The sequence below is a fragment of the Nothoprocta perdicaria genome, unplaced genomic scaffold (assembly GCF_003342845.1).
Source record: "Nothoprocta perdicaria isolate Ctin4 unplaced genomic scaffold, notPer1 scaffold_67, whole genome shotgun sequence".
NCBI classification, from domain to species: domain Eukaryota; kingdom Metazoa; phylum Chordata; class Aves; order Tinamiformes; family Tinamidae; genus Nothoprocta; species Nothoprocta perdicaria.
In genome coordinates, this window is record NW_020455943.1 from 3,033,413 (window position 1) to 3,177,591 (window position 144,179).

The 144,179-nt window shown below is 39.2% G+C and overlaps 1 protein-coding gene across 1 annotated transcript; it reads right to left on the reverse strand.

Moving 5' to 3' along the window:
• Positions 1–11,941: 11,941 nt before the first annotated feature.
• On the reverse strand, positions 11,942–113,166 carry PDZRN4 (PDZ domain containing ring finger 4). The gene is made up of 8 exons (XM_026050288.1): positions 113,092–113,166; positions 52,448–52,701; positions 51,131–51,233; positions 28,755–28,853; positions 26,817–26,879; positions 23,518–23,619; positions 19,753–19,869; positions 11,942–13,773 (listed from the first exon to the last, which is right to left on the reverse strand). The coding sequence occupies exons 1-8, from the start codon at positions 113,158–113,160 to the stop codon at positions 12,247–12,249; spliced, it is 2,334 nt and encodes a 777-aa protein (XP_025906073.1). The 5' UTR covers positions 113,161–113,166; the 3' UTR covers positions 11,942–12,246.
• Positions 113,167–144,179: the final 31,013 nt, after the last annotated feature.

Here is a 144,179-nt window from a genome sequence, read left to right on the forward strand (position 1 = left end):
AGCATTTTAAAAAATACACTAAGGCTCGGACTTGATTCTGTGCCCATGACATAACTATCACTCAAGAGCAGCAGCCAATGATATTGTTGGCATTACATACTGCTTTACATTCCAAACCTGATCAAGATGGTAACTCTTTTATTCCTGGAGTTAATTCTTTCAGGTAGTAACTGTCAGTCAGTTTTACAGAAGCAGATATGGTGACAGGGACACTATGTAACTTGCCACAGCAGCACAGGCATCCCATGGAAGAACAAGCATTATCACTCATCAGCATCATTTGCTGTTCTGTGAGTGTTTCTACAGTTTAGGATGACTTTAAAGATTAATAACTGCTATGCTAGAAATAAAGTCTTTTTTCTTTTTCTTTTTCTTTATTTTTTTTTATCTCATCTGCTTCCCAGCTGTAGGAATTTGACCAGCTAGAGAGGTATCAGCCCTTGAACAAGGGCAGCAATCATGCTGGTTTCTGATGAGGAAAGGTAAGAGGCTCCGCTTAGAGCACCTGGCCCTGCCGCAGAGGAAGTGCAGCGTGGGGAGCAAGGCTCTGCAACAGACAACTTTAACAGCAAGGAAATGGGCAGTCTCCATGGCAGTACAACCACCCATTGCTGACTGTGGTAGACGGAGAAGCCCCTTTTCACCATGGGGTGGTGTGCAGGATGGGACTGCACACCTCCCAACCATGACTGCAAGCTCCGACCCCAGCAACTGCTGCCCTTTCACAGTGTTGATGTGTCCTGCTCCATTGGCCCCACTCTCCTCATTTCCTCTGTCCACAGCAGCCCAAGCAGACGCCTACCCAGCCCCAGCTGTGGTACACACACAAGAATCTGGTTATTGAGGAATCAGAAAATCAGGATACATCAGAAGGACTTGCGAGCAGTGAGCCACAGATCAGTGATGCTAAGTCAAAGTCTTCATTTGCCCCCTCAGGCATTTGAGTTATATACCTCTGCTCTGAGAGAATTTTCCTGCCACAATCATTTTTGGTTCTCAGGATCTGCATGAATCCAGTTGCACTGCAGAACAGACCGTATTTACACCTCATCTTCATGACCAGAATCCACTTGGCTCTGTGGGCATATCCAGATCCACTAAACTACTGTATGAATCTTTCCCAGGGGTCTGCAGGAGAAGCTACCTGACCATCTGGGCATATGGGGAAGATTCTGTAGCATTATTAATATTAAAATAAATGATACTGAATTTTCCTTTGCCTTGTCCCTGTACCTCAAAACAAGGACTCAACTTCTTATTTACACACCAATCTGGCAATGCTTGGCTGTGCTGAGAGACTGTGGCAAATGGAAGACAGCTTTAAGGACCCTAATACTTAGAGTGGGGGGATTCTTCCCACAACCTATGGGTCCTCTGCCATTTGGTTTGCTTTGATGAAGGTTGCTTTTTGGCCAACGCACAGGAAATGCTTAATTATTACAGGCAAAATAGAGCTGATGGAATTTGAGATGACATCTACACCACTGCTATTTCAAAGTGCTGCTGATCCCCCTGTCAGGGAAAGCACATCATAAATGTATTATCAAAACTATACATTCATTTTCTTCTACTTTCCTTCATTTTTTTTTTTTTTTTGTGTTCTTTAGCATTACTGCTTCTGTTTTAAACTCCAGAGTCTTCAGAGTGAGGACCATGTCTTCTCACCTTTATGTGCACCATAGGGATAGACAGCCTGGAATGGGTTCCCCTTTCTCAACAAGTGGTATGTTGACTTGGTTTCAGCTCATAGCAGAAGACCATACCAGTCTGTGGGACTGGAATCACATCCTTCAGGATATGTGTGCTTTTTAAAAACTGCAAATTTCTGAAAGGATGCCCCAGAAGGCACAAGGAAGCCCAAGGCACTGTAGGGTTTACTTCATGGAAAATGAGCGTCCTCTCTTAGGATAATGAAATTTTGTGTGTAGCATTGGTGTTCTGGGATTCATAAAGGTTATTAGACAGGCATTTATAATAAAAGATCTTCCTGCTTTCCCTAGCATGCATTGGGAAGATGGGAGTGTTATCAGCCTGACATTTCTGTCAGAACTGGTATTTGAACCACTGGATGATTCTGACAAATGCCACCGCTGTCATCTGCTGCTCAGTTTTAATTATATCTGACTGAAGCTTTCGATGGCAGCCAACAGAAAACTTAATTAATTGGTGTAAAGGCTGATCTTCAGAGTTTGAGGAATCCGAACAGCTTTGCAGCGTTTCTGTAAAGTAGCTGCCATTTTTAGTCTGACAGTGCAAGTCATAAGAATTAATGGTCCCACTTGTAGAAAGGAAAAACAGAGAAAGACTTACAGGAGTATACGTCAACTAAATACCCCATTGCTGCCCAGGACGTGTCAGAGAGGTGACTCTTGTGTCTAAGAAACTGCTGTGCTGGCTCACAGGTAAGTCTAAGACAAATGGTAACAGAATGAAGACAAAATATTGGACACTCACAGCAATATACAGCAAATGGAAGTCTGTTACCTTGAAAAGAATGTATACATTTATTCTTCTGTGGACTGCAAGCATTGCACTATTTGGATAGACTGAAAGGCATTTTTTACACACCAATGCACTGTTCAAACAAGCTGCTTTGAAGAAGATTTCATTAACAATTTATACCACCTCTATGTTTGTTTTCTAAGTGTTAATATGATTACATTTCTATAGTATATCCTGGAAAAAAATATTATTAAGATACAATGTCAAACCTCTAATAGGATGCAATTAGAAATTAGCATTGCATTCATGCTTGTCTGGAGTAGGGAGGGGGAGGGAAGGACACCCAAAGTGCATTGTTTTTTATCAGAATCTCTTTTTATCAGAATTTATCAGAGTTAAAAGAGTGGGTTTGGACATTTGATCCAACCACGCTCTTTGAGATATGGGCTGGGAGAAGAATTGGTTTGTCCTGGTCTGCTATGTTGCATAGTCTGGAATCATGATAGTGGTAACTGTGATCATATCTACTAGGATATTGCAATATTTGGTGAGAAGAATGGGCTGGATTTCATACGCAAATGTCTCAAGTACCCTGCCACTTCTACAGCAGCTACAGGATTATCTGCTTCCATCACCATTTTCTGCACTTGCAAACTTTGCAGCTGTAACTGGGATGGTGACCCATCACCCATCACAGACAGAGAACAGTCTCTGGAGACTGTCTAGTGCAAACCCGCCCTGTTCAAGCAGGATCACCTAAAGCAGGTTACTCAGGGCCGTGTCCAATTGGCTTTGAATAACTTCAAGGATGAAGAATCCACAGCCTCTCTCAGGGAGCTCTGCCAGTACTCAGCGACTCTTACAGTAAAGAAGTGGGATTTTTTGTTTGATTTTGTTTTTGTTTTTATGATTAAATGAAATTTACTGTATTTCAGTTTGTGCTTGTTGCCTTTTGTCCTGTCACTGGACACCATTGAGAAAAGTGGATCCATCTTCTTTACTTGACACCTCCTCCAGGTGTTTATACAATTGATAAGATCCCCCTGAAACTTCTCTTCTTCAGGTCAACAGTTCCAGCTGTCTCATCCTCACCTTGTATGTCAAATGCTCCTAGGCCTTAATCATATTTGGACTTGCTCCAGCAGATCATGTCTTTCTTATCCCGAGGGTTTCAGGACTGGACCCAGCACTCCAGCTGTGGCCTTATCAGTGCGGAGCAGAGGGGAAGGATCACCTCCCTTGATCAGTTGGCAATGCACTTCCTCACATAGCTGGGGGGCTGTTGGGCACCTTTATTGCAAGGACACATTGCCTTAGAGTGTTAGGTTTGAACTGAATCAAAAATTTAGCCATACCTTAGTAGGGTTAACAAAGTCTGTAACATGAAACAGATGCAAAATATCCTAAATAAATTAACAGCTTCCTCAGTGAAAATTTCAAAATGACTATAGTGTGCTCCAATGTTCTCCAGCATTTTGGCATCACCAGAAGAGTTTTCTCATCAGCAACTGACTGCAGTTACAATAGCTACCACAGTGGCATGGTAAGAAGTTCATGTGGCACCCTTGATTTTCTTTGTCATCCTCAATCATGTGGTTATGAGACTACATGGAGGTAGAGTCTGTGTGGATTGGCTGGGAATCTACCAGGATCCAAGGTCCGAAGAGCTATTATTTCAAAGATGAAATAAGTGTTCAAATAAATTATTTTTTTCAATAATATCATAAACTTATATTGCTTTGTTCATTTAGTTGAGATGTGCAGCAGTCAGGGTCTGCATAATGATAAACAGATATATGTATATTGATATTTATCTATGTATATATCAATACATAGTGAAATTTAATCTCTCCACATTCATGTATTTCCTTCTTACTCTTCATGTCCCAGACTTCAGCAGGTCCTGGAGACATTTCTCTGTCTCTTTGTATGATTGTCTTAGATCAAATACATTTTGGTCAAATTCATAGAGAGTCTGATATTTTTATTTTTGTCTCACAACTCAACAGCTCTGAACCTAGCAATGTACGAAGGCTTCAAAAAGACGTAGGAGCTGAAATGGCCATGTAGCCTAAGGGTCATGCTAAAGCTTCCACTTTGTAAGCCAGAATGGTCTAGGTCAAAATGCTGCTTGAGGATCCTCTTTGCTTCTAAACAAGCTGATGCAAATGCTTGTACTTTATTTCTGCAATGGCTCTATAATGGCAGCAGTGTTTGCATGTACGTATGCTTTGGCTCAGCTTTCACTCTCCATCAGCTGGTAGGTACAGTAATTTCAGTATTATAGGCCCATTATTTTATGTTGAATGTTCATGGTTAATATATTAACTAAAGAGATACGGCGAATAGTCGACTACCTTTAGTGCAGAATACATAGTGTAGATGTTTTCTGCTTTGAAAAGTCCCACTAGTCTTTCCTTTGTAAATGTGATTGTATATTGCTTACTGGAACCAAAATATCACTTTTTCTTAATTCTTTCTTAATTCTTTCTTAATTGTCTCTTAATTTTACACAGGAGATGCATGGCAGAGTTTGATTAAATTGTTTGGTGTTCTCTATAGAAAAGAGACACATAAGTCAGCATAAGTATTGAGGAGCCCCCTGAACAAAAAAAGAAAAAAAAAATTAATTCCCAGTTACTTTTTGTCTGAGTCTGTTCTGAAAGACATTAATATACTTTAAATTTTCTATATGTATATACATATATATTTTTTTCCACTCAGCTAAAGCCATGTAGAAGTTAGATACCTAATCTGGGTTAGCTGGATGGGTTTTTCTTTGCTAAAAAGGGTAATGATCTCTATTTTGAAGGTGTAGCCTCTTTATTGTGGGGGTTAACATAAACTCTCAAACTAAGTTACTAATGGTAATATCCAGATATGATTATATTGCTTAAGTATGATTAAGAAATTAAAATAACTGATTTGGGGAAGAATTGTGCAGATATTTGTTTCTTTCCCAAATCTTTCCAAGGCTCCTGCTGAACATCTGCTTGTCTGCTTCTCTGTTAACAGCAGTGTAAAAACTAAAGGCATCCTTGTTCTTTATCACAACAGTAAAAATTGCGAGGCATCCAGACTTGCACTGAAAACTGGGATGAAGTGAAATGTGAGACATTCTGTAAGTATAAACCCTTCAAAATAAAATGATACAAATGACATAAAAGTATAAAAATTGTTATGGACATGAATTATTCACTTACTATTGCGTGGTGTAAGTCACCAACTAATGTGTATTACGTGTCATTTAATAGTGGATGTATCTGAAGAAATATGGAAATTGGAATACTTTAATAACTTTCTATATGAAAGATGATGAGACTGCCTAAATGATTAAGAGGAAGATATGTTATAATGAACTAAAGCCACTCGAGTGTAAGGTAATTTTAATTCAAATCTCCATCTGCTTATGTATAATTAAGACTCATTTAACAAGTTAATGCCTAACAGAGAGAATTGATAAGTTTGGTATTAAAGAGCTTAAGAGAAGTAAATTAAACTGTCGAGTTTGAGGAGCCTTCATTTGAATTCCCTGCTCCTGAATCAAAACACAATCTTCCAGGGGCATTTCTTTACCCTGACCATACAACAAAGTGCCAAACTTGAGGGAAAAAAAAAAAAGGAGGGAACAAAATATGATATCACTTTTATATTTTAATTTTTGATATCATGTCAAGACAGGAGTTTGACAGTATCTTTGCTGACATGCATATTTATGCTGTTCAACCTGCTTGTTGTGTAGTGTCTGTACACCATTATGAAGACATTTTGCATGCCATCAAAAATATTTATGCATTGCAGAAATTGCCAGTGGGGTTAAATAACCTATGAAAATAAGAGGGCTGCCTTTGAAGTGCAAAAAAGTAATATTTTAACTGTGGTAAATTTCATGTGATGCTTAACTTTTCATTTCATTTCATTTCATTTCATTTTCATTCTTTCTTAAGATACCTTTCCTGCAAGGTCCACTAGTCAAAACAGTGACTTCAACCTTTTATCTTTCATCATGCATTTTTAATTCTCTCTTGCTCTCTCTTTTTTTTTTTTTCATTCGGTCTTCTGTTGAGATGAGAGTTTTTTATATTCGTTTCACACTCAAAATTCTCTGTGCTCTCAGATTTTTGTCACTGGAGCCAGGTATCAGCTCTGATTTGTTTCTAGCTCTCAGCAGTAAGTTATAATGTTCAGGAATGTATTGGAGGAACAAATATCATCGTGTGTCCCATATTTATTGCAGTATAGCTATTTTTAGCTAACAAAGATAACACACAAAGTTAACAAAGTATGTTAACTGTGAGGTATGATGACCAGCACTCTATCTCAATAGATGACCAACATACATAGAACATTGTTGCAATATTTGAAGCTTACTGGTTTGTTTCTGGGCAAGGATAGACTGTTAATTCACTCCAGCATCAGTCAGAAGACCATAAAAACTAAGGATGAATTATTTAAAATATATAAAAGGAAGAGTACAATTAACATTTTACTTTTAAAATTGAATTGTGGGCAATGGAACTCCTTAAAATTCAACAAAGTAAAATGTTTCTTTTACATAACTCACAAACACTTTGTAGCAAGTCTTCTCATTGCAAAGCATTATATTCATATGAATATGCATGTCACTGTACATCTCACACACAAGTGAGCACCCTTTTTAAAAGGTCTTCCTTTCCTCTAAGGCTTAAAAACGCACTCTGCTCAGAGAGGTCATCACAGACATTCAGCAGAATGAGCTTCAGGCAGTGTGGAAAACGTATTGGACGAAATCATGTAAATCTTACTACACATGGAAACGTAGAGTTACAGTCAGGCAAGTGTGTCATCTCCTGGACCACCCTGCCACTCCTGCCTTTTGGGATCCCAGGGGGAACTGTTTTGTGTGTCTCTTCGTATCTTCATTGCAGAAAGAAGCTTTCAATAAGGAATATCACAGAATTACAAATTAATTGGTTTGGACTTTATTCTCTGCTCTGCCCCTCCTCAAAGTGTAGTTAGTGTGAAAAGCAGCACAGAAATCTGGATGTAGCTAACTCAAGTGTCACTTTACAGTTAATACCCGAAGTTAGCATCATGCCTGCAGCTCCTTCCCACAAACCTAGTTATTATACTGAGGATGGTATATGAGACAGTCCCTTCCTTGGAGCTATTTATCGTGTTAGTAAAAATATCTCTTTTTTGCATGTCAGTCTAATGTGGATCATTGGCCAAATTCTTCTTAAAGAAGAGGAAGAATCTTCACTCATCTAACTAATCTTTACAACAGCATAACTCCCTTTTTCTTTTTCTTCTCTTTCTCTTTCTCTTTCTCTTTCTCTTTCTCTTTCTCTTTCTCTTTCTCTTTATCTATATTTGGAGGAGGTATCTGCTCATGCAGTCAGCATCTGCCCATGGTGCTCATCACATTATTTTAAGGTTAGTGACATCTCTACGTGATACAGGTATCTGTATCTATCTCTATGCGATACAGGTATCTATCTAGAAAGTGGAATGAGGAGTTTAGCCTCAGAAATGCAGCACTAGATACTAAATAAGAAAACAATCTAAATAAGGAATATTTAAATGGAGAAATGTGCTCCAGAGCAAAAGCATGTTAAAAGAAAATTGCTCACGATCCCTCAATAATAATTTGTTCTCCTCCAGCAGATGTTTGGAAACCCTCCTTTCTTCTAGAGAGGCACAACTCAAGGTTTGCAACAGCGGCCCTGTTTCCTTTTAGCCAGTCAAATTCCACTCCACCATTTTCTTTAGGTTCCTCAAGGGCATTTAACACCCTGAAAAAACAGTAGGTCCATAAAAGGAGCATCAATAGGGCTCTTAGCACATGCATGTTCATGATTAGCGGTTTCAAGGGGAATACTCACACATAAAACAAAACTGGAGTAATTCCAAACTTGAATCAGGAAGTTTTTAAACACAGAAGCCATGTAATACATGAATGGTACTGTATTGCAATGTGCACAGAGAAATGTGTTTTTAAAATAAAACATTAGGTAAAAAAGAAGAAAAATACAACAATCATATTTGTAAAGAACATTGCTAATGTTGCTGTATCGTCTCTTCCTTTTAGTCCCTTACCGGACAGTACATTGAGCATGGAGTAGATTGCATCTCTGATTTCACTTCTCAGATAGCACTATCATCAGGCTTCTTTTTTTTTTTTTTTTTTTTTTTTTTTTTTTTTTTTTTAAGGATGATATACTTATATTAGTTAAGTTTAGTATATTAGCTTACCTAGTAAGTTAAGTTTATTGTCATGGATACACTAAAAATATCATTGTCTCTTTAATGAAACTTAGGTTAGAGAGGAAGATCCAGGGAGTCCACAGATTTAAACGTTACCTATGGTGAGCAACGCTCCTAAAACATCTGACAGGACTGCTGTTCAGTGAGACAAGAAAACCCTTTCCACAAGGCCACCTTGATGGCTTCACAGGAAAAATTATCCCCCTATTGGTCTCAGCTGGGCTGGATTTACCAGGATTGCAAAAGGGGTGACAGGAGCATTGACTTGTTCCCCAATAGTGAAATGTAACACACCTATGCTATTTGGCTCCCCTGACTTTCGCTCTTTTGGACTAGAGCTACAACAAACCCTCATAAACAGGATCTGGTCTTGTTCCAGTTGAAAAGCAATTCTTAGTTTTATTATCCTTCATGGGGGGAAAAAAACCAAAAACAGTTGTCTCACAACAGTTAAGTCTTTTTTTTAAAAAAAAGATTTATGACAACATGAAATATATTTTGTCTCTTCCTTTTAAATGTGCCTTAGTGTTAAATTGTTATTTTCATCGTTAAAAATTATGACATTTGGAGGAAAAAAAAAAGTATACGCAGGAATAAACAACATGTGGGATGTCAGCCTTGAATTTCACGGATAAAGGATTGCTGGTGCAAGGGCGGCAATGTCCCAACCTGCAGAGACAGCAGATGAGCATGATAAGCAGTAAACCACTTGTCTGCCATTTGGCCCCTCTGAATCACCACCCCAGGCATCCTTGCACCTTGTCATGGGGGTCGTGTGTTGTTTTCCGCTCTAGCAGAAAGGATCCAGGCATTTTATCAGGACAGAATGGAACGTTTTTAGGGAAGAAAACAAATGCCACTTAAGAATCTTAGGTAAAGTCTAGCAGAAGAGAAAAGAAAGCCTTCATGGGCCAGTAGAAAAACATGTGATCAAGGGTTTGGTGGGGACATGCTGAGCCCAGTGCACAGATCCTGGTGCTGGAAAGGGACAGACAGGCTGCAGCTGGGATGGACCTGGCTTAGACATCCCTCCACCTGGGACAGCCTGCGAGCTCAGGGCTCTGCAGCCTAATAGTGCTCTTGCAATGTTTTGAGGTATTTTCTGCTTATTGTCAACCTAAATCCTTTCAGTTTTGCTGCCTTCCTACATAATTATCTAAAATTGCAATTTAATCCTTGTGATTTTATTGCTTTTCTCTCCCAGACTGAAATACTGCTATGTCACCTTTCAGATGTCCCTTTGCCTCTTACTTATTCTGACAGAAGATCTCCTCAAAGTTGGATGTATTTCCATTTACAGTCTCTTAATCTATCAATTATATCTGTAAACATTGCTTGTTACTGTAGTAACTTTATTACCAATAAAAAGGCATCAAGTTTGGTCATTTGGACCAATGGACATGGATTTCCCTTACTTTCATCATTTCAGTGGTGAAATAATTATATTACATTTTCTATTAATGTATTTTTGTCTGCATTTGGGTGAAATCATACATAATATTTATTTTGAGAGGAGTCCTGAGTCATGATTTAGTAATGGGGAGAAAATGGCACATACCAAATCTAAAAGGAAAGCACAGAAGTAGCTATCATCCAGAGCTGCTGCCACTGATTTGAAATAAGACTTGCTTTTAGAAGCAAGATGGTAATGAGGGACCACTAGATGGTAATGAGGGAAACAGTGAAATCCTTGTGTTTTGATGTCTCTGGAAGAAAAATCTGCACCTTTCTAGCAGATTTAAATCACTCAAAGACAATCTACTGGGTCTAGTAGGGGAACAATCTCAACAAACTGCCTCTTGTTAAGCATGAAGCAAGACTACACCACTACACTGTGATCTCTTCTGGCCTTGGATTCTATGTTTTTCCAACTTTAAAAAAATAAGAAAGGAAGTATTCTTCAGTGAATATGGATAGCTGTATGTTTTTCATTTTTGAATGGCCTTACCTTGAGTCCAACGTGGAGAATTTTCTGATTATGAAACTGTAATTTGTCAGTCCCTGAGCACTCAGGGAGCAGTGTTCTTGCAGTATTTACATGCCTAGAGATACAGAGAGTACTACCAATGCCTTCTGGTGCCAAAAGTGATTTGAAAACAAATGACTGATTTCCAGGAGAATCAGATACTTTGGAAACACCACAGTGTGCCTTTGCACATCCTTAAGCACATCTTTCACAGCCTCAGGCTAATGGACTTCAGCACCTAATCCTGCTATCAAAGGAACTGCAGTCCGGTGGGAACCAGTGAGTCTCATGCACACAAAAAACGAAAATGGGGCTGTGGGGAAAAGACACCAACTCGCCTGGCAGCCCAGCAGCAGTCATTTCAGTGCGTCGCAGCAAGCTGGGCTGCAAGCAGCATCAGCTCAGAGGATGTCTCAGCGCCTCTGCATCAGGGAGACACAAGGACTCTGCTAGGCATCTCGATTGCCAGTTGTCCTGTTAACCAGCCCCAGACAGGTCCCACTTGGGCACTGAAAGATTCTGATGCACCTTGACAACAAAATTACATACTTACTTAGATGTTTAGATGTCTTTCCTTCTCTATTTTTTTCTTAATTCATTTTTTTAAATAAAACTAAACAGCCACTGCTAATTTTTATTGCATCATATTTTACTCAAAGTTAGCCATGTGCTCCACTTTGTGTTTTTATTGCAAGCTCATCTAGGGAAGAGGCACACAGTAGCTGTTTGACAGCTACTATATCAACTGATCATTCAATCAACTAACAGCACCTACTGTCACCTAATAGCAGGTGAGAAAATTCATAAAGTTCCTAATTCATTAGAACTATTCCCTAGAATTGTGTACTACGTTTCTGAAATCTCTATCTGCTACACAAATCAGACATGGTGAAATAACTCATTCTTTAAAGGCAAATGTTTAATTAAAACCAAAGAACTCTTGACTTTCTTTTTTTCTTAAAGATAAGCAATAATTTATTTCTCTTTCATCTTCACAATTATCACATATTGCCTAGCTACATGACCAATGCCACTACATAACACAGGAGAATTGCCCACCTACACTTTACTTGGACAAATACAACTGCAATTTACAGGTTAAATGTACTATAGAATGTGTTGTTGGAAAAAGGTCATTCTTATCTATATGATGGAATGTGGCATATGATTTATTAACAGATGCAATGTAAGATGTAAAACTTTAACAACTTATTAAGCCAAGGATACAGTATAAAGCATTTTGTTTTGGTATTGTATTGTTACTAAAGTAGAAAAAAGAAAGCTAGAGAAATAAATCCAGATCTTAACTTACAGGATATGTACTAGGTTAAGAAAGTAATTGGCTTCTCCATTTTTTTGTTTGTTTTTGTTTTTCTTTTTTTTTTATACAAATGAGTAATATGAATATATTGCAGGATAAAGAAAGACCGCCAGATAAAGAAGGTACCATTATATGAAAAACAAATGAAAAATTACTTGCTTACAAAACAGGCCAAACTATAAACAGTCACAAAATATATAAAAATGCCACATTGAACGAGGCAATCGTATTCTACCTAAACTGGTAGTACACTCTCTGAAAGAAGTTGTGTTCATACAGTAGTAACTGATAGAAAGGCATTGTGCACTCTTGTGCCATCTGGAGATTTAGCACCATGTGTCATCAGTTCTTGTATTGTCATCCAGTTGTCCAAGATTTTCTTGTTTCTCCTCTTCATCATCTTTTTGTGACTCAGTTCAATAATGTTAATTTCCTTCTTGCCCTCACTGCCACTCTGTGGACTTTCCTTAAGACATTCCAGCCTGCTCCGCATCATGAACTCCCGCCGCCTCCTCTGCTCCTTAGCTCTCACCAGATGTTGCTTCCTCTCTTCTTTGCTCCAGTAACGACCCATCTTCATTTCACTCATCGTATCATCATCTGTCGTCATCCCGCTGCGCTCTTCTTTTATTTTTAAGGCACGTTCCTTCAGGATTCTGTCTCGAACTGGTCTCTTTGTGATATACCTTGTCCCATCGCTCCTTATTTTCACTTTCCATTCCATCTTGGGCTCTGCACACTTCTGTGAGTCTTTGCACATGCTCACCAGGCTGAGCTGGCTTTGGGCATACTCCACAGCAGATTTCTGCTGGATCAGCTGCATATAACTTTGATAATGCTTTGCATGAGCTGGTATATTCCCATACCTGTACGAAGAGCTGTGATATGGAGACAGGTAGGGAATGTGCTCAGTGCTCTGCTTTTCTTGGTCTGTGAATTTTCCACTCTCTGAAGCCAGCAGTGTATCCTCAGCAGCACTGTTTTGCTCACTGACTTTGGTTTTGGATGAGGTTGCCTCTCTGCTGCTTGGTCCTGAGGACAACTGATTAGCTGCGACGGTGCTCCTCAGGTTTTTCCTGTTGGTGATGCTTATCATCCTCTGGAGGGAGTTATCTGGGGAGCGCTCTACGGTCAGTGGAGTGCTCCTGCAGCTTTCAGCTGTGTTGTATGCACTGGAGCTGTCCTTGTCAGACTTCTCAGGGTGCTCCATGATATCATCCAGTTTGCCTCTTTGCACATCGACACTGGTGTTATAGTTCCTGAACCCTTCGTCATGTAAAGCCCAAATGTCTCCGTATTGATCCCTCACCTTTTGAAGCCGGTGAGCTTGCATAATACTCTGACATTCCAGTTCAATATTCCTCAGTTCCTCATTGAGTAGCTGCAGCTCGTGCTCCACCCCATCTTGCTCTGTTCTCTTGCACTCGATCGTGCTGCTTGAGTAATACAGATCATACTCCCCGTGGTTTCGAATCTTGCACTTCAGTTCCAAGAGCTGCCGAAACCTTTCACACTCCTCATTGGAGTTTCCTACGAAATCAGATTCAATGTATTCTCCAGATACAAAGCTTTCATTGCACTGGAGTTCCACACTTCCTAATGTGTCTTGGCTCTGACCCAGCTTCCGTTTGCTCTGCAGGGTAGCACTGTTCTGCTCCTCTGGTGCATTTTCTTGCTCTGAACTCTCATCATTACGCAGACTTTCATCTGTGGGTCCCACCCCACTGTCCTTCTCGTGGTTGTTGGATGATGAGGTTGCTGTGTCTGTAGTGCCTTCTTCTTCTTCATGCTTCTTTGGCTAAAATAATGAGCAAACCAAAATGATTATCAAATGCAGACCCATTATTACACGAGAGTATTTTCCAGCTCTGTTTTGCTTAAACAGCTGGGATCTGATTTAAGCTGAATTAAAACAGAACACTAAATAGCACTCCTAAAGCTATCAGTTTTTAAACATTTCTGAGAGTCATGCTGTGGTGGCCATGCTGACTGAAATAGATGAAGTGCAGCACTAGTGACATATCTTCTAAACTCCGGAAAGAAACATTCCCCTCTCTATCTAGGCCATCTCTTTGCAGTGTTTAAAGATAATGATCTCCAGATGGTGCACTGTTTTTGACTCTGGATCATGGTCAGGGACTGTATCATAAAAAAAAAAAAAAGAAGAAAAAAAAGAAAAAAAAAAAAGTAGAGCAAGTAGCCAGTCAAACTATGACTCTAGGGCAATCTAAGAGAGTGCAAAGAGACTGTTTGCATCCCCAGGGCATTTTCATTTTAACCAATAAACTCCTTGTGTGCTACATGAAAACTGGCATGGTTAAAGCCTGAAGAGTCCTTTCCACTATACTTTCCACATCTTCCCTTCAATGATTTTTTGCTTAAAGATTGTTCTTTCTGAGTTCCAGGATTTTTCTCAATAGACCTCTGTATTGCATCCTTGAGGATCATTATTGTTCCCTAGCTAGAGTTTACGTTCCTTAGAAATAAAAACAGCCTTTTACTATTAAGCGCAGAACAACACTGAGTGCTTGCCATTGGCAAAATGTCAAGCTTTGAGGCTGTTATTTTTGTAATTCACTTTACACTCATTGTACCTAACCTATTTATATTCTTTTAATTCAAAATAATGCTTCTGTAAAGGGTGCATGCTCTTTCTTTTTCAAACTGCATATGCAAAAGCATTCCTCCTTCTTCACCTTATGGAGTAATTACCAAGACTGCAATTTATATAGCCTGTTCTCCAAATATCTAAGTACACATAGCACCAACCAAATGCTTTTTCCCTTTTAGGAGGTATAATTACAAAATTATGTGTAATGGAGTAATAATCAAGGGAGAAAACAGGTACAGTGAATCCAATGAAAAGGAACCAACTCGAAGAGGTCACTGTCATAATAAATTCTTTTTTTCCTACTTTGATAGACAGTAAAACAGGATGAAAATATGTCTCCTATCTTCTCAGTTCTCTCTTCTTCAACTTGGTCTCTGTGATAGCACACACTTCAACTGCTTTTCTTTGCTTAGTTGTTACGGAAAAAAAAATGGCCTAGTCTCAAAAAACAAAAAATTACGTGGAAATGCAAAGTAAGAGTGGAATAAAATAAATTTTGAATGAAATACAACACCAGAAGAATTCGTTCTGTGTGACAGACTAGTTAAAAATCTCTGAAAGGTTGTTTTAGCAATTTCTCAATCTCAGACAAGACCAGTAAAGAAAAGTTCTCTTTACAATAATAGTGTACATTTGACATCCATCCTTATGCACATATAACATATGATGATAAAATATGCGATAAACCTATAATTCTCATGCAGCATATAATTCTCTTGGCAGCAACATATGTACTCTGTCAACTTCTATCCCTCACTCTCCCCAAATGGAGGAGAAATTTAAACATCAAGAGAAGTAGACAGGGGATACTTTTTATTCAAGAGCTTGTATAAACGTTCACTGTATATTGATGTTGTAGGATCAAGTTCTTTTGGAAACTGTATTTTAATTCTGCAATGGAAAAAGATGAACTTTCATGAAAAATCTGCTAGTTTCTAAAATTTACAGGTATGCTTTTTTCTCTACCAGATATCCTCTCAGATATATTTACTTATCCATTTAAAAACAAAGGTATCTTGGCTTCATTGAAAAATGGAATATAAAGAATAGTACAATTAGAACTCTGAATAACTTAAGCCAATATGGAGTTTCTCTAAACTTATCATTTACTTCTTTCTTTACTCAGCTAACAAATTATTGTGAAAGAGCATAAATCAATTGGAAGATTTTTTAAGGCTTTTGTCTGAAGTAGATGCAGGTACATTTCAGAGAGTAGCTGGAAGAGTGGTGGGAATGCAATGTCTTCTCACACTACCTGCTTTTCTCACGAGTTCCAAGTTTTTTATTTTGCAGAGAAACAAAACTAAATGTCTGCAAGATTATTCATGAAATTAAAAGCACCCAGAAAGCAGCCCAGTGGCCGGGACATTCACTGGGAATCCTGGAGATTCAATTTCATCTCTGAAGTGAGTGCCACTGTGTTAGCAATTTTGATTCCTTCCTTCATGTCCTTTATAGCTGCTCCTGTTTATATTGATCTCCTCTGCCTCCAAACCTCTCAGCAGAAAACAGACTGCAGTCTGGGTCAACTATACCCCAAGTGAGTGCACCAGCCACCACACTGTGCAGCTCATTTCTCCCTGCTTCACAAAACACAGCTTACACTTGGGAGAACAGCTCCATCAGACTGGGAGAGCCCTCCTGCAGAATGGCCACTGACGTGGGCACCTTCCCCAAGTGCAGGGCTCCATCTACACTAGCAGATGAGGAGTCCACTCTCCGTCTTGCAGGAGAAGCGGCATAGCTCAACTTGTATCCATATGACGAAACTCATCTTACCCCTTAAAAACAGGTGACATCCATACAGTATCAACATAGTTACTTAGCTGAGCTGCATGATGCTACCAGAGCTTTCCTTCTTGTCTCCAGCATGGTGCTGCGTCATTAAACAAGTGTATGTGTGGGCACCACTGAAAAGTCTCTTAAGGTATCTATTTACATCGCTAGGTGTTGAGAGAGACTTCACAGTTTGCTATCAACACTTTCAGAATTTGTGGTTCTTATTCTACACACCAGTTTTATCAACAGTTTAAATTTTGCTCCCTCAAATTTCATTTGATCTGGACTGCATGAACAGAATATGCTGTCATCTGTTCAAGTTAGATTAAGCATAAATAATACACACAACATCTGCATAAAAAACATACAAAAACCAGCAAAACCCATTTTTCTTCTCTGCTAAAACCCAAAGGTTGGGATGGATTTGACCAAATATAAACACCTGGCATATGGGCACCTAGGTGTCAGGGAGCCCTGACATTCATATTCTCTGCATTCAGACTCTTCTAATCATAAAGCAGACATCCACTTTTAGTTAAATCCTTTACCAAGATATGAATATAGGTAATTAATTCATTTATGAAGACTGAAAATAATATAGGCATTTATTGCCATTTACGTATTGGGGATGTATTTAAAAAAAAATCCACTGTGACTGAAATAAGAAAAGCCCCTGGTTTTTCTCTTTAGCAAAGCTCCTAAATGTGTGCAGACTGAGAAATCTTTTCCAACATGAGATTATTTTAATCTTATTTTGAAAGCTAATAGACCTAATCAAGTTCAGTGCCTTTTGAAGAACAGTCTCCAATGATCAATCCGTTGCTTTTGTCAATGTTATCTATTATCTCTTCCCAAACAAAGTGTTTGTTTTCAAACATACATTGTCAATCTCTTGCACAATTATTTCTCTTTGAAATACCAAAGGGTTCGGTAGGCCCCATCTTTGCAGTGAAAATGCAGATAATGAGAATGTGAAGCTGGCGGTGTGTACAATCAAGTAATAAATGAACCTCAAAAGATTCTGCATTTCAGCTCCAGTAAGCATTAATGCCTATAAGAATGGCTAATCTTGCAGGAATTCAGGCACTGTCTGGTCTCATTTTACTACTTTTGATGTATATTGGGGCTCAAGACCTAGGTTGTGACTAAAGTTTGAAAACAGTCAGATTCAGTTGAGGATTTTAGTAAATCTGAGCTCTCTGGTCAGTCTCTGTCAATGAAAGTGAGACTGGCCACACTTACAGGAACCGCCAGTCCCCCAGCACTAGTAGGTATAATATTCGACAGGCAAAATATGAGATACTCAAGTCATGGGGGAAGATAGGGACTGATTTCACTGGTGCACTAAAGCGGAAAATGTTCTCTCCCAAAAGAGTTTTCCCTCCAGATATTTTCTCTACATTACAGCTACGAATATATAAGAACGGATTATTTTAACCAATTCTTTCATAATAGGTTTTGATATATTTTGTAAAACTGATAAGAATTTCTGCATGGCAAATGTTTGGTATTCTTCTGAAAGTTATCTGTGCTGCACAATTAGCAGAGATGCTCTAGCGAAAAAGAAATACAATAGATTATAAGAAATAGAGAACTACATCTTTCCTCTAGGATTACTGAACTGCACTAAACAGAAAAGATACAATTCTTGATTAAATTCTATAGTGGCTCCAAAAACCATATGTAAAAGATATGACTATCTACTTAATTCTTTGCCATTTTTCTATTACAAACTCTACAGTTCTTTTCCTGTGACAGGAGAGGTTAAAATGGCATTCTCAGTATTTTCAGTATGTTCAGTATGTTCAGTATGTTCAGTAAAACACACTCATATTTGGAAGGATATTCTGCAATAATGTGCATTCAGTGCAACAGCCCAAGAAATTCATGATGACAGATGATCGCAAAGCCAGAGGACTGTGTTCTGGTCTCAAAAATTATGGCTGGCACTGGGGTGAAATCTCTACGGTCAGCCAAAGAGCTTGAAGCTCTTGAGCTTGGATACTTTGCGTAAGAGCGTTTCATCACTCCAGTTGTATTGTGATTCACCTCAGGAAACTGCCAAGCTCTCCCAGCCTAGCAAGGAGTAAAGAACATAGTTTTCTGATTTGCTGAGTCACTCCAATGAGTTCAGAAAAAGCAGAAGCTGTCACAAATTACAGATATCCCATTACACATCATGCTGCATTTGGCTGATTTGATTACTCAGCAAAAGGGCAAAGAAATGTCTGGCTGTCCTTGAATTACTTCAAACAGTCCAACATCAGACACCTGCAGAGAGCAAGTAACCGTAATTTCTTCAAGTACAGCTCTCTCTACAGTAGAATAAATGGGGAAGAAAAATGGGGAAGAAAAAAGATCAGCTACTTTGTGGAACATCAAAATTCAAGAGCTAACACTATCCAAATCCCAAATTCATCGAAAAGCCAGTTTCACAATACCATAGGAATGGATGTTCACAGCTGTGAAGCGATTTCAGAGGCCTGGCATGTTGCATGAAGGACTAAAAGGGGGTTGTAGTTAGACATGCTCAAGAACTTTACCCCAAAGTGGATGTTTCTATGAAAACATTATTGTGCAAACTTAAATGCTTTGCCAAGAACTAGCATTCTCTCCAAAAGAAAATACGTGGATGCTCAAGACAGCAATTTTGATTAAGAAATTTTAAAAGATGCCACTTCTCAGGACAAAGCAGGAGACAGTGCAGTAGTTGACGCATTTACCTGGGAAAGCGAGCTTTGGATCCCTGCCTGCAAAAGGGGCTGGAACTGAAAGGCTGCTATAAATTCTGTTGCAAGGCTCCCTTCAACTCTGACCGGGGGGCTATTCTACTTTGTTCAAATACTATAACACTTGTAAGATCAAGGATTTGAAATCATGATCATATTCTAGATAGGCAACAGCTACCATCACTAGCTAAGCTATTCTGTCAGTGTCTCTGTTTAACATCTCTAACATCTCTTCCCTCTTGTTTTAAAGTAGGATTACATACTCTCTGGTTTAAGGGTTGGCTATACCTTGTGTATGTACAAGAAGAGGCACCTGTCCCAGTTTGGAGCTCTAGATTCAACTTTAATACAATCTATTAAAAATAAAAAATGACATAAAATATAAACCAGAGGCGATAAATATGAGAACCCAGCAAAAAGTGAGAAATCTACACTTCTTATCTTGCAGCTTTCTAAGTTGTTTGTTAACATGTCATACTTGGTCTTAATATCTACTGTTGTTCTTTCCTTACCTACACCGTAGTGGCATTTACAGCACTTTAGAGACAAAGCTCTGTCAAATCCTCTGACTCCATTATATACTGTACCATTTTATTCTCTATTAATAAAAAAGTATACTTAGTAAAATTTTAAATGACACATTTAGTAGCAGTCCTACCTGCTCCACCTCATTGGCTGTGTACTGCATCGCTTCATTATGCTGCTCCTCCAACATCTCTAAGTTTAACTCCTCTAAGAATTCATTCCTTTCATCATCCAGCCACCCTTCCTCCAGCTGCAAAGAATACATTAGTACATTATATTATGTTAGCAAGGCCGCATGCTAAAACAGGGTAAACCCAAATGGCAATGCTTGACTAGTTCTTTTTATCATAATGATTCTCTTCAGAATGCAAGGCTGCAGGAGTTCACTTCTCAAAAAGGAAAAAGAAAAAAAAAAGGATAAAAAATGGAACTCTCATGCCTTTTATCCTTTCTTGAAACAGTATGACTGATTTTCTCTCATAATGAAGGAAACTGCACAGCACAGACATTATTTCCTTTCAAAAGGTATGAAAGGCAAAGCGCATAATCCTGAAGCTGTCATGTTCATTACCTCCAAGAGCCCAGTGCTGAAAGGACTGGGGAGTTACTAATAGGGCTGTGAGACAATTGGGCTCTTTCCATTAACAACCCCTGCCCCAGTGTTGCGCCTGGGTGCCAGGATCTCAATAGAAGCCTTATGTTGTATTTCTGTCACAGTTCTCTTATTGATCTGCCAGGTAAACAAACAAACAGAAAAGGGAGCTTGAACGAGGCAGTGACTTGCAGAGTGCCTGGGAGGAAGTCTTATCTGCTTGTTTCTTCCTAAGGTTAATACAGTACATTAACATTTAGTGAACATAACATTAAAAAATGACATATAGGGACACTAAGTTTTCCTAGACCTACAACCTTCCCATCTTTCTAAACTGCTAAATAGGTGCACTTGGTCTCCAAGCCTCCTCTTGCTATTTTGCTCACTGAGCACACATGTGCACACGGCATACACCCATTTTTACTGGTAATCACTTGCCAGATGGTGTGTTGAAAACAGTATGTTTTCATACTGTTCATACTGTTCATACTGTTCATACTGTTTCATACTGTCTGTGTCACTCCTGGCTTTAACTAAAGGAGAAGGATTGGAAAGAAACACTTTCTGTTTTGCCACTGGTGATGGCATCAGTAGAACTGCAGAATCACAGAACCACAGAATGGTTGAGGTTGGAAGGGACCTCTACAGATCAACTAGTCCAACCTCCCTACTTCAGCAGGGATGCCCTAAGCATGTGGCACAGGGCGGCATCCAGGTGGGTTTGGAAGACCTCCAGAGAAGGAGACTCCACAGCCTCCCTGGGCAGCCTGTTCTAGGGCTCTGCCACCCTCACAGGAAAGAAGTTCCTCCTCCCATAGAGACGAAATTTCCTGCATTTTAATTTATACTCAATACCCCTTGTCCTGTAACTAGCCACCACTGAGAAGAGTTTGGTCCCATCCTCTTTACATTCTCCCTTTATGTATTTATCCATATTGATCAGATCTCCTCTCCATCTTCTCTTCTCCAGCCTAAATAGGCCCAGCTGACTCAGTCTTTCTTCATACAATAGATGCTCCAGTCCCTTAATCATCTTTGTTGCTCTAAAGAAGCGTGACAAAGAGATGGCAAAGGGTACTGTAAGTCCCAACAATTCCAAAGTAAGAGCATGTGGGCCAACACAGCGCTGGTCCACAGATGCCAAAATGAAGAGTTAAACCAGATCAGCAAGCAGTAGTTTGAAGGTACACAAACAGTGATTGATGCTGTGTGGTACTTTTAACTGCATATTGGTAGGACATCACTCTGAATATTTCTCTCTCAAACTCTGACGTGTTTTTGCCTGTGCAAATTAACTCTTTTCTCTTATAAAAAACAGAAACCTTCCACATTTTTCCTTGGCAAAGCTATCTTTCAAGTGTTTGGGATTGCACTTAGTGCTTTTTTTGTTGGCATTTAATCTTTATGCTTGTCCTTTAAACCATCTTCTGAAATACCTTTCAGAAGTCACTAGTTTTGTTTACTTGTCGTGTTCATTTTTTTTTCCACAAAGAAAGGATGAACAGAGTTCTCTATCAGAAAGTGCCCAGCTGAATTTTCCATACTTGAGGAAATTGCAGGGCTTATCAAATCTGGAGCATGGCCACTTGGGTAAATCTGCTCCAATACCTTAATAAAGGGGAATTCTTGTGTTATGTTACAGATTTTAGGATAAAAATACATGGCTTAGAACATACGTCCATGGTATACATCAAGTGTACTTACACCACTGTGAACAGACATGCCTGTGCTGTTTGTTTATATATTGAACAGGAGCTTCTATGTACTGCCTGTGCTCTGCTTCAAAACTTAATTAAACATCAGTATTCACTGTGCAAATAAATGGTCAGAGGTGTCCCTCCCTGTCACTGAATGAATGTGCTCAGCAGTCAATCTTCAAGATTGCAATACTGCCATTACGGTTTTCTATCTGAAAATGAAAGCTTCCTTAATCCTATATTCTCCTTTACCAGCAGAGTCAAAGCAACAATAGTTAGCTGAAATCAACTGTCTGAAGACAACCTGATTTCTGATATACTATTGCTTTTTCTTCAATTTTGCATAAATATGTTCTCAGAACATAAAAATTACACTATAACTAATAATAATAACAAAAAAAACAACACCCAAACACCAAAACATGCTTACACAATGAAAGCAGTGCCCACACAGGAAGCTATACTGGTCAAGGTAAATAATTCCTATCTTATATCGATTTCTTTTTCATACTGATCAATCTGAACAAACACAGAGGGTGACCTTTCCCTGGGCCAGAATTTTATAAGTGGGTGGTTCCCTACTGAAAAATATAGTATTTAGTAAGAATCCTAAGAGTACTGTTGAACTGACTCCTTCAAAACTTACTCAGATTTCATGGGGGCTTTTGCAATATAAACTGATACATAGCTTTTTCTTTTCTGTATTGTATTACCAGTTTTATGGAAACTGTTTATGCTGCTGAAAAAAACATAAAGGAAATGAGTGCTGAAACTGTGACTCTTGTATAACTCCTGGAATAAAGTAGAGATTCCAAATGTCACTGAAATTACTCTCACTCAGTTTAATCTATACAGAGTATGCAGCTACCGAGGCTGAGAAATATCAGATCAATAGCACGAGAGACAAATGGCAACATAACTAACTTCGCTTGAACTGCTGGCAGATGGAGAGAACAGTGACAACATAATGTCTCTTTCACTTTGCAATGGGTTATAAACGGAATATAAAGGGAAGTACAAACAGTACTCTTATTTCACTGCTACCAACATACCACTTGTCATGTACAAGCAACTTTTTGCTTATACAAACAAAACGTAACAAACCCTTTTGTTCTGAAAAAAATAGATTCAAGCTTGCTGAATAGTACCATAATGAAATTCCTACTATTAATCCTTAAATGAATAGCTTATGTGTACACTTAAAAGTGCATAAGATAAGAAGACCAGCAGTTTGCTGTATACCAATATAAATGACAGAAGTAAGTACAGGAAATATATCCCCAAAAAACCCAAGAAACATTAGATAAGTAACATGCACTTTTCAAGTTCTGCTGCGTACTTTACTAATAATTACTGCTGTCAGCTGTATTTGTATATCTGCTTAGTCTACCTGCTGCAAAAAGAATTGCTTAGCTTTGGGCTAACAAACCCTAGTAAATATCACATTATTTTCTTTGTTGGTGAGGAAATAGCAAAGCTCTGGAATTATCTTTTTCCTTCTTTTGTCAGGAACTTTAGCATTGCCATCTCTCAGCTGTTCATTACTTATAGTGGCAGTGAATGTACAGCATAATGTGGATCCTAGCTCAGTGCATCTCTTCAATCTAACCTGCATCTCGGGCCTCGCGACCAGCAACACAATTTTCTTGCATTCATCGCTGGAGAGCAATGCCACTGCCTCTTCCCGATTCTGGACATCTTGGCCATTTATCTAGAAAACAAATGAAAGGGGCACATTAGTTTCTATTTCCACAAAGCAACATACAATAAAGGGCAAATATCAGCTCATTTGTGGTGAATGTATGGACAAGGAGGCTCACGCAATGGGCTCGTCTTCAGCCCCTCAGTGGTAAGTGCCTTCACTCAATTATGCGCTTACTGTAAGAGCTGTATCGATCGTTGAAGGATAGCGGACATCAGAGGAAGCAGTTATGTTCATAAATGTCCAACCTGCGCCCTGCTAACATACATCTAGCAACACAATTAACCAGCCTCTGACAGGTGACGTTCATCTTTCTCCGTTCAGAGTAATGGAAGTGTCACTCCGAGATAATAGTGCTGGTGGAAGCAAGACTGGTAATGCTACAGCTGAAATCAGTCATACTGTAGGCTTGTAGAGAGCCAATTAGAGAGCTACAGTATTATCTCTCACCAGGCAATACTTACAGGCCACTGCTTATTGCTCTCCCATTTAATCATTTTGTATTTGTGTGTCCAGCTTAGCACCCAGAACCACGCAATACACATGCATCCCTCTCACAAGGGGATAACCAAAATAAAAGTAGTTCAGCAGTAAGAATGTGCTTCTCTTGGTATCTTTCTACAGTTTTGTCACTACATTTGAACAATTGTGTTCATGACTACATTGGAACAAATACATTTTGTACTGTCCAAAAACCCTACTCAAGGGAATTAAACTCCAAACACAAATGATATTCTCCATATGTATTCAGTTTGGTCCAATTTTCAGCACAAGAACTGGGTTATTTTCACTCTAGCAGCCAAAAACGCATGGTCTATTTGAAAAGGGATGAGAACAAAACTGGAAGACAGAAGAATCTGACCATTTGCAGGAAAACAACGCAGTATTTAGGTTTTCTGTAAGGGTTCGTTTTCAAGGTAGCAGGCACTTCTTGTCTGAACAGTACAGAGAAGGCTGTATGTCTTCACACATGCAGGTGCATAGCTAGACATCATGACTCAAAATCACAGTTTTCATCTAGATTAAATAAAACACCAGTGTTCCCTGACCATATAACTGGCAATCAGTGAAGCACTTGAGGCACTTCAAAGATTGCATGAAGGGATAATGGTAGTCAGTAGGAGACCAGGCAACCATCCGATAACACACACTTGCCCTTCGCTGGAATTAGGAGACACAGACCTGTGCCTACAGAGGCACAGGGACAGATCTTCAGCTCATGCACACAACACCATCAGTCTGAGGGACTGCTTGGGAGATGTGCATCTGCCAGGGTGGTGAGGCTGTGTGAAACCAGTGACAAAGTGAACAATTCCAGTCTCAAAAACCTGAGGAAACCTGCTACTCCCTCGTGAGATAGACCCAAAAGTACCCCTCACCTTTAACCGAAAGCCACTGGTACCTACAGAAAATGTCCCCCACTCAAGGACTCTGCTTTCTTCAAACCTTCACAAAATCCCAACATAATGTCAGTGTCACCTTCCATTTCTCTGAATTATCTCATCAATAAGAGCAGATAGAGAGTCAATACATTTTCAGAGATGAAAGTAAACCCCACATAACTCTCTGGGTGTTAACTTTAATGATCAAACTCATAGCTATATATCAGTGCTGACATTAAAGTAACGCTCTAGTCTACAAAGAGCACCACAGAATTACCTGTGCTTTCTCTCACCCTTGGAGTCTTCACTCACAAGTGAAATGAAATTTCATTAGAAACGCGAAAATGCTTGTCTGAACTCTACTTGGCTCTCTGTTTCACCCCAAAATTTTAGAAGAGGAAAGCAGCCAAAAATTAATGTATCATATATTTCCTTACTTTAAAAAATGCATAAAATGTGTTTAAAAGCTGAAATTACCATTGCAGCCTGTTTGTTTTCCTTGGTGGGTGTCCCTATTTATAATCATATCCCATAATGTGGCTACATAACCCTGAGCCCCACTGAAGGTTTTCCTGCCCTCTCACAGTGCATTTTGTGTGGGAACATACTCTGTACTGTGAATATTTGCTACATTTTCAACCACACAGAGAATAAAACAGCAGCCCCTAAACCAGCCCTGACATTAAAATTTCCTTTTTGAAATATCAGCCACTTTGGTAATCCAGCTTGTAGATCCTATTGTGCTCAGGAGATTAGCTAGATTCCCAAAGCTGATACCAAAGTAAAAAATAAAGCTACTGCTTTGAGCAAAGATGTTTCCTGTGGAAATGAAGGGACGGGAGGGAAGAATGATCTTGCAACATCCAGAAAGCCTGTGTGTCTAAATTAACGAAGAGCAATTACGGAGCTGTTTACTGAAAAGCAACCTGTCACTGCCAGTAGCTACTTCTGGGGATTAAGTGAAAAAAAGGTCAATATACAAGGGAAATCAACTGGAAAACAGGACTAGATGACAACAATACAGCAAGAAGTTTCCAAATTACTGGTTTCGGTAGTCACTTTGTGATTTTGTCACCATGGCAAAATGTGCTACTCTCTGGCAGTTCAAAACTGAAATCTACCATCATTCTAGCTATTTTCCTCTCTTTACAGCCAAACTGCCCTCCTTCCTTCCTCCAAACCTAACAGCTAGTCATCCTCGCTTGCTGGCACTGTGCCTTATTGTACGAAGTTATCTTAAGTAGCTGCAGGGGCAGCTTTTTACATGAGTGGATCAATAGAAACCCAAGGAGAAGAAAGGAGCCAAGATGGTGGATTAGCACAGAACTCAGAAAAGAAAAGATTTTAGTGGCAGAAAAAAGAAAATATTAACACAGATCTGATGAGCTCCCTCCACCATCTTCACTCAGGATCATCCTTTACTAACAGCACATCTTTTGTATGAAAAGTATATGAGGAGGTTTTACAACAATTTATACCATCAGTGAATTATCAGAAAATTTCTGACACCCACAGCTAAGTTTGCAGGGTCCCCATTTAGCATTTGGCATCGAGATGAACACAGGAAAAATGAGATTTGCTAATAAATGTGGCAAAGAAAGATGTAGAATACAGGAGCATGAGCCAGAACAAGTTTCTTTCTCATTTTTCAGTACATGCACCCTTGCTCCCAGCTATTGTGTTAAAAAACAGACAGACATGGATTTTCTCATCGATCACAGTAACAAAGAGAACTATCTTCCCTCAGTAGCAATCCTTAGAGAAAACAGCTCTGCATGTTTGTCTGAAGGGAGAGAGTTTAAGAAAAAGTTCCTTGTCACATACTTGCAAAATGCGGTCTCCTTCACGGATCCGGCCATCTCTGGCAGCAATGCTGTTCGGATCAACCTGCATAGGACAACATGCAATAACTGAATATGGAGAGATCTCTCCTGGAAATGAGCACACCTTCAGATTTTGAAACAATATCATTCCTTATTCTATGCAGAGACAGCTTATAGCTTTCTTCACAGTCATATAAACTTAGCGGTTCTCTGAATAATCACAGAAACTCGTTTTAGAGAAAAGTCTAATGACAGAGACGGTTAGGAATACGGAATTTTCAGATTAATATTTTTCTATGCCACCATCAGGCACTAGCCTTCAGCTGCAAGAGCACTAAGAATTAGTGACAGAATTCCTCTGCTTTGGAAATTCACTAGGGACTGGATTCCGAAGCATCTGATACCTCTATAAAAATGTGTCTGTCTTTAGGAAAGAAGCAAATTTACTTTTCTCTCACCAAAACATTTACTACTAAATGACTGTCTCAGTTATCTACCTGTTATTTCCTCGGGAATTCTGTAGCTCCCAAGGAAATAGAAAAAAAATAGCAAGATTATATAGATCATTCACATATTATATAGATCATTCACAGATTCTGTATAATAGTTCTGTTCTGAGTCAGTTAATTTTGAGTTAGCTTAGCTTAAATAGATGCTTAGGGCTCCATTAACAGTTTATCAAAGTCACTATAGCTCATCTCTGAGAAATGACCTACTGCTCATAGGGCAATTCTATCTATCACCTTTCCCTTGATGGTTATCTTAAATCATTTATTTTGCCTTATCATGCCATAAGCTATTTTTTCAAACCAAGCATTTTAGCTTAGCATTTGGTTTGCAGGTTACATCCTCTACAGCTGTTAGATATTATTTTCTTCTTGGGCATTGTCATAGGAAAAAAAATGACTCTGAAGTGCTTAATCAAGTATAAAAGACAATATAATTACATTCACTTAGAGAGGTTTGAGAGATTTCTACTGTGCAAGAAAAGCAGCAAATCTTGGATATAATTTTGTAGGGTATTAAAAGATTCCAGTAGTTTCTTTCTTTTCATGAGATGAGAAAATGGACCTTCATAGCAATACATCTGTTGGATGAGTTACTCTTGGGTAGTTTATATTAACTCTTTATTCTTGATCTAATGGTGAGTTTCTCAGATTCTTTGACACTGCTGCTGGCCTGTTATTGCACAACATTTTTCACTCCTGTTTCCATGCGATCTGCTTTACTGAGACACAGGAGGATTTCCTCTACCATTCATTCTGTCCATAAGCTTCAGCATATGGCACAACACGTCACACGAAGGTGACTAGTTTGCAATCCAAGGCATCCAGGACAGTCACCAAAAGGCTTGAACACTATTGAGTTCTTCTGCCCTGTTCTCCTGAGGAAGCCAAGAGAACCTGAGGATTCACCCATCTAAGGAGCCAAAATTCTAGCAAAAATATGAAAAGTGTTAAGATAGGTCAGTCTTTCTGACATATTCTCCTCCCAAGCTATTCTCTCCACCTGACATTCCTTGTGTGCATAGCATAACTTTAACAAAGAATAGAACTAATTAAATAATGATTAGACATTGTTTTGATTAATGAGGTTGCAACAGTGGGAGAATGCAGCAGGGTGTGGAGCAGGTTTTCTCCTTAAAAATTCTGCCTCATTTCCCACATAAGGACAAATTTATTTCACAATTCAGACCATGCTCAGACTCCTTTGTACTTCCCTATGTTGTAGTTAAAAGCATTCAGATTAAACAATCACACTAGTAATAATTACACTGCTTGGGCGACATAATTTAAGATGATAAATTAAATGAATTGGAAGTGACACAAGCTGGCTGATGGCCGATGTCTCTGCAGCCCGGGCTCAGAGCACTTGTTCTTATTTTCCCTATTGTGCTCCTCGTCTCCACCCCACACCCCTCCCACCATCCCGTATTTACCTCGCTCACATAGATGCCCGTGTCTTCCTCATCATCTGTTCTGTAACAGACCGTCAGCCCCAGCTTCTCTTGGCTGCCAATGCGGCACAGCTCCACCTCCTACAAGAAAACACACTGGCTCACATGATGGCTTTTAACAAGGATGGAGAAAAATGGGGAATACCCAGCTGGTGACACTCTCTTGCCCAGCCACTGAGAAGCAGCGATCTTTCCTCAACAAAGTTTTTCTACTGTATCTCAAGCTGCATCTTCGAAATAGGAAACGTTGGTTGATACTGCCTAGGCTCAAGAGACAGTATTTTGTGTGCATCTTCACGAAGAAAAAATACACCGTAAATTAAGAAGAAAATACCAATATATTGCAGATTCAGGCTAGATGGAAACAGTTCTGCAAGACAAGCCTAATCTGAGAAATATGGATGTGCATTGATTTTGCTGTTTTATTTTGGTTTATTTTGTTTTGTTTTTGCCTCTGGATAATAGAAGCTGACTTACAGCATATTACATAGTCATTTTAGTCCCATCAAACCAACTATTGATTTATAGGATAGAAGACAGACTGGCTACACATCAATCAATCCATGACACAAGTGCCAGTCTCTTCGAAGAGCAATCTAAGCCATAAAGCAAAAACACAGCCTTCCATTAATAGCATAATTCATTCTCCAATTCTGGCCCCAGTTTAGGGCCATAGCTTCAGTGTAGAAGTTGTTAGGGAACAGAAAGATGCTTCAAGGAATCTCCTGTGGAGCTGAACAGCCGTGGCGTCCTCCTCAATTGTGAGATGATGCAGAAAACACATTTTTAGTGCCAGATGTCCCAGCAGTGGCATCTCTTGAAAAGTGCAAGTTTTAGGGCAGATGGCACAGTGATAACTACTACATACACCCATCTGAGTTATGTGTCTTTGGGGTTTCACAGGGGAATCATTCACAAAAATGCAAAGCTGCACTTGGTTTGAACACTGCAGAACAAATAATTGCAATAATCTGCATGAATCCAATAACAGCGAGTTTTAGCTTGTTTGCAAATGTGGAACTTCAGCATATATTTAAAAGGAGTCTGCAAGTGACATTTGGAGCTTGACTGCTTCTGCATCTCATGGGCATGCAAGAACAGAAGAAACACATTGGTCCTTCACAATTGATTTACAGGCTGCAGCTCGGGACTCAACATGTGGGACAGTCGCAGAAGACTTGTGTGTGCCACAGGTCCAGCCCTTTACCCATGCTTTGGTTTCCAGACTGTGACACAGAGCTTGTTTCTTTCTGTTCCTCAGATAGGTCCTACAGATTAAGTCCGCAAAGGGCTATGGCATGCAGGGCTCGCTACCAACACCAACAGAGCTGTGGGGACCAGACGTCAAAACAACCCAATTTGCTGAAAAACGCCTGTATTTCACATATACAGTTAAATCTCTGAATGCTGGACCATCTTCATTTCAGTTCAATGCATATGATATAGTGGACTACTACGGTTGGTGACCCTGCTCCCTCATTAAGATATAGATCTACATGGGTTTAAATCACTTGCATAAACTATATAAACTTTACCCTGGACTTCTGACTTTCCATATTTTAATAAAACCGTAATAAAGTGTAAAAAAATCATAAAATCTGTAATATTATTTAGCTTTTTTAAACATTACAGGAACTTTAAATAGCTAATTGTGTGGTAACAAGTGGAATTAGTTACTAGCAGACATGTTAAATATCAGGTTTCAGAGAAGAAACACGGATCCATATTTTATTAAGAAAGAGAATTACAGTGACCTGATTTTGGCATTGGGAGCAAAGTATGTATGCGGAAGGGAGGCCTATTCAAAACCCATAATAATTGATACCTCCAGAGGGAAAGAACACTTGACTAGAACTGTAATATTAGGAAGGAATTACAGTAACAAAACGGCTTCAATTACAGCAACAAGGTACACTTTTAAGGAATAGAGAAGCTTGCGGTCCCTTGGAGGCCTATAAAGAAGCCTGAATACACCATAAAGGACTGAGACTGGGACCTTTAAATCAAGGCAAATGAGGAGACTTGCACAGGCTGAAATCCATTGACTTTCATTGTCCTGCCAGCAGAGCCTGGAATCTCCCCGCGCCGAGGCTGGACACAGACCCCAAGGATTGCTCTGAACATATTTTTTTTTCAGTCAGGAATGACCTTGAAGTTCTTGTGGATGATTTGTCTCAAAATGTTTGTTACTGTGAGGCTGTATGAAAGTTTCAGGCTGTGAGTGAACTAAATCCTCGTAGAGTGCTGCTTCTCTGAGCAGAAAAAAATGAACTATTTAGGGCATGAAAGAATGAAGCAAAATGAGAAAGATGCTAGAGGCCCCATCCCAGCAGCCTGAAAAGTTTGCCAAAACTCTTGTGTCTGGTGTATATCCACTGATTGCAGCGCACCCGGGCAGCCTGTGCATCCTGCAGTGGCCTGGCTTTCCCTTCTCTTGGTAACACAGCTGAGCTCCACACTCGGGAGTCTTGGGACTGCTTCTCATTTCCTAATGACTGCACAGGCAGCAGGCTGATGCCACTGTGGGGCTGAGGACACATAGCTGGAAATATCTGCAACTGAGACAGTGGTACTTGGTGTTAAAAGAGTAATAACTCCAATAAACATCTCATGGTTTTCAACCTAGACACAACCAGTATCTCATTCATTTCTGGGGAGGTGATGAACAATGTCTTTTGGTTTGTATGGGAGTCATTTGAGATATTTGTTTTTTATCTACCATGTCTCTGCACTACTAACCTTATGGCATCTTCTTTTGCAACAAACGTGACATTAATATTAAAAAAGCCATGAATATCATAGTATCTCTTGAAAACTGAAAACTACTTTGCATGAACAAACTCTGTCTTTAGCTAATGGTTGATAAGCACATCTTAAACAACTTCAACAGAGCAAGAGTGACCTGAGAAACCAGAAAATCTGGTCCATCACGATAAGAAGTATTTGATATTGCATTCAGTAACAGATTTTTGTTGTTGTTTTCTTCCCTACTGGTCTTTAACGGAAGAAACAGTAAGTTTGGCAGTCATTAATTTGTATGGATGTCATTCCCTTCTTTTAAACCCTCTTTGATAAACCCACTTACGTACACATGCACTTACATTTTCTTTTTCTTATTTCAAGTTTTGGATTTTCTGCCTGTGCAAGTGGGGACTTAAGTTATTGTCTTCAAAATTCAGCATTTTAAGAATACGTGAGAAACAATATTTGGGGATTCATGAAGTGCGCTGACAGACAGATGGTGAAAGGAGCGGGACTGAGGAGAGGGCTCAGGAGATGACAGCCTCCCCCTCTTCTGGGCACTCCGGGGCAGCCGCCTCTCAACATGAACAGTATTCTGCTGCCAAGTGACAGAAATCAATGCCAAATCATTAAATCTTTGACTCGCTTCTTTACTGTCTGTGCACAGAGCAATAATTCACCGTATTACTACACTGAAGACAATATTTCAAAGTGTTTTGCAATGCATGTTTCTTTTTAAAAAACATATAGGGAAACTGATTTAAAGACCAGCCTGTCTGGAAAGATTAGGATGCAGGTAGCCCTCTTCTCCATGGAAAAGATTGCAAAGAGATGGAGGTTACGCTCACAAAGGGCTGAAAACAAGTTATATTGTTTATCCTCTGAGGTGATGAGGTAGTCTCTGGTTCCTGGTTAGAGGCCATCATTCGCTTCAGGGATGGAAAACCAGTTTACAGGCTGTCAGCCTCAGGAGACACAAGATGAAACTGGGATCTGTCACCTCTTTGAAGAGGAAAGCTAGGTTAATGCTGTCATTTCTTTCAAATGGTGGGGAAGTAGTTTATAAATGTCACCAACTGGGCTGCTGACTTTCTAGAATTGATAAAAAAGAAGTGAAGGGCTATTAAAGAAGACCTTGTAAGTTTTGATCACTTGGTTTTAGTGGGTCCTTCTACTAAATGCTACATTAAAAAGAGTAAAGCTGCTTGTCTGCTAGAACACAGACCAAAAATTGTCCAATAACTGTCCTTGAAGAGTCTTTTAAGGGCAGAAAAAACTCTGAATGCTACATTGTGCCCCCTTAAACTGGAAAACAGATTACCACCTAAGAAGGAAGTTGGTAAAGAAGGATCTTGCCTCAGCCAGAAGATGCTGGTACAAGCTATTCATCTGAAGATACTTTGCTGTATGTATACTTTAACAGTATGAACAAAAGCTTATTTTCCTCCATTTTCCCTTGGCAAATAAGGCAAAAAAAATGTACAGTCCAATAGGACTGTACACACTAAGCTCATGTCATTCTTACCAGTCCATCTGCAACTCCCATTCACAGGACAGGAGCTGACCACAGTCTATAGAAGGGCTTCTAGTGCTCAAAATGTACAGGACACCAGGCAGTTTATATAAATCTCAGAGACTGCACAGGCCAGCATGTAAACCTAATCGTTATTAATGGTAACAGCTATAACGGACAACTTCATTGAGTGAGAAAAGTTAGTTTATCTGATATCTACAGAAACTGGAAGCTGGAACAGAAACGAGGAAAATATTACTATTTTTGCTGAATTTGAACTCCTATGTTCACAGAGACAGAGACAGCAAAGACATCGATGCAACAGAAAGAAACGTAAAAAGGGAAAAAAAAACATAGAACAATAACACTGCCATAGCAACGACAGAGGAAGAACTTGTTGATAGAAGTAACTGGTTGGAAGACTGAGAAAAATGCTGATAAACCACTGGGTGCATCTTAGATGAAGTGTTTGATGAAGTGAATATGTTTGAGATTCTTCCCTATATTGAAGAGAACTTTCTCTGTATTCTCAAGTTCATGATCATTTTGAAAAACATTTAATAAAATATTGCCCTTAGAAACAATTTCTTCACAAGTTTCCTGAAAATATTTTCTTTCTCTAAGACAAATTAAAGCTTTGACTCATCAAAAATTTTCCAACCATTGGCATTTCCTGATGTAGGTTCAAAAATAACTAAAATGCTAAACAGAGACTTTAATATTAACAAAATCGTACAATTTAATTAAAAGTCTTAGAAACATAAATTGAGAATCTATTCAGCTGCTTTCTGTGGTCATATCATGTAACATTTTGTGATCTGTTTTTCTCGTCTGTGAAGAACAGACAGTAGTGGCAACATCACAAGGGTATCATGACAAAGGAATAAATGACTACAGAGTGCTTGAAAGACACTGTAGAAATATCTGAAGTACCCTATGCCCTTATGGTATTCCCTTGCTGTCTTTATAGCAATTGTTGCACACGAGTAAAAGGACCAAGAAAGACTATCAAAATTGTAATAGCTATTGTGTTCTCTGCACCTGTACAGTATATCAGAGTAATGGGTCCCATGAACTCTGGTAACACCATTAGAGGATGCAGTGTAGAATCAAATACAACATAATATTTGCTGTGAAATGGATGACATGCAATCATTTCAGCTAACGTTTAAGTCCTCATTACAAAGATAAAATAATCTCACAGACTAGATATAGTAAGATTAAAATAGCAGGTTAATTTTGTTCAGTGCTCCTCTTCCACACAAATGTGTTATTTTACGATGTATGGTTTTATTTCAGGGTGTGTATTTTTACAACATGGAAATGTAGAAGATCCCAAACACACTGTGTTTATAACACACTCAACTAGCTCAACCCTTAGCATTGACCAGCATATACTTTAAAGTCCGTCACCTTTAGAGTAAAAGACTGTTGATTTATCACGCAAGATATACATCACTATAGCCTGGCCTGTAAAGCCAAAACGCTGTGCTCTCTTCCATCTCTCTTTCAAATAAATCTTCCAAATGGGAAAAAAAAATGAAAAGGCAACTTTTCATTTTTTAGTTTCAAAAAAATGAAAGGGCAGCTTTTGTTATTTACAAGTATGCAGTCATCAGATTTTAAATAAGAAGCCAATTCAGCAATATTTTTGCAGCTTTCAGAGAAAGAGTTGACCATGAGCTAAGGGAGAAAGGTTCCTACTTTACAGGAAAAGAAAAGATAAAAAGTTGCCAGTGTGATGAAGCCCTTATGTGGTGATGCAAACAAGGGCTTGTGTGCAACTGATGCAACCGAGTTATAATCTACCTTCATTCCCAAAAGCATGAAAGGCTACACGAAGGCTCAAATCTCTACCATGGCTGACAAATTCCAAAGCAAAATTCTGCAAAAATATAAAGATCTCTGAGGCAAGAGAAACGGAGAGAGACAGAATGTGGGGGTCCCTTTGCATTCAGCTGTTTTTTCTCTTATCATGGAATGATTATTAGATCAAAGTGGGATTATAAATCATCACCAATTGCTACTAAACACCAGGAAAATATACAAAAGGACACAAAAAGACCAGGAAAAGACACAAAAAAAGTTATTTTCACAGTCATTCAGAATAAGACAGTTATCATCAGTTAGTGAATTACTGCCCATCAGTAAATTGCAGTAATGTGCATATATGCTGAGACAACTCCAGGTGTGAAGTGAAACACCTTTATTTTCTACTCCTTTACAGATTATCACCAGGCAGAGCTCCAAATGGTTTACCCAATTTATATCACAGATAGGATGACCTAGAGTTTGCAAATGCTAAAATACCAGGGTTCAGCATACAGATTTTATGATTATGTCCTTGTTTTCCTCCCTTTTTTCACAAGTACTTGCAAAGTGATGTCTTTCTACAGGTTAATTGTTTTCAGTTGTAACCTCAATTGTAGTTTCAGAAGAAACCGAAGTTTACTGAATGCAATGAATAGGCTCAATATCTGGTGATTCAAGTTGAAGGAATGTAATTGTTGCAATAAATTTTGAGGAAAAGAAAAAATAACAGTATAATAAAGGAAAATATATAAAAAGAAGGTATTTTATCTTTGATTACCTACAGTAATATCTGAGAAGCTATTTAATATCCATCTTCCTAATAGCATAATTGACAGAATTATTACATGGATGAATGAAATGGAAAAAGGCCAGGAAGACAGTGCTTACAGAACAGCTTACTGAAGAATTAACTGAGAAAGCGCATTAAGGTCTCGCTCATTTTAATATACTGCTTATGCTTAGAAAAAAAAACAAGCCGTCACCCATCTGACTTAGCTGCCCTCTTCTGTGGCATCATATAAAAGTGTAGAGGGACTAGATGTGCTATAGCATATTAAAATTAAGATAATTAATCTAATAATTATAATAATTATTAGATTATTAATATAGCATATTAAAATTAAGATTCATTCTCTAGCATCTTTCAGAATCAGCATCTATGTGGGTGAGATCAACTTCTAAGCTATACGCACAGCTGAGTTCTGGCTGCTTTTCAAACTTTCAGTGCGGGTTACTGTAACAAGGTTGTCCTAACAAAGGCAGCTTAATTTTATCAGCTAGTGGTTTCAATAAACCGTGGGAATCAAGAGGCCTCATAATTTGGTTAAGTAACCCCATCTCTGTTGTTCCTACCTCGTCATCAGCAATGTTGTGAGCACCCAGGTCCTTCTTGGGAAGGGTGCCAAACACAGAGTATCCTGGCAGCTTCTCACTAGTCACAGTCTCATTCTTCTTGTCCTTTCTCACATGATTGGGTACATATACATTATCTTGATTGCCAAATCACAGGTCATTTCGTTTTTTCATTTCTGTAATATTTCATCTTCATAATCCCTCACATCATTAGCCATTAATTCTGCTCATTCTGCTCAAAGCCAAAACAGGACAAAGAGAATCAGAACTTAGCCCTTCACTCTTCTTACAGAGACAGGTGGACAGGCTATCTAATGAAGTCTTAGGAGAGTGAAAAGCTAATGGTGTAGCTTCTGAAAGGAAGAATCAATCTCAAAGTCAGATGGGATGAAAATGGTATTATCCGTTACACAAAAGCATATGTTGCAAATGAGTGTGGGTGTAAAACAGAGGAAAAAGTGACCTGGGTTTAAGGAAAAAACCATCAACAGCAGAGCAAACAGTGTTCATCTGTGTTCCTTTTACAAACCCATTTATTTTACTTCTGAATTTTCTTCATGCAGTAGGAGATGTGACCATCACGTACAAATGATCAGGGTACGTATAAAAGGTAAGACTATCCATTCAAAACAGAAGCTTGACATTTCAAACAAGTATCACATTTCACCTTTTCCAAAATATGTTTGCATTCTCTCTTTGCTAGACAGAGCCTTTATTTATCAGCCTTTAATGTCTGTAACAATGGACAGAAGTAATCTGACAAGCATCAAAACAGAGATGTATAAATCCTAGCATAAATAGAAATCAGTTCAACCATCTATTTTGAATGTGATGCTTTTTTTTTTTTTTTTTTTTTATGGACTACGTGTCCTTGTGCAGATGAGGGAAGTCTGTGGTGTCTTTAATGAACATTTAACAAAGTCACTTCATTCTAAGGTGCATATGTTTTATGCAGGTTGGAGGGTGTTAGATATTAAACTGGTTGCTTGTGTGCGTATGTGGAGACAGACTGGATAGACTGTGTGTAGGTTTATATATATGCATCTTTCATGCGTGTGTATGTACATATTTAAGCAGTGCCAGACAAACACCTTGTAGAAAAGTCTACCTATACAAGTAGAATAGTTCCTTGTAAAATAATCCCACTAGCCAATTATCAAACAACTCACTGTGACAACATGACTGCACAAATCCTTAGAAACATGTAGAGAGGGAATATATTGATAGTGAGGAAGAATAAGTGTTAGATGACCCAAAAATTTACAATAGCAGAGCAGATGGCATTTACAGCCAGCTCTGGATTATACTTTTAAATGATAAACCACATAGAAGACTGATGATTTATTCAAAATTGCAACAAGAGAAGTGGCTAAAGAGGAATTTTCAGTCTGATGGAAAAGCTTTTCAGTTATCAGCCAGATGAGTCAAACAACAACAAAAAACATCTCTAGCATCATCATCATGGTATCTAAGTTTTAAGGGTGGACTACACTAAAGAAAGAGCTCAGAGGAGAGATTATATAGAGGAAACACCTATGGCTGCAGCTTTCTGAGTAAATCAATAGAAAAAAGATTCCACTCTGGAATCCTTTGCTCCTCCAGAGTGAAGGAAAGTTATTCAGCAGAAAAACAAAGCTTTCATAGATACAAAAACTGCCATAATGCTATCAAGACTTATGTCCTCTTGCTAAAAGGATTTTGCAGCAGATACCTTAATGTCTGTGTAGGATATGTAGCAAAAGGATTCAGTGTGAAGTGCTGTGCAATGAAACTACCCTCCATCTCACAGGTCACTGCAGGTCGTTCTATTGTATTATTTCCCCAAAGAACAGACTCACTTATATTTAAATTTTTCTAGTGAATTTAATTTACAAACACCGGACCCTTCCATTGGGGGAATAAAAAGAAGAAAACTTCCATCAGAATGCCAGAGCTCTGAACGTCACATGGTGCATTACAGCATTTCAGTATTAGAACCCATTCTGCTGAATTTCTAAAGAGAATTGGTCAAGTTCAATATTTCTCTTTTGAAGCTACTGACATTGACTCTTATTTATGAAAACAATGTAATGAAATAGGTATTCTTCTTCCTAAGGCTCCCAGCATGCTCTTTTATGCAGATTTTACATAGGCAGACACATCCACTATGTACTTGGAGGCTATTTGGATGGAAATAGCAAAGCTATGGAGCAAGGCAGAGCTAGCCTAGATGTAAACAAGCTGGAACTGCAGGCAGCTGCTCTGTTACAAATAAAATTGCATTCCCCACTGTCTTCTCACTTATCAATTTTGACAGAAGACTCTTCTGACTCCTCATAAACAGCATCGAAAAGGACAAATCACATTGGGTGTCAGATTTGCCAGAATGGATTTGGTTGGTGGCTTACCACAAAGAAACAGAGGGTTATCTCCATTCCACATGGTGGGGAATAACAAAGCTCTGTCCAAGGGGTGGGGGCTCTACCTTATAGGATAAAGTCTCATTTAATCCTCATTTTCTACAGTCTGGTTTCAATTTGAGAATCTCTGGTGCAAGATTTGTTTACATCAAAGCAGAAAGGGAAAATATCAGCGTTTCACAAATGTATCATCCAAAAGCAAATATAATAGAATGAGAAATACTTTAAAATAAAACCACTTTCCTGCTGATGCCTGCTTTATAGCTACCTTCAGAGCCACATGCTGCTTGCTTTGTGTGTAGATGAATGCTCTGGGATAACAGGATATTGAAGAAAATGACACCAGTGTAAAAAAAAAAAAAAAAAAAAGGGTAGGAAAAAGAACTAGTAAGCTGATATACAGACATCTGTTAATAAAACATCACCTTGCAATTTTGGCAGAACTTGGCTGTGCAGTTTATGCATCATTTGATAACAAATAAGTGTCATCACTGGATACGGGACTTCACGCTCTCCCTGCAGCTCTGGAGGGTCCATCTTCGGTGCATGCTCTATTCTCATATAGGAAAATCAAGCAGCAGTGTAACTTAAGGAACAGCAGATCTGCCAGAACAGATTCAGGACAGCCTTATGTCTGGTATCTGTAATAGTTTGCTGTCCTTGAGCAGAAGGAGGAACCTACCCAACCATCCAGTGAGATGCCTGATGGGTGACGGACGGGGGCAAAGCAGAGTTGCTGACCAGATGGGGAAATGAGTTGGGCTGGATGAACTACAGAGCTGAAGCACAAATGTGAGAACTTCTTAATGAAACCTTCGATCACTGCAGTATGCACAAATTTAGCGTTGCAGTGGGAGGAAGGTTCTAAGCATATGCGGATGAGATATAAACACAACTTCTCATTCTGTGGGCCTTGCAGGCCTGGTCCTTTCCAGCATTTTTTAAAGGATATTTTAAGCCTTGTACTTAAAGACACATGGTGGACTTTACAGGGGGTGGGTCTCAAGGATGTCACAGAGAAAAAAAAATCTTCACAGATTACAGACTTCCTGGGTAAAAAGGTTCAACAACTGTCTCTATATCCTCTAGTAGGTCACAAACACACACTCAAATATGAGTTTTCCACCTCAGCTAACATGAATAGTATCAAATTTTCAAATCCTTGCCAAAAGCTAAAAACAAAAAAACCAATCTTTATGGGAAGAATTCAACAAGAAATATCCCAACCTCGCTAATAAAAATAATTTTTAAAATGTTCCTGTTATTGGGATGATCAAACTTACTGGGAGTAGAATGTCCTCAGCACATTTATTATTTTAAACACCAAGATAGCTTATTTGATCATTTCCCTGCAAATGTTGCCTCTTTAATAAAATTTTCATTCCATTATTTCCATATCTGTAATGTGTAAAAGCATTTGTATATGGTCTTATTTCTACCCATAAATCTTCTACCTACTCATTAACTCTCTTTATTTCCGTTCTTTTCCCAAGACAAAGTATCAATGCCAGCTTAATAGAAATATTTTATTATATAACTATGTTTTAATTGTAGATGTTTTCACCTGCTTGAGTCCCAACATCCCCTTTTGCTATATTCTGCGCTTAAGACTTCAGAGCAGAGAGATTCATGATAAACTACTTATATACAGCATTTCTCTTCAATCAGTTTTTGTTTTCACTTTTGGTCAATGGAGATATGAAATTGAAAAGGTCTGAGAAGAATTTAAAGTATACTTAACACGCTGAAGATATTCAGCTACAGGTGGCCTCCACAGGTACCTTCTCACATTAGTACCTCACAATTCTGTGGCCTCTCAGCTACCCATCAGCTATATAATCAAGTGCCAGCTCTTCATGACCTTCAGGACAGGCACTCTCTGCAGTTTCTGAACTTGATTTAAGTAGTGGTATGTAAGAACAACTTGGAAAATTTAGTGGCAGCATTTGCAGAATGGAGTGGGACAACAACACATGACATCAATGCTGAAATCTTTGCACTGAGTTCTTTACATTTCTGTTTGCCATTCAGTGCAGTGGAGATTGAAGTCTGGAAGTGATCCATGACTTGGAAAAGGTCTTGGCACTTGGAACTCGAGTTCTACTCTTCCAATTGGCAGATACTTCCCTACTCCCCTTACTTCCATGAATGGCTTCTTTGATTCACGGATGGACCTTCTCAAGAGAAGATCCCTGAAGTGTTTGGAATTTTCCTGCCTGTAATGTGCAAAAGCATTCATATCTGATTGATAACCTTCAAGGGTTAGAGAAAAGCCTGTTGAAAATAAAGATTATGATAAGATCAAAGACATCAAGCCCTGGGCAGATAACTCATTCTCTTTTGAGGCACACATATGCAATTGCTGTTCCTAAACCTGACTCTACTGGTTTTATTAAAGAGCCCCATAACATCTCAGAGCTCCTGCTAAACTGCAGCAGGTGCCTTTCTTTCACCTGTGAACTTTAGATCCACTAAGTCCAGAGGTTTATGCAGTTGCAGCATCACCAGCTCAAATCAACTGAGAATCAACTTTGCACAATAACCTTTCACTTTCTATGAACAGTTTCACTTATAGCTGGCAAAGTCATACTTTATTTTTGTTGTATTTCAAAAATATTACTGCCCAGCACTTTCCTCTCTAAACATCATTATTACCACCGCCTGCCTGCTCTGAAGTTTGTCAGAAGATTTATATGCCTCATCAGCACTTTCTAAACACCCAGGCAGCCAATCGAAATGGGGAGGCATAACAGATGTGCCAACATCTGCTCCAGCAAACATTTATCTGGACAGCAGAACATGTAGCTGTAGATTCCAACTCCTAACCAGTCACAACTCCACACATTCAGGCAGCCTTGATCTACAACTCTGCAAAAGCTATTTAGGAATATTAATTAAAAACAAATTGAAAACATAATTTTTCAATTTTAGACAGCTGTGGGAAAGATACTTCTGTGTGCTTCAGTTTATGCCTGTCAGACACGGCAAATGCAAATACGATGAAAAGGACAAAGTTAAAGCTGAGCCTGTATGATCAGAAAATCTTAGAAAGAACTAAGCTAAAATCCCAACTCATCCACACTCTTCTTTACTCTGAGATCCAGATATATTAAAACACAAATAGATAAAAGATGCAAATTGCAATCACATACATGTATGTAGAAAATCAAGCATGTGAAGTGATCAGCACTGATTTTTAAAGCACACTTTTATCTCCCTGGCACCAAAGAAAGGTCTATGAGCACCATATCCATGCTGGGTTTCAGCTGTTCAAACTTCTGTCACACATGGAAGTGTCCCCCACCCCCAAACACGTACTAACAGAGATGGAAGAAATCATGAGATGAAACACAAAGCAAACTGATCATCTGCTTGCACACTACACTTTCACCTGTACCCCTGCTCGCCAAACCATGCCCTCCAGGAATGACTATAGCATTCTCTTTGAAGAGCTGCCTCATTAAATAAAAAAGCAAGCTTCCAGAGAAAAGATTTTCCCTGCTTTTTTTGATTTCTCTTCTGAAGACCCAGCATGCATAATACCGAAATCCGGCCTAAAGTCCGTTTTCTTGTAACAGGTTCTCATCTTGATAAGGAGGATTTGGTCTTTGCTCCTTCTGCTCTTGAAGTCCCCAATATACTAAGTTTTAAAACACCGGCATTGTAACACTAAGCTGGTTTGCATGACTTCTAGGTTATTCTTAAAAGAGTAAGTAAAACTAGTTATTTTACCTCCTCTTAGATGTGCACAGCTCAATTGCGTATCTCTAAGACATAATACATGAACTTTCAAGCACCAGGCATATAAAAATAAAATTATTAGAAACATTTTTAGAATAGTTTCACTGTAAAGCATATATGGAGGTGTGGTATAAATGGTATAAAAATTGTCTAAACAAAACACATTTCCAAAAGAGAAGATTTATAATCCACAGATTACCATCAATAGGAAAATATAGCAAACACCTTGCTCTTACTTCTGAGTGAAAAACACAAACCTTATGCCATAATGGTGCCCAACAATAAAGTGCTGCTGAACTAAGCTCACTTTTCTTCATTTTTTTGGAAAAAACATAAGCTATGACAACATAGAGGAATTTTTATTAGCTTTCAGGTGAAAAGAGAAGTAACATTGTGTTTGTTTTATGGAATCATGAAACAAAATGAGTATCACTGACTTGATATATTTTCCTCCAGGTTTAAAACACAATAATTGGTAATAACTTTGATAAATTTGCCCTTGTCAGTGTGTGTCTTTTTCTCCCCACTGTTGCATGTGCAGTTAGGGGCACATTCAAGCCAGTAAATTGAGATATTCATTATCTGCAGGAGGGGAAATGACAGCAATTTCATCTTCCCTGAATGTCAGAATTTTGTGATGAGATGTACTAATACATTCAAAATTAACAAATAAGTGTGGCAGAAACAAGCCTGATGGCCTAAATGATCCAGTGGGTATCAAGGAAGAAGGATGATTCAATGGCTAAGAAAAAAAAAAAGGAATATTACAAGTACAGATGCATGGGTTTTACTGCCAGTTTTTTCACTGACTGACTTGGCAAGTCATTCAATATGACTGTCCTTAGTTCACCTGTTTATGAGTAATACTACTGTAACAATTCAGGAACTAGTACTATCGAATTACTCCAGTGGAGTGAAATTTAATTAAATTGTACTTGAAAAGTCTCTTTGAGATTCTTAGAAGACAGATAATAAAGTAAAATGACTGTTCTTTTATTACTATTATTTTGCTCGTTTGCAACATTACTCATAGGCACACAGGCTAAAATCACATATTTATTACTGTCTTCCTGTAAATTATAGTGATTTAAGCCCCCAGGAGGTTTTACATAAGAACATCATTGAAATAATACACTGTATTCTACTGAAGTGGGCCAAATACATGCTAAAAGAGACATTTTAATTATTACACTGTTATTTAATTATTACACTGTTATTCAAGAATTACATGAAAAACAATGCCAATGACAGTTCTCCATTTTTAACATTCCTTTTCCCATTTCTATAGTCCATCCTGTTGGATGAATCAGAAAGGTGTTAGGTGTTAGCAAATCAGGTCTCCCTTTGAAATAGAAGGAAATATCTTGAAGCATGTTTTCAAAACTCCTGAATGGTGTAGGATTTTCACAGGTACAACTAAAACAACTCTAGTAATCTATTTACCTGACTAAAAGATTGCCTCAAAAGTTTTTCAATTATTATCTTTGAATATAGCCTTTTTTTTACATTTGTATAACACAACTGGTAGGAATGGCAAAAAATCACAATCATAAAAACTCTCCTAAGCCACCAAGACCACAGAGACACAAATGTACCTGTTTTGTGTCACTGTAATTCTTAACAGCAGGTGTTACCTTAGATTAAGAATTACCATGAAATATCTGAATAACCATCTCAGTAAAATGCATGTATACTATGGGGTTTGCACTATTCAGCGCTAATCTCCAGGCCATTATGAAATGCTGGTCTGAAAATAAATGTAGGATACTAAAGCCAGGTTCTTTAAGCCCTCTCTGACTGCTCTGTCAGATCAATATCTCCCTCCTCCATCACACTGGCAGCTGCATAAGATAAGTGGTGAGCAGTATCTGCTTTTCCATTAAAAATCTACACCACATTTACTATCAAATGTTTTCATATTCCCCTTACCACTCCAATCAAGTCTAATTACAATGGAAAGATGCAACCTTGCTCATGACTTTGGCTCCTCTGGACTGCAACACCTATGTCTCTATTAGGATTCTGCCTGCATAACATCACATATCTTGAAGCGTTTTCTTTTAAATTGTATCTGGTAGTTGCTGAATTTGAAATCTGCCTCCTATTTGCTAAAGGCTCTTTTTTTTTTTATGATTCATCCCAAGCCATAAGAGGTTCAGAAAGAAAGAATCCAATCCCAGTAGGAAACACAGAAGAAAAAAGCACAATCCGATAGTAAGCCACAGAGGTATTATAGTGGCTCTGTTCATTCACATCACTGTCATTTTATCTGAATATGCCTGGAACTTGGCTTATGTGATCTCTGCCAAAACAGGTTTCTTTTTCTCTTTCTTTCTCTCTTTCTCCTTCTTTCTCCCCTTATATTACTAGAGAGAAAAAAGGACCTAATAGCTGTAACTAGAAATTCCATGATGCACGGTGCGAATCCATGGAAAACTCTCATCTCAGAAATGTTTTCCATTTTGTTGGCTACACATCCATCTTACGGACTATCTGAAATAGGGAACAAAACAAAAGAGCCTGGTTGCAGTGCCTGTGTGCTTATTACCAACCAGAACCACTGGCAATGTGCACACAGAAGCTGTTTCCTTACACAGCTGTTTATTCAGGTGTTAGCAACTGTAGTGGGAGCTCCCATTGCATGGTGACAAGTGCCCATAACGCTCGCAAAGGGGTCTTTGGAGGCTATCACAGCCCTGAAGGGAGCTGTTACAGACTATCAGCTCAGTAAGCCTTGTGTTAAAAAGGCCCTAAATATATGTTTACAAGATAGCCAGATCTGTGTGGTTTATTGCTTAAATAACACAGGTGTTGAAAAGGCCTTAAATATGAATTCACAAGGCAGGCAGATCTCTCTTGGCCCCTTACAGCAGTGCTGGCCCTTCCAGAAAGTCACTGGATTTCACTTCATATTCACCTATATAAACTCAGATTGGGACCTCAGTCCTCATGTACTTATGCAGTCAAGTAACTTTGCCCAGATTGACAGCTTCTAATTACTAATTAATTACTAATTACTAATTACTAGTTACTAGTTACTAATGTGAATAAAATTTCTTGCTTCTGAAAAGAAAAAAGAAATATACCAATAAAACTGATTAACTTCACAACTGTTACGACACAGCAATAGGAAATTCAGACTTGAGGCTGACATACCAGCCTTCCTTCATCACGATGGCAAGTGATGGCGTTTTGGAATACAAAACCAGTGTGTCCTCACTTGCTACAGCATTTGCTGGAATATTCAGATATGGCAAGAAAAGAGTGACAAAAGGATAAAATTCTCCTCCAGAGGAGTTTTATGGTTCAATGAAGGCTACACAAAACTTATTTATGGCCAGTTTCTCAGGTTCTCTAGATATTCCCTGCATTTTTAGTCATTTGAGAAAACAGTCAATGGCATCTAATCCAGAAATGCATATGTCAAAAGAAAGCTTTATTAACTTCAGTGGGTTTGGATCAGACCAGGGATATACTTAAAGGACTAATCAACATCTAGAGTTAACAGATTTATGAGTGCAAATACTTATCAACACATTTAAATGAATGGCTGTGCATAACCATAAATTAGCACTTACATTCAATGTCCATACATGCGCACACATTTATTTCCTTATTATGATTGAAAATCTGTCACTTGGGACTGCAAAATAGAACATGGACTTTAATACTACTCATTTTTGACCTGAGGTGTCAAACAGCACTCCAAACTCTATCAGTTGCTTCAGTGTTATTGGTGATGAAGACAAGCATCTTGCACACAAATCTGATTTCCAGAAATCCTGTTTTACTAAACACAGGAGGAGGTGGCACAGCAGGTGTGCAATTGGTTTTGTGACATATACTAGGTTCTTGAGCAAAAGATGCTCAATAGTTTCTAACATCTTAACTGAAGAACATCGGGAGTACCATGTAATTTCACATAGGTTCAGCTCAACCCTTGGCAGCTTCCCCCAGGTTCTCAGAGAGGTACTGCTACAAACTGTCAGTGCTAGAATTTTTATCTAAAAGAGGAGTTGTTAGACACAGGAAGGCTGAGAGAATGGGTGTCATACTGCCATTCTTACTCCAAAAATGCTAATGCTGGTGGACCATCAATGTGGTTTCCCAGTCTCTTGCAAGCTATGTTGTTGTTGTTTTGATGCATTTACTTGTGTCTTTGCCTAACAAAGAGAACAGTCACAGATGGAAAGACTTTTAGACAACTGTACCAGAGATCTTTATGCACAAATGAATTAAGAGCAAATCTTTTTCCAAAAAACTCTCAATTATATGAGCAAACTTCAGCCTACTCTTCATCATATATCCAACAGCAGTAGACATCTGACCCACTGTAACATGCCCTCAATGATGGCTACTTTTGCTGTTTGCAGGAAGCATTCATCTAGAAATAGCGATCTTTTTCTATATTAGGTTTACAAGGTTTCAACAACTGTAATTCCCCTGAGATATCAGCTATCAAAGCAAAAAACAATCACGAAATCATGAAAGTGTCTTCCCTTGGACTTGTTGATTAAACCTCACTTCCTAGTTTTGTCTGCTTTTAATGTTTTATTTTCATTTGTCCCTCTCATTGAAAAGGAATCTCCTCAGACTGAATAAGCAGGACCAAACATTAATGCTATTTTCTTTTGCTCAGCTTTGCCATTACAACAGTCCTTGTTTTTATAACTTATGACATGATTTTTATTTATGACTTTGTTGTCTTTATTTCTGCTTGCTTGCCAATGTCCCAAACTAAGTATATTATGTTTCTCTCTCCAGAATAGTAGATTAAGAAAGGGACTTAAAATGGACCAGTTCATTATTTACTACTATCTAGCACCAGTATCCTCTTCTTCAGGGAAAGAGTCACACTGTGTAGCAAATTTCAGAGCCACATTTAGCACAGATTTACTGTAGAGTGTTTTAGTTCTTTCCCCTCATCAATATCAAACAGCATGATGCACATGATGTAATTCCAGTCACAGAGTGGTTACCTATAGCCAGATATGGGTTAGTTTTGTCCATGAGTACCATTGGCTGTCTTTCAGTGATTTTGACTGCAAATCCAACCGAGCAGTTACAAATTGGTCAATTCCTACTTAATCTTAAAAGCCCTCATGGGTAACTGGCTATGCCAGAAACACAAATCTTCTGGTCTTTCCCTGTTAACCCTCACTGATGCTGGTATGATCTCTCTGTATATACATACACCAATAATTCATTTTCTGTTTAGGACATATTTTAGAGAAGCAGAAATGCCCTCCAATTCTTCGTATTTCCAGGCATTTGTTTAAACTATGTTTTTTAATGGAGTCTAATGAGCTTCCCAGGGAGTTTATCTTTCCAAGACAATTGGCTCATCTTTGAGCTTATTGAGCTGTTTCAATCTAAGCACAACCCACTGGATTTTTCTAGCTTACAAATGGAGAAGAGATCTCTTGGGTCTAATCCTACCAAATCCACTGGCAAGCTCAAGTCCATTTCCCCAAGGCTGGATATCATATGAGAGCATCAGATCTCCTTCTTATGGCAGTAACTCAACTACCTAAATTCCAGCATATTTCTGTAGGCAAGATCCAAGTTGATGAAAGCCTTCCAGGACATTTCATTTCTTGGAAAATATTCTTGTCTGCAACATGACAGTTGTTAGTCATCTCATTTCTTCCGCTACGACAAACTTGAAATTTCTCAAAGCTTCCTAATCTGGCTATTTTGCAGTGTATTTTTCAAATTACCTTTACCTATTTCTGGGAAATGTCTAGATATATCTCTAATTATTTTTCTGCTCTTTTGTTTTTATCTCTTTTAAAATCTCTATGCTCTGTTTTAAATCAATTTAAAACTGCCTGCTATAGAGACAGGCAAGTCCCCTATTTGTAGCCTTTCAGTACAACGTGAATGCCAACCTCCAGCTTGGAAACTGGACCACAGTCCTGATACCCTATAGTTCTTTTGATGTATATAAAATAGTCAATGTTCAGACTAGAAAGTTGCTACAAAGAAAAAAACAATTTTAAGATGAGGGGGCATTGATACAGTTCTGCTTTTTCACAAAACATAGCAATAAATACCATCATCATAATCATAATAGTAATTCCTATTCTCCTAAACACAGAAAATTAAATGGTATGAGACAGAGAAGGATCATAGTTCTAAACTTCTTTCATCCAACATGCAACCCACGATTTTCCCCTCAGGGATGCATCAGCACAGCTTCTGCAGCATCTGTTCTTGCTGCTTTCACTCTTAAGGAGGAGACATTACTGATTTTAAAGGTTTTCTTCTTCCCAAGCCCTTGACCATTTATTTCTTTCTATTCTGATGTTGCAGTGTACAACTCCCTCAATTCTGAGAAGGCAACAGCTTGTGGAGTTGTGTTGGAAATTAGATCCGTCAACTGGACTACGTTAAAGACAATCCTTTTGAGAAAAAGAAAAAAAAATACTGAGTCAATTCTCCTGTGTAGTTCACAAACACTAATGTTGATATATTTGTGGGACCAAAAAGCATCAAGGGAAGGGTGAGATCAAGCATCTGCTGAAGGACAGTGCTCTGTAAGGATTCTGACAGCCCTGAACCACAATCTGTGTTCTCCCCTTCTGCTGCTTCTCCTGCAGGTCCACAGCAACAGACAGCAAATCCTTTGTAACCCTGTCCTATATGAGACTCTGTTTTGGAGGGACAATGCTCTTGACTGTTTCAGCTACCTGGTTACAACAAACAAGCATAATAACTAAAATGGTTCTTAAATGACAGTAGTTCCAACTAATGAGTAATATAAGCCACCAGATTACCACACAGACCTACATTTTGGGGTTGCATTTCATGTCCAGAGCTTTCTTTATCTAAAGGGTCCAAGATGCTATTATTTCTCTTTTGAAACTCTCATATTTAGGAGAATACATCCTCTCCTCAAACGAAGCTAGATAGTTCCTTTCCTATTTAAAATTCACATGAAACATGCTTTATTTCAGTCACTCGGTGAGTTTGCCTGGGGCAAGTGAATCACATCTGACAGCAAATTAATGACTGTGATGGTGTGATTAGTAGTGATTATAGGCAATGGAGAACCTGCCTGAGCATTTACCACTGTCATAATACTTATGCCACCTATTAGTAGGGATTAATAATGCTCATAAAAAGGACATGATTCCACTGTTGTAGACTATATAAATTTGGTGTCTGTTAGTGTTTTAATATCTCACTAATATTCTGATTAAATGGTAAATTATAATGGCATTTTTTTGATTTCTTTTTTTTCCCAGATGATTACAGTACTAATTTATTTGAATATTACTAGGAAAAAACAACAGTTTGTGTTACATGCAGGAAAGAAGAACTGTAAACAAAAACTTGACAGAGAAGTTAAAAATCGTATTAAGCATGTGGATTCAAAATGAAACCTAAGCTCTGAGACTCTTGTGCTATTATATATCACACCAAAACCCATCTGGGAAGGCATAATGATTTCACTAATCCCTAGAAATGATTTTTTGAAGAGTTCAAATAAAAGTTTGCTTGTTCTGATTGAGAATCACTAAGTAGACTTTATTTGATTTTTCTGCTTCCTTGGGGAAGAACTTTAGATTCCCCAGACTACCCGAAGAGAAGAACAATGGGCTGAACTTGCAATAGAGCAGCCTATCTACCAAAGACAAGATAAAAATGAACTCATTGAGTATTTGCCAGAGCTTTTCCCATTCCCTTCATTTCCAAATGTCAAGCAGTTATGTGAAACCTTTTAAAAGGTTTTTTTTTTTACATATTATTAAGGTAGAGCAAACAGGAGGATAAAATATTTTTAATCTTGTATAAAAAGATTTTAATTATTTATAATCACTCTTATTTAAAATACAGAGACTTGAAATTTTGTAAAGATTCAGCACCATTTAATAACAAAAAGGAACCATTGGCTTCTTGTGTTTGTTCCTAGAAATATTTTTTTCTTGGAAGGTACACTATTATATCTTGAAATAAAAATCTAATAAAGAGCAGCATCACTAGTCGCAGGTTATTTTGGGAAGGTACACAGTGATTTTCCAATGATTCAGGGAAATATCCACCCATGTTGCTAGACAGTACAATTCATGAACAGCAGAGAGGGATTTGTAGCATATAGCACAATTTCTTATAATCGCAACACTTATAATGTCAAATATCACAGAGGAAGTAATAGAAACCATATTAATTCTCAGAGTTGTAGTCTGATCTTACATATAACACACACCCAAGTATCTGCAAGACTGATCCCTAAGGCATGAGAAAAAAAGGTCGATTAATTCTTAAAATTGGAAGCAGAAAAAAAAAAAAAAAGCAATTAAGCTTCCAGTTACCATTTCTTAATTCTGGAAGTATTAAAACAGCAAAAGCAAAGCAGCTGATCCTCAGTCTCCACCACCCAAAGATGGTATATGTGTAACAAGCTTTCTGGACTTATATATAAAATATAATGCCAGTAGAACCTGTGACACTAGACAGGAATATAATATAATATAATATAATATAATATAATATAATATAATATAATATAATATAATATAATATAATATAATATAATATAATATAATATAATATNATATAATATAATATAATATAATATAATATAATATAATATAATATAATATAATATAATATAATATAATATAATATAATATAATATAATATAATATATAAAATTTAAAAATGCTCTTTGGTGCTAATTTTTTTAAAAAGTGTTCCCACTATTATTTTTCGCAGAACAGTCTGCTGTCAGCTGTGCAAATACTCTATCTGCAAATACAGAAAGGAAGGCTGCAGTGTGCCAATGATCTTACCTCATACTCAAAGTCCTCTGCTCTATCTGCATCAGCAGGCAGGCTGGAAAGATATTCATTACCTTCATAAAATTCATGCTCCACTGGGTGAAGAGAATGGCAGCTACATGGAACAAAGCAGTACAACAAAAGGAGATGAGACAATAGTTTTTTTCAAATTAAAAAATGACGGAAAAGAAAAACTTTTCTGTAGTTTTCTCATCCCTGGAATACTACTATGAATGGTCTGACGGCTGAAAAAAACAGCAGAAGCAAAGAGCAAAGGCTCTTTTCAAAAGATCAGATGCCTGCTTAGCTCATCATGCTGGATTAACTTTTTGTCATATTTTACATCAGATGACATTATAACTGCAATTTTTTAAAAGGGTCTGTCCTGGGCCAAACTACCTAACTGGGATTCCTTATGCTCAAAAACAGATATAACTCCAGATTCGTGTGCTGTATCATGGCGAGAGGCAACTCATCAGTTATCTTGTTATTAACACTTTTAACTTCCTTAATACAAAATGATCAGGCTCACAAATTGTTCATGAACTCACACAAAGCAACCTGCACTATTCTTTTCTATTAAAGTTACAACCAGGTGGCAAAGTGCATTTGCGGGTTTGCATGCTTTTAAAATATCAGTAAACTGCATGGTTGCATGGGTTTGGGGCACAAAGATGTGGTATTAAAATAGGCACTTAGGTACAGTATTAGGCATAATGTTGATCTTGGATCCTCAGATTACCTGGATAGCAAACATGCAGTACCTAGTTTACTTCATCTCAAGCAGAGGTGGGACTCTTCCTCATGCTGAGGACATGGGCATTTCAATCACAGTATCGGGCTGTTTAGGACTATATCAGCTTCAAGCTTCACAATAATTAAGTGCTAGGCTCTACACAGGCCCTGTTCTCTGGCTCTGTGTGGAGGATTTTCTACCAAGCTACATCAAGGTGAAAAGCAGTTTGTACTTGACCAGCATCAATCTTGCAGATTGCAGCATGCAAAGAAATCAGTGGGAGAGCTATAGGTGGAGGACAAGGGTCAATCAACAGATGTGGTTACTCATCCAGTAGAGTCTGGAAAAGGACAGGACTAGTACCTATTTTTATAAAAGCCTCCATGCTTATAATTACATTAAAATTCAGTTTCAGAGGATATAAATTCAGCTGATGGATAAAACTCCACTGATACCTGAATGGGATAGTGTTTATAAATTATATTTATAATTTATTTTAAGCGTTCCTGAGACTTTTTCGAGAAAAGTCCACAAAGCCTACCACTGCAATGCCTTAGTTACACAGGAAGACAACACACAGAGACAAACCATACCTGTCTGAAAGTAGAAATGGGCAGATATCAGGTACTGGAGGTGTGGAAGGCCTTAGTTTTGCCAAGGCCATAACGTGCTCGAACGTGATGTCAGTCTGAGTGCTAGCATCCACCAGCCGAACATCCTGAGAGCTGCCATGAGCTTTGCTGACTGGGGCTCGTCGTAAAACCTGAACTACAATGGGCTCCTTAGCATTGCGGAAAGCTTCCACCGCCTCCTCGTGAGTGGCCTTGGAGAGATCTTTCCCATTGACCTAAACAAAAGCAGAAAAAAATGTACTAACAATTACTATCAGAAAAAAAGGCAGCATAATAATATATGTGTAAAATATAGAAGATGAATTATTTGTGTAGTGTGTAAAACCATGTGCTGACATTGACTGGACCTGCAAGAGAGAAGATGAGGATGGAAGAAGACATCTTTAGTCTTTGGTAGAAAACAGAAAAGAATTGAACTCTTCCATACTTGTTCCAATGTTCTTTAAACATAACACAAAGAGTACATAATTTATAAAAGACATTTAGAATTACTTCTCAAATTACTTTCTTCACCTTGTAAAAAGTATATAAAAGAAGATTTTTATTTTATTTCCAATATCAACATTTTTATTTCCAACTTTTATTTCCAATATCAACATTTTATGTAGCATACAACTGGGATAAAGGTGTTCTGGCACAGTATAGTTATTAATGCAGGTGCCAATAAACATGTCTAGGATGTCTAAACAGAAACAAGGCCAGTTTTAAAAATTTTGTCACTTATCTGCTATTTCCCTTATACAATCACTAAGACTAGACACAGGAAAATTTGACTAACATCGTCAGTTGCTTTTCTTTTAAGAAAAGTGAAAACTAAATCAAACATATACTGAGGAAATTACTTGTTACAAGCAGATTAAAAGACTGGAGAGAGTTGACAAGCAGTAAGGTTGTAAATGTCTACTCAGATGGTATAGCTGGGAAAACTCTCATCCCTAAAATGAGAAAATTGTGTGAAAAATGAAGTATATTTTGGCAAAACTAAAAGACTATGATAAAGTTTCTTCCCAATACAACTAAATCACCAAATTCCTTTCAGTATCAGTTGAGATGATCCTCTAGTGGGGTTGAGAGACTTGATTTTCTATTAAGAAATGTGAATACCTGAAGGGTACTAAAGTCTGACTTTGAATTGATTTCCCAGGGAAATCCCCATACTCTGAATAAATCTGAAATAGGACTGCATGCCAAATTCATGCCCAAATTAACTTTTCGTATAGATAATGAAGTCTTAAAACATCTGCTTAAGGAACTAAGTCAAAACCCTCTCCAGAAATAGGAATTTCACTATGCTGAATACCTGGGATACCTAGAAGTGCCATGCTAGTATGGCCTCAGCAGTGATCAAGTAATACAAATAGCAATTAGCTTAGTCAACTAAATTTAATACAGCACATCTACTGTCTCTTTAATGACTGAGGCCAGAAATTTTTACCATTTTATCCCTTAAATTAGCATCAATTAAATTACAACCTTAGGAATAAGTTACATAAAAAGATATCAGAGAGATATAAGAGGAAGGGCTAGATCAGTCAAGAACAGGTTATACTGTAAGAAAACCTAAAAAATTCTCCCAAGGAGAAATCTTTTGCAAGTCTTTTTCAATCACATGTGTTAAATTGACAGAATGTTCAGAATCAGGCACAACTAACAGAGACAACTGGAGATACAGCTTAAACTTTCAGTCTTCTAGTCATTCCCTCAGTTCCACTTGCTTCAAAATCAGGCCCTATCAAGGAAACAATTTTCCATAGATTCTAATTTCTGTAGTTTTCATACCAAGAATGTTTTACAGGCCTGAGTAACTCTCATCCCTAAAGTCCTAGGATCATATTTAGAGAAAAAATAATTTTCTTTCTTCCAAAATGCTTTTAATACTTATAAAAAGGTATTAACAAGAGAAATGATGCTTCTACTAAAGAAGGAAATTTGCACTTTATCATATTTTGTTTTTCTTAGTCAGGTACAAAACACACAATTCTTCTATATTGCAGCTGAATCAGGTGATGATAGTTGACAAAAGACAACAATTTTATCACAAATCTTCATCAGATTTGCATTAAAGTGAAAAGATGCATGGATAACATAGCAGACTACAAAAAAAGTATTAGTTTTTTTTGAAAACCAGAAGCTCTTTTTACTCACATCTGTCGATATTTATCACTTATTCAGAGAAAATATAGATACATTCATAATAATGTCATGTATTCTATTTCAAATTCTATTTCAAAAAGATAATAATATTTTAAAAACCACAAGTGTGAAAATATCACAAATTTCCATTTATCCTGGCAACATATGGCTGATACCTACTTTCACTTAAATGCACACTTAATTTAAAGGCTTTTTAAAACATTCCATCCTGTAGACTCGTTCCTTTTAAAACACAACACTTAAGACACTCAATACATGTTTAAATTATCACTTGAAGTTCATCAACACACTTTGTCAATCTGCAAAAAGGTCACCTAATTTACGAATGCTGCCTTTCTCGCAAGAAAATCTATAGCTGAATTACTGTATGCTGGCAGCTGTTCTGCCCACTTGGGGTTGGGAAGGGAGAAGGTTTTTTAAACCCTAAAGCCAATAATACAGATGGGTTCAGGAGCTCTCTATGCTTAGGTTCTTTAAGGTTTTTCTGCCTCCTCTATTATCTCCCATCTTAACATTCATATATAGTTACCCTGGGAGCTATAGACAGTTGAGCACTTATTTACAACAAGCCACTTACAAATTCTTAGTGGATGATTAAATAAGCTCCTTGTCTCAGAAAGGTTACTTTCAGTGGAATCTAGGGTGTTATTTTAAGTGGATAGAGGAATCAGTCACTTTAAACAGTCAACACAAAGACAAGGGAATACATTTGTTGTAGCAGATGGGCTAATTAATCCATAAGCAAGTTGTGAATGTTAAATAAAGAATATATCTTTTCTCATGTAAACCATACTCCTGCCTTGCTTGATTAAGCTTCTGTTTAATGAACACTCTCCCCCCTCTTCTGAATGCACTGCAAAGTCCGGGCCACTTGTCAACAGACCCCAGAGCGACTGGTGGCCGCTGCATGGATCCTGGCCATCCCCTTTGGATGCTTGCTCCAAATGTAAAACTGCTTCAGCATCAGAAAACAAACAAGCAAATAGGCTTTGTCTTTGATGCACAAATCAACTGACATTGGCCAACTGCCATTTCTAGTGCCAGCACCACTGCATATAGATTTATTCCTATATACACAAAGCTGAACAGCAGAGAAGGAAGAAGAGACAGAAGTGAAGAAGAATAGTGAAACAGTGACCACAAAAAAAATAGAGACAAACTACCACAAAAAAAACAGAGACAAACTCTTGAGGTTTTCTTCACAATCTGTATTCTTTAAAAAATAATAAACCAGTTCTTGAACCAAGACTGTTTGCAGGATTTAAATGCTTGCGAATTACAAATGAAATACCTTTGTCTTCAAATAATTTTCTGCTGTTGATAATTGCTGTTAGCATTGGTCAGAATGCTAACAGATTCATTACTGAATCAAGAGGGCCAATGTTGACATGCTTCTCTGTAGTCTTCATTGCCACCATATTAAGTGAAAGGACAGAGAAAGTTAAAGATGCATAGTCACAAAAACGCATCAATCACAAGGTTTGTCTCAAATAAAGACATAATCTCTTGTCTTCAGAAAATACCTGGCACATGCAAGCAAAAGTTTAAGATTCGTTCTGCTGAAGTAATATCATTGGAGATCCTACATATAATCAGAAAGGACAAGGGCAAGAGCAACTGGTACATTCTGTTAAACCAGAGACTTCTAGACACAAGAGCTTCCAGAGAAATGACAGAGATGTTGCCTGACAGATGAAGTTGACAAGGATCACTGTCCTGGCAGATTTCAGCATCCATGCAGAAGATACCTCTGACCTGACAGGTGCTAAATCTATTCTCATCACTGTGGCCGTTTTACCTCCAATCCCTTGGCCCAAATATATCCAGGCAACCACACTCTGGAGCCTGTCTGGACTGAAAGTTGGCAAAAAGGACCAAAAGCATCCCTCCTAAAAGCATCAGAGAGATTGAATGTGCAGACTCTGGCTGCTTCCTCAAGCTTAACCAAAGGTTTTTGATGAGAATTACTTTATCATTATCTGTATAGATTAATTTTGTCCTGCTTATTTGATAGAGTAGCTGTTTATACCGAATAGGCATGGGCAATGCTCAACACCGCAGATTTTTGTTCTTTTCCCCCAGCACACTCAGTACCATTTCCATTTCCCAGTATCTGACAGAAATCTACTGAGGCTGAAAAGCATGTACTAAACCTTAACCTAAGCAAGACACAAGAGAGGATGATAAAATTTGGAAAATGCAGAGATACACTTATTTCTCCTCTGTAAAACTTCTTTCTATGGAGAGATTGCCCAGTAACTTTTAATCAATATTGTTTATCTAACAATATTGAGCTTCTGTCTTAAAAAAAGCACCCTTCTTCAACCGATCTGAAGACAATGGGTAAACTTGTCTCTGTCAAATACAAATGCCACTTTAGTATCTTCTTCATGCTGAGGTCGATTTGTTGATCTTGGCCCACTTGAGGTATATTTAAGAAAAGGGGGATTCTACAGGATAACTATGTCCACCCCAGCAAGTTGAAAAGCACTATTGGGCTAGCAGCTTCAAACTATGGTGAAAAGATGCTGTCAGTTCCCGTGCTTCTTAAGATGGGGCTTGGCAGTCCATTTAACTAGTGAACAACCCCTTCTCTCTCCTCACAGTGTGTTAAAGCAGTGCACAACTCACAAAAAAAATCTTACCAGCTCCTTCAATGTCAACCATACAGCAGTAGCTCAGAATTTTTTTTTTTTTTTTTTTTTTTCAATTCTATTGGTTACGGGTGTGAAATGAAAAGAATAAATTAAATTTAAGACTAACTGCTTAGTTTCACAGTGGGACAAGTGCTGCTGGATGTGAATTTGTGAGCAACCAATGTTATCCTCTGGGACTCCCTGGGTATGCTGGGCAGATGTGTTGCTATGGGCATCTTTCTTGCCTCCTCCTTCAGCTAGTCTTAGTCTCACTCTCCCCTTCTTTGCTGCCTCCAGTCCATCTCTGTTCTCTCCTCTCCCTGAGGCTTTCAGCTCCTCTCATGCTGCCTTTACCTTTCCCCATGGAACATTTTTTCTCCCTTGGTGCTTCCTTTTTCAACTGATTCTACTTCTCTGTTTTTCCTTTCCTGAAACCTTCTCCCCAAATATTCCCTGCTGCCCTTTTGCTGAACCTGGCCCCTTCCATACGGGTGGGAATGCCATCACTTGTCATTGTCCCAGGCAACAGCTGGACACTTTGAACAATTTGAATGTTTGCCTCCACCAGCACAACCCAATATGGATCCAAATGCTCTGTTAACCCAGATGGTGATGTAACAAGGCTGGAGAGTATTTACTATGCAAATTGCTTTTAATATTGACAAACTGTTTTCTTGATGGTATTACAATTTTGCTTGAAGGCAATAAAGACCAAACTAGCTGTGGCATGTATAAAATTTGTTACTTCTTGATATAATTAGATGATCATTTATTACATTAATCATTCCAAAGTTTTTCTGACTTTCTGACTTTTTTTTTTCCCCCAAAATCGGTGGATAGGACATTATATAAATCTCTCATGAGGTCTACCAGATACAGCAGCCTTTTGATGGTGGGGAGAAATACAATCAAAGGCCAGTATGTGTGTTCAGAACAAATAATTTTTATCTCCAAATCCCTGCACTGATTGCCGTATTCTCTTGTGAACTTTACAGTCTCTCTACTGCTCCACAAGCTCACTCTCCAATTTCTCTTCCAGGGTATTTTTATCAGGGAACAAGGCACTTCAAAAGGTGGTTGCCATCAAAGTTTCAGGAGATCAAATTAACAACAGTCTTTAATCAACTGCAAAACAAGGAATGAGGCAGAATGGCAAATTTCAGGACTCTGTAAATAACATGTAAATCACTTTTCTCCTTTCAGGAGATTGTGTTCTACATTTCACTAAAATAAATCTCTCACCTTTTAAAAAAATCCCAAGCTTCCATGAGCTCCATAAAGGCTGGCATCTCCGTATGAATGTTACACTTATCACTGTCATAACAATTCATCCACGTACAGACGCCTGAAACTCCTGGTCTCCTCCGAACTGAGTAGCTTAAAAAGATAGATGACTGCCTTCTGGCTAATTGTGGGAGTTCTTTCATTGCTATAAAAAGACTTTTTATATCTCAAGTGACTTTATAAGCAGTGAATAATGAGACTTAAAGTCTTTGGAAAAGAGTCCACTGATCAAATGCTAGGATAACTTATGGGCAAAGTGACCTTTTCCTCGGGAAGATACTCCAAACTGCTGCTGTTGGCACATTATTAAAATTCCCCCTCTAAGGAGTGCAGTTAAGCATAAGGCAGATTTTATTTTTTATTTCTAAATTCAATTTAAGGTAGCACAGAGAGAGCTAGAGCCCTCCCAGTCTGAGGACTCAATCCCGCCTGCTCCAGCTGTGCAAGAGCAGGACAGATGGCAGCAAGAGCCCCAGCAGCTGGCCAGGACTCATGGCACTGATCCCAACTCCAGTCGGAAGCACCAGGCGTTTGCTCCCGCCATGCCTGAGCAGTCCTCAACCCCAGCGAGATGCAGGTTTCCTGCCAGCATGTCCACCACCAAGTGTTTGCACGACAGGGTTTCTCTTGAAAGCTGCAGCAAAGAGCAGCTGACAGCGCAGGGCTGTCAGCTTGTCCAGTGGGTAGCACTTCATTTTGGCCAAGAAGGGGCTCCACGTGCCAGGACAATGCAAAACAAAATGAACAAAAGCAACAACAACAAAACAAACAAACAAACAAACTCCCCAAGTGTCATTAAGCCCAACATCAGAAGCAAAGTGCTGAGTTGACTCTCATTCCTGATTGAGATCCTGGTCACTGCCACACATCTAACCAAACTGTGTGTCCTGCTCTGACTTCAGCCATGGTGCACTTGTTGCTAGACTGCTCCTCAACCTCTTTTTTAATGAATATTTTGCATGAATGTAAACCAGGCTTTCTTTACTTTAACATGTGATTCATATCTGTTTTTATTGCCATCTTGAAGGAATAAAAAAAGGCTCTCCCTAAGTTTGAATTAAACTTGGAGGGTCCCTTTCAGTCTTTTTTCCATTTTTCTCTCACACTGCCTTCACATTAATTTGATACTATTGTTCTCCATTGATTTTCATGGCTTTACTCCAGAAGAAACACACTGGCAATTTCTTCTGCTAGAAGAACGCTTGCAAAAATTCCTTCCAACTTTTTGCAGAACAAAGTATTTTAAAAATACTATTGACAGACTCTAACATATTTACAGTGGCTCATCAATGGGGTCTCATATGGGGTCTTACTTACACAGCAGTAGATTACGATGAAATTTAATTTCATCTGACTTCTAGGACATAGCAAGTTCTTCAACCTCCTTGTTTATAAAAGAAGAAATTAGGAATGTTGAGGAACTACTCTCTTGATAAAATTAAGGTCTTAGCTACCATTTAAAATTCATCAGGCGTTTTTGTACCGAAAAGTTTCTAGTAATTCTTAGGAGCAGCAATTTTTTTCTGAACATCATGAAATATGCATAAGAGCAGATGATATTAACCATACCGTGTCTTTACACATTTAGTTACATAAAAAGCGCATACACACACACACACACACACACACACACACATACATAAACGAACATATCATGGCTATATGATTTATGGGTTTATGGGTATAAAATGAAACACAGGAAGTTCCATCTCCATGTGAGGAAGAACTTCTTCACTGTGAGGGTGACAGAGCCCTGGCAGAGGCTGCGCAGGGAGGTTGTGGAGTCTCCTTCTCTGGGGATCTTCCAAACCCGCCTGGATGCCGCCCTGTGCCCTGTGCTCCGGGTGTCCCTGCTGGAGCAGGGGCTTGGACTAGAAGATCTCTAGAGGTCCCTTCCATCCTCAACCATTCTGTGGTTCTGTGATCATGACTTTCCATTTCTACACCTGATCATGGCCTACTGCAATATCATGGAAATATTTTCAGTTGTCCGCTTCTAAACTTTAATTTCCATGTTCCTTCTGAACAAGAAAAATGATAAGGGGTGATAATATTACAGCCAGTTTAGTTTTTATTTATACAATGCTGTGTATTTTTCTTCTCTTGTAAGAGCTGCAGACCCTTCCTGGCTTGCAGTCTACTACTGCCACTATTCCTGCCCCACCGTTTCCATGTCTGCTCTTCCTTCTGGAGAGACTCCCTCCTTTCTCTGCCTCTCTTCCTTTTCTCGCCATTTCATTTCTGTTCCTCTGTCTTATTTGATTCCAATTGCCTCACTGGCTTTTCCCTCTTATTTTGCTCCTGTTATTTCCTTCATCTTCTCTGATGTGGGGGCAGCAGCAGCCATTCCTGTAAGGCTTAAACGCTTAACACTGGGAAGATCTGTAAACAGGCACCTTCCCCTGCTCTAATTCTCTAATTCTATGTGCAAAACACTTTCATTCTGGATTCAGGAGGCAGTGAAGTAGCTGGCTTGCTTCTGCAACACGCTCTCCAAACATCTGCAAAAGACAATTACTGAGGAAGTTCACACAGCACTAATTATTTCCTTTTTTTTTTTTTTTTTTTTTTTTTTTTCAGGCTACTCTGTGTGTATTGCAAGATTGCGTCCTAGCTGCTGTTCCAGCTGTGGGGCAGCTCTCCAAGGCCCTTCGAAGTCGTTAGGGAACACATGGCCAAGAAATGTGGCAGGGAGCACATCCACGGCTGGCAGCCACAGACCAGCCACAGCCCCACGCGGCACGAGGTCGGAGCGGCCCCCTCGCCAAATTGCTGAAATCTCAGCAATTCTGCAGAGTCTCCACAGACATCCAGGGACAAAGCTGGCCCTCGGGAGCATGCGGGCAGTTCTGCCAGCTCTCTGTTGCTGTGCACTGGCATCAGATGGGGCAATTTTGCCTACAGGGCAGACAGGATCTTTCAGCATCAAGAACAGAATAATTCTTTCTGTTCTGAGCAACTGAGTTATTCTTTGGCGTGTAATAAGATTATTTTACAAGCTTTTAATTATATATAGCATTTTAATTAAAACACTGAAAAAAGACTGCAATCCAGACTTTATACCTCCTACCCTTATCTATTTAGTTAAAACCTCCTAGGCACAGGGCCCGTGTCTTTTTGGATATGTGCAATCTACCACTTACAGACCTCCAAAGTAGGGGCTTCTAGGCATTTCTCCATAAAAATAATAATTATATATCTGTGCTGAGATTTTACATGATAAATCATAAGGGAACATTAATTAAAACAGACAAGTTGAAAATAAAGTTTATGGCCTAGACAATGAAAGTTCTTTAACTGTGGCACATGCTGGGGTAGCACAACAAGAGCCATTTCATCCTTGTTATTTCTTAGGAACAAAGTGCTTTTTTTTAATTATATGACATTTCATAAAAGAAGAAGATAGATACTGGTAAAGATGAATATAAGGCCCTTCATTTTTTATCCTGTACATTACAAAGTAAGTCTTAGGTGCACATAAATGCCTGCTGACAATATACAAATTGTATACAGTGTTATTTTGCAATGGCAGATAGATATATGTTCTGTATATGCTTATAAAACAATGATCAACAATTGACTGCCTAGAAATGCTTTTGGTAAGCTTCAAAAACAGTATTTTAATCCTGGAATATGTCTTAAGATGTCTGATATGTTATCATGAGTTTCGCTTATTACAGTCACATTAACTTCAGCAGAGGCAAGAAACCAAGTGACAAAAATCTCATATAAACTTCTACTCACAGAAATCACAACATAATGCTGCTGTATGTTGCAGGACATAGGATCTCAATGTGTATATTAAACAACAGGAAGCTAGGGCAAGGAGGTGGTGTGTGTCTAAGTCCTGGAATGGTACCACTATATAGCAGCCAGATGAAAATGTTCATCAACTCAAAGCAAGCAAAAAATGCATCCCTGCATTCTGAGTTTGTCTTGGGCTCATTTGTGGGAAAGGCTTTGTAGAAAGGCTCAATTTTAGAAAAGTTTTCCCATGAATTTAAAATCAATTAAGCTCCTACTTCAAAACTCAGAACATGTAGGACTTGAGAGTAGCTTTCATGTTACTGCTAATCAATATATTCTTTAAGCAAGCCAGGGTCCTTTAAAATTTCATTGTATATTGACTTTACAAGCTGACACAGTAAAATGTCATAGCATAAAGTTATTGGTGAGAAGAAGCACATATGAAAGGCAGAGACTTCCAGTAAACTGTGAAGCGTCTGACATCAGTTCTAAATGGCAGGAGAAAATCTAAACAAGCATTTCCCACCTGAGGAGAGGCAGACGAGCATAAACGATTCCTAGCAATCAGTTCTGCTATTTGAGTTCATCCTGACACTTGTTGAGATGAGTCAAAGACACGGATCCATGGTAAAAAGGCCAGGCCACAGGGGAAATATGGCAAGTTTCCACATCTGGCAATGAACTACCTGCCTGCAGGTTTCTCGCTCTCCTAGCACTTCTTCATCCCTGACATAAAATATTTTGTCCCCTGTGTTTCATGTCCACCTCTAAGATTCCACAAAAAGGAAAATTCTTTAATTACTGTTTGGCCAAGAGAAGGGAAATACCAGGCAAGATTCCACTGGGAAACAGTTCTTGAAACTTTTCAGGCAGACAACTTAAAAATGAAACAGCACAGTTAATATTCACAGCGTTGTTTCTCACTGTGACTACTTTGCAGTTAATTATTGATATTACGTTAGACAACAAGCAAAACATCTGAGAAAGAGACCGCAGGCTTCAAATTCTGTCAAAATTCAATATTTACATACATAGGAGACAAACCTGCCCTTGATGGAGCTTCTCAAGTTTTTGTGGGAAAGAATTTGCATACTGGCCTCTAGTGCTTCCATTAATAAATACCTAATGGAAATACTATCGCCCTCTATTATGTTTATTATGATGTTGGCAGAGAAGGCTCACTAAAAGCAAAGCTAAGGTAGCCAGTGCTGTCTTATATCTATCTTCTCTCTTGTCAGCAGCGCCCTAAAAATCCTCAATGCTACAAAACCCAGTAAATTAAGAGGTCGAGTACCCAGCCGTGCAACGTTAATGTCCAGCCTCCCTCCTGAAGGCTGCAGTCAATGGAAATTAGCTGCAGGCAAGTTACTGCATCCAGGACATTGCACAGATCTTTGCATGCTGGAGGGATTAGTTGGGGCAGCTTGTGATATTCTCATCTAGGAACAAGCAATGATGCCCCATGTGACATCCTCCTGTGCGGTCAGACACGAGGTGCACAAGCACCAAGAGAGATCCGGTGTCCTGATTTCGCCTTGGGTCCTCTGGGTCGGAGCAACCACAGACTCTCAACAGGTACATGGGAGACATGATCTGTGGGTAAGGAAGTGAAGTGGGCACCATGCACTTGGAAGTACAAATCAAAAGGTACTTCTGGAGTTGCCATTGAAGCTGTGCTGTTAAGGAGCCACTTCTCTCCACTGGATCCTTCCTTTCACTCCAGATCCAGGCTAGGCTACCATTTGCCTTTCATAATAAGGAAAGCATCACAACAACACTTACCTCTTCCTTGGAAAAACAGTAGGGAGCAGAGGCAGTAGCTGCAACGTATTCACACAATAGCTTAATAACTAAAGAAATCACCACTTCCCTAGAAATAGGGCACTAACTTACTTTCATAGGAAAGTATGGAATCACTTATTTCAGACTGTGAGATAGTCTAATCATCAGGTTACTGGACATTTTGGAAAGCATGAACTTCTCTCCTACTTGCTGAAACTGTGATTTGAAGTAATTAAATATAATTTAGCCAGCTAACAAGCAGAGCTGGAGTTAAGGAGTTAGTGTGGGTAGATGAAGGCTACTCAAGCGCATTTCTCTCCTGAGCCCTGTTCCAATTACATGGGTACAACAGCTATGTTTGCAAATTTCTGAGCACTGGACCAAAGGAGAGAAATCCCAGATCTTGTGTAAATCGCTGCCTCTCTTCTCTTACTACCTGATGGTTACTATGCATTCTTACTTTATGACTAATCACAATGTTCCTCTTTTTTTTTTTTTCCCTCCACCTTCTTCCCTTCACATTTTGCCTTCTTCTCCTCCTCCTCTCCCAAACCTTTGGGTTTCCAGGTAAATTACATGCACACCTTTGGGTTTTTACTGCAACCTTAGTATTTTAGAAGGCATTAGGCATGTCATTACAGTGCAGCATGTGAAGTTTGCTGATATTTCTGCAAAGTTCACTAACGAAAGTATTAAATAAGATCAGCACAAATAAACCCCCTCCTAGAACTCAACAGCAACATCGCCCAGCCTTTTGTTGCCTTTTTTAACACTACTTGCAGGTTTTCCTCCCGCATCAACTCCATATCCTCCTTCCTTACAACTACTCATCTAACCCCTTTTGTTCTGGGTTAGCTAATATTTTGCCTTATAAAACTACATGGGCAATTTTGGTTTATCTTGAGTCCAGATAAAAGGACCTACCATGTATTCTTTGTAAAGACAAAGAATTTGCCAATCAAATCACCTATCTGGTTAGCCTTTGTAACCATCTACCTCTGCTTGTCTCTGTTTACTCCACATTTACCCTTGGCCTTCCCTGTGTGTAATCACCTTCCAAACTCCAAATTGCAGCTTAAGGCCATATAGACTGTGCATGCCGAACTCAAAGGCATGCAAATCCCACATTGATCCTAAGTGTAGACACCCAGTTTCACTGTGTTGCACCATCTCTGGCCTGTCAAACTTGTTTGAAGAGCCTCTTGCTCCTCCTGGTCACCACTTGTCTCTACATTAACATCCCTTGCCTGGCTGTAATGCTTATACAACTATTTCTTAAGACTGTGATACAAAAGGGGCTTACAGAGAAAAAGAGAAAAAAAAACTTTAGAAGTTATCTGTATTTTATGAGGATTCATATCCTCTTTGTAAGAAGGGCCCGTTCTTCCTATCTTGACTGTCAGCTAGCAGGGGCAGGGCAGAGAGAAGTTCACCAGCATAGACTGTTTTTGATTGTGGAAGAGACCTATAGACCTATGAAGCTACATAGATGTGATGTAACGAATGAGGAAATAAACAAAAACAACAACAAAACCCTATTCTGCCCATGTTAATGGAGCTGGTGGAGGAAAATCCATCATACTCAACCCATGTCTGCTGACACACACATAGCGGGAGCTGCTCACGTGAGGGGGGAAGAGGCCTCAGGTAACTAAAGGCAGCCTCGTTCCCCAGTCACTGCCCAGAGGCTCCTTCCCCTCTGCCGCTCACTGCTCCATGGGGGACACGGCAGTGTTTTCTCTGCTCCACTGTGCCCTGATCTGAGTCCCCTCATGCTGCAGCCGTAACCCCTTTCCCCAACTGCCTTCTCTATACTGCTATACACCCTGCATTTGCAATTTAACTTCTCTTATGCAAACTTATGTTAGACTCATTTTTATCCTGCACAATAACTATTTATGCTCCTTTCAAATCTGGCACCAAGTAGTAGCTATGTCATATATGATTGGTCATCAAGTGAATAAAATGTATGCAACCACCAAAATTGAGTTTTTAATTCCTGAACACAAAGTTTAATATGACTTATCAGACTTTAAAAAAGCTATTTTTTTTTTATGAGGGAAGGCAACTCAGAAACCCATGTATCAAGTGATCTTAAATTCTGAAAACCTTCAAATGATTTTCTGTGAAGCACACCAAGTATTCAGGAAAATTAAAATTACAAAGTGAATTTTAGAGTCCCTGAATGATTCCATAAAACTGCATGCAACACTGCAAGCACAAAATCTTTGAAACTGCAAAACAACATAAGATCTTCTGTATTGAGCACAAGTATTTTTATCAGGATGAGGACCCAATAAAGCACTTTGGAATTTTCTATATAAACAGTTTCTCTTAGAAGCAATGTGGAGAAGGAGAACAGGATCAGCACAAGGGACAGCAAGGCCACGTGTGCCGCATGCACTCCTCTGCTCTCCCCCTTGCCATTCCCCTGTACCTCACTGCTGCACTGCAGTCCCCTGCCCTGTGGGGTTGGGAAAGGAAAATCAGTACACGCAGGAGCAAGGCAGGAAGAAAAGCAGACATACTGGTATCACAGCCATGGCTGTCTTTGAGAGGAGCAGGGGACCCTACTCTGTCCTGACCTCTTGAGCTGATGAGAAGTGCTGCTATAACTTCACCTCCCCTGAGGTATTAACTATTTTAAAAAGCAGGGACCCCACGCCAGAATGGAGAAGCATGTTTTGCTGGTGGATTTACCTGCAACATGCAAAGACAGCAGCCCAGAGGTAACCTGCATCTGCTCATCACAAGCTCCATAGAAAAGCTCCAGGCTGCAGACACCAGTGGGGATGATTAGAAGAGGGGGATCTTGAAGCAAAATGTATCCTAAACATCCTGAAAATGTTCCTGAACACCAATGTTTTCCTGGTAGCATTCTCTGAAATGCTGCTAGATTCTCTAGATAGAACTGGAGACAGAGTCAGACAATGCCTGACTTTAAGCATCAAAGATTCAGATTCACTGGGAGGCACTTCTCTAGCAAAGGAAGCCTGTTGGAGAGGGACTGAGTTCTTCTAAACCCAAAGAGACACAAGCTACTGGCACATAAAACAACAAGAGTAGTGTGAGTTCTTAAGCAGAAGAGTAAAGAAAAGCCATCTGTCACCCCCACACTGCTGGCAGGATATTCCCATTACGGATGAAAACATGGAAATTCTGTATCCTGAGGCAAGGGACACATCAGTGGAAATATTCAAATAGGAAATGGGCAAATAAACGCCGCTTAAATAAGGTGTCAAGAAGGGAACTGAAGCAATGGGACACTGCATCTGCATTAGTGCCAGAAGGCATGAAAAGTCTTCAGCCTCTGCTTACAGCCAATATTCCTATTGATCTCCTCTGATAAAGAAGGACATCAAGACAGGTGCTCTGTCTGATAAATGAACCTGTGCAAATGATTAAAGGGAACAAAAAGAGGAAAAAAAAAGAGGAGAAAAAATTAGGCAAGTTAGTTTAGTTTGGAGTAAGCTGAATCACCCTCTGGAAATGGCCACCTCTCTCCACTGATCACAAGAGTCTAAAGAGATGATCTGATTATAAATTTCATAAACATTTTATCACTTCAGAATATGTGTAAATGTCCTGTTAAGTTACCAAATTTCATGGTCTCGGTTTTGGGGATTTTAGAGGCAAAAGATGATCAAAAAAAAAAGGGGGGGGGGGGAAGAAAGGAATTTAAAATATACTACATATATATATAAAATATATATATTACATATATCTTTACTTAAAATTTTTGACATTCAGAAGAATATCTCTGTTATTAGATACTAAATCATATTTCCCAGGATGAGGTCTGATTTATACACTCTTTGACAGATTATGTCTTATAAGAGCAGAAAAAAAAATCCTTTAGTCATCATGGTTTCTAGTTACACTAATACAACACAGAGGAGACTCCAGTGCTTCCTGAAGCCTTTTGTGCTTCTGCAAGTTGGCTCAAAGACAGTTTAATTTTTTAGAGTAATATTTTACAGGCTGTTAATCCAGAAAGTGGATTATTGCCTTTGGGTATTTGGTGAAAAAGAAATAAAATTGAAAACAACTGAGGTATTTCATTTAGAATAGCTGTTGCTGTGCATGAGCAATCATTTATTTTTCTCCCATAATATATTAGGCTTCTCAGCACTCGGACTTCCTAAAGTAGCTTCACTAACATGGTTGGCTGTAAGCCCCTCGAGCCTGTCATGTCAATTATCTGTGAATTTAGAAGGATTTACACAAAAGATCATAATGAGCTGGGTTTGAAAGAGGCTATAAAGGTGTGAGATATTTACACCGAAGCCTGGAACAGCTAAGATGGGGATACGTATCATGTCAGCTATCACGCTCAGATGATGGGAGTTTTTTCCCCTGTCTTTTATAAGATGTTAGAGAAAAATAGAAGAAAAAACTGCCAATAGTGGAGTGAGAATTTTCAAGTTGAGTCTTTACCACTGACATGGCTCTGTGATCTTTGCCCCATCACCCAACTTGGCTCACATGGTGACTTGATGTCCCCTACCTGTTAATATGCTAAACGTAAAATCTACATAAGTTTAAGAATCCTGCTTTGAAAGGTGATTAGCTGGAAAATGGAGCCTAGTTCAGTTTTTAGCTTCAGCAGCAAATATACATTCTTATCTCCTGTTATGGATGCAAGACCCTGGAGGAGAAGACTCTCCAGCTGCTCCAACCAGACTCCTCTTCACCACAGGTGCATGCAGGTCAGAGCATGACTCTGTCATCCTCCCTCTGGGATCCCTCAGCACAGGCAACAAACCCCCAGTTGCGTAGGGAGCATCCACACTCAAAAGACGGACATTTGTACTTGCCATATCTGCCCGTCTCCTGTATATCTACTTCCTGCAGTAAAAAATTTAAGGGAGATTTCCATTTCATAGACTTTTGCAGTGGTATAAATTGGTTTTATAAATATGGTACAAGGTGAAGGGGAGTCCTCCCTGGTGCTGTAAGTGACAGCATCCAGTCTAACAGCTGGTCCAAGATAAAGCCTTACAGATCACTGTGGATGACTGCAGATACGTCTGGATAGGGCTTTCTGTCTGCTAATAGTTCTCCGCTAGCTTAAGTAACCTATCTGCAAGACTTTGTATTTAAAATCTTCTCTAGCTTAAATAATAGACTATTGATTTTTTTTTTTTAGAATTTCATTTTTCTGTGTGCCATATACTCAGTACACAGCCTTCAGCATGACTGATGCTTGCTGTACTACACCTGAGAAATAAATAGCCATGTTAATATTTGTAAAGTAAATTTTGAATCTCAAATGAGCACAGTTCCAAGCAAATTGTAATAAAGACAGATGTTCAACTTTAATAAAAGCTGCAGCACCAGCACAAAGCAGTAACAGCAAAAGACTCACATTTGACTCTCAGTCACGTATTTCCAAATGTCACTACTGTTTAAGTAAGTTTGGCATACGATGCTTTGTAAAGAAGAGAATCACAGAACTATGTTAGCAAAATAGGACTATTTTCATGTCAGAGCATCTGAATTTCCACTTTATCTGGTATCTCAAGAGCTCCACTTAAGGCTACCAGCTGGCAGAGATATAAATGGCTTGTGGGTACCGCTCCTGGAAAATCTGAAGGCTGCAGAGAACAACTCCCAGCTGGGACAGCTGAGCACAGCTCGGGCTGGCTTTCCCGAGGGAATGAATGTTTCTTTCTTGCTTTCTGCCCATAGGCTCCCAATCTGAGTCTCCATTTCAGTCATGCTGGGGGTACAGAGTTAGCCATAATAAAGAAGTCTCTGAGTATTTACCTGATGTGCAATAGCGAATGGATACAGCCAGACCAGGACATTACAACTTCAGCGAGCTTTTTATTTGTGTCTTTTAGTATGTGTCTGTTTACAGAACTAGAGACTACTCAGGTTCCTGGAGTTGGAACAAGTGCTCCTTTGGAGTTCATTCTTTGTCATATTGCACAAGAAATGCCATATTTCTTTAAATCGCCATCCATAGGGCAAGTAACACATTCAGAAACTCCCTTTTATGTCAGAAGAATGACTGAAAAAATCCTCAGGGTGAAAGAAAAGAACCAGAAAACAGAGGCTTTTTTTTTACATGGGATTTCATGTTGACTGAAATTCGTATGTAAAACCATGTGACAGGTAAAATTAGTTTAATTAAAAAAATCAAGAAAGTACAGCAAAAAAAGTTAAAGGCATCTTTATGAGAGAACAGGAAACTGCCTTCTACTGAAGTAGAAGGGTATTTATAGAACAAGATGTGCAAAACTGGAACATAATTTTTGCCAAGTACAAATTAAGCTAATGTACCATTAAAAGCTGGCGGCTCATACACATTAAAAACATGAGATTAGGCCACAGATTGTGCTATGACAAACTATCTGTGCAGAGATGTGATAGCGCTGATCCAGCATCCAGCTAGGAACTTGAACAGCATCTTGCCATTTCTGTGGTGTGCTAAGGATGAGCTTTCTGAACACTAATGTTAATCTAAACAGAAGCCTGCCTTCTGCTCCACAAAGGACATTAACAGTGGACAAAAAGGATCAACAAGGTATGCGGTCTTATGAGAGAAAGAGAAATGCTTTAGGAGAAAAAATATATCATTTTGCAATGATGCACAGTTTAATGTTGGGTCATTTCTTTTTTATGCTGCCATAACTTCATCATAGCTACATGGCTTCCTGCTGCCTCCAGCAAGAGATGGAATAAGGTAAAGCATCTCAGATTCCAAAATAGAGTATTTTTAATCTCAAGTTCCACAGGAGGATATTGCAGACCATCTTTGCACTGCTTGACTTAAGCTACAAAATCATACGACCTTCAAGGCTGCCTTTAATCCTCTCTTCCCTCCTTTAGTTTCCCCAACAGTTTCTCTCATTTGTTAATTCAGTAAATAGTTTTGACATTAAAAAGTACTTGCTACTTAGGTTCCTCTCATTCAAGGGGAAGCACAAAGCAATCAAACAACAGCAAACAAACACACAAGTGCCAACAAAGCAATAAAATGAATGCTGCTGTTTTACTACACACCTCAAAGCAGGTGAGACTAACAGATCTGATGAAATGATAATCTCATGGCCAGAGTGTCTTCCAGGAAGAAGATGACCTGGATCCATGTTTCTACTCAGTCTAGAGGGCTTAGACCTTCCCTGGGACATTGCTCTAATGATGAGGCCATAAGCTAATGTGCACTGGGTAGCTGTACAGGCCCTAGAGGAAAGGGAAAAAGGGAGAAGTGAGAGGTGAGGGACAGGAGATGAGGCAGATGCCTGAGCAAAGTGCCCTGGGACATGTTTGTTCTAACCCACCTCTTTCTCCTCACTGCAATCTGCGGTGCTGCCTGTTCACACCCGAGGAGGAGGTGCGCTCCAGGCAGCGGCACTGACCATCTGACTCAACATCCTCAGTGCTTTATTCATCTTTTCATGACCGTGACACCAAGGGGCTGCTCTCTCAATGCATGCCGCACACACACACACACACGGCTGCCCAAAACTTTCAGGAAATTGGGCTATAAATGACAAACACAACATTAAGTAGACCTTAAGAAGGTCTACTACTTACACACTCATTTCTCAGAGATTTCTGTTGAGAACAGCTCATCAGTACTGAGAAAGAGGCATTTCAAGAGTATTGATGGCATGTAGAAAAACAAATTTCGTGGATTTTCGTAAGAGATCATAGCTACATAGCATCCTCTAGCTACATAGCAGTCAGCTCTTCAAAACAGGAGTAGAATCCAAACCTCCAGGCAGCACACAGGAATTTAAGTGCAATTTGCAAACTTTGAGGGCATCTCAGGAAGCAAAGACAAATTGCACCCTTAAACACAGCTGCCTCTGTGAGTGTCTCTGCTGCTGCTGCTGCTTTCAGTGTGTCTGGTTCGTATGCTGTTTTCTCTGTTTAATTCATCAAAACAATTATCATTTGTGGCCTTCCAAAATTAGTTTCCAAAGATAAAACAATCATGCAAAGGACTAGTAAAAGCTCTCCACTGTTCCATATCTGCACAAATGACTTCACATTTCAGATGATTTTATATGCATTTAATCACTACAGATTAATTAGACTGCATGTAGAAGCCAGCGAAACACTGAAGAGCTAACTTCAGTTTAAGTGCACAGGCAGCTAACTTGTGGCTTTTTAGAACAATTTTAATTAAAAATACTAGAAAAACCATCCAGCTGAAAATATTGGGAGCTTTGGGATAGGCTTAGCATAGCTAATTAATTGTATATTTAATCAAAGCTGCCTTTGGCTGCAATTAATAATCTATTTTCCTCTGGTAATAAATATAGTAATTCTGTGAAAAAGAATATATAATTTGCAGAATGCCATATGTATGGAATGGTTGTGCTGAAAGAGACCATTTCCATTCCAACCTTCAGAGGGCACATTGTTTTTCTTCTAAATATGTAAGACTCTTTTGAGATCAGTTCTAAATGCCATGTCGTAACAACAGTTTATAAAGAAGATACCCCAAAGTGCCCTAGATTTCTCTGAAAGAGGAAAAATAAACAGAAACAGCAGTGCATTTGAAGGAGCCTGACTTTCTCGGTTCGCAATGGAGGGAATACAAGAAATGCCCCATCTGCTAAGACCAGTGCTCCATGTAGGTAACCTGTCTCCAGCACTGGCGATGGGAAATATTATGAGAGAGCACATGAAATTGGCTACTTTTGGCAGTCATGTCGTCTGTACTCTCGCCGGAGCTAAAGGGATTTTACAGATCATCTTTTAAAAATTCGGTTACATGGGAACCTGAAGATGCCTTTTCCACTTTGTTTCCAAATAGAAGAATATAATAGCTGGCAATGCTCCAGCTCCAGCCATCCAGGCCAAATGCTGGATTTTATCCACACAACCAGATGAAAACACTCCCACTAAAGCAGCATAAACCTTCCAGCTTCAAGAGTCACAGAAACACCCATCCATCTACTCACAGCATGAAAGCCAAGAGCTGCAACAGCATCTTTTGTGCTAGACACTTCCTTTCATTTCTATGACACAAATTCCCAATTGTGCTGCTGTAACATGTTTTTCATGTGGTCCACTTCTGAATTATCTCCACTTTTACCAGGTAAGTGCAAATCTAAATAAAATATCTGTATTAATCTAAAACAGTGAATTTTCCACTCCTAGAATTTATAATGTTCTAGTAACCACTTTGAGTGCTTGCTTGCTTACTTGGTTCATAAACATTTTATCTGCATTAGGTATTTCACTCATTTGTAGCAGTAAATATACTCTTTTACTGTTTCTTTCAGTTAACACAAGGGATCGACTAGAGAATCATCATCTTGATGCACCCTCCTGATGCAATTACATTGGCAAATACATTAGATATTGATCTGTTAGCAAACATGTACTGATGAACACCAACTTATTAAATAGAAATGGACGCTTCATTTATAATATATATTATACATACATGCTGCAATCTGTGGTCATTGTGACTGGACTACAATAAATGTATAGTTCATTGCTTCCTTCAAAGACACACACGTATAGCTGATGTGCATAGACTACATACCACTACAGGGAAGTAAACTTAAACTTACAGGGAAGACTTCACCTGTAAGCACTTTTTATGTAGGAAAATCTAACACTTCTCTTCCACTGCTTTTGTATTCTCTTCTACTTCTTTTATGTGCATTACATTTACATATCTTGTATCTTAAAACCCAAATCTGCTGTTCCTGATACTCATGCCGAACCTATCTACTTCAGCATGCTGTAATAATTTAATAGTGCAACTTGACAGCAGAGAGATTTCGGGAAGTTTTTCCCAAGGGCATCATCTTTGGGGCCTATTCTTTCAACGGGAGGCCACAGAACTAGTGCTCTAGGCAAAGGGTTAATGGGTTACATCCTGGCTCTGAAGTCATCTACCTGTCTTAGCTATATCTTGTCTGGCAAAGGTATAGCTTTTTTTTTTCTTTCCATAAAAGAATAATAGGATTTGTATTCAACTATAAGCTCTCTCACCTTCCAAGAGTTACAGTTAGGCTCTTCTCCACAGAAAGTAGGCCTTAATCATATTTGGCTAGTCTACCATCTTATCCGCATGTCAAGAAAAAAAAAAAAAAAGTGTCCCTGGAATAAAATTCTGCAAACTACTGTAATTACAAGTGACAAAACAAAGGGGCTTATTCTACATATTTACTGTACAATTAAGGATAGAGCACACAGATGTGAATGGCATTTACTGTGTATAATTTACAGCCTAGCAAGTACCTTTTTTTTGTCTTTCAAGACAAAAGTTTTCCACATAAATTCCAGTTGTACTGACTTGGATACTCTATAACAGCAACTTACTCCCCATATTTAGTTGGATTCTCCTTCATTCAATCAGATTTCATCATTCTAGTTGTGCATCTTTTAGCACATTTCCCATTACTCAGTGAGTCATCACTATTCTTCAAGAAACCCTGAAATTATATAATAACTGATACCTCTGGAATAAAACCATACATAAATATGCTGACTGTATGCACCAAGTCTAAAGAGGAAAGTATGAGTCAATGTTTTGCATTTGGGCTCTACTATGATGACAACCTTTGCCAGTGTTTTCAGTTTAGCCTTCTGCTTAGATTTTGGTGTATGTAAGCTTTATGCAGGCAGTTGTTCTATCATCAATACTAAAAAGAAGAAACTGCTTTGTAATATTAATAGTAAATATATTAGCTGAATATTAAAGACATGTTGGAGGAGAGTCAATCTAACTGCAAACCATTAAATCTGTGGTACACAACCCTTCAGTCTACCTATGAATCTTTCATAGCAAGCTAGTTGCTGCTAAGGTGTAATACTTCAGGCAGCATCAATCAGAAGACAAAGATGGTATTTTAAAGTGGTCAGAAAAGTAGTTACATTGATGTGCATCTAAGAAGAGTAATCAAAGCAATAGTGATAGACGAGGCAGTTAAAGTATGTTCACCCACAGTATTACTGATAATATTTCATATTCCACACTCTAGAATGTGAGGTCTTCCTATCTCTACCACTTATTATGTAGGTCCTCAAGCTTTGTCTTTTATTCTTTTACATAATTGTTTGCAACTACTAATTTCCTGGGACAGGAAACTTGCTTAATAAATGAAATCTTAATAAATGAAAATTTGGAATCACATTTTCACAGTATCTACTGCAGCAGCAATCTTCCAAATGTTCTGAGTGTATTCTATACTTTACACTTAATGAAAAACAAAAGTGCATCACAGAACAGTAGGAGTGACAATCTGACTGAAGTGCAAAAAAAAGATGCAAATGCTGCTTCATAGCTCCTCCTGTACACATTAAAGATTTGCTGTAGGGAAATACAAGCACAGATTGTACATTAAAAAACAACCCAAACGGTTGTTTTTGAAGCCATCAGAATATACAACAGGTCTGACTTCTACTGTAAAGATGGAGTTGGAATTGATGTAATTTTCATTGTTTTCAGTAAATGGTATAAAAATAGAGCATTCCTCCTTTTCAGTGACACACCATACAGAGTTAGTCATGATGTTATTGCCGCTATTATCTAAAGTAAAGTACATAGAATATCATAATATACCTTGCACAAGAAAAGGTCATGCAATTGCATGCATGCAGTGGTTCCACAATTCGCTGATGCTAGATGTATGCACATTTGTATCACCCAACAGTATTATCACGTTTCTGATCTATTGCCAGAGTGCATGATCAGAAGCTTATGGTACAAAGCCAGTTACGTGACAACTGTGAGAGAACAGACAATTGTTGATGCAGCATAAAGTGAGAACGGTGTAGACAGATGATATCTGAATTGGTATTAAGCATAAGCCCTCCTGTAGGAAACTAGCTAATCAAAATTTTTTTCAACAAAACTGAACTAGAAAATGAATGTTAATCAAATCTGTACTACCTACAATGTAGTCACATTTTGTTATGTTGTATTAGGAACCCTAGAGCTGCATTTACTTTATCACTTCATGACAGCCTGAGAGAGCTAAACTACATGCACATGTAGTTTAGCCTGGCAGGCCTTTTTTTTTTCTTTTTTTGTTTGTTTATCATACAAATTGAAAGAAATTGTTGCAGAGGTCTCAAAGGTTAGCATGACTCTGAGGCACAACTTTTGGTTATGTTGGTCCAGTTAGGCAATAGGTTTGACTTCCTTTGCTGAAGAAGTTACCCTAGTAAATGCCTCCTAATGATTTATGAAGATAGGATCCATCATTAAGATCAATCAAAAATTGGGTGTAGTTTCTCCAAGACTACCAACTGGACTTTCTCCGAAACAGAAATGAGAAAAAAAAAAAAATCAATCTGTTGCCATTACAGAACAATACCAATCAAAGCTGGATGTAGCTAGTTCTAAAATATTATTGACTACATTAGCACAAAGTAATGTCAAACCACATCATCAATTAAGAATAGGGAAAATAACTGTAAAACTTGGGGGAAAAAAGTATTCAGAGATAATTAATTCTCTAGTTAGCATGCTAAATTTAGCTGAGGAATAGTGAAATACTTTCATCTGCACTCATGTACATAAGTGATCTTTTTACTTTTTTTTAGAAAAGAGTCATCTTTTCCATTTTGTATATCATTGCGTTTTTTTCATTACTGTATGTCTAGGACTATCAATCAAAGGTGAAAAACTATTTCTGATAAATTTCCTGTCTTAGTTTAGGAATGTACCCACTCAGATAGATTGGATAAGCAGACATAGCACTAAGGTGCTTTCGAACTAGTGGTTTCAGCACTGACCCAAGCTTCCTGAACTTGTAAGGAATTCAAATCCTTTCATTATACATTTAAAGATTAAACCCTTTGCAGGTTTTCTACTCAGGAAGTGTCAGTTTTTAGCATTAGCCACTACGGAAAAATTGTAATCATGGAGCTTTGAGGAAGCCCTACTCCCCAAACATTTGCTGTTGAAGACAGAAGCTCACTATTGAGTCTACAGGACATAATCAGTCTTTGTCACTCTTAGAAAAATAAAACTATGAAATATGAACCCAGTTCTTGAAAGCCTCTGGAATTAATCACTAGTAGTAATGCAAGTGAGTTGATGCTAGAAGCTTTTTTTCCGGGCAGAAGGGCAGTCATGATGCTACCGAATGATGAAAGGAGAAGACAAAACACACAGGAAAGAAATTAAAACAACGAGAGTGTCTGCTGTGACCTCGTGACACAGATTTTCCTTTTAAGAAGAATACAGACAGTAAAGAGTTAATGCAGGCTGAAAGTGTAAGCAGAAACAGAGCTGTGCTCTGGTCTCGCTACATGTTTTGTTTGCTCAACACCACGCAGGGAAGAGCTTCGTGTTCTCGGGCACTGACAGCCCCCAGGGCAGACTGCACAGACCGGTTAATGCTCCCGTTAATGCTCAGTCCAAACAGGCCAGGAGCAGCCTCTGCGAGCATGGCCCTTGCAAATGCTCACCTTGCACAGGAGGCCACATGTCACCTGCTGCAGCCCCCTCGTCCCTCCGTGTACTCAGCAAGGACTACCTGGCAAGTCATCTTTCCTGACCCAACAACTGTGCATAGATACTCTTGCTGGGAGGATACCTCTTCCCTCACTGCAATAGCTCTGAAGATGTTACGCTGTCCTTCCCACATCCAAATTGCCACTTGCAAGCTAAACCAAGCACTGCCTCCTGTTCTGCGTGAGGGTCTTTTCCTAGGGAATTTTGTCTGCCCCCTCTCATGGTCCCCATGAACGTATTTTAGTCAAAAAGAAAAGAGAGAGAAATTTGCTAGATCTTTTTTAGAAGAATTCATACTTAAGAAAGACATTCTAAATATCCCTAAATTTAAGATTGCTATGACACGGCTTGGATCAAAACAAACTAATACAAGAGGACAATTACAAAAATCCATGTCCAGACCCTACCACAGCCTGTTATGGTGACAATAACCCCTCTGATACATTATATTTAAGTCAGGAAAAATAATACACCATTGCTCAGACTTGCAAGCCAGAATACTGGACATTGTGAAGAGCTCTAACTGTTAGTATTTACAGAAACATAAAGTAGAATGGAAGCAAAGTAAAAATTATACAGAGGGACACGGTATTCATGATGGACAGTGATGGAGAACAAGGGGAAAACTAACTGCTATTCTTGTCTCATTAAAAAAGGGTTTGAGGAATAAATGCATCTCATCTCTTAACTCTTACAAGTTTTTAGTATAATTTAGTTTTTCTCTAAATCAGACAAGCCACCAGGATCAGGTACAGTATATTACAAAAGAACCCTGTAAAAAAAAGGCCTGTGGATTCTTATTGTGGTCCACTCAAGCTCTTTTTACTGCTCACATCTTTGTAAAGAGTCATTTTACTTTTTTTTACGTCACATGACTTTTTATTGATGACAAAAACAAGAACAGCAGGATCTAACTCCTACTCCACAGCACTTTCATCCTCTTAACTGAATGTATTAGGCACTTTCTCTGAATGGAGAACAGGGGAAAGTTCAACAGCAGACTGATATAATAACAAGGATACAAAATATAGATGAAAAGAATACATATCTAGGTGTATGATGAACTGCTATTAGCATATAAATGCAATATATGTACAACAGTAGCCTTTGAATTAAACCACAAAGAACACTGTCTAGTTGATTAGTTGTTTATTTTTTTCTTTTGAGGGGACACATCGCAGCCACAGACTGATGTTTTAATAAGGAAACCAAAAACCTTTAGTGGTGATTAAAAGGACTAGTGGCTACATGTCATAATTTATGAACACTGATTGTGCAGGATTTTGACAAGGATCATTAATTGTCACTGTGTAGCTACCTTCTGAAGTCACATAGTAAATTTAATTCTAGTTCTTATAAGATGTGGTAGGATCATTAAAGAAAGCTTGAGGCTAAGCACTGATAATAGGAGTGTTTTAATATTCTCATTACTTTTACACATCAACAGCATGTCATACATCAGTTCTATGTATTGCACCTAAACCTCAAAAGGAAAAAAAAAAAATTAAAAAAAGCTTTCTGTCGCCTCCGCTGTTATCTAAGAAAGTGAGGTATTAGGGGTTCTGCACTATTTTACCAGCCTGAGGCACAGTAAGAGTCTAAAGGAAACTAGAGGGATTTCATATTTCCTTTCTTTAAGGTGTGGTTTACCCTTTAGACTATTAAGGATTGACTGCTTTTCTACTGTGGAAGCCACTGTTCATTCAGAGTAAAAGGAAAACAATTAAAAATAATGGATGTCTTTTGTCCTTCTCTAAAGACTTCAGGATTTCTAGGAGGCAAGATTATCTTTCTCCAATGACATTTAGTATGGATAAAGCATCCAGATTAATGAAAAATAGAACAGAAACCTTTCCCATTCTCCTTTATTCCACTCCTTCACTTGCTTCAGAGTAAAATCAAAACATTGCAGAGTGTGTCACACAAGGCAGCTATGCGCATGCCCACAGAAATACAGACAAACTAAAACAAGAGGCCAGGTCTCAGCACTAACAGCCAAGGCAACGGCAGTGCTCCTGCCAAGCAAAAGGACCAGCACAAGAAGGATGGCATCCAGCCCAGGCCTCCGTGCCTGCTCACGTCAGGGAGGGTTGGCGGTCAGCCTGCTGAAGGACTATCCCTGTTCATGGATGATCTGTGTCCCCAGGGGAAAGAGGGCTTCAGGGCCCTCCCAGGCCATCCTGTAGTTGCAGATACTCATCAACAGTCCTTCCTGAGCACTGCTTTTCTGAGGGTTTGGGGGAAGATCGCCTGATTTCAGGTTCTGACTTAGAAATACTCTCATGTAAACATGAGATATTGTTCATCTCACCTCATTCAGACATCAGAAGTTATATGCCTGCAGCCTGCAGGATTCCACTGAAGTCAAAGAAGTAAGGGAGTTCCTTCAAAGACAAGTCATCTCATCTGTCTACCCCTTTTAAGGAAGAGATCGGCAGCCCTCCGATAATGCCTAATTCTTATCGTACTTTTTCCCAAGCAAAGGCACATGCCTAAATTATGGCACATAAATCCATTTCTAGTTTCACTATTTTCTTAGCATCTTGGCTTCTCAGTGCAATGAGCTAGGATCTCATCTCATCCAATGGGTAATTGGGGCCAGCCCCAATGGACAGAATAGATATATAATAAAAAATTATAATAAAAATCTGGCAAGAGAATAATAAAGTACAATCAGCTTCATTAATAAGCCACCAGAAGTTTCCATTCAAGCATACTGAGCTTAGAATCTGGTCTTACAGAATCATAGAATCCTTAAGGTTGGAAGGGTTCTCTAGAGATCTTCTAGTCCAACAGTCCAACCCCCCTGCACACACAGGGTCACCTAGAGCACAGGGCTGTGTCCAAGCAGCTTTTAAAGACCTCCAGAGAAGGAGACTCCACAACCTCTCTGGGCAGCCTGTTCCAGGGCTCTGTCACCCTCACTGTCAAGAAATCTTTCCTTAAGGTTCTGCGGAATTTTGGATGCTTCAGTTTGTGGCTGTTTCTTCTAGTCCTATTGCTGGCCACCACTGATAGAAAGGCCGGCCCCCTCCTCCTCACTGCCTCCCTTGAGGTATTTACAGACACTGATCAGGTCCCCCCTCAGCCTCCTCTTCTCCAGGCTGAACAGGCCCTGCTCCCTCAGCCTTTGCTCATAGGGCAGATGTTCCAGGCCCCTGATCATCCTCGTAGCCCTGCGCTGGACTCTCTCCAGCAGCTCCACATCCCTCTTGTACTGGGGAGTCCAGAATTGGACACAATCTCTAGATGTGGCCTCACCAGGGCTGTGTATAGGGGGACGATCACCTCTCTCGACCTGCTGGAGACGCTGTTCTTAATGCACCCCAGGATCCCATTGGCCTTCTTGGCCTCGAGGGCACCCTGCTGCCTCATGGTCAACTTGCCATCCAAAATACTAATGCCTCAGCCACAGGGTTGTTTTTTTGTTTGGTTGGTTGGTTTGGTTCTGTAAAGAGAGCTATTTCTCAAAGTGAGACAGCAAAACTGGTAATATTTCAGCGAAGTTCAAAACTGAAAATAATTCTATATTCATAAAAGAGGAAACAAAGCCTAAGAAAAGGGTTCAGCACTGCAATTTCCCCAGAGGTTGGCCAATTAATTTTTTGTTGAGGTATATTTGGAGGATGCAGAACCTGCTTTGTTTACAACTCATTCTATATTATTTAACACATTATCACTGTTGACATCACATTAATTAAATAAGCACAGAGACAGATTGTTCTAGCTTTTGAAAGTAGAGCGAATAAAAGACCCCATAAAACAAATTCCTTTCCCTCACACTTTTTAAACACCCTACCAGAGCTAGAAGTATTTCCCATCACAATTTCTTCAGGAACCAATCTTTCAAAGTCTGAGAAATTTCTGTTTTGATTACACACAAACACATGGCGAATTAAAACTTGCCAGGACTCTCACAAAAACATTCATCAAAGGGTTAACCCACTTGTTTGTTCTCACTCCAAGATCGCATACACCTTCTGGGGAGCTCCACAGATGAAGCAGTCTGAGGTCAGTAGGAGTGTGGAGGAGCATGTGACAATGCAGGGCAGCTTGCAAAGCTGTAGGGAGATGGATGGAAGGAGACACCCATGCTCAATACCATTTTCTGTAGAACATGTGGTTTTCTTCCCTGCACATGATGAGGCTGAGCAGGAGCACCCAGCCTGCAGGATGCAAGGTGGCCACACCACGGGCCATGGAGATGGAGCCCGAAGCAGAGCCCTTTCCACGGGGCAAAACGTTATCAACACTGCATGGCCGAGACACTTTCTCACTGACAAGATAGATTCTGCTCGCTGCTGCCTCACAGCAATACTGCAGTGGAGGCCTGTTCTGCTCCTGTGTCCAGAGCAATTAATTTAGAGTAAGCAGTAAGGCGAAACATATATCTGGGAGAAAACCACAGCTAAAGGTATTTCTACAATGTGAAACCACCGCATTTAAATGGAGTGTTTAAATGGGCATGTTAGTATCTTGACACAGTCTGCTGTAAGTGCTAATCTAGCTATCCTTACTGCTGCTCCATGGCTCTTCACTCATTACTGTGTTCTTATTGCCTCCAGATGAAAAGCAAAATTATTCTTTGGTTCATACAGACTGTGAAACTTGCTATTGAGAAAGCAGCCAATGGAAAGATCTGATCATGAACCAGAAGTGAACACCTACCACAGTCCACTCGGAACAGGGCTGATAAAGTTAAACCTCCTGCTACCAAAATACAGTTTCTCTCCTCAGTTCTCTTAACATAAATTTCCCTTCCACATATTAATTTCACATTAACACCAATTTCATATTAATGTTTATTTTCACTTTTTTTTCCATATTTTCTCATAAGCACCTTTGTGTCCTGATTGCAACTCCGCTTTCCTTTCCCCTGCTAACATGTTGTCACTTAACTCCAAATTCCATCCATGACCTCCATATCTACAGATGTTCAATCATAACCAATGCACTATGCACAGTTAATTCATTTCATATAGATAGCCTATGGGAGCACCTTGGTATGACCACACATCTTTCAGGTGTGCTATTAATATAAAATAAATTGTTTAAACACACTCTGAATCTTTTTTTAATAATCCATCCTAAGTGAATTATCTCGGAGCTATGCTGGACTGTAATTAATGGCACTCTCCACAAAACCTCACTATTGGCTCAGTACAGAAGAAATATGCAACTAATAACAGAAGCAAACTGCTTCTCAAAAAAAAAAAAGGAAGAAAAAGAGTACAGCATTTCTGAACCTAGCTTAATGGCTCTTGTGTTCTGTATGAAACGAGATAGATGTTTTGCTCTGCCTGTTCACAGAACTAAAAATTAGCCCTGCATATGCCTCACTAGAGTTATCACTAAGTGCAGTATCTCTCTAGCATGAAGTACTAGCACTTCCATGTAAATAGCGCTTATCAGAGTTGTATTTGCACATCTATACCAGGTTGTTAATGGCATAGACACTTACTGGAACAGTCTGTACCTTACACTGCTTGAATTATTGATCAATTACAAACAGATCACTAACAACTATGAATCATTAAATCCTTACAATAAATCACATAGACAAATAAAGCATGCCTAGGGTGAATAATCTTCTTTTTCTCTCTTTTTCTGAATTTACTTCCAGAGGGGTGACATTAATTCATTTATAGTAAGGCTACCTTCTAAAAACCAAAAGAGCAGCATTCTCAAAGAGTCAGTGGTTTTTTGAAGTGAAGAGCATCTCCTCATGCATTATCTTGGCTGAGAAAATTGAGACTGCTAATAAGGTTAACATCCAAAATACTTTTATAATCTGAAGTTGATCATTAAAAGGTAAAGCTCTCTGTGTAATTCTTTTTCACAACAACTTTGATAAACATTCTTAAAAAATGAAGTCATCTAGTAATAAGTATCATAGTTCCTTAATTCAGCAAAAACAAGTGAATAATGAAAAGATAAAAAAAAAATTGAGTAGGTAAGGGACAACACAGAGAACTTGGGGCCATGACCTATGGCTCTGCTAAGCTCTGTTTAGACATTAATCTGCTGCTGATTTCACAGATATTTCCTACATTTCACTGTAGATTATTTAGCAGACAGACTCTTTTATTCTTTCCTCAGTAGGAAAACACCTGGTTTCAGATTCAAAGGCTCCTAATTCTTTATCTATACAAATGGAAATTGGGCAGTTTCAAAAGGAGTCAAGATCCTAAATAACTTACTGGATCCAAGCCATACTAATTTCTATACCTATGCCACAGGGGTTTGCTTTTCTGTGTATTGAGAAGAGTTTTCTTTGATGATGCTTTATTGACACTTTATTTATTGGTGATGTTATGCTAAAGGGTAAGCTAAATTTTAATCAATTTAGCCACTGAAACAATCAATCAAGCCACTGAAATTGGCGTGGACCTAAATGGTCCCTCAAGGTTTCATCAGAGTTGCCATCTGTATCTAGAAAAATGAGTATGTAGGATGCTGAATAAAAGGGCTAATTTCCTAGAATAGGAATTGGCTTTCAAATTTCTCCAAATTATAAAGGCAAGTTTCCATCCTGGTTGTCTGGGATGTAGAGATTCCAGTCATAAGTTCTTGAAATATAAACTTTGACATAAACTCACAGGGGCTATTTATTCATATTCTCTCCCAAATCGGATCAGGTTTCAGTTTGTAAACACCAGCATTAACCAAATCTATCAGGAGTAACAAATCTCTTATTTCTCTAGGGCACAATGTTGATTGCTTAGAAACTCATCATAGTACTTCCATTTGCATTTTACTGTTTGTTTATTTTATTTTCTCCAGAGCATAACCCAGGCAGAGTAGGCTTCACATGTTTCTACTCACATACTAGTGCCTTCAATAGGAAATATTTATCCTGCTTCTTATTCTCCATTATCTATGATTCTTCAAATAAGTGTCAGTATGAGTCCCACCTTAGAGATGGATTCTTCAGTGTTGCATACATTTGCTATGGGTACTTTTACAGTCCTCATCTGGTTTGCACTGTCTACACAGCTTCACCACAGAAACTGCTCTAGCTTTTTGGTCTTTCAAGATGGTTCTGGGCTTTGTCTTTAGAGGAACAACATCCTTCCTGCAGGAATTTCAAGCATTTTTAAACTCTGAAAAAAAAATCCCAGTCCCAGCAATGAAACAGGCATGTTTCACTACTTGTTCTACTGCTGCAGGTGCAACAGCCAGAATCACTAGTGCCAGAGTTAGAAATGTCAGTGCTGGGACTGTCAATGTCAAAAGGACCATGCCAAGAACGGCAGGAATGTAGGAATGTCAAAATGCAAGGAGACAGGAAAACATGGAGACAAGTAAAATCATAACAGCAGCACTCTAGCACTGAGGCAGACAACATTGCTGCTGTCAAAATTTTCTTAGACTGATCTTTGAAGAGTTTTAGGAAACACTAGGCAGTGCTAAGTTGTCTTGCTTCATTCTAGTCATGATCATTACCTCTGTATCTAAACTGATCCATATGGACTGGTCATAGAGTCACAGAGAATCACAGAATGGTTAAGGTTGGAAGGGACTTCTAGAGATCATCTAGTCCAACCCCCCTGCTCCAGCAGGGACACCTAGAGCACGTGGCACAGAGTGGCATCCAGGCAGGTATTGAAGATCTCCAGAAAAAGAGATTCCACAACCTCTCTGCGCAGCCTGTTCCAGTGCTTTGTCACCTTCAAAGTGGTCAAGTAGATGTAGGGCAAACTAATAGCCTTTCTGGCACTTTCCAAGGAAGGATTCGTATAAGTGAGTGAGCATCGTGCAGACACAAGCCAGATCAGTCTGCAGAGAGCAGGCAGAGTCTGAGTTCTCAATGGAGCATGAGGTTGGGTGGGCATGCTAAGGCATGCTCAGGCTAGGCAAGCAGACTCCCCTCATCAAAAACTGCAAATGTGTTAGAGGAAGAATGAAGAGTGCAGCAAGATGGATAGCTTCCTTCTTGATGTCACAGACTGTAAGATAATGGACAGTGGGCCACAACTACCTTTTTTTTAACACTGTTCTCAGAGAATTCAGCAAAATGCAGGTGTCTGCACTACTACTCAGAGACAGCTTCACCAAACACCTAGTCTTCCATCCATGGAATGACATGTGCACGTGCAAACAGATTTCCACTGGCTTGCTCAAGAAGACATACAGATTACTGTTATTATTTAATTGTAGTATCATGTGAACAGCTATGAAGTATCAGAGATTTAATCATGGGTCAGGAGCCTGTCCTATCTCCAAACAAATGCACTACCAACACTTCGTGCCTAGAAGAGTTTGCATCTTGGCATATAACAAAAAACAAATGGTTAAAATAAACCAATCAGATGAACATGGATTCTCAATAAGACCATAAGATTTGCTTAATTGGTGTAGTATTTGTCCTCTTGTCATTCAATAACTTACTAAAAATGTTAAATCATGTCACTGACTTTGAGACTTTAATCACAGCCCCTTTAGCAAGCTGCAGATATGAATGCAAGCTGAAAGAGGCAACAAAATTAATAAACAGCTCCAAACTCTTCAACTAATGGAAAACAAACAAAAAGCAAGACATTGGGCATCTTTCAAGAATGTCATCTTTATTCTAATTACACTACACTGCAAGTCTGGTCCCGCCTCTTCATCTTCACTGAACACTGAGTCAAATACATTTCAGTAATGATTCCTTTGATCACTTGAAAGGAAGGGAAATAATTCACCATATTATTTTCTGAGAGCAAGAACACTTACAACTACTTATAACTCACATTTAGTCTTAGAATAACATCAGCTATACACAAACCTCTGTTTGCACAGAAGAAATAGGTTTTACCACTGAAAATCATCAGCTGCTGCTAAGTTTTCTGAAAGCTATGCAAGACATTCTCCAAAAAGCTGTCTTAACCAAACAGAGCTAGAATCATCTGTAGCTTCACTTGTCTGCATTTTATATGGCTCTTGCACTCCTGTAAGTCTTCTGATTTCCATGGAATTCATTAACCATATCAGTGCAGAGAAAATCAGGTTCATATGAAGGGGCAGATTTACCAAATGCAGCAGTGAAGCCTTTAAATTGTACCTGCAGCTACCTCCAGGACATAGTGACACAACACAGTGCAAACGATGCACCCTCCTTTTCCTGTCCTTAGGAAGATAACATAAAAGCCCAACAGATTTCAAGTGCAGTCAAACTTCCAGTGCACACAGCTAGTGTAGTGGGTCACTTAATAGTCTTAAGACAGACTGCAAGGCTGGTGTGGAGGTGGCTGGTGGATCCTTGTTCCACCTCTTCATGGAGCCCTGACTGCAGTTAGACCAAAGGCAGCCTCCAGCTGTAAACCAACCACAAATAACCTTGTCCTGCATCCAAAATATGGTATTCCGGTCCTATTTTAGAACATAAGTGGGAAGGCTGAGAGGGACCTTACTGACCTCTTTGACCTTCTGATGGGAGTTTTAGATAAGATCAAAAATCTTTACCATGAAGGTGATCAAACACTGGAGCAGGTTCCTAGGGGAGGCTGTGCAATCTTCATCCTTGGATATATTTTCTCATTCTCTAAACTAAGTATCTCTATATTTTCTAATTCTGTGATTCCTGTTCACAACATTTGACACAAGTGAAGAGAAATGAAGAAAAATAAACTTACCAACCAGCTGGGCATTTTAAGGAAAAGTAAAAGGACTCTTACCTGAAAAACAGAACAGAAAACAAAAGCTTAATAATTCATCCATATCACCAAAGCAATGAATTGTATTAACTCCAGGTATATATAATAATACACATGAATTTGAATTCATAGCATTGTAAATATTTTTTCTTATACAACCATTCTCTGTAAAACATAAGATACAGGTATGCTGGAATACATTCCAGGGATCTTTGCATGTCTACACCGCTTGCAGCTTATACTCAGAGTGCTGAGAAAATAAGTTTGTCATCTTTAGACTCTGACCTGAACATATTTATAGTCACTTCCTAGTATTTCAGTTTCATGAGACATGTGCCGACCTTTCTTGTAGACAATTTCACCTTCAGTCCCTGCTGAGAATCTGTCCGCTAATGACCATAATGAAACATGCTTTGTGTGAGAGCCTGTTCATTTATTTTCATTCCCGTGAGTGCCTTCAGAGACCAGTGTTGTAATCATGGCTACTTACTATTTAATTCCCAGCCAAATTTATGGCCAAATTGAAAAATGGATGCAGGCTGCCTGATGCAGGATGCTTTTGTCTGAAGTGTCCTCGTGGAATCATTATACGTGCATTAATCTTTAATCTGCAATTAAACAATCAGTTCTATGTAAAAGATAGCTGCAAACAGATCTCTTGAATGTGTCCTGACAATATATCTTAATGGGCGTATGCGTGCTGCAGAGAGGCTGGGACAAAAAATGTCAGCAATTAGGACAGAATCCATCACTGGGCCTCAGGTCAGGCAAAGGTTATGGGAGAGGGAAAACTCCACCATTGAGCTGAACATCCTCTGTACCTGTCACTGCTTAAGGGCTTTCCCTGCACTCCTGGGGAAGCACACGGTAAAGTGGAAAGGAAAGCAAGGTGGGGGTGGGAAAGGAAATACAATAGATTAAGGCATGGCTTAGCTGATAAATCTGTCTTGGTAGAAAATGCAACCTGCTTTGAATCTGTTTCTTTCCAATTAAGAGCCCTGCTCCCAGCTCCAGCAGATGCTTAATTGGAGACTGAGGCTGCCAGGCAGGCACCAGCTCCTGGATCATTAACAGGTAGTTTGAAGCCATTAAGGTGCTCCTGCTTGTCAGTTCCCTTCTCATATAGCGCTGAGGAAAACAAATGCATCCTCTCGCTCCTGGCAGCCAGCTCACCTCTCCCAGTGAGAGGTGCACCACTGTGCGCAGGAAACTTGCCTCTGCTTCCCAGGATCCTGAAGTTATTAAATTAGCACCCAGGGCTCCCGATTCAGTGGGGAACACACGGGGCCTTCCTGTCTGCTGTGGGTGTAATACTAATATTACACTGACACCAAATGGCTTCAGCAATAGGTAAGCAGAAGGGCATCTGTTTCAGATTTGGCTGGAATTGTATAATGGGGTCTCCATTAAAGACACGTCTGCTCACGTGTGGCTTTATCAAATGCTGTTGCCTAACCCAAACAAACAACCGGATCTTAGAAATCAGCTGAGATCATTTCTGATGCAAATGGGGGAGCTACCTTAAGAAACTCTACACCTGTGCTGAGCATTTGGCCTTAACAGATGACAGTGCCATACACCAGGTCTTGAATTACAGACATGAAGAAATGAAGTCTACGTTAATACCTGTGAACCCTGCCTGCCCCTTGGAAAGCATTTCTCCCTGGGAAGTTTTAATATTAGTGAATCACTCACTGGTTTAGCAAAAAATGTACCTGAATTAATCTCAAGTGGTGAGGCTCATTTTGTTTCTGTTTAAGAAAGTGCAGCAACAGAAATCTACAACTGTCCCATTTACTGATGCAAAGAATTCACTACTTCCAGCTTACAGATCAGCTGATCTAGAGAAACATACACTAATTAAAGGCAAGGAAGTAAAAGGTTTGTATTGATTGAAAGCACTCAAAAACTGATTAAATATATGTTGTTAAGGAGTTATAAACGATCTAACTCCACTATGCCATGCTCTGTGTACACCCAGAGCTATGGTAGCCAAATAATAATTCAGTGCTCTAATCTTCCAGTATTTCCAGTGGGCTAGTAAGGCAAGCAGTTAGGCTACTGTCTTCCCTTTGAACAGCAACATTAGCATGTGCAAGGGAATGAACTATCCCCAGCAGGCAGTGACAAGATTACCTCAAGTATTAAAAAACACATACGCACACATTTGTTTGCATTAGTTTAAAACAGCTGCAAGGGAAGTCACAGTCAGATGCTAAAAAAAAAGTAGTACTTTTTAGCTGTACAATGTTCAAAGTCACAATTCACCACTAGAGAAAGAGTAACACTTAATGTGTGACCTTTCAGTGGATTGTATCCCTCAGGTAACAGACTGCCAATGAACTAGCAGGGCCCTCAACGATCGACTGAGATAGATACCTCTTTTCTGACAAACTGACTCTCTGCTGTTCCTAGTTCAATGAGCGGGGTCATCCTGACACAGGAAACCTGGGGCCAAGTGCCCCAGGCCGAGCTTCACACAGGGAAACAAAGGGCTCTTCTTCAGCACCATCAAGTAGACGCTAAATAAGGTATTTGTTCCTCACACATACCCGAGCACACTACCTATATACAAAATAAAGGAAAAAGAGATCAAGATAGACCTCAAATGATCATCTCATCCACTCTTTGTCTCAAGGATTTGCCTGTGCTATTCCTAGGAGGAGTGTATTTAATCTGTTCTAAAAATCTTCTAGTAATACTTAACTAGTAACTCCTACTAGCAACTCCAAACCATCCATCCAACTGCTTCCCCATTCTTACTGTTATTGGGTGATTTTTTGGACTCTAACCCAAACCTGTCTTGCTGCAATTTAAGCCCATTTTTTATTGTCTACCCACCTGAGACACAGAGAAGAAAGACTACTAATATACTTCTAAAAAACATATTTTTTCCAGGCTCTGAGCATAACAAACCTCTTGAGCTTCGCTTTCATGCCAGCCCTTAGGTGTGAGCTCAGACGTGGAATTCTGTTACTTGCACATTTTTTCTCTCTTTCCTTCTCCCCTCACATAAATTATGAAGCTTTGCGCGCTGTGCCGTGCTGCATATCCTTAGTGGTAATGATTTCTCCGAGAGTACTTCACTCTTTTGACAAAGTCAAATCTAAAGCGGAGCACGGGCTGCTTTGCATACGCCAGCCACACGGCGCTCGCTTTCGAAGCCTATCAGTAAGAAAGCAGAGGCAGGTGGTCATCGCTTTGTGCTTCCCTATCCAAAGCAGCAGTGTGTACAGTGCTAACCACAAAGCTTTGCAAGGATAAGGAGAAAGGAGATTTTCCAGTCAGGTTAAAATCTTTCGAGTGGCACATTTTCACTTTCTGTGCGCTTCTGAGAGACGACGAGGAATCACCGAGAGAGATTAAGCTCTGCTGGCAGTGCAGTGTATTCATACATCTATTAATAAATGTGTATGCCTGAGTTTTGGGTTGCCGATGGCAATAGACTGAAGTAAGAAAGGCCATTCACACAGAGATGAGAATGAAAACTGAAGGTAGTGACAATGGATTAGCCTCCGCCAGGGGAAGACTCTGCAAAACAGTAAGACTGATGTTTTATTCAGAAAAATATCATAAGCTATTTGTTGCTTAACAGAATTCCAGAAAAGTAAAAGTGCCTATATGCATTTAGCATTCTTAGCTCTGGGAGAATACCAGTGAAAACAACAAGTCACTGGAACAGAAAGAAGCGATGTGTGTTTCAGCCATCATCTCACACCTTTGTTAGCAATTATTCACAGTTTGGTGACAGCAGGAAGCCTGGTTAGGGATCACAAGCTCATTACACTAAACCCTTGTATAAATTGGACTTTTTGATCAGATCATATCTAGCCACTGATGACGGAAAAAGAAAAGACCTCTTTGAGATCAAACTTTCTAACTCTGAGCACACTTTTAGAAACTATGCATAACTGCATTTATTTTACTGAAGATTAACCTAAACACATTACTTGTGTTTAGGCATGTGGAAGCATAAATCGTACAACACAGCACCGCGCACATGAACAATGACATTAAAACGCAGGCTCCTCAGGCTCCAGTCAGTGATCCTCTGATACTACTATGGATTGGAAAGAAGTCACGATGTCAGTGGGGAGAATGAAGAAGCTCCTTTTATTCCTGTTGGAAACGGAAATTAAGTCAGGATTTTAACTGAAATGCTTCCTGCAAAGGATTTTAACTGAAATACTTCTTGCAAATGAGAGATTTCTTGCTGAGGTAAGTCAAATCCAAAATCTTATCATAATATTAAGGTAGCTCAGACTTTCCTAGTTGCTTCTTCATTTTTTGCATACTATGCTTACAGTTTGGATCAGGAGACACACTGGAATGAGACATATGGAAGAGGCACATGCAAAAAGGGAGGCAGCAAAGGCTGTGATTATGTTGATCCCCAAAGCAGTGCAGGACTGGTTACTACTATAGGTTTTCCACAAACGGACAAGGCCGTCGCTAACCTGAATCTTGGCCATTGCATCAGACTATGCCAACACATCCTCCTGTTTTACAGACTGTTGGGTATAAATACTGAGTTTCTTAGCAATTAAGTCATAACCTGAAACTTCTTTTAGCCCTGGGCCTCTTTATTCTTTTTATCCTTCTTCAGTGTAGTTCCCATCTCTCAATTTCATTTGACTTTTTTTTTTTTTTTTTTAATTTATTAGAAATATTGCAGTAAGGAAGTACCCAAAATAGAACAAGAGATTAAAGCCAAGAATTACACACATGTTTTGCCAATATTTGCCACCTATTCTTTTCCTGATACTTAGCACATAGATTATCTCTATTTCCGCCAGCTATTATTAGCCAGTGGAAATAGAGAGAACATAAATATCCATGGAATCACAGACACATAAGGAGAGCTGTACCCACAGGTTCAGGCCACTTAATAACTGAGGAGAATTGACTAAGGAAACAAATGCTAGGAAGGAAAAAGGATGTTCAGGAAGGCAAGGATTATTAATGATATCAAGGATGTTCTTTGCTTTTGTGAGGATCAAGACTATGCATTGTAAATGGATGCAAATTCTGCAACTGTCATTCAGATATATCACACAAGGTGTTTTGCATTGCAAAAATGGATGTTACAGATCAGGGATCAGGTGGTAGATCATAACTTGAGTTGAAGCTGAAGCCTGTAGTTGTCTCTGGGTCATGGATTTTTATATTCGTTGCTTGTGCTTGTAGGTGGAAGATTGAAATATGTTTTACCTGTGTAATCTCCATCTGTCATTAAAAGTAATGGACTTTTTTTCCTGGTGAATGAAGTATGAAGAACACAACACAGCACAAAATGCACCTGCCCGATTCTCACTGAAAAACACTGTGAATGAAAGTTAAAAAAAAAAAAAAAAGAAGGAAAAGTCATCGCTGATTGGTGCCAGCGTACAGTACTACATCTTCAAGAATGTCACCGAGTACTCTGCTGATTGGTAGATGCTGCAGCTACAGACACTACCTATACAGAGAAGCTATGACAGACTAGAATAAATTTTCTTTGGCATTTGTTTGAAAAAAGTTAAAGTCACAAAAATGTAAAAAAGGAGGTACTATCTACTCTGTGATGTCAGTTCTCTCTCATATTTTTCTTTGCTTGTCTATATTCTCCAGAAATCATACAAGCCTGCTTAAGCAGTCCCCCTATGACCTCCTGAAACCCCACAAAAGCGAGGGGTGCACAGGTCACATTTCCTTAAACTTCCTTTCCTGTTGCAAAATTTGCAACTTCCTCAACAATCTCACTCCTCCACCAAATCCGCCCTTAGATGTCATTGAAATGACACTAATAATATTTGCAGTGGGCATGACACTCAGCCAGGAGGAGCAGAGCTATTTGGCACCGCCAGGCAAATGACTGCATTCATCAAAGGAGCTTTGTTAGTTATTCATTGTGCTCCTTATCATGCCTTTCCCGAGCCCTGGTGCCTCTGCAGTGAGCATGGAGGTGTGTCCACAGCAGGATCACCCACTGTGAAACGCACCCTTATCAGGCAGAGCAGGACCACGGGGAATGACCCGGGCAGGCACCGCATCCCCCTCGTCTCCCCAATCCTTTGTGCCCGGGACGGCTCTTTGTCCTCCTGTTTGCTCTGCTCCCCCTCAGAACCCTCTCCCACATCTGGAAGAATTGTTTGAAATGAAAAGGACCCTTGAGAGAGCTCTAATTTCTTCCTCTTGCTCATCGTTTTCCTCTGAAATGGACTGCTCTCCTGCCTCCTGCAAGGACGTGCTTTTAAAAACACCTCCCGCAACAAAACCACCAAAGCCACCGTCCTATCTCAGCAGCCCAGCAGGCCTGCAAGACAGAGAACAGTATTGACAAGTTTCGAAGGAGACAGACACCAACTCTGAGGCAGGCGGGCACTCAAGGCTTTTTTTTTTTTTTTTCATTAAATCTTACACTGCTTAACGCAGTCCAACATATCATTCTGCACCTCCAGAGAAAAGCTTCTAGGGGCTGGAGCCAGAGATTAATCCCTCTGTAATTTCTACCGCTGCTGGCTGTACTAACTGCCAAGGGATTTTGGTGCGAGATAATGGGGCTGTTAACTCGAAACCTAGGTGTAAAAATGGTCTTAATAAAACCAGAATTGTTGAGGTCCCATCAATAACTGCCACAAACCAATCTTATTGGATGTAATAGATGTAATCCATTTGATAGAACACAGAAGATGCTATCTCAATAAGGTAATTAATAGTTTGGGGAATTTCTCAAAAAATAGTCTGCCGTAACAGTGATGTATCCTGCACAATGCAGCCAGTTTAACCTCTGAAACAGATGTAAAGATGTAGAAGGCGCTTCACTAAAAGAATTGGTTTGGCACGCTCTTGAATGTAGAATGCAATTAAATAGGGCATAAAAAGTGTGTATAATTAAACCTGTTTGGAATGATTCTGTCAGATATTCCATAATTAATGTTTGTATAAGAGCAGATTTTTCTGTTTTGCAAGAATCAGCAGATAATCAGCAGTTGATTGTTAACCTGCAAATATGCTGATCCACGCATAATTATTTTTACACATACATACCTGCCCTTCCATGAAAACATAAGCAAGAAATGCCTTCCTTGTCTCTGGAACTACTGTAATATCACGAGTCATGATATCCAAACTACTTTGCTTGTATTTTCTGCTTACCTTTAGCAGAATTGCTATTCTTTATTTTTGAAAGAAGGGTGGAATAGAGTGGCAGCTCTGATTTCAGGCTCCTGGCACCCTGTGTTAGCAAACTCTTTTTTTGTGCCTTAGTTTCCTGTGCTTCCCTGTCTCATGTCAGGATTATTTTATGTATTATACTGAGAGCTGCTTAGATGCTACAGTTACAGAATGCTTAAGATCTACATCAGTATATTGCATATCCCATACCATATACCTACAGCTACTTCGTGTACTCAGAAGCCAGGTTACTATAAATCCTTTTTGATAAAATAAAAAAAGAGAATGGAAAAACTGTGGAAGCCAAAGGCCAAAAGAGGAACAGAACTACGTACCATCTGTGTGACAAAAATATCTACCAGAAGTTTAATACCATGAGAAAATGTATTTTATCTTTTCTTTCCACGATATACTCAAAATCATGTAAGCAAACAAAAGTTAGCACGATGCTGTTCCCCTGGTAATCTCTTCTTTCCAATCCTCATGCTCTCTCACATGTAATCTTTGGGTTTTTTTTTTTTCCTTTTGCAGTAATGGAGCAAGAGTGTTCATCAATGGTTAGTTATTATTATTAAAATACTTTTGGCTTTATCTTTACTGCCATTACGACTACTTATGAATTTTCTATATTTCTAGTGAAGATTTTGGAAACACAATCAGGCAGAAATAATGAGTGTGATTGTAGGCTTTGCTATGCACCAATAAAAAGAAGTCCCAAAATGGTGGTAGTTGACAGAAATTTCTGCTTCAATATGAGAATTTCCAAACTTCCTTCCTCAAACTTCCTTCCTCAAACTTGATGTTCATCTCATGCTGTGAGAGGGGCTGGACTGAAAAGCAAGCCAGGGAACTGGGTGAGTAACAGTGGTGAAGAAAGATCCCTGCAACATCAGAGGTAACATTCAGACTGGACTCTCTGCTTCTCTAATTCTTCAGAAAGTTCAATAATTGATAATAAGAAATCAGTAACAATTTCCCAGACGCTGCTCTTAGACTTAGATAGTGTTACTCTTATCATGCTTACTCCCGTTTATTATTTATCACATTCGATCATTCCATCCCTCCTAGACAACAGTCCTAATTCAACAGAGAATGAGGGGGTTTACAACAGCAATAAAAGATAACTGTAAAGTAATACATATGTTAGCTTTGCATCACACTTTTGGTAATTACTGTTTCCAAAGTTTGCCTCTCCCTCCCTCAGCTTATTTCAAATCATGGAAAATTCACCACTGAGTATAAGGCCACTGAAGACCCAGACAATTTTCATGTTCATTATCTAGGACTGATAGGTCGTTAGTAGAGAAAGAGCCAAATGTCCACTGGCACCTTTGGGCAGTTGCCAAGATCTGGATGTATTTGCCTGCTGTCTTCCCTACTGGTGGCCATGGTGCAAGAGGATGACTGGGACATTGTGAGAAACTTGTTCAGGTTATCTCAAAGACACTTCTTTCCACTTAGGGTTGCTTGTCTCTGTTTTATAGGGTTTAAAATGGAAAGAAATTAAAACTTAGAAAACTCTAAGAAAATTGCTGAAATTCAATTGTGGCAAATACCTATCTCCTGGTGGTGCCTTTGATAGTCCTGGACAACATTTTCAAGGCAAGAAAAATAACAATGCAGTTATAAAGAACCACATGGAACTTAGTACAGCCAATCCCAACAATATTATTTGAATCTGTAAAAAAAAAAAAAAAAAAAAAAAGACTGAATAGAATAAACCACCATCAACTTATGCAATATTGATCCTAGAGGGAAAAGAGAATAAAACTCTCATATGCAATCAGTGCATCATGTCTTCAGTATCTCCAGTGGTTTCACTCATTGTATATGTTACAGAAAATGTCACCTCTGTAAAAAGCAGTTCTTTATATCTCTGAAAACCTAAATTCACAAATGACATAGAAAATATAACCTGGATGCATGTTTTATACCTTTAAAAGGAGGTATAAATTTATCACAGTGTGAAAAAAATTAAAGACATGCTAACAAAAATGAGAGGTAAAAAGATCAAGCATTACATACTCTATTCACAGAGGTAAAATCTTCCACAAACTCTATAGCACAGAAGATTCAATTTTAGTAGAAAATTATCAAATCAGCAGAAAATAAAATTAATCGTTCCCCTGCATACTGAAAAAGGAATATTTTATCAAGAAGACTGAATCCCTCACATACAACATAAAAGCTTGCCATTATGACAGATAGTTCTATTACAAAAGGTACTGAGTGTATAATTAACCACTGCTAATACCTATCTGAATATTTGAAAAGAAGAGAAATTTATTTGTGGGATATAAACTATTCATCAAAGCTGGAAAAAAATATATAAAGAAATTACTACAGCGAAAACAGGCACTAGCCAGGCTATGTTTATGATCCCCTGACAGAAGATGTATAAACAGGCAAAATTTACCACTCATTCACTGGGGGCTAATGAAGCAGAACTAAGATCACATGCACACCATCACTCAAGGGTGGGACATTTGCAACTTCTCAATTTTATATGCAACTGTCTGCTCAAGTCACATATTCTGTAACAAAGGTCATTTCTTTTGTTTCAGTCTAACCAGTAAACTGTAATTGGCTCGGAAGTTTCATTTTTCTTAAGCTAATGTTAATTTAATGAGTATTCTCCTCACATTCCTGAATATAGGTGATGAAGGACTTTGCTTTCTCAGTCTCCCAGTATCAATCAATTACAGAAAGCAAGGCATACGAAGTAACATTTAATTGATGTTTTCTCGCTCTGAAAAAAAACATGGTTTACACTTCTGGATAAACAGCTACAACTGCAAGCTTTGTTTTTATTAACAGTTTACAAAAATGAAGAAAATCTAAGCGTGTTACTTAAACATCGTGCAAGCTTTTGCAGATGTTTAGCTATAAAAGCAGAAATGAGTAAGTATTCATAATTTAAGAAAATGTTTCTCAGAGCTAGAATGTTTGCTAAGACTAATCGGAAGTTTATAGTCTGCAGACAGGTGTAGGCAAGGTCTAAACTCTCAAACAACGGCAAGTTTCCAATCTCTGAATGTTCATTTGGAGTGATGCAAGCTGCATTACGTTGTCAGCCAATAGAGGCATATGGACAATATTCCTGAATATACTCTCAGTTCTGAAAGCTGTAACATTTGCCACTCACAAGTGTAAACATATTTATGAATTTTTAGCATCATCTGATTCCGACAATTTACTTTATCTGCATCACGCAGTATTTTCCAGAAGCTGATTGATTGTGAATGAAATATAACTTAATGCTCTTCCCAAGGAGAGGTTTGAAACATTTCCCATGTCACAGAGATCCCAGCAAAAATGCCACCTTTTAATTTTAATCAGTGGATATTCTTGATACATTATTTTCTTTCTAGTTTATTTACACAAGTCATAATACACTTAACAAAGACCTTAACGTTAGCTACAGATGCTCTGTAACTGCTAATAGATTAAAAACTACAAGCCTATTCCTAAGAATAGGAAACACTCTGCTAGAAAAAATACACTTCTAAGATGTATATTCCTAAAATGTGTACACTCCTAAGATGTATATTTCAAGTGTAACCAGTGTAATGCCAATCAACATCATCTTTTCTTGCTATAAATATGGATTTGTACCATACTTACAATGTCTGTCCTACATTACTGAAAAATGTAGCTATGCATATTGTTTTCTGTAAGGACACTTTTCCAGATGCCTGAAATAACAAATGAAAGGGTCCTACAGCACTTGAATTTCCAAGGAAAGTAGGTATTGGTGTCACCACTCAGAAGGAGGCTGTCCTATCTATATTCACTCAGCAACAAGAAAGGCTCCTAACTCTATTGCTTGCTCACAGTGACTCACTCAACCCTAGCTCATGTATCTTTAATATTGTTTGCTCTATGCTTACGTACCCAAAATGGGGTGAATGCTACATTCTAGTCCACAAATGTGGCCACCAGATTAGCTTGCTTATTAACTTGCTGAAATCTCATGGGAAAAACAGCAACAGAACAAAGTGTTACTGCAACAGTGACACAACCTGTTCTATAGGGGCTAGAGTGATGCTCCTTTTTCTTTTGGATTGGCTGCACAAAAATCATTAAATTAGGGCAATAAAAAGGTCAGTTCCTTGGTGCAACACTGTATTCAGTTATCTAACAGGAAGGTAAACAGATGGAGTATTCCTTAGGAAAAAAAGCCACAAGAACAAACACTAGCACTGTTTTGACAAATATTTCAACTGAAGGCAAAAGGTTTTACTCTGTGTTGCTGTAAATATTAGTAATGTCAATGCAATTAAACATTATTCAAATAAGTATAGGTGTGTTGTAGAGTGGTCAGAAAACTAGCCACTTAATCAGAATTGTTGGGATTTGCAATTCTAAATTATGTGTATAAAATCACCTGCTAGAGAGGTGAGAGAAGAAATTGTAAAACACCTTTGGATGGAAATGACCTCAGGACCCTTCTCATAGCATCATGTACGACTGATGCATTTCTCTACAGATGAATTTGCAAATGTATTTGTTAAAATAGCTCAAATCCTTCATTTTTTAATATATTTTAGTTCTTTCTAAGGTACTAGCAGCAACACTCATGATTCTTTATAATTTTGCTTAACCAACCAACAGGATTGATAGGGCAGTCAGTGAAACAAATTAGAAGAAAGAGGTAAGGATAAATATTCTAGCTTTCTTGTACAGTAAGAGAAAACTTGATTTTCTCATCCTTTTTCTTGTATTCTAGTCTTTCTCACTAAAATAATAAAACTTTTTTTTTCAGTGTCTTTCAAATTAAAAACATGGCAAAAGCAGCTTTTCCAATAAATCTGTAGCCTGAGGCTTCTAACTAAAATCTCCTGAGACATGGGAAGTGAGAGGCTGAGATCTATACCTTCACAAGACCCACTTGAAATCAACAGCACTGTTATTTGAATGATGGCCTTTCTCCATAGGGCTAAAAAGTGGGGTTTTTTGGCAATGGATTATTCTTCAGATCCAATTTTCGCACTACAGCAGCTGATCTTCCTCTTAATTTCAAGGACAAGATTAGTTTGGTCATCTGTAGCAGTACTTGATGAGTACTTGGGAGGGAAGGAGACAAAGAAGGGAATGATTATATGATTATATTAAGGTCTAAGTTTGTCAGAGGCCAGGAACTGGCTGATAAGACTCCCTCATGGCCTCCAAAAAAGCAAGATCCAGGGCTGTGAATTCAGTGGCCTTCAAACCTAGTGACTGCTGGGCAACCTGAAAACTGGGCATCTCCCAGTTCCTATGAACATTTGACCTCTGCAGGAATCATGACCCAGCCCTAGGCCTGGGGCTCAAGGAAGAGTTCTTGGCTGCCTTTCCAAACAGTGGTGGTATAATGCATCCCCATGCACTGCATATGTACAAACACTGCAAAATTACTGCACAACAAACTGCTGTCTTTCTTCTTGCTTCCTTCTTGTTTACATTTGTGACAATGGAGGAAAATGGGATTCTCAAATACATGCAAATTCAGGGGAAAACTGAATTCTGAACTGAAAACTGAAGGAGAAAACCTACACCCACAGTACTTTAATTCCTTTTAGCTTCAATTGTTTTTAAGTACTGTGAGTGTAGGTCCTGAAAGATTTTTAATGCTAAATCTACTCAGACATGTATTTCACAAATCTATTTTCAAAAAAATGGAAAAAAAATAGATGAGTTTCATATATTAGCACTTCCTTTCTTAAAGTTTCCTGCTGCAAGATAAGTAAAATAAATCATATTTACTATTGGAAAAGTCAATGAAATTGACCAGAATATGAAGCCAACTCTGTTATTTAAGATAACAAAATGGAAAAACTTATTTTCATCCTCCCATTTTGGGAATCTCTTCCCTCATCTTTGAAATTGTTTGCTGTTTCTTGAGCTGACATTGCATTTGGTGGCCAAAAACAAGAATGGAGGATATGAATGGAATGTTATAAAGACAAGAATCAGACAAAAATGTCATTGCAATCCAGCTGGATAAATTGCGAGTTCTAATTCACTTCCCACCTTTTCTTAAAAGACCACATGTGCATGTGAAAGAATTACTACTACTGCATTGAAGAATTCAAAATATCAGCTGCCTATTTCATAACCCTATCTTATAGTTCGTTAAGGTAGAGGGGCTAAGTTTTTCTGCTTGCAGACCCTTTTTATCACTTAGTTTTATAACAGAGTGCAAATGGGCAGCCCCCTGCAACCTGACATTCCTGTCCTGTTTACTCTGGGGTAACTTGTTCAAGTGCCTCTAATGTTAAGGGTGACAATATGTTTGAGCAGACCAGAGGTATCGTGCATAAATAGGACCTGAATAAAGATATACTGTATTTTTGCCTAACTTTCTCTCATTTCAGGGGTTAATTATCTGTAAGAACATTTCTTTATAATAATAAATCCACTCACAGCTGGAGGTCAAGTAAGCAACTAAAGAGAAGAGAAGAGCTCACAGGGAAATTACTAAAACACTGCTTTGAAAGAGTCTTATTTGCCTATTTTAATCTTAGTCAAGCTCTTCATGAGCTATAGATATGAACAATTGCCTTTAAAGTATGGGTAAATAATAACCCAAGTGAACCCACTGTCAAAGTGAAAATATTATCCCTTTCACTGTACCACCATCTGCAGCCTCAGAAAAAGGTTGGACAAAGCAATAGGACTTGATGTCTATCAGCGATCTCAAATAATTATAGATAATGGTGTAGGAAATAACCTTTCAAGGCTCAGAGCTCTCTGCAGACATTGCCCAGCCCCCAAGCCACAGACACTTTGGGGACTTCAGATAACGCATCAGCTCAACCTGAACTGCCACGATAAAGAGTTAATTTCAAGTCAAACCCAAAGACACCTGAATTCCTGCCACAGAGTTTTACAAACCCGTAACGTATTTGAACTGAGCTAAACTCTTAGTACCCCAAAGGGAGCGAGCTGCTGTCTTCAGCACTTGCCGAAGTCTCCAGGAGAAGGCCAGGCAGCCCAGCGGAGCACACTGTTGTATTTCTTGGGCTTACAAGTGTGATCATCGTCACAGCCCACATTTGGAAAGAAACTGTGGCCTCACCGCCATGCACAAATGGGAAAGAACAGTTGCTGCTGTACTGAGAGGGCTGCCAAGTAAGCTATAAATAATAAGACCTATCAATCACTCTGGAGCCTTCACTCTCGTATTCCTCAGTGTTTTGTCCCTGGTTGTCTATAAATATGATATCTAACCTTTCCATTCATGTGGCTAATGGCCCTCATCTAACTCCAAAGCACCGGACTTACACTTTGGGAAGCCATCTGTATCCATGAAATAAAGATAAAGCCACTATTACAAAGGCCCTGCTATTTCTAAACTGCCCTTAATTGCCTCTTAGTACAAGGTGAGCAAGCACTATCACAGAGCAGGGCTCTGTGATATCCCTCCCGAGCACTCCCCCAGGACACAGGGATTGCAGCTGAGCTATAACTCGCAGGGTCCTACTGAGAGGAGAGGCCTGAGCTCCTCAAACAGCCTCCATCCCTCCTCAGGGGGGTATTCAGGCACACTAACAATATCTCATGGTCGAGACTACCAGAGGCAGCTGATACATCTAAAAGAATCTCTATGCACACTTACCATAACAAAATTACAGTATTGACATAAACTTACTGCACTTAATAACATCAAAAGAACAAAATAGGAGATCTAATTCCAATAAGGATTAATAAAATGTAATATTGCTAATACATGGAAATAACCGTTCCATTTACTTCAGATATCAGTAGAGTCTCATTTGCTCTTTCAAAGGCATAATCAGTTGAAGGGCACATTTTTCTTCTCTTTGTTCTTTCCCATCAATTTTAATGGGTGCAGAACATCAGTCACACAGAATGTAATGGGACAAGAAGATGGATGAGTACATTTGAAGCTACTAGTCACAGGACAGAAAACATCCTGACAAAGTGACACTGGCAGCATAGGGTTCAACAATAGAGCCTGGACAATATTTAGTAAGTAAAACTACAGTGCTACATGGTTTGGTATTCTCACTGGACAAAATCCTTCCCGTGTCACTATCCATCATGCTCCCACAGGTCAGACTTCTAAAGGCATTCTTCTACTGAATATGACCACATGACATTTTTAATTCAAGAAAATACATAAATCTAGGGGGACAAAGAGCTCCTTTGGAAATAAATGGGAAAGACCTCTTGTATTAAGAACTTTAAACTCCTTCATCAAGAAGGACTTAAATGCTTTAATAGAGATTCACAGATAAAATTAGAAACATATCTGTCTCTCAGGAGTGAAGAGACTTTATATCTGTGTTAAGTTTACAGCCAGCAACAAGACTCCACTAATAAGTAGCAAAAACCTATTTGTTGGTACCTGAAGAAAAAAAGAGCAATAAATTAATAAGCTGCTTCATACTGAAAACCTTACAAGTAATTTGCACAGTATAATAAAATATACAAATAAAAAAGCAACATGGCCCATTAGTTATCTTAGAAGATAGGGAGGGAAGTTCAGGGGAAATTTGAAAAGAAAATTCCTATAATAACTGACCTTTAGCATATAGCAAAGAAAAACAACACTCTTCCAACAAAACATCTCCCTTCCAGACTTTATGAAAGTGTGGGATTTTAGAGTACTCTCTATACCAGCACTGAGAAATGCAATTACATATATGTTCTGTTACAACCATCCACTTGTGCTACAACTTACAATTGCTGAATGGATCGATCCAGCATTTTACAATAATTACTGTGATCACCATTATTATTATTGAATACTGTTCCGGCTTCCTCATTAGTTGCTATCTGAGATCTCTACAATTAATCTTAAAGCTTTAAGTAATACAGAAGGAGAGGAGAGGAGAGGAGAGGAGAGGAGAGGAGAGGAGAGTGCATGTACTTTTTGTTATATATTCTTACCTTTTCCCCCACAGCATAGGAGAATACTCTCTAACAAAGTCTCCACAAACAACATAGGTTGGTAAAAACAAAAACACAGGAGGCATTTTCTGAGGTGTGTTGCAAAAACAGTAACTCATGTATCTTACAATCTGAAATGTGCAGGGGTTGGAAATTCTGTATCAGGAGGAGGTTGGAGATTTCACAGAAAGTGCTTTTGGCTCATTTATGGCTTCTGAATTTCATATTACACAACACATAATTTGAAAAACTCTGAATATATGTTGTTTCAAAAGATAATGAGCCTAAATATTTCACTACGATGGCATACAGATAGACTTTATTCACTTGGAAATTTCTTTCCTATATTGTGACTGAAAAACAAGTTAGCCACTACATACACTTCTCCTGTTTGGAGTTCGACATTTATAAATGTATTGGTTTTCACTGTTCAACTTAACAGCAAATACATAACAAATATTTAAAAAGTGCATAAAACCATACTGCACTTTTAAATCACTTTTAATAACCCCAACCTATGAGAAAACATTGCAAATGCTGCACTCTAATTTGATCCTTTCTTCCATCTTTTCCTGCCATTAAAAAATTCTTTTGAACTAGCAATTCATATGCCTGTGGATATTCCTTCTTACTCTAGCTATGAGGAAGGCAGAAGCCTGAATAATGATTACTCCCACTATGGCTTTCCCTGCAAATCCATCACTATTATATGCAAAATGCACATTACAAATATGATCCTACGGATTAAATGGGTCAGTCAATTGTTCAGTTATATCGCAGGTAACTGAAGATAACATTTTTCTAAGTTTACTTCAATCTTTCAGTCCTCATAACCATTTGGTGAGGTTTAGCTATTCCCATACTCCCACTGGTCATTAGGACACCAGTCCCAGCACTGCAGGTAGCACTGATGCTACAGTTTAATATTTTTCTGATGTTAAAGAGTAGCTGACCACCTAATAAAATTGATGGTAAGTTTGATGGCTGTGGAACTTCCCCAGGAGCCTCAGCACTTTGCTGCACATGGATATTAAAGCTGCACTGATATTTTCCATACAAAATGTTCCCTGAGGGTGGATCTGAAGATGTAGGAGCAGAGCATCCTGCTCATGCTCCAGGCACGCACTGACACAGCTGAGATTGCCTCCTGTGGACGTACTTGGGTCTGCAGACAACCCTGCAAGTCCTGGACCAAACACCTTCCTCCTCCACAAGGCTGTGTAGAGCTGGGCTGCTCACGCCACTTCTCAGGAGATGATGCCTACCTTTGGTGTTCTGAAAAACACCAAATCCTCAAGAATTTAGACTGAGTTGAATAGGATCATTTAAGTGCTTCCCAATCCAGGCATGGTGTTGAGGGGCTTATGGTTGGACTCCATCTTGAAGGTCTTTTCCAACCATAATGATTCTATGACTCTACGACTCTACAAATCCCTTTCTAATTTCTACAGCTCTAAATTGAACCTGACTGCTTTTTACACACTTTTCTGACTGACCATGAATTAAAATGCTATTTTTTAGTGAAAAGTGTTTTTAGAAATCATGTAATTCAAAAGAAAATAGTAAAAATTCTCCACTGGGGAGGGAAGCTTTTGTGATGCTGACAGTCCTCAGCAAGAAAAGTATTATGATTCAGGGTTGAAGTCCTGAGAAACACTCTTGTAACTGAGGTCAAAGCATGCTCACCATCTCACGATGCTGTTACTCTCAGATAGTTTCAAACTTGTCACTATTTGGGAAAGAACATTATGAGAGGATTATCCTAACCCATTCACTCCAGCACCTGAAAATATTAGAATGACCTGAACAGTTTAGACCTTAGTGTCAAGATTCACAACTTACTGGAGACCTTAGTACAGTAGCAGAGCTGAAAAAACACAGCTTCCAGTATTGAGAAAAGAAGAAATATTCAAATAAACACAAAGCTCAGCTGTATCTGATAAACAGAAGATGCTTGTAAACATCTGCAGATCCAGTCCTCTCTAGCTGAACTCTGACATTAAAATTGAAGTGGAACGTATGTATTTCAGGCATGACCTGGTAGTTTGGAAGATTAATTCATACCACTATGCTGACATTGTTTTACATGTCAAACATGGTGGTCAAAACATTAAGGGAATAAACTGCTACAGTACATAATCAAGACCTCAAAAGAAGAGAAAATAAATATTTGCTTTATTTCCCTTATTATTTCATTTAGCTGATTATTAGCGTTTGTTTCTGCTATGAGAAGTGAAAAAAAAATTAAAAAGGCAAGAGGAAAGGTCATAAAAGCCCACTTTGTATTATGCTGAAATGGTCAAATATGCGCATTGTCCCCTCCTGACTACACCAATATTTTATACTTAGATATAAGCCACAGACAACTATAACAGGTAGCACTGCATTATACAGCACACTGCAATTCCATTGGTAGATTTGATCTTTGGTATTAAAATATTTGGAAAAATGTCTCTATGAACTGCTGCTTCTTATCAAAAAAAAGAGAAATAGTCTGTTAACAGTTAGTGATCTAATATCCTTTTCAACATACTGATCTTTGTCGCAATAATTTTCATACAGAGTAAAACAAGCGAGGAACTCATTCACACGAAATAGTAAATAACTACTTTCACTGCAACTACAGTATTTCTGAAGTTTAAAATTCTTTCTTTTCTTGATGGTTTGCAAGCTGTGAAATCCCCTTGCTCTTGAAAGGAAATTATCACTTTTTCTACAAAACTATATCACAGAATAACAGAATCACAGAATGGCTGAGGTTGGAAGGGACCTCTACAGATCTAGTCCAACCTCGCCCTGCTCCAGCAGGGACACCCAGAGCATGGGACACAGGGTGACATCCAGGCGGGTTTGGAAGGCCTCCAGAGAAGGAGACTCCACAACCTCCGTGGGCAGCCTGTTCCAGGGCACTGTCACCCTGAATGTCAAGTTCTTCCTCATATGGAGATGGAACTTTTTGTGTTTCAACTTACACACATAGAATACCAGTTGCAGACAAAGAGCCACATCACTCCAGGCTGTTCTGTAACTACTGAGGTCTCATTCTGGGGGCCACCACATCTCACAGATTTTAACAGCAGCCAGCAATGCCCTCTGCTCCCTTTTGTCTCTGTTGACAGTCATCTGCTCCCAATGTCCTTCATGGTCCTCCCGTGCCCATAGTCCTGGCATGCTGGTCCAACAACCTGGCTATAAGCACACATGCTAATTGACCGAGGGCCGAAGAGAGCAGGTAACTCCTGCCAAAATCTTTCCCATACATAGAACTCATTTTGTGTCTTTCTAGCCTACCCAGGAGCAATTTTCATATGAAACTTGCAGGAACTAAAACGATGTGAAAATCTTTTGTGGTTGAAATCAGCCAGTTGGTTCAAAAGCAGTTGGACAGAGAAGCCTACATGATTATGAAAAGCTGCTTTCTGTATTGAAACTGAGTCAAATACACTCTGAAGGTCCAAGCATTTCTCAGCTTTTCTTACTGAAGCCTCACAAAATCCCAGGGGTAGAAGAACTGTTGCTTATCACCAAGCCCTGCTGTATGTGCTCCATGAAGCTCTTACTTCTTGAGAGGAATCTGTGTGAAAAAAACTTATTGTCATTTTATTTAAGAAACTCATAAAAATATATTCTTGGCAGAATGTTCAACTGATATTTTATCCCCCATCCCCATTAGTGCATCACAAAACAAAAATACTGCACCCCTAAAATATTCTTTGAGTGCATCCTGTGGTAGCTGGAGATAGCAAGATTGACTTCATCATATCCCTGATATATGAGACTCACATAAAGATATATTTTGCCTTTGGTCCATACCAAATCCCTTCAGTATGCAAGTCTTATGAGAGGCTAGCTCTTAAAACCATTCTGTGATTCTGTGATAAAACTTATTTAAGTGTATAATAATTAGGTGAGTGCTTAATTGCTGTTGTTAAATTTGAGAAGGAATAGCAAAATAATGGGAAAAAATAATGCTATGCAACACCTCAACCACTTTTTTTTTTTTTCCTTTTATTTTTCATGGCTTTGTGTACCTCTGCAGATTACTGATACAATCTCAGTACTGCTTTTTACAGCTGCCACTGTCCTACCCATCCCCTGAATTCTTATCTCACATCCTATTGTCTGCTTTTTTATCTCACGACTTTTTCGTTATCCTTCCTCCTGAGGTATGCACAGGAACTGTATCCTTTTTATTCAACAGTGAACGAGCACAGAGAATGAAAGCCTGGCCCCAGCAAAGGCAGTGGCAACACTCCAGAGTTTCCTGGACTTTATCAGAAAAAATATAAGTGACTTATAAAAGGCAGAGGGCGTGAGATCCAAAATCACACTTGAAGTATAATTGAAGAGTTTAAAGGAACACCACAAAAAGTCCTGCTGATGTGCTTAGGTTTTCAGAAAATCAGATGACAGCCTCCTCACGTGCCTACATTTACACACCTTTGTCCTGGCTTTGTGACAAGAGCTTAAATCCTGGTAAGAGGTGGCCTTCCATGCGTCTCTTCTCTTTTAAGCAAATGGTATGAGGTGACTCCAAACCCAGAATTAAGATGTGGGTGTCCCAGTGCTCTGTGTGACAGTTATGGGGAACCCAGGAGTGCTGGGCAGCACCCTCTCCTGCAGGCCATGGACCGGCACCTAGCTCAGGATGGCCAATTCCCCCCTCAGAAGCAGGACCTCTAATGTCAGCAATGCCAAACCATTGCAGTCTCCTTTTGAATACGGTCTGCAGAAGTATTAGGGCATTAGGATTAATTATTTGGATAAATGTTGTTCAATTAGTAGTGCGATGAAAATAAGCAAGGAAATGTAAGAGCAGAAAATGTATGTCTGCTCACCACAGTGACCATCTCTTCATCTATAAGAATAGTCATCTTCTACGGAAATGAGTTTTTAAAGTCATTTTAAAGGCATTAAAGTTTTATTTCAACAGAAGATCTTCAAGCAAATTCCAAGCAGGTTTCTGAGGCATGGCTAGAGCTTTATTTGAACATGTTTTTACTATACATATGCTGCTCTACTAACGAGAGACAGTGCAGCTGTGAGGAGAATTGTAGAGATGAGTTCTAAACTTGTTCAGTTTAACTGAAATAGTACTCCTACGTATTTGCTAAATCCTTCAACATCTCAACAAACTTTTCAAACAGATAAATCAGGATTCAGAAGTACTGCTTAGATAGAAATTGTAGGGGGAGTTCTCAATTATTTTATATAAAAATTTAAAGAGAAACTAGAAGGAAAATATGGGAAATACAGTAAGATCTAACCAAATTTACTTTTTCTACTGATTTATTGAGACCATCCTGTTAACTTCCAGAAAATTAAGCCTATAATTTTCTCCTCCCAAAGTAAAAGTATTCTTCTACAGTATTTCTATAAAAAAAAAAAAAAAACAGACACAAACTTAGATGTAAACAGATCCCAAAATATCTGCTAAAGAATATCCCCAAATAAAGAATATTCTGATCAAGCACCAGAAATTTTAGAAAGTAGTATTTTTCCATTGCTGGTGAAGAAGTTTATGAGGAACATTTTGAAAGGTCACTGATATATGGGGAGGGGAAAAAAAGGTAATGAAGGTAATGCAAATCTACATGGCACATCCATTCAGGAAAGAACCAGAATTAAATGGCAAAGTCCACAGAAAGGAAAAGCAATGAAAATCCCTTGCGTGGCACAAGCACCCAAAATCAGTATTAGTGCCTAGAACTGGGTTCAGAAAGAATAAAAACTCATTAGCTCATGCAGTCTGTTTAAATCCCTGAATAAACACACACTTTATCAAGACAAGAGAAGACAGGCTCCAACAAACACGTTGCTTGGCCTGCAGTCTTCTTTCATTACACCAGTAGGCACAGGCACCACCTCCTAAAAAAGACAAAAGACCCTCTGCTCTTTCAGCAGGCAGATTTGATGTCTCTCTTATGAACACCTTTGAATTTGAAGAGATGCACTGCTACAACTCCGTATCTCAAGGGATGCCCAAGGATGTCAAAATGAACATAAAATCACAATTCTGAACTGGTGAAAATTTGAGCTTTATGCTAATTATGGAAACCAACATGAGAAGCATGCTGCATAATCAGTCTTCAGAGGATTTAAGAATGCTGCAAGCAGGCTACTATTATTTGAGATCAAATGGAAAATACAAATGTGCAACCTTCTAGTTTTAATCCCAGCTCCACCACTGACTTTTTGAACCATCCTGTTTTGCCTCTGTTTGCCCTTTGAGGTTTTCTCTTTTTTCCCTTTTAATTCTCAGTTCATTTGAGCAAAGACTGCTTCTTAAAATATAACTCAAAAGAGCAGCCTCCAATGGTCTTTGGTTGACATCTTTTTCCCTTCCAACATTTTTTTTTCCTGTGGCTAAACTACACATTTTGAAATCAGAGTGCAAAAATTTATATCCACAGAAATCTGTAAAAAAATTGCATTTCCTTCAGTCTTACATAAAACCACTGAAAACCCAACAGCTGATCAGATGGTGCTCCAGTTCCATTCCCTCCAATATTTCTGTATGCTTCCTGTCTGCTAAACAGAAAGAATTCTCATCATTCAGTTAACAGTGACTTAAAACCACTTCTCCCACCACAACAGTGCAAGAGAAAATTAGCCAAGAATGGTAGAGATCTGGTCCTAATGAACAGTGGTCCCACCTTCCCTGTCCTAAGTGATTCGACCTAGACTTGCTGGCTGCACATTCATTAACTCAATCCTGCTTATACAGGACATATGCAATAATAATAAAGTGCTCCGTGAAGTGGTATGAAAGACCATAAATTTCAAATTGACATTATTTCCGCTGCTCCACCAGCAGGCGTAAGGAGAAGAGGACTTGGGGGGATGCTCAGTGATCCGACACCATGGCTGGTATGTTCTCACAGCGAAGTCAAGAAGCAAGCTGAGCAGTTCTCACACCCCGAGGACAGGTGAAGAGGCACTCAAAAGCACAAGAGTGCTTCACCAATGCGGAGCTCTATCTCAAAAGCTTTTCTTCTTAAAACATGACTGTTTGACGTTTTGTTTTAATCCCAATCTGCACGTGCAAAGCATAGTTATCAAAATAAAAGTCGACAGCATGCAAGCAAATGCTCTGTTCTGCGTGGGCTTCCTGGTCTCTGGACCGCTATCTCAGTGAAAGGCAGAACAAGCGCAGACTAAGGGGTGGGAGAAGAGAGAGGAATTATACATATTCTAACGATGTCTTCATTTCCCAGCAGCTCTGCAGCAAAAAGCTCTCTGGTGCTGAGTGTGCCCCCACTACAAACAGTAGCAGAAAACCTGCCTCCCTGTAAGCATTTGCAAGGATTTCCTCCACAAACATACTTGCCTTTGTTTACTATATTTTTAAGCACATGAGTGCACAGACCACCCACAGCATCAGGTAGCCAAGCACCGGGAAGGTGAGAGATGAGGCTCGGAGTGTTTCCTTATGTGAATATAAATTAATCTGGCTGATCCACACATGCCAGTGAGGCACAGCTCATCCTCAGTCAGTTCATGTCCTTGACAGGCTAACTTGTCCCAAGCTCTCCAGAAATCATGCAGATGAAAGAACCGGAGCTGGGGTATAGGAATTACAGGACTGCAGAGCTGGAAAGGGATTTGCAAACCTAGCAGCAATGCCTGTCGTGGTTTCATTTAATTTATGATATTCTACTGCTGCTCCCTCCCAGAGCAGCACATCAGTGCTGGAAGCAAAACTATTAAAGGTGTGAGATACTACCTGATCTTTACTGTTACACCTGGTTAAAAATACACAATGTCCTTTGGGCTCTGACCTGCCATACACTGAAACAAAGCTAGCAACTAGTTTACAAATCAGCACAGGACCTGGCACTGAGCACACTGAGGCATTTCTCTCCCTGCACGCTCTCAGTGATATTTCCCAGCATAAAGAGCAGAGGATGCAGCACCAGCCTTGCTGCATTTTTACTCCCCAAGGAAAGTTACTGAGATTCTCCCAGGGCTTTGAATTTATCTGACAAACGCCAAGTAAAAAGTGAAAGCATCAGTTTGTTTTGCACTGTGGTTGCTCACACCCATAAACACTCCAACTCTCCAGCACAGAAAATTAGAAATAAAGAGAAGAATTTCCTCAGAATCCCATAGCAAATGTCTCCTTTGCCCTGACAGTTTATTACTGTGCAACCTTAATGCAAGGAACACTCTGAAAATGCCTTCTCTCTAAACAGGAAAAAGCCTTACAGACACATGCAGCCATTTAAGAAACGTCTAATCCCCTGCACGGCACAGCCCAAATTCCTGTCTCTGGCACAGTAAAGCAGGGACTGACACAGTAAAGCAGGGACTGACCTACTCCACTGACTCCATTTTCCACCTTCCGATCAGGCTGGCAATCCAGAGCTGGGGAGTGGGGCAAGGGGAGGGAAACGCACAGCTCTGCTTTTCACTGTGCTATTGCTATGACAAAAATAAAAATCACGGTTGTGTGGTGACAAACTATTGAACTGAGGGAAAGTGTTCCACCTAGAGACCATCTGCACGAGTCAAAGCCACCGACAGGTTACCTGCAAACAGACTGTCTTTTAGGACTGAATACGCCTGCAGTTTTGTGGTAAAAAACGATGCAGAGGTATTGCCCCCAGTCGTAATTAACAATGTTAATCATCTTCTTCCTCTCTATGGTGATAAAAAGAGTCATTTTTATATTTAATTAATGCAGAGGATCATTTTGGAAACCGGCTAATGAGGCTCCGATCACATTACCATGAAAATGTGCATTAGCACGGCGACTGAGGAGGCTGTTTCACGTGCAGAGAATCCACTTTGTAATTAGCCCACTGTGAAATGCATCACGCCAGGAAGAACTCGGAGGGACCCAGTCGGCAACGGGCTCTTAGCTGCTGCTGTGCCAACAGACCACCAACACTGTAAGCTGTTCTCTCCTCTGCACTGCCTGTCATCAGCAGCGCCGTCCAGAACCGCCGGCGTTCAGCCTCTGTCAACGGCAACGTGTCAAAGCTAGGGCAAATTATAGAGAGGAGGAGAGCAGATGCTCCAAGGCACTAAACTTCAGTGTGCTACGTTCTGCCGTGCCAAGAGAAAACAAACAAAAAGCTGCAAATCAAATTCTGATTCAATAGGATCTGGGCAAAATTATGGGCTATTATGGTAAGTGCTTGTTTCGTCTTTTCTCATCTTCCTCTGAAAGAGCTGGGAACACATGTTGGCAGCACGCTGCTACGCTGCTGCTCACGCTGCTACAGTATTTTCCCTGCTGCTGTAAGAGACACCAAAATAACTGTGTGGGATTAAAAGCTTTGTCTAGTGGTAAACAGAAATAACACACAGGAAGAATGAACAGGATGAAAACCTAATGCATGGAAACCCTATTGTACTTGATGCCTGTTCAGAGATGCAAACATGTAGGAGAATCACTGCAATTTTTAATTGACTAATCTGAAAATTTAACACACCTCTTGGTCAGCACAGACATGCCATAAAAACTTTTTTCCATAACTTGTAAATAGTGGAGATCACAGACTTAACACTTTGAGAGGCTGCAGTGCAACTCAGCAGAAATCACAGCCTTACCACCAAAGCTAAGGGCTCCCTCAAAACATCCCTGATACGGTTCAGTGCGAGTGCTGCTCTGTGACTGACATCTTGGCAGAAGATGCACAAAAATGTTAAAAGATTCCCACAGGAAGTCATCCGAAGGGGGAGTGGCAAAGCAGCAGAAGACAAGAGATACCCAAAATACTAATAATTACCTAATCCCCCCAAATAACCTGGAAATTTGCTACAGGAAAATTTGCTACAGGAAACCCAAACCCAAACCAGCTCTGCTTACTCCTAAAGAGCACACGTTCTGGAGACGCTGCTGGGATCCCCGGCACTCACCTGTGAAACTTCGTAGAGCAGTTTGTAGTGCTCCTCTCTCTTCTGGAAAGCGCACAGATTGCAGCCCATCCTAACGCGCGGCGCAAGAGCTCGAGCTTCCCCCGCGCTGCAAGGCACAGGCTCGCGCGGCGCGTCACCCTCCGGACTCGGCCGCACTTTCTCATGGGTGCCCGCGGCGGCAGCGCGCTCCTCTTCCTCGCCTTGCCCAACCACCCCGCGCTCGCCGCCGCCGCGCGCGCCCACTTCCCACTCAGTTCATGGCAACACTCCCCCTGGCTCCGCATCAGTGCACATGACTACACAGATTCCCACTCATGAATATTAATGGCCCGCTCATTGATTATTTATGACGGAGCGGGGTAGCGGGGAGGGGTGTCATCGCCGCTGCTGGTGACAGATGAATATTCACTAATTAAGGAGCAAATGTACTGTGGTTAAACAAAATTCACTTGTGTCAATACCGTCGCTGTTTATTAAGGTTGGGGGGACTAAGCACGGGGCTTTCTGCCCGCGCTGGTCTTAATTTCCACGGTAATCATGAGGCTAATTCATGAATGGGGATTTGCAAGGCACAAAGTCAAGTTTTATGTTAGGTCTCCACCTTGTGCAACAGGGATTACGGCATATGCTTAAAATATTTGTAAGCATTTTAAGGGAGCACTTGGGGAACCTCAGCAGGTGCTGCTGGATATGTAAAGCCAAGGAAAAAAAGAAAAGAAAATTAACCCGGATGGCTCTACTACTGACCTCACCTTTGACACTGCCAAATTTAACCCTTATTCCAGCATACTCATGAAAGGCATGAGTCTGTAACATCCTGGCATAAATATCCAGTACATGTGGAAACACAGATATGCACAGCTTGGTGCTTTTTACATCTACAAGCGCCCTGCATTGCATATTAACACCTTGCATACAAGTCACTTGTAGCATGTAAAACACCATGGTAGCAGTTACATCCCAAATTTTCAGGAAGAGTCCTCTTGGACTCTTGGTTTCAAGCTTTTATTAGAACATGCTATTATACCTCATTTTACCATTTGTAAATTAGATGCTCCTGGCTCCACAACTCTCAATATGTGTATAAAGGCAAGGATGCATTTAAAACTAAACCTACATGTTAAATGGGTAAGGCCAAAGGAAATCATATTTACTTCTGTGCTCACATTAATTCACATATTGTCTATCATGTATATGTGAATGCATATAGTGCAGTTCTGCTAGGCAGAAAACACTAGCCATATGACAGCCAGACAGAAAATAAGAAGTTGCTTTTGTTTCTTCACTCCTTCTTCAGCAGCTCCCCTAATTAAGAAGTATGTCCTTGTTTCAAAGGGTCTTTAATCTGGAGGGGACAGCAGGTGGGATCCAAAGCAAAAATAATTACTTCGACACCAATGAAACTAGTTTAGTTAAGATTGACACTGGGCCCTAAAGAGCAGTAATTACTAAGCACGGATGTACAGCTACTATTTTTTTTTCTTGGTGCAATTTCCTAAAAGTGCTTTGTCAAACATTTAAAATCGATAACAGGAAATGATTCTAATGAGCACTAATTGTTAACAAATTGGCTTTGCATCTAGCAGCACCTCAGACACCACCAACACTGAGTAGCAAGCAGATCAACAATCATGTGCTGCTTATCAGCCATGCCCCCCGGGATATAATAATCCTATTTTCTGAGCCTTAATTTTACCTAACTGCCGGATGAAAGCCAAGCAGAGAAACCTACAGGAAAGACAGCATCATTATTGTGAACTCTGCATATTACTAAAGTTTGCTAGAACCTCTATGCAGGTTACAAATTGGTTGAGACTAGACTAAATCTTAATTAAATTTCATCTCTTTTAATAAATGGACAAAGTCAGGAAGAATCAAATAACGACCACTAGTAGAAGAAGCTCTTCTTATGTCTGCTTCAGGCACCATTATGAAACGTAATATAAAGATTAATTTTTATTTAGGGAAAGAATCTGAGTAGGCAGATTTGGTTCTGAACTTTCCCAAAGTTCAAGGGTTTCAAAGCCCAAGCGTGAAGGCAGGTTCATCATCTTTAGAAAGAATCAGCTTCTGTTCTCCTCTGCACTCTCAAGAAATTCTGTTCATGCTGAGAGGTTTAAACCCATGAACCAAACATCAACTCAATCTTTGAAGGCTTCTATATCGTGAGGAGCAGGAGAATTCTCAGATGTGTAAATTTTGAACTTAAGAAAGTCAGATCAAGGAACCAGATAAGAGTCGTGCAAGGACAACCATGCCATCCTCCGATGAAAGTGTTCTCTCCTTCCCCTGACACAACTTCTTCCTGTGACACAGACACAGTCTGAAAGCTAAACCACAGTGATAAAAAGAGCCATGATTTTCCTAGTGTATTTTTGATGGAACCTTACAATTAATTCTTTTCTTAAAAAAAAAAAAAAAAAAAAAGGATGCATTACTATAAAAATCCAATTTTAGGCACAAGGAAAAAAAAAAAAAACAAAAACAAGAACACCAGATCAGATGAAATAAGCAATGGAAAGCTACAGTTAGTCTTCCAGCAGTTTCCCCTGGCTGTCTCTTTTTTCACTGCTCTTCCCCTGGTTCCTTTGTTTCCTTCTCTGAAGCCGACATAGGCTTCTCCATTCATTTATCAAGTGCTTGCCCTTTGCCCATATGTAGAGTAAAAGACACTACCGTCTGCTTCCATAGCCACTAATGGGCACAGTCTGCGGTGCTGAGTAGATTTATTTGAGAAGGAGAGGTCTATTCCCAGGTTCTCAAGCTCCATATAAAACATGCTGCTTTGATTTTCCATGTGGTCCAAATACCAAACTTTCTTCATCAGATCATGAAAGGCAAAACTCAATCAAACTAATGACTAAATTGAAATATATAATTTTTTTGGTCAAGTTGAATTTGATAGGAGGGAGATAGCAATCTTGCCATTCCTTCTGTTTCCCCTCCCAAATCAAATATGTAGTTAAAGAGACAGAAAAGGTAACAAAACATTATCGACTAATTCTTATTCTACATGTACTTCAGAGGTATTTGAATAATTCAATGTTTTCTTGGTTGTGGAGTTCTCCATATTCATCACCTACAATTTAATGCTACCATAAAGACAAAAAAATATATAATTTGTAGTCAAATAAGGAATACAAAGAGGCAGAATTTAATTCCAAGGCAAAATTTCTGCAGCAAAAATTCTGGCAAAGTTTTCAAAACGAGTGTCTTAATATTATGCCTCTAGTTCATTTTTAAGCATCTGGGAGATAACTTATACTGAGTTTCCCCACTGAGGTACAGAAGGACCTAATTATAAGCAGCCATGCTTGAAAGCTTATCTTTGCAAACAAGAGAAATTCAAGGCAATAACACTACAAATTAAAGGCCACTCACTCCTGCATCTTCTTTATCACAGGGCTAAAACATGTGTAATGCACTATATATGCACTATAATTCTTTCTAAGTGAGGGTAATAAAATTGTTGCTCCAAACTCAGTGGTGAAGCCAAACGAGACAAATGCAGAATTCCAAATTTCTTTTCCAGTCCTCTAAATTCACTCTCTGTTCCTGAATTTACCAGCCCCTCTGCAAGCTCTATTTTTTTTCAGAATCCTCAGGAATTCAGCTCAAAGAACAGATGCAATGCAATTGCCTTACATTCTTAGGGCTGCGTAGCTGTAAAAGAAGGATATCATAAGGAAAAGGGAGTTAGAGAAAGCCAGTATTTTTCTTAGAGCCTCTGCTGCTAGAATCAGGTGATCATAAAAGTCAGTCTATTTGCATATTAGGAGAAAAAGAAGGGACAAAGAGGTTTTTAGTACTATGCTTACAGTGAAAAAATTGAAAATCTTCAGTAAGCATAATTCAAGTACTCTGAATTTGCATGTCTGCTAACCTTTATATCTTTTCAAGTCTTTGCTTGGGGGACTTGTGTTTAAGTTTCAGGTCATACCTAAGGAAGTGTAAATCAACATGGAAAAAAGGATCTGAGAAGGCAGGATTATAAAGTAATGTAATGTATATACCTGGAGGGCCAAATGAAGGTGCAAACTATGTAAGTAAAGACTCACCGAAATGAACGTAGACTCCAATAAAATGGATTTTTGCAAATATAAAGAACTGGAAAATGTAATCATGCCCCCACAAAACACAGGTGAGCACCTAACACAGAGTATGATCTGAGGCTGTATAAATGTACCATATGATTTCCAGAGATCTCAGAAAACCCTACAAAATGCATGATAAAAAAAATGAATGTAGGAATATATATCTACTATATTTGCAATATTTCAAGGAACATTAATTTATGCCCATCAAAAAAAGACAACTGTTTTAAGCTCATATCCTTTCTTTAGCATACCCACCGAGATGCTACCCCAAGCTGCTGTGAGAATGGGGGTGACGTGGAGGATGGCAGGCCATGGCATTCCCATAATCAGTAGTTCCCAGGAGAACTCGAGTTGTCTGGAAACTATGTGGGTCTACCTGATTATAAAGGGAATGATCTCCACATACAATGGAGACTTCTGTTAGGCCCAAATGCCTCATGAAGGTGGGGAGGACCTACACCCTCATAAGACACAAGTCCAGAGTATTGACTTCTTTTTCTATCCACAGTTAAATTGCTAGGTCTATGGTCCAAAACATAAATTCACTTCCCAAGCAGAATGGGAAACAAGCAAACTGGGAACCTTCTTTGCCAAGATTGCATATGATGTGGTGCCACATGACCCTTTCGGTCTTCACAGAATAAACCAGAAAGCCTTGCTTATTCCCCACTCCCATGTGCACAGGCATCTTGGGGGAAAGAAAGGGTGCCATTCCTTTACCAGGCCTACTGGACAAATTCTAGACTGCTCCGATATCATATTTCATTTTTATTTCTCAAAATTTCAACCATGACATTCTGTTCTGATGCTAAAAATCTGAGCGACTTCCTCTTTTTTTCCTTAAACTGCTGCCATACTCAAATATACAAGTGTTGCAAAACAGCAACTGATGTCTCTATTGTTAACATCTATTTTCAAGACCTTGAGAAAATATGACGACTTCAAGTGAATGGTGTCAGTTAAATAGTCAATGCCAGCCTTAGGAGTCTTCTTGAAATTAATGACTTTGTGAAGAAATACCAAAAGGAACTTGACTTTCTCTTTCTCATCAGTTAATTATAAGGGATCTGTGGTGCTCACCCTCAGCTTTTTTAGATATGTGGTCATGTGAAAACATGCCGTTTAGTAGCACTTCTCTGCATTATGGAATTGCAGCACCCTGGAGTGTACAGAATAGAATTGCTAATAAATAACCTGGAAATGAGTTAAAGGAAATGACAAAAATTTGTTCAGGATAGCCAAACCTAAAATGACCGTACACTTCCATAAAAATGTCACAACATTGAGTGATTATAGATAATTTGGATGATGAAATCCAATGTTAAGAAACATTACATAATGCACAGAGTGGTGAATGCACAAAATGTTCTTTACACACCCAGAGCTATGGTTTCTCAAGTAGTTATTTCCATTCAGAAAACAGATCTGGAGTAGGGGATAATTGCCTTGAAACAGTTTCAATTCTCAAGCATAGTCAAGCAGAACACAAGGAATTTTAGGAAATGACTGACAACAGAACAGAAACTCTCATCATGAAACTTTGCTAAACACATCAGTCCCCACATCTGAATATAGGCTCGCAGTTCTGGTCTGTCTTTCCATCTCTAAACTGTAGAACAGAAATGGAAGAGCTATGGAAAATAGATGAGAAATACAGATGTGTGATACTTCAATTTTCCTGCACCTTTCATCACGATCTGTAATTTTTTCCTCATAAGAAAGTCATTCTTTCTCACACTACACAATGAAATGATCAGACAATACATTTAAAGCAACAAAGGGAAGTTTGGATTTTTTTTTCTATGGAATTCAACTGTGGAACTCATTACCAAAACTGATTGGAAGCAAAAAATATAAAAGGGCTCCAAAAGGAATTAGACAAGTTCACGACAGATATCTGTCAGCAGTCATCTGCCTGCTTAGGAAGCCTATAATTCACTGACTACTGGGAGTTACAAGGGAGAGTATAGCAGCAAAAGACCTTTCTGTACATCCATTTGCTGTACATCCATTTGCTGATATGCTTGCCTACATGTTTAATGTCAGCCTCTTTAGAAACATAATATTGGCAATATGATACCATGACTAATTCAATTCTAAACCTGCAAATTTACCAGTTCTTGCAAAAAACATCCATAGAATATTCTGCTAATATCCTAAATCCATATTACTATAGACATTAACCATGTATATTAAAAGCATATTTTATTACTGTGCATGCTGCTTTCAAAGTTTTTCAGGCTACATGTATTCAAAAACAAAAAATCAGGAATTGCTATACTTCCCTCATAAACACACCTAAAGATGAAACCTGAGCTTTTTTCCATAGGTGGGGCAGACTGCCTAGAACTGGGAGCCTACATGCCAAGTTGAGGCCCAGACCAAACAAAGGCAATTATCAGTGAAACATCTCAATGAGGGCCTGAGCTCACAGCAGAAAACTCTAATGCAAATGCTGAAGCAGCATGAAGTGGCTGAGAGAGCGAGATCAGCAATAAGGCCTCCTTTGGCTTTCTTCTCTCCCCTGATACTTGTACCACTGAGAAAGATCTTCCCTCTCAAGTTCCTATAAAAAAGTAACACCTGTCTTGCAAGAGCATTAATTCAATGAACCTTTTAAGATTTTTGAGAGCTTTTCAAAGAATGTATTGTAGAGTGCTGTTACACCCATCCAGGTCTTCCACTGCGGCCACCTTCAGTCTCCTGCACTCAAAGGTAATTATCATTTCTAGTGTGGTTGCTTAATTAAAAGTTTTAAGTAGCATGCATGGTGTGCTAATCAGTATAAAAGTATAAAAGAATAAAAGAAAGAATTACTCTTGCCTTGAAAAAGTCTCCTGATAAAATGACAATCATGTATCAGTCTAAGGGATCAGATGAAATAAACAGGGGATGTGCTTAGGCCAGAGTGATGCTTGAACCTACCTTTACATCAGAATGGCTGAAATGCACAAGCAACAGGTAGAACAGATTTAAAAGAATTTTTTTTTAGTTGACTTCTTGTTCAATTACCACTAGTTGGATGAAACTACAGCAGTAATTTTGGCACATCTGAGTATTTCAAAAGGATGTGAAAGGTGTTGGAAAAACTAGCCTGTTGCATAAAACATGCACCACAGTACAATCACGAAGACATTACCAATTTGGGACGTCTCTGTTAGCCTTCAAAGCTGTTACCATGGTCAGTCTGGAAGAATTGTTCAGGGACACATTTGATATAATTGATTTATTTTGTCTTGCCCAGTACAAATGACGTACGGTGCACCAGAAAAATACCTCAGGTTTTAGGAAGTCTTCATGGCCATGAGTGGATTTTCATAGTACTGAAGTTCAAAACAAAACTAAATTGAAACAGGCCATAAACGCAGCTGCTTTATTCCTTTGCCAAAACATAAATATGTTGTCACGTTATTGCCAGAAGTTTGTGCCACGTTAGTGCCCATGTCGCTATGGGAAATAACAATTTCTCCAACACAGAAATGACTAAAGTCTCCATGGGAAGAGTGAAACTAATTGTGACTTCAGCACCCCCAAACTAGTATCAATAACTAGTATTTGGCCACATATGCAACTGAATCACTGCTTTGGTGAAAACCTGGTAGGAGGAGGGATGCAGGAGCAGCACTGTGCGATGCTACAGGAGGACCTGTTCATACAGTGAAGTGTCTGACAGCTGGCTAGTCAGGTTTAAAATTACAATTTGAACAAAACTCAACTCTGCTTCTTGACAGTCATTAGGCGAGTATCATAAAAGCACCATTAATTCTGCTGTAGTCAGCAAATGCTTTGTAATGATCTCACACCAGCCCAGCACCCCCTCCTGTAAAACCCCCGCAGCAGCAAAGGTTTACTTTACACACTGCCTGGGTTTTCTAAAGCTTAAAATCACTGCCAGTGCACCTGCCTTCTGGAAGATCATTAGGTAAAAATCCCAATGAAGCCCAATCAACCTGGCTTTAGTTACCTTGCCGTCTGCTGCAGGAGCAAATTAATGTTATTAGGAGCGTGTTTCCCTGGCGCGGGCTGGGTTGGGTTACTGCACCAGCTGCTGCAGAGGCGTGGGGTCCTCCCCACACTGACCCAGCTCCAGGGCTAGGCAGAGCCCCCATCACAGCACATGGTCCCAGCACGAGACACAGCCCCAGGCGCTGCCTTTCCCAGCAGGAACACAGCCCCGAAGGCAGCGGCACATGGTCCTCGTGCCCACGCGCTGCTGCATGCCGAGGCCAACAGGCAACAGGAGCACCAGGTCTGAGCTCAGCTATGAGGGGTCAGAAGAACAGAGAAGGAGGGAAAAACTCCTGCAGAGCCACAAACAAATGAAATCTGATTAGTGATGCCTTTTTTTTCCCCTATTTTGATTTCCTGTGGAAAAGAAATTAGCATAGCAAATCCTGCTTTATCTCTGGAGAAAATTACAGCTCCTTAATCTGAAATCTGCTCTTTCCTCCTGGTACACAAAGTCAAACAGAAAAGCTCGTCAACGTCAGAGTGGAGATTTGTCGCATCTCAGTGGTTTCAAGGCGGGTGGTTGTCTGCCTGGCTCTTGGCTCCAGACAGCAGGGACATCTATGCCACAAAACCACCGTCCAACTGCTTCTCGGCTTATCCTACACCTTTGCATTACTGCAACATGCCAGTACTTATGGTTGGTCAGAGCCCTCCGGACAGCGGCTCTAACAAACCTTTTTGAAAATGCATCTACCTAAGTGCAAAATCTGCTTTAGAAAAACAGCCGAAGGACAATATTTAGCACAGAAAATGCATTCAATCCTCAAAATCAAGCAATGGCTCTACTGAAAGCCAACTGCTTATCTAATATTTTGCACATAAACCTGCTTGAACACTACAAACACCAAAATCACTTAAGAGAAAAACTGGGATGGAAAGTAGGATTTTTATAGGCATGGCTTCTGTCACTTTATCAAGATTCCTGCAATTAAAAACCTCCAGTGATTTAAGGACCTCTTAGCATCTTTCTTCACTAGCTGTACTTACAGAGTTAATAGTAGCAACACCAGTGCAATTCAGCTGGGATGAAAATCCTTTCCAATTAAACTTCCACACAGTGAAAACACCATCTCCCTCAAGTTTTGCATTTTGGATATCAAAATATGCTTTGGTGAATTACACACCTGAGCTCCCTAGTGCTGTCTTTTTTTTTTTTTTTTTTTTTACCAATATCAGTAATAAATAAAGCATAGTCTAGAACAGAGAAATGCAGTGAGAAATGAAAAGAAAATCTTCCCAAAGAACCTCTGCTTTATAATTCTCCACTGATGTTTTCTGTCCAGTCACAGGGCTGGAAAAGTACCTTATATTCAACTGAGTGTCTTTACTTATTAGGAAATGTCCAACTGGCTTTCCTTTTTTCCATTAGTGCAGTGAGCACCCTGGATAACCTATATTTTATAAAAGCAGACAAGGCAATTTCCAGCCCTACTACTAATAAAATATCAAATTATATCTTTGCAGATTAGGTATTTTAGGAGATATTCTTTGAAGTTCTCTATCTCAGAGAGGCTTCTTCACAAACTTGTCAGCTACGCCCCCAAGTGAGATCACATACTTTCATTTGTAAAAGTTTGCACATGCGCTCACACAGGCACATGCATCGTCTGCACTCCACCACCTACCCATCCCCTTGCCCACTCGCACTGAAGCATCCTGCTGTAATACAAAAAAAGGATAAGTCTAATCTCATATACTCGAAGGACAACTCCTCTACTACCAAATCATTTAACCTCAAAAGAAAATGGATTTCAGACCAGGCAGGCATCTCCTGTGGCTAAATCTGTCCAAATTTCCACTTGTGTATAAGAAGTCAGTCCCCACTGTTAAAACTCTTTGTCTTCAGACAGGAGAGAAAGATTCTAATTTACCATGGGGAAGAATGTGACATCTGTGAAAAATGAATTTACTTATCAGGCTGCAAACTACAGGAGGTATGGATGTGACTGTCTGTCCTGGAGGGAAAAAGCTGGCTACACATTTTCAAAATTGACTTGTGTTTTATTTATATAGAATTCTATTTTACACCTTTAAAGAAAGAAAAGGCTTTTAATAAAAGGGAAAGGGTTAACCTTCTCAAAGTCAATATTTATCCTCTTTGTATTTGCTTCTGTAAAGATATGACACGTCACTGAAAAAAAAATCAACAAGCAGAATAAGATTTCATTTTTCTTCCTTTCTGTCTTCCTTCCTTTCCTTCTATTTCTCTTTCCTGCAAGACCTTCACATGTTAACCAAATAGGCTGAATCTCTTTCATTTCTATTCAGTTCTTGTGCAGGACACTAGGATTATATGTATCAACGTAATTCAGTGATAAGAAAATCCTTACTATAAATCCTACCATGTGGGACAAATCTGTCAAGATCTTGATTATCAAAACAAATGAACCGACAGTAAAATGTGACATACATAGCATATACTTTCCATGATAAATTAGCCCTCACTAAACTGACAGACATACTGTAACTGGATGTTAAGGTTGCTATGGCAAACAATGCTTTTTTTGCCCCCAGCTACTGAATCACAAGTTTCTGGAAGAGTAACCGACGTCTAACAAAAGACAACAAATTTTCTATGGTTAAACACTACCTACACCTAACAGACCGATTTCTCTATCTCAGTGCAGTCTTCTTCAAAAGTTAATGCCTTAATAGCGACCTCTTTGTGTCACTAGAACAACTAGCCAGACGCTCTAAAGTTGTTCTCTTTCCTTCCAGCAGATGCTTGAGGGCTTTGCTATAATACTTTGGGGACTCAAATAGTGATGGCCAAATAAATTAGAAAAAGTAGTCTTTCATGCACCAAGCAACAGTGTCAGCTCAGGGAAAACAAAAGGGAGCCTTGACTCAAGCTAAAAAGGTGAACTAAAAATTCAGCCATTTTAGCTAAGCAAAAGCTGCAAAAGTTTGATACTACTCATCTACTCATTGCCATTTAAGAGGTTTTTAAGAGCTTTTTTTGTTGTTGTTTGTAAGAAGTCTCACTTTCAGCTGGGAAAACAAATTGTGGGGGAAAAAAAAACATGGCTTCAGCATGATTTTCATCCAATATGGTGCTTGGAACTGCAAATGCAGGGAAATTAATGATACGTTTAAAGAAATGGAGCTAACCTGAACAAGAATTTAGCAAACCACCCTTAACTCTGCTCTTTGTCAGCAAGACCTAAGCATGTGTATGAGTGCACTCCTGCACAAGGACTAAAACACTGAAGACTATAGTGTGTTGGTACTTTCCTGATGTGGGCTATTCAGAACCTAAATCAGCATGTTTGCTCTGAAAGAGATCTTAATTTCAATACCTTCACTGATTAGCTTGCTAGCAATGATGTCAGAAATTCAAATTAAATCAGTTTCTCCTGGGTTACTTAGAAAAAAAACTCTTAAATTTACCTGTGTTCTTGTAGACCATGAAGAAAAAGAGGGTATTATCTCACCCAAAATTCTAATTTATCTGTTTACTTTGATTGCTGGATGTTTTCTTTCTGTTAAGTCATGGAAGATGTGCCTATTGCTCACTGTACTATAAAGTTCAGACACGACTATGATTATAATCACCATGTAAAATGATCAGGTTTGAGTACATCTAGAATGAAATAAAGCAGGTGACTTCACCACCTTCCCACAGTAGTACCACAGTTCATCATATAAACATTTCACAAAAGGTCACAATTCAAGCTATAAAATTAATCATTGAGGTGCTTCAACATATGCTATCCTCATGGCAAGTTAAGTGGTGAAATAAGAAACAGGAGCAAAGATCTTGAAAAAACGTCACGTTCAGCAAATTTGCCTACACTCTCTGTATTATTTGTAAAGAGAAAGCCTATTGTCTATTGGAAAATGGAATCAAATAGTCCTTTAGTCCTTTAGTTAAGAGGAAAAGAAGAAATAATTCCGAGCAAATAAGCTACATTATTGTTAACTGGTAAGTTTGAAATTCTACCACAAAATCTTTTACACAGTTGCCTATAACATAACAATAGAAGTCAGGTTTCATACAGAATTATCTTTAAGAGATATCAAAGAACTTGATAAAGTCAGGTAATTTTATTATCAATATTTTACAAGGTAATGCTATTATCATCATTTTACAAATGTCTGAATAAGACAAAAACCTAATGAAATAATACAAATAATTATCAAAATTCAGTCCAAGTCTACACAGCACCAAAAACAAGTTGAAAGGTGAGTGACCTCCTCAGCACCAAACAAGGTAGTAACAGAGCAAACAGATATGAGAACATGGGATCCTAAAGTTCAGCAATTGTTTGGAATATGAACAAAAAATCCAGGTCTCTACAAAAAGAATGTATGACATCAAGCCCCATTTTAGACAAAATACCCTTTGCAGTAAGGTACTTAAGTACTTACAGTAAACCACTGAGAATGTATACAGCAGAATGGTAATAACTTTCAGTCAGCAATATTAACTTATGCATTTATATCTCATTTTCTCCTCTCCTTCCTTTAACATTTGGTGAATTTTAACTTCTGCATAAGCTGCATGTTATTTTCTTGTTTTCTATGTCCAATTCATAAATCTGCATTTGCTTCTCCTTGCATTCATTCATGATCCTGAATATATCTCCAGTGCTTTTTGCCTCTGTTTTTGTCTTCACTGTCCTCTTTCCCAGAAGGAGAGGGAAAGCATGTGCCTTTCCCTGCTCCTTTCCAGGTTTCGGCCTTATTTCACTGCAGCTTTGTTTTGAAAAACCCCATAGTGTTTTCCCTCTAATGCATCTTTGGCAAGAGCCACTGCTGTAAGGGGGGTGCAGTCTTAGGGAGCACATGCAGCACATGGAAAGGATGGAGTAAGAAAGTGCAGGAGCAACTAGACTTCCTAAGACCACACAGAACTTCTGGTAGACAGGAGGCCCGGTCAGACCCTCCACAGCAGGCTGGGTCACCCATGCCCACTGAAGCCACTCTTCAGCACAGTCCCTTCTCTGAAGTTAAAGCAAGGAGCAGCTGGGTGCCTGCCTTCCCGCATAGAGCAAAATAAACTAGAATGCATGGGCCACAGGTTTAATTGATTTTTTTTTTGTCTTTCACCCTGCTTCACAAGTCTGATCCGTCTGATCAATGCTATTTCACACTCTCCAGTGCAAGCTTTGCTGATCTAACCCCTGACTAAAAATAGTTTCATCAAAGAAACACCAGGGGAGGCAATATTTATCTCCTGCAACACACAGACAATGTCACGTTACAACTTCCTCCTGGCTTTCCTGTCCTATTAAGAGAGGTGGGGGAAGGAGGACAGGGAAGGAGGATTCATATGACTAAAATGAGCACCAGTACTGGAAACTGATGTTGTGTATTTATCCACTCAGATTAACTATGGAAGAGGCAGTCACAGTTCGTGCTCCTTCAGCGCTCTTGCAAATTCTCATCCTTTCCATCTTCCAGGGGGTGACAGAAAAGAGCAGTTACTGACAAATGCTGTGGGAAAGCATAAGACCTAAACTATAAATAATAAATGCATCCATATCTCTGGAACTCCTTCCTTCAAGTCCACACCATGTAAATACCCATGGGAGGTAATGGAAACTGCCACTTCAATGCAAAATGGTGAATAAATGTAATGAATTAATGAATTTCCATACTTCTTCTCTGCCTTCCTTTAATAATCCAGATAAGAGTTATCAACCAATAACATGGCAGGTCGTATTCATTCTGCCACACAGGACAACCTTCACTTGCTAAACACACCAGTGAGCAAGGCAGGCAGGTGGCTAGAGCGGCCATGGGAAGTCTGTAGTGCTTACATCCAAGGTACACAACAGCCATGCTGGTGAACAAAGAAGTAAACTTGCCATTTTGTTACATGGGTGCCAGCAACCAGCATGAGAAGATTACTTCATATACAAAGCCAACAACTTAAGGACTGCTCTGCGGACATGGTGGAAAAACTATCTATGCGACTTCAAGTATCTATTCATTACCTCTCTCTCCATCCTCTCTCATTAGCTTGTTATCCTGATCTGCTTTGCTCTGGGACAATTTCTCACTTTCCCTTTATGATGAGTCTGTTACTAAACTTCTTCAAATTCCTCAAATGTTTTTTTCAATATGGGATCAAAAAACATTCCCCAAAGGCTCGAGTTACATATCTGCTTGACTACTGTCACTTCCACCTGCTGCTGGTGGAAACAGCAAATGATTTCTATTTTGAATAGTTTTACTGAGATAAGTATATCTCACCTTTCTCATTCAAAGTGCACATCTTTATCAAATACTTTATCACTTATGCAATTCTATCCATCTTTACCTGTCACTTTATCCTATCATTCCATATCCTTCTACAGAGTGCTTTCCCTATATTGCAATGTAAATTCTACTGGCACCCCTCCGTGCTCATTATGGAGCTCTTTAATTTGGGGATAAGTATTCAATATCTCTCCTGCCAAACTTCTTGCATCTCTCTTTCATAAAATTCATTAAAATCTGTATCCTCCAGGAAGTCCATCAAAATCACACCCCTCACAATGAATTTGCTGCTCTTCCTCTCCCTAAATTGAATTCTTCATTGCTAGGTTGTGACATCTCAGTTGAGGCACCTGTTAATCTCTCTCATCTCATATGTCCACTATGTTGAAGAACACAAAAAGATTGGTTTCTTCTCCTACTTTCAAATAGAGCTATTTCAGGAACTGATTTTTTTGAACCAGAAATGCTGTACAACTCCAACACACTGCAAACTTGAGTGGAAAGTGGATGAACTAAATATGGTTCTCCTACACCTCGGCCCTGCTCTGAGAGATAATTAACACAACTCTGAGCCACAAATTTGGCCTGGCACAAATATTTCCGTTGATCTGAATCACTGAAAACACTTCACTCAGAAACCACATTCAGTTGCGAGTCTGTAACCAGATCTGATACAATCAAATAATTTTCCCTGACGTAAACATTTGTTTGCGTTTGAAACCACAGCAGGGTATTATATGACCAAGAGCTTAAAGTCATCACTCGGGAAGCATTCAGCTTGACCTTTGGGTATGCAGCAGGAAGGATCACGCAGCCTTTTTATTTCCTATGCTAATACATAGGGTATCATTTTACTTGGCTACTGACCTGTAACATGTTTGTAAAGTGAAACCCGTATTTCCCTTCAGGAGGCACGTCCGCTTTGTGGAGACACGTGAGTAACTATCTGACTGTTCCCCATCTTTCCCAGCACAAACTAGAATTCTCATTTTGAAATTTAGGCCACGAGCCCCTGCATGTGTCTGCCCTGCACTCTGTGCTAATTGGACCCAGAACATGTGGTGTAAGAGCCAGATGGAAAAGACGACCTTATCTTTGTGCCTCAAAGTGATTTTTCAAGAGAAAATAAACTCCTGTTGTGAATTATGAGAACCAGCATCTCTCAAATACTGTTATTAGAGCAATATGAATTACCTTTTCTTCATTTCTATAATACCCCAATCAGCAAGGACTCCTCCTCTCTCCCCAAGCCTCAATTTAACATGGTTTTTATTTACAGTATTAGTTTCTAGAGATGTTGTATTAGTGCATTTTTCAAAACAGATAAACATTGCCAAAGTAATTACTAAGTATGTCTTTCATTGCATTGCCAACCAGGGGCTCAGTTTTGAAAACTTGCACTATTAATAAATGACACACGGCAGTAAACTAATTGTATGTAAAGTCAACGGGTGCATGTTTAAGAATTTTAATTACCGTTCCATGATTGCTTTATATTCAATACATAACATGCAGGTAACACAGCCTTTATGATGATAAGCAGTTTAATTAGGAAGCAGAGATAAGGACAAAAAAAAATGCCTTTAAGTTCCTGAAATTGTGCATGCTGCCCATGTGATAACTTGAACAGGCATAATTTTTTTTCCCACCAGTATTTCAAAATATGAGACGCTAATTCCACCTAAACCTTTGTTTCCTCACGCTGTAACGATTGCTTGCTGTGCCACGTGTTAACTCAACTGCAAACCTTGACCCGTTCTTCATCTCGGGGCCGGCCCGAGCTCTGCCCCGCGCTCCTGGGCCGGCACCACAGCCAGGCCGGCATCAGCCGCGTCCCGCTCGCGCCGCGCGCACCCTGGCCACGAAGCGACCCAGGGGACAGCCATCGATTTCCTAGTTACGGCGAACATGGAATTATTGAATGGCAGATGATGGAGCGCCGGGTCCTACCGGTATTTCCCCCTGTGGGTTGCCGTGGCAACCAGGCTGTTTGACAGCGCCTGTGACAAAGAAGTCCTTGCTGGGAATGCAGCTAGAGAACAGCCCATGGCTCCTCACCTCCTCCCCGCAGGAACCGCATGGAGCTGCAAAGCCACGGGCAGAGCTCTCCCCTTGGCACCTTCTACCGCCGCCTCATGGCCTCCCTTCCCCAGCCCAGCGCCCACAGAGGCCTCATCTCGACCCAGGCCGAGGCAAGGGGCAAGATCTCAGTAGAATCTCAGTAGAGGACACTCTCCATGACAGCACCTTGCCCACTGCCACCACCATGGGCGTTATCTCCACCCAAGCTAACGCTAATCCCCATAAGGTAAATTAATAGATGTAACAGCACTGGATCTTTATGCAATGCAAGTTCTGCACCATGACACACATCTGATTAAGCCTAGGAGGAGCAACACTCACAGATCAGATATTGCTTTGCATAGTTAAAGGTTAGATGATTTCCAGCCAGCATGATGCCTACATTGCACGGATATGGTAAACGTCTCCCTTTTTTTTTTTCTTTTAATTATTGCAAAAAAAAAAAATAGCTTTTTAAGCAGAACAGTTTCTTCATTTACGGGTAGCCTTGCATGCAAAAGCACAGTTAATGCCACCTCCTTCCCCTGCACAGGTCACACCTGACCAGGGAGGATTCCAGAGCAATGCTGTCTGAGTCGCAGCGATGCGCTCGGCTGCAGGATCACAACCTCGCATCAAAACAGCACAGCAGGGCTGTTGCTGAGGCTCAGATCAAATGAAAAGTGAAGCACTGAAAAGAGATACACCTCTGGAACACCTGATTAAGCTTGGCTTTCAATTATAGTCCTTTTATACCTTTAACATGCAATTCTTGCTTTTCCTGTAAGCCCTTTTTATAGCAATAGGACATGCCCTGAATAGTCTACAAAGCAGCTCAGCTATCCACATTTTCCACATGCCATCACTTTTGCCCACCTTTTCTAGCCATTCTAGAAGACATGTTTCTTTTTGAGCTTCTGAATCCTTAAGAAAGATATTTCAAACAATACCAAACTTACAAGATAGTTCAAAATTCTGGGCAATGACAGGTAGTTTCGCTCAAGCCAACTCACTCACAGTTTAGTGCATTAGTCGGTATTCCAGAACAAAAATTACAAGAGCAGGATTTACTAGAGGACAGACTGAGAAGCTCTGGCTTGTCGCCATGAGATACCACAAAAACGTAGCCAAGTAGGCTCATTAATTTCCATTGAGGTGCCAGGTTGGTAGCTGCTCTTCACTGTTAATAGTTACCATCTTACCTCAGTGTGCATATGCTACAATGAATTTTGCTATTCTTCATTCCTGTGATGAGCGAATATGAGTAGCTTCTCTGTTGCCACTGTCCAGGTAGCAAGTACTTGAGTGGGAAATGGGTTATTGAAATGTAATCATTTGCAACAGGCATCAAGGTATCACAACTGAGGTGGAAAAGTTCATTGGGGGAGCTAGAAGAAGGCCCCACTGTGAACATATAAGCTAAAAAGGTGTCCAAAATACCCTGATATTTTTACCAAGTGGGAGCCTATTTTTCCTCCAGTTCCCAATGAAAGTCTGTCCTAAAAAAAAGTTTTATGGCAAGACAGAAAGAGATATCAAATAAAACTTTTAGAACAGTATAAAAGGAGGCAAATGATGACCAGATTCTGGGGAGAAATTCAGGACTAGAAGTGAGAAAAGAAAGATAAAACAAGCTTAAAGCTTAAATTCTTGGCCTGTGCCAAGTATATCATTTCAGGCCAAGAATACTTTAGCTCTTAAAATATTTTTACGTTAATCACACACACACAAAAAAAAAAAAAAAAATCACACACACACAAAAAAAAAAAAAAAAAAAAAAAAAAAAAAAAAAAAATCCTGGTACAGCCACATCTGTTTATAGCAGCACTTTTCTAGGACAGTTTCAATTAGAGTTGGCTCTCAACAAGCCTCATCTAGGCAGTACTGCACCATGCAGTAAACAAGGCACAGAAAGCACACAAGGAGCGGCAGCTTCACGCTGCCACCAGCCCCCACCATCATATTTCCTCTTCTCTCATCCTCTCCTTTGAATACGAGCAAAGCTGTAAATGTTTTAGAGCTGTGCGATAGTCCCTGAGAAAAACAGGGAGCATATGTAGTGTATTTTCACATGGAGAAAAAAAAATGGAGATCCTCATTTCTAAACGGTGCCTTCTGCCCAAAGTATACCCTCGACACCAACTCGGCTGTGATGCAAATCACTTTACACAGATTACTCAGCCACAGATGATGGCAAGGTACTATCAGAAGGGTATTAGTCAACAATTTCTCATGAAGTCCAATTACATATTTTCTATATCATTCCCTGACTACCCACTAAAATTTTGCTGATATTAGCCCATCCAAAAGGCATTTCAGGGACCAGGAGCAGAGATAATATCCATTGCGAAACCATTCTATGGTTTCTGTCAAATCTAAGTTAAATGCACAACAGGGACCTGAAAGCTGCTACAAAACTGCAGATTCAGGATATATATGAAACAAAGGCAGAATGTCAATACACTCAGCTTTTCACACAGACAGAAATTCAAATGTGTGAAGGCTGAGGATGTGTCCAATGGCACAATTCCGTGCCATCTAAGTCCCCACATGATGCAACCACAAGTGCCTGTCTGACCCAGAGACGTAATCGGTCTCATTTGGCTTTCCTCAAATTTGGCTTTCCTCAAATTTCTTGTACAAGTGCAAAACGGGGACCAAATCCACATATTTTTTTAACTAGGAGACAGATGACAATATGACAATGCTTTTACCAAAAAAATTCTTCCCTTCCTTTCTCCCCAACCAGAGAAATGTCTGAAGATATTTAAGTGGCTAGATGGTTCAAGGCACAGGTAATGGCCACAAAGCCCTTCACCTATGGGTCACTGGTTTGAATTCTACCCCTGTTGGTACTGACTGAATGTTATAAAGATGAAACAGCTGTTCAATGACCTATCTGAAATGATCTGGTAGTCTCAGTCCAGTTCCTACTGGGCAGGTGTTCACATTATTAAAACCACACTGCTTCATTCAACAGCCTTGGTGTCAGTGTCAACAAAGAGGCCAAGGACAGAGCAGACATGGGGACTGAGTTCATTCTCATGAGTGAGAAACAGATAACAGCTTCACCTATTTTAAGATGGATGAATAGTGACAAGTAGCATTGGGAAGTCTGAACTACTGCCTTTACTGAACTTGTTCTGGAGATAAAACAGGACTTCTCTACCTTCTCATATCAACTATTTATTCAACTATTTCTTAAAGATTTTGATTCTTCTTAAGAATTTCATATTTTGATTGGGATATACGTAAGAATTCAAGATGGAAGCAAGGTTTCATAAAGAGTTGAAATGACCAAACTTAGTTGGGGAGGAAAAAAGAAAGTATTTAGAAAAGTTCAGCTTTGGTATAAGTATATTTCCTATTTGTGGGATCACCAGGGATCCATTCATTACATTGTTGATTGCAACTACAAAAATTGTCTGAGAGTAGAAGAATAATGGAACAAAAACTAAAGCAATGAATCAACCTAACTCCTGGCTTTAGCAACAGTCAGTGCAGGCACCTCACAGTCAGGATGTTCATGAAAGCAGGGGATCAGCTCCAACATTTTAGCCATCAATAAACAGAGCAGCAGAAAGGTGCTCATCAGAGTATCAGTTGGCAACAGGTAAATGCTTCCAAATATTTAAAAACTCAATGGCATTTGCCCTTTGGGCTTATGTAGTGAATAGTACACCGCTCCTGTTTTGATGAGTGTTTCTGGGTCCAGCCACTCATGGGCCAAAGCACACATGAAAGGCATTACTTGACCTGGCTTTGAGCAACATATACTAATGGTCCCAGCTTTACAAAGTTCTTAAGAGGAATAATTTGATGGATGTGGAAGAGTTAGAGAAATGGTAGAGAAAAGGATGTCTGGAGAACAGCTTTCAAAATAGACATTTGGTATGCTTCCTGGGGCTGGAAGTGAAAGAAAACCATTACATTATAGTGTTGAGAAAACGGATGCTGAAAAATATCTTTTTTTTTTCACTTTTTCTGAGATAATTAAATGAAGTCATTTTAAGTATGACAATGAAAAGTGTATGAAAAAAGGGAAAGCCTACTTCCCTCAAACCTTTCCATTTTAAAATCCTGCTTACAGTCTTAGTACAGTACGGTACTGTACAAACACACTTGTCTAAAGATAACACTAGTTAAGCTTATTTTGCTATGGGCAATCCCAGGAAGTTTTTAAAACAAAAAGAATACATTCGCTCACCAGGCAGATTTTATACTATAAAGCAAACAGCAAATTCAATCTGCTGTTAAAAAAATTACTCCATTCTAAAAGCAATTAAGTAGGGCATTTTCCCCCCAGCTTGACTTGTCAATCCTATTAGACCAAATTCTAATTAAGGGTGGAAAAGTGGTTATTTTATCTGCCAAATGAAAATAATTTAGTGCAAGTTAATGAGGACTGGCTCATAACTGATTAGTCATTTTGATTCTGGCTTGTTACAGTGGTAGAAATTACCTTCAAAAGATACTGTAGGATCAGCAGTCATTTTCTCACATTTGATAAACAAACAGAGCTTTCCTTTGTGACCAAACTAGGCATGAAGATGTCTGAAAGCAGCGACAAGGTATAGCAGCTTACAGCTAGCTTGGAAATGATAAGGTAGTCTAAAATCATAATATCTCATTTATTAAGACTTGGCAATCTTTTCTCCATATCATGTTTGCAACAAGTGGAGTCTGATTAATGAGGGCCAAATATCTCTGAAGGAGAGGAGAGGCCAGTCTCACAAATCAGCACTCACACAGGAAGCTTTTCCTTACTGCACTACACTGCCACACCATAGTGCTTGCATGAAGATTTTCAAAATCAAATTTATACCTGTCATCAGGTTGTTTTTGAAATGTGCAGCAGCAAGTGCCACACCACACTAACAAATCTGACTACTCACTTGCAAGACACTTAGCCGTTCAGCTGGCTCTGAAGGCGGCCCCAGGCAGGTTGCATTCAGCATGCCAGGACAACTGAGCACATGCAGCAGAAATGCCTTAAATATAGGTCAGCTATAACTATTTTTTTCCTTAGATTTTGGATTCTTACATATTTGTGCAATCCTCTGCATTTCTCAGTAACAGTTTTAAAAAGTATTCAGGACTTTCCCCATGAAAAGATACTTCTATAATAACCAGTGTGTGCTATTTCTGTGGCTCTGTACCTGGTCCTGATAGCCGTATAAAAAAAAATGCATAAGAAAATTTCAATTTCACCACTTTGGGAAAGATAAAAAAAAGTTTGATAAAATTCTAATGCCAGACCATTGTATGCCTGAAAGCTCATCTCATTTTATCATATGGGCAGAAGTACTGAAATGATTTACCAACTTCAGAAAAATAAATTAAAAACAAAATCAAGATTGAGCTGATCATAACTTCACCTCAAGAAACCATGAAGCAGATGTGCCTTTTCACATACTTGCCACCATTGTAACAAAACTATATAAAGTAGTGGCTCTTTTTGGACTGGAAAAGTCCCAAAGACTTGTACGGTTCACTGGTATTAGCAGTAATCAGTAATGAAGCATAACCTGCCTGACATTCTTCACACTTAAATAATTTGATCTTGATATCGTGACATTAATTAGATGATGATCTCTCTAGAATCCAAAACGAAACCTGGAGAATAGAGGAATGAAAAACAGAATCTCCCTTGGGATACCAAAAAGCTAGTTCCCACAGGTACCTGAAGGTTCAGAAAACTGCCTTACTTTTTCTAAAGCATCTTAACCTAAAGGGACATACCTTTATGTGCCTTGATTTTTGAAACTAGACAATAATAATTTGCTGATTAAAAATACAATAGCAAGTTATTAAACAATAAACATATACTTCTTTAAATTGCAAATTTATATCATACCTGAAACTGGGTTCTCTCTTGTCCCCTCTCTGCAATGATTTAAAGCACCTGGTGTATAGATATTTCATAATATTTAGACTTTGACATTAAGAAACACATTCCATACTTACCGATAGATTATGGCATATAATAGCTATTTTAAAGCAAGTCATACTGACAAAAGGAGAATATTGGGATCTGTATCACACATTTTTATTCACCCCTAGTTTTCATGGGAAGCTCATCAGTGAAAATTAATGAGGAGATAACAGAATCAGAAACCATCAGAAAAACCTTTGGATGTCTCAGGTAACCTATTTAAACACAAGTTACAGGCCGATTTTTCCTAAAATATAAATATGTATACAAATCTTTATGAAGCAAAGTGCATATGTAAAATGTAACTGGCTTCTGCTATTGGATACATGTCCATAACTCCCCATGTGCAGATGTTTATCATTTATTGTATCTAGTTCTATGATCTGACAGAGGTGTCTAAGAGTCACCACAACACACCACTGCATTCTCAGTGCAAAATGAGTGCATACCCTCGTGTCAGAAACCTGTGTCAGAAACTTGCAGCTTCATGTGTCACATTCCACTATGATGCAAGAGAAAAATAATTTTGCCATCTGAGGACACTTCCCAAGCAGTGGCTTTTGATTTCAGTCGAGCAAACACATTATTTGTAGTTTTAAAGTGTACAGCAACTTCATGGCTGTTCAGTTTTTGTACGGTCCCCCTGAAGCACTTTGCTACTGAACAGCCTTTAATATGATTTGAAGCAGACACCACTCCAGGGCTTTCTCATCTTCATCACTTGTTTGTTTTGACCTTGACATTTATTCAATTAGAACTGATTTGCCAATCATGCTCAACCCTTCTTAAAGGCCCGTTTCCATACACCAGCGAATAGCCCCATCCAGTTAGCAATGATTTTCTAACATGCCCAAAGTAAAAACATGCAAACCAAGGTGCATACAAAATAGCAGAGGTGCCTGTCACGCAAGGACTCTGCTATTTTCTTTGCTATCATTGCCCTCAGCCAACAGCTAATGAAGTAGATCTATAAAAGATCTTTTGGCAAATCGTCAGCTCCAACATGGCCACACTGTCAGATTAGTCAGTTCCTTGGAATTTGCTTCTGTGGATGAACGACTCAAGTTTGCTAAGGCAGGAATCCCCCCCCCCCAATTATCATGTCAGCTCCTTTGCAGCAGGAGAACAGAGGAGAGCACGCAGCCCCTATCACATGTCTGTCACACGCTCAGCTTTGGGAGGGAAGGACTTGTTAAGATTGTCAAGTACCATTCACGAATTTATGCCTGTGGAGTTGTTCCTCCTGGAAGGGAACCAAATAACTCATACTTTTTGAAAATTGCTTATGACAGCTTTTCACTCTGCTTCAGGCTGGCTCTCAGTGATGATTTGTATTTTCATATATTCCTCATACATTAAGAAATTTACACCTGTCAGGTCCTGACAGAGTGTCTCCATCTTCAACCTTTTCAGGGAAAATTCTTTGCTTGCAGACATTATCCAAATAAGTTTCTATCAGAAGTCTGTGTGACATAACAGGTGGAGGTATAAGAAATATGCAGCAGACAAGCAGAGAATTTTAATGAGAGATGGGGACTTCTGTGCTAGCATAAAAAGGATGGAAATTACAGTCGTGATCCCTGACTCTTTAAACTACACATGAAGCCCATGGGTAATTGTTAGGAAAAGACATAAATGCTAGGTTATGAAACTTCCTTCACTACCCACCCTGACATCAGACTTTGTACTTCTATTTAGGAATCATGCTTGGGGTCATATAAAGCAGCTCAGTAAGAAAAGTCTTTGCAAGTAAATATGAGGATGGTTATTCCTGTGGATATGCTTCTTTATAATGAAAAGAAAAAAGCTATCCAACAAACAGAGTAGCAAAGTACAGAATACTTTCAGGGACCCCTTGGACGATGAAAGTCTTTTGTGTTCAGTGAAGCCAGGATCTTAACATTTCTTCAAAGCTGACACCAGAAAAGATGCTCACAAGTTATGACAAAAATATTCCATGCTCGAGAATCTTGCAGCACACATGTGTATGTTGTGTGTCAGGCTCAGCACTGTGTCATATAATCCAGTGAGAAACCCAGATACTTCATCAAAAAAAAAAGACATTTTAGTAGTGTTGTCAGCTTGGACATGAGATGGCTGTGTGGCCCACACCTGGGCACTGGGCTTATCCAGTGGGGCCATGTGTATCTCTTCTGAGGAGACAACTTCCTTTCTCCTCCCTCTCCACACCCCAGCAAGTTTCACTGCATGGACCATGCCTGAAGTACTTAATTCAGAAGAATTACATGTTGGAAGCACTACCTATGGCAAACAGAAGACAGTCTCATAACTGCAGGCAGAATGCCTGGCCACAGCTCGCACAGGCAAGGCCGCGTGGGAGGCCGGGGCGAGACAAGGCCTCCATGGCTGAGGCTACCTCACTCCAAAGGGACAAACACAGCTCAGGGCAGCAGCAGGGGAAGGGGGACGAACGCCCCTCAAGGATTTGTTTCCGACTTGCTTTGACTGACAGATGAATGAAGATCCGAGGCAGGATGAGCAGAGAGGCCTCGCTGCTTCCCTTGTCCTTTGAGGGCTCAGGGAAAGCCCACAGATAAGGGGAGGAGGAAGCTCTAAGCTGGCACTGGCAGTTTTGTTATACTCCATTCAAAAGCAGACAAAAGCCAAAGCATCCCCCCCTTTCCCAGCCTCTTTCCTCCTCCACAGCAACAGGATTCACTGGGTAAAAGACAAGGAACAAAATGTTGGAGCTGCCGAGGACAGCAGGGCAACGAGGCGCATCTCCAGGACTCCTCTGTAGCACAGCAAACATTTGTATTCACTCAAACGTTATAAAGCAAGTTATTCCATACTCATCCCTACTGTAAGTAACTATAGCAGCACTGCTGGGCAATAATGTTTAATTGCCATTGCTTTTACAGTTTAATAAATGGCTGGATTACCAATGCTAAAAAGATACAATTTGTCAACTGTAAATTAATGTTATTCAAATTAACTTTGGACCATAAAGAGGGCTTTTAATGTCACTCATCCATTCAACAATTACCGCCCCTATTTTATAACTAAAGTGCAAACAGCTGAATTATTGGATTTCTTTAATCTTTTTTTAATTCTTTGTTACTCACTTCCCTCTGTTGTACTTTAATGATCTATCATGTCCAGCTCTTCCAAAATAAAGGGCTCTGTTAAAAGAAAAGGCCTGGCAAAGCACCCAATGGATTAATTTCTGTCCTAATGTAATTCCTATTGCAAGCCTCTCCTCCCTTTGATTGCAGGAGGAATCAAACCTCTGATATGTATATTAGCTCTTGAACCTTCTTCTTTGGCTTGGGCAAGATGTGCCAAATTGTTAGTCTTCAGCAAGTTTTAAAGGCAAAGGTAACTGAATGTACACGCACACACTGCCCGAGTTAGAGGAAGCTTGGAAGGAAAAGGTCACTTCAGTCCTAAAGGCAGTGAAATCCACCCCATTAGTGCTGGCATTATCTTCTCCAAAAGGCCACTTTTAGGTTCAGGCTACTGAATGCAAACTTCAGCTCTCTTTCAATCATAAATGCTCAACAAACTTAAACTTTTGTGTGTGAAGGTTTTCTGGGCTAGCTGCCACATTTAGAAGGACTCCTTTTAGGAAAATGCTCCATTACCTAACTGGGGCAGTTAAATGGTCTCACTACATCCAAAAAGAAGAACTCCTTGCAGTTTTACTTTTTCTTTGAAAAGTGTCACAGAAGAGCAGTCTTCTCTTTCAAATAAGGCAATTGGTTGGTACTTAATTAAAAAGTAACACCTATATGAATATATACACAAACAAATATTAAATGGTATCATTCTCTATCACTGACAGTTTGCAATTAATTCCACAAAAGTTAATAAATATTTTTAAGTAGAGAGAGGCTTTCTATTCAAAGAATACAACAGTTTGCCAGCAACAGCACAGCTGACAAACACCTGCTCTCATTTTATACACAGCATAAAGTCTAATCATTTTGTCATTCTTGCTTATCTGCGCAAGCCTCATCGCAGCATGTACGGAAGTGTGGACATAAAGGCTGGGAGAACACCAGGAATTCATCAGCCTGGCCCCCTTCGTGCTGAGGCAGAAAGAGCTGCCCCTACATGGGCCTTCTCCAGTCCTGAGGACAGTATGGAAAAACTCCTGTAAATATTTTGAAAATGGCCCAAGCATGATCCAACCATGCTAATGGAAAAAAAAAAAAAAAAAAAAAAAAAAAAAAAAAAAAAAAAAAAAAAAAAAGAAAAAAGGTTGAAAGCAAAAAGACACAAAAGCAAAAAAAAAGAAAAAAGGCAATAAAATAATGTTCATATATATATTTATATTACAACTAGTTAATTTTTATAGAATGACTTATTTGCTATCAAGAAGGGGAATTAAACTCCTGTTAGTGCCAGAGCTAGGCAATACTACAACAGTAAAAATTCCAAACAATGTCAAAGAGAAAAATGAATATGAAAGACAACTTAGAGAAATTAAAGATATGGACAAAGGACAGAATGAGAGTACATACTGCTAGAGTCAAATTAATATGACTGAGAAAAAAGATCCAAATGAATAAAAATATGGAAGACATTGACTTTTGACACATAGTTTAAATGAATGTTGCAACTGAACTGATGGTGAGAGAAAGCAGCAAACTGAGCATCCTTGTAATATGATAGGAATGAAAAAATCCATGTTTGTCACTGTTCGTGAATGATTGGCGCACATGCACATCATAACAACATTCATTTCTTTTTTATAAACCAATGCAATTCCTTCCTATTTCAGTCACTGATATTTCCTTCTGGTTTCTAAATGAAGGAGATGAGTTTCCTTCCTCTTTTCAGAATATTAAAAATGAAAAAGCATTGCTGCCCTCGTGTTGCTGGTCTGGAATAGCCATAATTCTCAAACTGTTGTTGGTAGTGACCAATTCACTTACATAGATTGAAAGGCAGTTTGTGAACCATCAGTATGAAAAGGAGGATATAACTTTTTTTTTTTTTTTAACTCAATATACACAGATATCAGATCAATTATGATTTATACTAGCTTTTTGTTTGGCCAACACTAAACCCTTCTTTCAGCTATCTCCCCTAGTTTGTTAGTTACCCCACTACTTCATTATGTCATGTCTGAAACTGGACTGTAAAATTCAGTAGCATTAACAACAGTTTAGGTTCTGGCTTTTTATCTACCAATTAATACTGCATGGTGCTTCTTGAGCTTTTAGTAACATTGGAAAAAAAAAAAAAAGGCAGATAGAAGATCATCCCAAATTATTATTTTTAGGTTCCATTTGACTGAGTTCATCAACCAATACCCAATAGTTAGAAACAATCTTAGTGCAAGAAATCCACTGCCAGACTGAAAATATGAAATAACAAAAAAAAATTTATTTCAACATAGTATAATTAATTACCATAATTCAAAAATATGTTTGTTTGTTTTTCTTAACTAGCCTACCACACTGCTGAAGTAAGTTTGAATAGAGAATATCCCCAATGCCAAAAACCATGAACAACATTTTATGTTAAGCAGCTTATTAGATGAATCACAGGAAGAGACGAATGATCAAAGTATTGTAAACACCCCAATTTAAATCTGTTTCCCTGAGGGAAAGCAATTTGCTTTCTCCTCAAGTCAGAAAGCCACCTCGGGCTTCAGACAAAATAGATGCTGGAAAAAAAAATCATGATACATTTTCCTCCACAACACCTGGGGCAGCCACTGGCCCTAATGACTGCTTGGTCTCTGGTGCAACCCTATGAAATGCGTCTGGCATCTCTAAGAACAGCGTTTTTGCTCCATTGCCCCTTCCTTCCTGAAATGCCTTTGACCAAAAGACAGACAGGCACAGGCTTACAGTGGCAATCACGTGCTTGAAACCAAGAGGTCACAGGCTCACTGAGGAGGCTCTACAGCTGACCTGAAAGGCACTGTAGACTGCACTGAAGAAGCACCTTCCAGGACCGAGATCAAGCACTGCATCACCCTGCAACCAGCCCCTGCCAACGCATGCCCAGAGGGACTCTTCCTTGTCCCCACACAGCCCTGCAACCTTGCAGCAGATCTATCCCTTGCGCAGACAGAAGATGGAGTGATGGACAGGGCTTTACAAAAAGGAAACACCTTCCAGAAGTGGAAAGAAATGTCCCCTTGTGTTGTGTTCTTCTACAACACAACAGGCAAGTCGCTGGCAGCACAAGGCAACTGTTGTACCTTCCTTGGAGTGCACTTGCTAGTCATCCATCAACATACCTTTCCTTCACACATAAGTGGTTGCTCCTCATTAACATGCCACCACGGTGCTACCTTAAGCAGAAGGCAGGAGAGAAGCCGACAGTCCAGGTGCAACATGCATGAGACACACGTACTCATGAGCAATAGCGCATAAAACAAGGAGGATATTTGCACAATCAGTTGAAAATGAGAGGGCTGATTTACCACTCTGTAACCCCAGTTTTGTGCCAGTAAGACTGATTGGGAAGCTCTTCTAGAATATCCTGCCGAAAAAGTGCATTTTTTTTACAGAAATGGAAGGAAAAATAAGGCAAAGCAATGATACATCTGCTTCCACCTTTTGCAATGCTTTCATGTTTTAAATAAAATTAAGTTTGATTCAAGCTTAGTGAAAGTTGGATGAAACGTAGAAAAGCCCAGATAAAGAAATAAAGAAAATATTATAATTTGGCAAGGAAATCCAACATGGGACTATCAGTGCCAGTTCAGGAATAAGTCTTCAATGGGCAACCTCTTACAGCCACATAAATGCACAACTCAGGATATCCCACATTTATCGATGTCTAATAGTTTGACTGTTCTTCATTGTCCTCCACAGGTCAATAATGCTCAGGGGATTCCTTGCCTTTTTTTTTTTTTTTTTTTCCTGCTGCATTGGTTACAGCATTTTCCCTGTTCTTCATGATTTCCTCATATAGATTTATAGCAGAACTTGCACCTTGACAGACATAGAAGTCTTTTCATTGAAGATGACACAGACTTTTACCAGAAAAAAGTAACTACCTCTTCTTTGTCATATCTAGACATTCATTTGAGAGGTACACAGTACATTTTTCTTGCCTGTGCCATGAAGCTGAAAAAAAAGAAAAATAATTTTATGGCCTTCAGAAAAAAGATCTCAAACAGCTGGAATAATTCCTTGAAATCCCCTCTCTCTGCCTCTAATACAGAGCAGGAGCACTAAAATGGAACAGACTTTATTTCCTTTCTTGAATGTCACGTCATTGACACTGAGCTGCTACATGGTTTTAACAAATGAAGAAGAGGAGGATATATAGCAAAGGCCCTTAAGTCCCCAGAGAGCTCAAACTATTCATTTGCCAGAAGAGAAAAGGAAGCTTTCCTTGCTGAGAGCTAGACCATCAATTTCTGAAGAATATATGTCCTCAGTGAAAACTGGTCCTACTCTCACGGTTGGGTAGATAACCTTCTAGATATGAGCCTCTATTCATGACTGGATCTGCAGTCAGGCAAACATGATGCCTCTGTTTCTGCTCATAACTTCTCGGAGAACCAACAGAGAGAAGTTAACAAGCCAGGGAACCACAGAAAAATTGCTCTGATTTGGGGATATCAGTGTTGCTCAATAAAATAGCACAAAACAGGTATGCTGGGGCAGGACAAATGATTTGGGGAGAGTATCAGACTGTTTTTCCTATGAGAGCAACCAGGTATTTCTGAAGCAAATTATTAGGATGCCTTAGGGTTGAAAGAAAGAAAGAAAAAGAGCATTTTCCCAGTATCTGGGGTAAAATATACTGACCATCAGAAGTCTGCTAAAATGATACAGGATCTTTAGTTATACAGTGGAGTGCAGGAATGCAAACTTAATATTTTGCAAACACTGCACCTTTCTTTTTCCTTGAAAATGAAGAGACTATTCAGATTTTGTCTTCTTAAGAGGTCTTTTGACTGCTCCAGTGATTAGTAACTTTACTTTTCTACTTAGCATGTATCTTAATTTTTTCAGTCCTGAGAACATTACAAATGCCTCTGGTGAAAACCTTCACAAGAAGGGTTAAATGTACTATCTTCGTGGGAGCTAAGTAGAGAGGACATATTCCTCATGCAGAGTGCCATGCAAAGTGGTTTTACAATGAGATACACTCAAGAAAAAAAATACAATGTAAAAAGAAAAGAAATAAATAAGTTTACCCTTTAGAGTTTTAAGTGTACAACTAAAACAAAAAAACCCTAAATGCCATGGATCACAATGGAATAAAAGAATTATGATCAGAAGTTCTGTACTTTTAGGCTATACCTCTTTTTCCCATATATTTTGCCTTAATTAAAATCCTAATCTTATTTTTTAGGCTCATTCATGTTAGCATCAGATGAGCCGGTCTTCCATTCTTTCCTTCCAAAATGGGCTTAGTTACTGTTAATAGGACATTCAAAGCAAGCAGCAAGATGTCACTTGTTGTTTCTCCTTTCAGCTCTAAACAAGTGAGTGGCAACTGAAAAATGCATTACAGAAGCACTGAATTCATTTACACTTCTGGCTTTTACACAGCAGTTGTTTTCCTATTACAAAATCATGGACTGCATGGAATAATTCACCAGTCACTTTGGAAATTCTTCCTCCAAAGCTACTTGCCACAATCTACCTTTTTTTTTTTTCTAATACCTTCTGCATTACATAAGTCAGCCTTTTTACTGCAGCTTTAGAATTATGGATCCTATCTTTTGGCTAAGGAAGTTAAGCAGCACAGGGCTAAAAGTTACCCATGAACATTCCTAACTTGGAAAAGAGAAGTTACACCATCTACATTAGACTAATTATTGACAGTCGACT

What these genes read in the sequence shown, in the direction of transcription:
- PDZRN4 (XM_026050288.1), bottom strand. Translation starts at nt 113,160, where the DNA reads ATGGGCTGCAATCTGTGCGCTTTCCAGAAGAGAGAGGAGCACTACAAA. An exon ending in TGCTCTACGAAGTTTCACAG is followed by an intron (nt 52,702 to 113,091) that starts GTGAGTGCCGGG and finishes GCTTTTGTTTAG; the next exon opens with GTCAATGGGAAAGATCTCTC. An exon ending in CCATTTCTACTTTCAGACAG is followed by an intron (nt 51,234 to 52,447) that starts GTATGGTTTGTC and finishes TGTTCCATGTAG; the next exon opens with CTGCCATTCTCTTCACCCAG.